Below are 144,179 nucleotides of genomic sequence, written 5' to 3' on the forward strand. Positions count from 1 at the left end.
AGTTAATTAAAATATAAATGCATGTTATATTTATTTTAATAATTATTGTTAAAATATATCAACATTTATAGTTAAAATACATAGTATATATTATTATTAATATAAATAGTAATCTATATACATTAATGTTAATAACTTAATATTAATAATTAAAATATAAATATGTGTATTTGTTTCATTTAATTCAATTCAATTTGGATGAAATTTTTTCTCAAACCAAAAACCGATATATCTAAAATCATCAAATTGAGCCGTGCAAAAAACTGAAGTAACCAAACTGAATTCAAACACCCTTGTGCATTGAAGGGAGTCACCAGAACTTAGAGACCGCTTATAACTAAAAAGCAAAGCTATTGGGTTATGGACCACTCTTGTTTATAAGTTTATTGCACCTCTCGTTCTTTATGAACCCTAATAAATTACTTATGAAATTATTTATTAGTTTCTTACACCTTTTGTTCTTTATAAGTTTCTATATGTAATATATGTATTCTTTTATATTTAATTTATGTCTTTGAATTCAGTTTTTAATTTTTTAATTGTAAAAAATATTAAAATTACAAATGAGACCATAAGTTTTTTTTTTTTGAAAAATAGCAGGGCAATGCACATTTAGGATGCATAGATTTTGAAAAATTACCTAAAAAAAAAAACCACCTCAATCAGATATCAGAGTACAAAATTATGGTCTTTCGAAATTTGCATACACATTTGATATACAACCCGTGACTTTATAATCGGGTCAAATGGATCAACGGTCCAACCAATTAGGTCGAATGACTCAATGGCAAATTAAAAACACTAGTTCCATGCATTACCATTGCATGATCATGACATCAATAGAATAGAGTGAGAGTATGACCTTAAAAAGAACAAAATTAGTTTTCACATTCAAGAACTTAGTATAACCTTATACAGGTTTCCCTACCTGATGAGGGATAAAACGACCGTCCAATTATGAGCTGCCATGTGGTGGTCAAAACCGTCTTATGATATCTTGGCATCACATGTGGCACGACCTTAGAAGAACGCTCCTTGACAAGTCGACTCATGCTATCCAGGATAATACTGACCTCGCTTAAATAGCAGATCGATAGATCGACATACGGAATCTTCTAGGTAGTCCCCAGCAACTCCAAACTGGGTAACAGTCTAACAAATGACCTAATAATGAGTTAGGCAACTTCGGGAGCTCCGACCTATGTGGCACGCCTCCTCTTATCGATTCGCATCACTTGATGCTTCTGAAATGCACGGTGACACACCACCAACCTGGCAGCGGTAAGCCTGGTTATTCCTGCTTCTTGGGGAACCGAATAAGGGTCAATACGATGCTATGCAGGAGTACCCCACAAGTACTAGACAAATAAGGCTTATCACCTTCGAACATGCTGGACACGCTTTGGCCGAACTTTGCAGCCTACATAAGGGTGACTCCTCATTCTCTAACGGTATGCTCACATTATTACTCTCTAGCTCTTTGTTATGAATTCTTCCCTATCAGTTCTCGTTCTCCTCATAGTGATACTAAATTGATCGTTGGAGTCCTTTTGCCCGGACCATTCTTCCATGCTCTTTGACGTGTTCTCTTTTTGTAGAATCAGTTTGCCGATTTTACCAGCATTTGTTCGAGCTATTGTAGCCAGTAAAGACTCAGCCACTTTAAGCATCATCAATTGACACTGTTTTTAGGAAACGAACGAAAAGTCATTCTTACATATTCCCTTTCGTTGATCACCATGTTGTCGCCAAAGGGTAAAGAGACCCAAGTTGATGGGTCCTCCCCCAGGGGCAATAGCAGCCCGTCAACCTTTCGGTGATCTCAGTAAGTGTGAACGCTCAACAATTCTAGGAGTTGATGCTCTACATCATAAGCATGGACCTCTGTATGCAAGCCTGGGTGCAGTGCATGACCGCACTCTGGGACTGCCTCAGTTCAAAGCACCAGCTTAGGTACCTCATTGGAATTAGGATCGCCAGCTTCCCCAGAACCAAAACAAACAACTTCCACTTCATCGCAGTCAAGGAGACTGGATCTGCTCCTTACACCTGGCGCCTCACTTGCACATCCTACCACGCATTGGGAACATCTCTCCTACTTATTAGTGAATATTCATGGGAGATGTTCTCAATGTACGGTGGATGTGCCTGTGAGGCGCCCATTCGTGAGAAACAGATCCCGTCACGTCAAGAAGACCCCACCTAGACCCACACATCGGAGCAGCTTGCCTACGTATGTCCCTGAGGGAATGGTTTTGAAAACAAATTGATTCATAAAATAAAAAAACAAAAACATAGAAATTATGTTTTAATTATGCATGTGTATCTTTATTTCCAAAACTGAAAATAATGACATGTGATGGAGGGTGATTTGGTCCGACCTTGTAGCACAGGGACACGTGGACATGACCTGGCATAAGTGACAAATCAACGTGACAGCCTGGCCATAACTCGGCGTAACGAATTCGCCGGAGCCCGGCCGGGCAATTTGGTGGATGTGGCAACTCGTCGGGAAGTAACACCCAGCTTACCCCGAATTCTCTCTAAGGGAGGAGCGCCCTGAGCTCCCTCCAAGCAAGGAGTTCCGAGCTCCTCCCAATGAGCCCCAAGCTCTTCCTTCCTGAGAAGGGAACACCACAACCTGCGGCTAGGTATCCCGAAGTGGAAACACTTTGGGTCAGCACGATTAACACTCATGTCCATATTTGCCTAAGGCCCGCTTCAAGCATAAGCACCTCGGCGCACCCCCAACACCTCAATGTAAGGCAGCTCCGCCCAAGGTAGCTCGATGCAAAGTAGTTTAGCAACCAGTAGGAAAGATTTGGCTGACAACAGTACCTGCCGAATTTGGAGGCTGCACCCACCACCTCAGCTCTGGCAATAATGATTGCGACAAAGGTGGTTACGCCTGATTTGACAGAACTCCAATATAAAAGGACCCTAATCCCCAAGGAGCAAAGGTATTGAACTTGTGTCATCTGCATTCTTAGCTCTCTCTTTGCTTTTTCTACATTTCTCTCAGTTCTCTCAGAGTTCTAACTTAACCATCGGAGTGTTCCCGCCGGGTGAGCTCCCTGGGAATTCTTCACTTCCCTCTTCTTCTCAGGTACCGTCCGTCCCCAGCTAGGAGCCAGGTCTCCGCCAACTAGAAGTGTCCAGATCGCACAGCATCAACATGTTCTTGACTTCTTAATTTAAAGAGTCTATTTTCGTATGGTTCTATAAATCATATAACCTATATACTTTAAAGTTTGTCTTTTTAGAAACTATTATTTAAATGGTTTAAAAGACATTTTTTGAAACAAAACCAATTTTCCGAACAAGAAGACGCGCCATGGTTACTTCACATGCTCCACCACCAATAGAGGCTGAGAAATTGGTTTTGCATCTTACCGAAGGCATATTCTCTTTCCTATTCCAAGCTATGATAATCTACTATGGCATATACCCCAGCCCATGTTACTGCAGTGGAAGAATCACATTTCAATCTTCTTGTTTTTTTTTTTTTTTCAACTTTTGGCATCTCTCTCTTGTCATTGAAGAAAGCCAAAGAAAAAGGGGATGGTCTAGTAGATGCCGGACACGTCTCCAAAGTGGATCTCCCAGTTGTAGAGCATAGAACCCTTTTATAGTGAACACACATGAATTATCTGGAGCATTGGTGGGGCCATAGTTAGTGACACGTGTCAGGATCTAATAAGTGGGCATCACGGCACTCAATTGCTTTAAACTGCCTAATCACTCTTTGGGCAACAAAACAATATGTCTGGTCTAAAAAGGAATTTTGGAAATGGATAAGCATTGAGCAAGTGTTCTATCTTTTTCTTCCTCTGCAACTCATCAATGGCTTCAATTCCTAATGGATAATGTTGTTTACTTTCAATTGAAGACTTATCAAATCTGGATGAAGCTTGTATTAGAAACACTGAAAAATGGTCGCAAGTTTCTACCCAAACATGCATAGATATGATTTGGCCTCTCGAATTTAAGGCTGTTTAGCTAATATTAGAATTCCAAGCTCGGAGATATAGACAGCTTGTCCTTCCGATTATGGTACCAGTTCAGGAAATGTGGACTGGGATTCTATATAATCACTTGTCCGTAGTGTGTTTTAACTTTTAACTTTATATGCGTTACATTGATGAAGTCAAAATTTTAAATATTAGGATAAATATAAGAGTTCAATTACGTATATTTACTAATTAGCAACTCCGTGCGATGAAAAAAATAAAAAAGAAATATGTTAGGGTTTAATGAGCTTAAAACTTATTGTTTTATGGGGCTATACAATCCGGGAGTAGGGATAACAATTTTCTCCATCTGTGTTGTGTACCTGACCTCCCCAACCAGATGGAGATGGGGATGGAGACTGCCTTAGTAGGGATAGGGTGGGGATGGGATAGCCCACACTTCGCCCCAACTCCGATAATATTTATTAAATATATTTGTATATATTTTATTAAATATATAATATTATTTATGGTATTCATAATATTATTTGTATTATATATATCAAAATATATTTAAAATATTATTTACGTTTTAATTTTTCCTTTATTCTAAATAAATATATTTCTGAAAACAAACTTTTAATTAAAAAATTTGGGGATTTAGGTCCCGGATGGGGAACCCATCTCCATTAGGGACCGGGGATGTAGGCTAAATTTTTTCCCAACGGGGATCAAGATAAGAGACAAGGATTAATTTAAAACTCGGGGTTGGAACGGGGAATATGATCCCCACCCCTGAACCCGTCCATTGCCATTCCTACCCGGGCGTCATCCCCCAAACCCATAAATATAGTTCCAATAATTATGGTAATTATAAATGCAATGTCCAATACTTATGAAAGTTATTTATTTGAATAATTGGAAGCATAATAATTTAACTTTTGCTAAATTAAATTACCAAATCAGTAATTATTAGTAATTAAATTTCCAAAATCACTAATTATTTTTAGTAAATTTATATGTATCAAAATTTATATATATATATATATATATATATATATAATTGTAGTATATATCAAAATTACTGAAAATATAAAAAGTAAATTTATATGTATCAAAATTAATTTTCCACTAAAACATTATTGAACATTTTAACTGTTATCTAATAATATCATTAACCAAAATTACTGAAAATATCAATAACTACTTATTGATAAAAAATACCGATAATATCAAAATTACTAAAAATGTAAAAAATATATTTATTTAAATAATTTTTTCCAATGAAAAACTATTGATATTTTTTAATTATTAAATTTTTATTAATTATTATTTAATTAATTATTCATTTTCAGTAATTATTGATTATGATAATTAAATTTCAAAAATTTCTGAAATTAAATTACCAAAATCAGTAATTTTTAGTAATTAAATTTTCTAATTTACCAAAATTACAAAAAAAAATATAATTTAGGTGTTGATATTTACTAATAATATTCAGTAATATTCAAAAATATTTTTCAAGTTAATTTCACTAACTAATTTAACCACGCTTTTGGTTTTTAGATGGTTTATTGGGCATGTAGTATAGATTAAGAGGTGTTTTAGGAAGAATTTTAGGTGGGATTGGGAAAGATAGGGGTACCAAACCGTGGGCCTTTTTTTTGTAATCGAACCAATACTACCTATTTTTTGAAAACTAATAACCGAAACTGAACCAAAGCCAATCGGTTAACCATGGGTTCGGTTCGTTGGTTTTTTGATTTTTTAATTTTTACAATATATATTATAAAAATATATATAAATACATAATAAAAAATTATAAATATATACAATATTATATTTGAAATAATAAATAATATATCATATATTATAAATATATATTTATATATAATGCATATTTATTAATTTATAATATATATATATCTATCTATATATAATATAATATACATAAATATATATGAAATATATAGAAATATATGTATACTGGTCGGTTCGGTTAACTGTCAATTTTCTATATTGGTTATCTGAAACCGAATCAATACTTTCGGTTTTTTTAAAACACCGAATCGACTGATTTGATTGGTTTTTTCGGTCGGTTTGGTTTTTCAGTTTTTTTTTTTTTTTTTGCTCACCCCTAGGGAAAGATAATTTAGGGGAAATTTTAAGAAGAATTGACTAAGTGATTGAGAACATGAGAGAGAGTTGTTGTGGGACTAGTGAAGAGGAGAGGACTGCCACGTGGCTAAATAGAAGGGCCAGAAAGGGGTAAGGGAGAAGCGAGAGGATGTTAAAGAAAAATGAGAGAAGTGAAAATGGGAGAAAGAAAGGACTGCTGATATGGTGTATGCCATTATATAATACGGTATAGAAGTATAGATATCAGTTGCACGTTAAATCTAAATTTCAACCAATCACATTAATATCTGTTTAATTTTTATTGATTAAGATGCATTGCAATTTTTTCCATAAATAAAAAGCTATTTATACTATTAATTCTAGGTTTTAACGGTCCAACCGTTTGGTCCAATCCAAATCTGACAAAATTGGTGCCTATACATACTGGGTTCTGGTTCAGGAGTAATTGGGTAGGGCTAATTGCTAGCTTGCCTCCAAAAGGGATGCTAAGAATGGACCTCTCTCTCTCTTAAGTCACTTGTGCTTGGGACCCAGACATGGTTGCATGAATGGGAATTATGTGTGTCCCGCTGTGAGCACTTGCACGTGTTTGTCAGGTGTCAACAACCCTCCTGGCCTTGATAACCTTGATGGAGTTGAACCAGAGGCTGAAAAGAGTATGCGGGTCGAGTAGTTCAAATCAAGTCCAGAACAGCCCATGCATGCCAATCTTTGGCAGTTTGGCCAAATTTATCAATATTGTCCATTGGGTTAGGTGTCCCCTAACTCGGGCCAAAACCATCATCGTCAATGTTTGGCACTCCCGCTGATCTAGTTTGGAGGGCTGGTCCGGCTGGATATCCGACAAGCAATCCACCTCTTAGGTGGGTCCAAGTGAAACAAACAATTGAGAACTTGAGATAATTATGGGCTTACTAAGGAAAGATGAGGGTGGACCTTGGTGTTACGGTTGGATTGTTCCATTGTGATCTAGTCGAAACTTTTGTGGCTTGCTAGGTGTTTTACAGTCAGCTGCCTGGGACATACCATTGCTACACCCGTTTGCCTAACAGATTGATTGAAATTGTCCACATCCACCAAGAATCACCTGTGTCATGTCCACCCGATCTCTCTGACCCCATGAAAGAGAGAGAGGGTGAGAATTAGGGCGAGATGGGTTATGGGAATGAGGCAGGCAATTTGTTAGGGATAGAGGTTTAGAATTGGGTCATTTCGATTCTAACTATTCGGTTGAACGAAATTGAAATTTCATTCTCATTTTTTATGAAATGATATTTTTCCATTTGAGGGAATGGCCATTTCCTTCTCTTCTTTGGAAATGAAAGCCCATTCCAACCAATTTTAATTCTCATTCTAATTTATATCTGAACCAAACATATTATAAGAATTAAACCATTCCAATTCCAATTTAGGTTCAGATACAGATTTCCGACTACAAACCAAACGAATCCTTAATTATTCTCTCGTCGCTACTGTTTAGGATCATATATAGCAACTACACATACAACATATCAATAGCTCAAGGTCATCCAATCCAACTACCTCCAATTAATGACGAAAGGTACCCACCATTTATATTCGACAAAAGCAAGAAAAAGGTGAAAAAGTCGAAAGCGAAAGACAAGTGGCTCATATGAATGCAATGGGACGAGAGGATGAAACGTCTCCAACCAAAGCTTTTTATTTATAGTTGGGTTCAGTTTTCACTTTTCAGAATTCAGACCATCGATTCACGATTGCATTAGCCAGCGTCCGGCCAACCCAAGTTCAAATTTGTCAATCCACCACAATCCAATAATTTATAGTACCACTAGAGAAAAGGAAAAAACAGACAAAAATGCCAGGTGATCAAATACTAGTTACCATAAAAAGGAAAACATATATTAGCTATTAGGAGTTCGGATCTCCTACGCACAATAATCCTACCCACGTTTACCTATAACACACTATCTCCTATAAATTGGGAATATCTCCCCCTCTACAATATTTTGCAGAGGATACTTGTGACTGCCATAAACGTAAGCAGGATATCCAGAATCAACTATTAGTGAGGTGTAGTAGGTCCATTGGTGCAAACTTTATGGATCATGGATTCAATTAAATTGCTGGTGTTAACACCAACCACAATCAGGGATTTCCTTATTTCAGGGTGGGGTTGCTAATGATTTAATTAGACTAGGGCCTGATCAAATGAGCAGATGAGCCTATTATGTCCGGATCCGCTCCTCACTAAGTACTCCACACACTGATCTCACACAGCATGTAACAGTTATACATTAGAAACATCTCTCTTGTTTGTATATTATTATTCATGGAAGATATTATTCATAATATACGAATGTATATATATGTAACTGTGAACCAGTGTGAGGAACAGATTCTAATTCGTAAGGAATGCTCAAAGGAATTAATTGATGAAAAAACCAGTATAGGTGCTTATTGAATTTGCCCATTTCTCATGGAGAGAAGACTTTTTTTTTACTGAATTTGGCCAACCTTTTAACAAATACATCATTGGTAGGAGACTCAAAAGTAACATCCATGAATTTTGATAAATAACACCTGATTCACTATCATAGTTGATTGGTCAAAAAATTTTCAGATATCATAATCGAACCTCTTATAATTAAAGAAGGTAAATATTTTAACTTAACCAGGTTTAACTGTACCGGAAATATATGCACAATATTTTCAACCCGTGGTCGAACCAATGTCCCTGATCAACATCTGTCATGGTTTTTTCTGAATAGATTTTTAGACCATTTAACCAATGGCGGGACAGTCAGCAAGTTGGAGACTATAGTTTTCAAACCATTCAACCAAGACAGAGAGCTTCTTAAGGGATCGTGACTTTGGTTTTTTTTTTCAAACGTACGAGAAAAAGGCAATTGAATTTGGACGAAATAAAGTGGCTGAACCACCGGAAGGTGTCATGGTTCTTGTGGAATGTTAGTGATCGGAGAATGAGAACTATTTATATATATTTTATGGTTTTTAAAATCGGTCCGGTTATCGGTTCAAACGGTCTGGCTGTTTAATCCGAATGACTGGTCTGTTTTGACAAAAAAAATAAAAAAATTTGAAAAACGGTTAAAACGGTTCAGACGATTAACTGACCGGTTCAGTAGTTTACTAACCAAAATCAACGATTTTGAAAAAAAAAGAGGGTTTAGAGAAAAACGGAACCGGTGACCGGTTTTTCCAGTCCAACCGTCCGATCCGATACAGTTTTGAAAACCATGATATATTTTTCTAGTTAATGAAAAGGTATTTGGAATCTTCCATGTGAGGTAAGGCGGCCAGCTGTCAGCCACTAGTTTATTCTTCATTGCTCTCATAATTTGTCTTGAATTATTATTTGCTAACTCAGGCTGATCATTGCACCAGGTTGATTCGGTTTTTGTTCAAGATGGAGTAAACTGGGTTTGTGCTGATTTGCATATCGATCTATGATTTTAGACAAGGTAAATAGGACTCTGAAAATCCTATATCTGATCTCTGACATCTGATTCAATTACTTGGATGTGATGTAAATTTGCATCCGTTAGTAATTGGATCAATTGCATATTTGACTCCAAATTTGAGTCTAATTATATGCAATGAGGCTGCATTTGCCATTCCTTATTTGAACAACTTTTAACATGATAAATCCTTAAAATAAAGATCGCCAAATGCAGCATAGCTAAGTGATCAGATAATACATATATAAAATTAACTTTTGTATTTTAATGACAATAGAGTGGAGTTGGATTAAGTCCAAATCCAATCTAAAATCTGAAATATCAAACTTAAATCGGATTTGGATTTGGGAATTTCAATAATGAGATTGGATCTAATGTAGCTGAATTCGTTCCAATCCCAATGTCATTACAGCCATGAAGGTAATAGCTAATTTCCGGTCGAACTGTACGTGTTGTCCACTTTATTATACAGAATTTCGTTTGTTATTCAGAATCAAAGTTTACCTTTTAACCATGGCTTTAAAACTGGACCGGACCGTACAGTTGGACCGGAAAAACTGGTAACCAGTCAGCCCCCAGGTCCAGTTATATTAGAAATCGGAAATTCCTAAAAAATGTTGAAAAAGTCAAAAAACCATTGATGTGAGTGATCGGACTGCTAAACTGTTTGACCTGGGCAGCAGTTGGCGGGTTATCCTTTTTTATTTTCACTGTTTTAAATTAAAAAAAAAAAAACAAAAAATAAAATGACTTCAATATCCCCAACCCAAAATCGAATGTTTAGGCCCTTTAGGGTTAGAACCCCATTTTCATTCTAACCCTTCCCTCCTCTCAACCCTCACACCCAACCGACCACCTGCGGTGGCCAGCACCTCCGGTATCCGATGGCGATTAACGGCGACCGGCAACGATGAATTTGCGGCGGCAACCAACGTATTTTACAGCATTTCCAAGCTCCAACAGTAAGAATTGCGGCAGATGAATTTGCAGCACTTCTCTCTTAAATGTTTCAAGCTATTTCTGAAGAATTTATCATACCTAGAGATTTAAGGGTTTTATAGATATTATATACACAAAGGGCATCTCTTTCACTGCCGACTACTCTTGATAGTTGAAGAACCAAAACATGCAGAACTGGCCTTTCTTTGGATCTGAACTTGCTTGCCTCTCTTTAACCCTGAAGGTAAACCATAAAACTGGTCTATTTACAAACGTTTTCTTTCTTCTAATTAGTTTACCATCAGGAAGTTTTGCTTTCAGTTAAATAGGATAATAAACTACGAAATGACATCAAACTTCTTATTATTTAAACTTTTGAACAGTCCTATTGCTTAGAGGCTGGACTGAACTAAAAATCCGAGTCATTTGTTAGGTGCTGTTTGATTTTTACAACAGGCTCAAAATGTGATACTTTGGGAAGTTCCTTTGATTTTTCTTTTGATTTCTAAGTAATACAATCCATATTAGATTCCAACTAATAATAGGATCTCGTATGGTTCTTCATTCTTGATTATTGAATCCAAATATAGAGCTTTGTATTCTTGTAATTTGACTTGAATTTTTTGAGGGTTTTCTTCTTGAAATCTGTATGTTCTATTTTATTTTTCTGTATTTTTTCAGTATTTTCTGTATTTTTTATATTTTCTATTTGTTATGTACTTTGTTATTTTTGTATTTAGATAGTTTTTTCTGTTATTTTTCTATATTTTTTTGTATTTTCTTGGAAATTTTCTGTATTTTATTTTTATATTTTCTGTGTTTTGTATTGTATTATTTTTATTTAGATAGTTTTATTTTCTGTAATTATTTTCTGTTTTTATTTAATTTTATGCTATTTTTATTATTTATAAATACATTCTTATTTTTAATTTATTTATGACATTATGGGTCGAACCGTTCGACTCAGATGGCTGAATTGCTTAATCGGAAACCGATCCCCTAACCGATTCTGTTTCCAGTTTGCTTTTAAAAACCATGCTCTTAACAAACATGTAGATCATTCTCTCTCTCTCTCTCTCGATATATATATATATATATATATAACAAACATGATTGCTACAAACATGCGGGTACCAGAAAAGAGAGAGAGAGAGAGTTTTTCTATGTTATCATTGATGAATCTTATTGTGGAGTTTTTTTCTAGAAGATCCCTTAGGTCAATCCATTCATCAAAAGTATGAATACATGACTAAGGAGTTCATAGAGGCACCTCAGAAGAGAGAGAGAGAGAGAGAGAGAGAGAGAGAGAGAGTTTAGCAAGATGATCAACTGCTTTCTTAGTTGAAGGTAAGATATTCCTTATTGTATTTTTTCCTCAAGCCTATCCCCTATCCCCTTATATTCCTTAGGCTTAGTTTGGAAGGAATACAATTGTAAATATGTAGAGTGCAAAACCATGTATTTTGTATTATTTCATATGTATTTGTATTTGTATTCTTTTCAAATTGAGCCTTAATTACTTGCATGTAAAGTTGGCAATCTTGACCCCAACCCATTTGACCCACCCACCTTGGAACCCATCCATACCCACCCAATCTATTGGTGGGTCAATATGGGTCAAGTAACCTATTAGGGTTAGTGGAAAAGGGTCAGGGTGATGGTACCCATTAGGGTCAGAATGGATTGGGTCAAAATCAACTCCATCTATATTTGCCAAATCTCAAAAAATGGAATGGTAGTGATTTCAACTCATGCATCCTAGTGTGACAACATCTTATTACACTTCCAAATCACCTTGCCACATTTCATTTTGAGATTAAAAATGAAATAAAATAGATTTTATTAACTTTCCTGTTCACATGCAATTTTATACAAAAGCAATTTTATAAAGTAATTTTATGAAAATGACTTTTACAAAAGCACTTTATGAAAGTACTTTTACGAAAATACTTTTTATGAATGCATAAAAGCACTTTTATAAAAAGTACTTTTACATGGAAGCACTTTTATGAAAACACTTATGAAAGCATAAAATCACTTTATAAAAGTACTTTTACACAAGCACTTTTGTGAAAGCATAAAAGCACTTTTACAGAAGTACTTTCATAAAAGTACTTTTGTGAAAGCACTTTTATAAAAGTTATGCATTTTTTTTATTTTCTTCAAATTTTCTGTTATTTTCTGCATTTCTTTAATTTTATGGTATTTTCCACATTTTTTGCAATTTTTGGTATTTTTCTACATTTTCTAAAATTTGTTGGTATTCTTTTGCATTTTCTACAATTTTTTGTGCTTTTCTGCATACTTTTTTGCATTTTTTGTGTTTTTCATACATTTCTTACAATTTTCTGGTATTCTTGCATATTTTCTGAATTTTTTTGTATTTTTTTAATATTTTTCCTATTTTTTGATTTTTTTTTGTATTTTTTTATAATGTTTTGATTTTTTTTTGCATTTTCTACTATTTTTTGCATTTATCTACAATTTTTTCATTTTCAAATATACGGATTGACCTAAATCATTTTTGTCATGTGGCAATCTTGAGAAAGATTATTCTCTCAAAAATTATTATTTTGAGTATACGAGCCATCCCAACCCATTTTTGTATTTATAAGTGAAGGTAGGTGGATTAGTATGGGTGAGGGTGGTAAAGGGTCAATATAGATGAGTCAAGTGGATCAATATGGGTGGGTGAGGGTGGATTATAATCCTTTAACAAAGATTAATGATGGGTCATGGTGGGTTAGTGGATCAATATGGGTGGATTGGTATTCAACCCTTACCCAACCCACCCCACTCATTTGCCACTCCTACTTGCATGTTGCATCCAAGTAATTATTCACCCGAATTTATCTTAGCTCCTCAAATCTAAGGACGCAAGAGTCCTTTAAGCTTAACAGACATATAACCACTTTGAGCATCAGCTTTAAGGGAAAAAATTCAAGCCTTTAATACAATGTTGGCTATTTGTCAATCACCTGCCTCTCCCTATAGTCTAAACCATGCTTTATATTCAAATTTGGCTCCTTTCAAAAAGATGGTCGATCCAAATTCAAGCATATTTTTGTTAAATTCAGATAACCCTATATAAGATTTTTGGATCATATTGTTTATATCTAAGATTGGATTTAGATATATATACCTTGATTCGAATCTAATTCAATCCATTTGCATCTCTAATCCTAATAAAGCTAGTTTATCCATATCAAAAAGAAAAAGAAACTAGGATTTCAATTGATAAGATGCCTAACTAACATGATTTTATCATAAAAATAAGCATAATCTCCATTTTAGGAGCTAAACAGTGGACTCCCTCTCCCTTGTTTACCTTCGTACGTTGTCTTTTTAAGCTTCCTTCCATTGAAGATACCTACGTTTTCGTAATTTGGTGATGATTTTGTTAGTTGAGGAGGATAGCTGACTTGAGCTCGCCTAATCGCCTTCTTCAAAAAAAAACAAAATGAGGTGGCTTTATAATGCTTTTGTAATGGTTAATGCCCTATGACATGGAAATACCATCCATTTCCTTTTATAATGCTTTTGTAATGGTTAATGCACCTAACATCAACAAGCTTAATTGTTCAAACATCTTGCTTAAACCCATTTCAGTCATACCCCCAACATTGGATTGGGTAAAAATTTGGTTAAAACCGCCCATCTGGCCGGTCAAAGTGGAAATCTGGTGAACTAATCCTAGTTTTAGAAAATTGATTCTTTTTTATCACATAAATGCAAACTTTTAGAGGCCATAACTATGTATTCTGAGTGATCAATTGGAGTGACCTTTTTTTATTTTAGATAACTTTTCAAAATCTTTGTGTTCCCAAGGTGGCAAAGGTGCCTTGTCCCACTATTTTTGCCAAAAGTTCCTTTTTTTTTGCTTCAAATCTGAATTTTTAATATAAAAAAATTGAAACTAAAATAAAAAAAAAACATGTTATAGAGGAATATAATTTTATATTTTGAATATATTAATCTAATATATAATTTATAATTTATAATTATATATATATATATTATATTTATATTTATTACATATATATTACATCTGAAAATTGTTTATATATATTTAAGTGGTGTTTTTGTGTTTAGCATAAGCTTGAAAAAAAAAGGCGAAAAAGTGGAAAAGAAAATAGAGAATCATCCTTAAAAGAATGCGTGAAATGCAAAATTGTGTTGCGTGTGTATGGATATTCTGAACAATGAACTTGTGGATGCCATAGTTGTCAAAAATTGGTATGTGATACCGGAATCGATACTGGGTACTGCTACTGGTACATGGACCCACCCAAAAAAATGTTTCGGCTACGGCTATGATTTATTTGGGGTACACTATTACATTTAGGATGACATTCGTTGGTAGCATGTACGGTGGTCGATTAACAGTGCAAATATGCCTCTTGTTCAACGGAAGGTTGACCAAGGTTTATAATTAGATCGATTTAGTTGTTTGTATTTATGACTGTGTTTGAAAATCATGCAAATGGATTGTAAATTCTGAATCAGGATAAATTCTGATTCAGGATAAATTTGGTTACGATGCATTTATGTATTGATAAATAATAGATATTTTTCAATGCATATACTTTATTGAAATTCGTGTTTGCATCAGTTACAACTAAAAGCCTGTTTGATGAAAAGATAAATTTATTAATGCAAAATTAAATCAATTTTATAATTTATATTAACTGTTTGACACTTTACATATTTATATTCATACTTATTTGTATTGTTTTCAAATACAGCCTACAAATTCTAACGAAATCACAGTTGAACTAATCACGAGTTCTCCGGCCGGCAGGTCCTCATGATTATTTGACAGTTGTGAATGATTGGTTTAAGTTAATCGGTTAAGCCTTCACCCAACGACGGAGTGACGGTGAGCTTTTCATTTTCGATTAGACCTGTTCATGGGTTGGGTCGGGCCGGGCTTTTACTCTTTATTAACAGAAAAATGTTAGGCCCAAGCTTGAGCCCGGCCCGATCAATGGGCCTACAACTTGGGCCCGAGCCCGGCCCTGATAAAAAGGCCGAAGCCCGAGCCTGAGCCCAAAGCCTGACCTAATAAAAGAAATTCGAAATTTTCCCTATTCAAATGAGTATTATCTATTTTAATTCAGATATTTTTTTCTCTATTTAAATTAACAATGAGCCTACAAGTGAATCAACAACTTTCTGAAATCAAAAAATTTATTCAAATGAACATCACATAGGGTTTTTAATTGGGTTTAACTATAGGTCGGGCTCGGGCCGGGTTATTTTGGCAAAGCCCGAGCCCAGCTCAAATTCTATGCGAACTGGGCTTTTTGGCCTGAGATTAAGCCCGTGGGCCAAAAAGCCTGTTCAAACCCGTTCGAGAGCCAGACCAGGTCGGGCGGTACCATCGGGCCACCCTAACCATGAACAGGTCTATTTTCGATGTCTGTTTGATCCCGTATGAGGAACTGTTGAGAATGGGCGGGAGTGACATCAAGAGTAAAAATAAATCTTTTGGTCGGTGCCTCCACTTTGGTTTAACTAACGGAATAGAAAACCAGTTGAATGGAAAGACTTTTAAAAAATTGAAATATGCCAGCTGACGAGTGACTAGTGACGACCCATCAAATTGGTAAAGTTGATGGTTATGCTTCTCACTGGCTGGCTTGGGATCATCTTTAATTGGTAATTAATTCTCATCGACGCTAAAATAGTAAAACAGTTAAAAATATGGTTTTAGATTAGGGTAAATTTTTTAAACTATTTTTATGGTTTAATTAACTGTCTAAGTATATCTTTATTGTTTGGAAATTGACTAACATTGTTCTTACTGTTTTTGACAATTGTCTAACTCTACCCTTATCATTAACGTCCATTAATATTCCATTAAAATACGTACACATGATATTACATGACGTTTATTTTCCTTTAAACCCAAAGTTACCCTTGTCTCCTTCCTCTCGACCTGGCACATCCTTCAGCCGCCAACCTCTCTCTCTTCCCTCTAGCTTCCTCCCCCACAATCTCCATCATCCTTTTTCTTATGCTTTTGGTTCTTTAACCCTTCCTCGCAATCGTGAAAATCTCCTAAACTGGAAAAGAGAGAAGACAGGCTTCTTCATCTTTGTAAGGTAGTAAGTTGATTCGTCTTTGTCTTCTCAAGCGTCAGCCTTTTTTCTGTTTCCTCTTGATTTCTCATGTTTAATCTCCTTCAAGTATCTCTCCTAGTTATTGCTCTAGTTCTAGGGTTTATTTTGTAGATCATAAAATTTTAGGGTTTTGGCTTTATAAGAACTCGTTGAACTTAAACTCAAGATTTACCAAGGAAGATAAAGAGAGGTGGAGAAGTAGCTTCCAATTTCATGGAGTTTGTGGCCGGAGTTGCCGTAGGGCGTGGTGGTTCACTGTCGATGCCTTCTCAGTTTGCAAGGAAGAAATGGCATGTCGTTGCCAACCATCTTTCCATCCAAAGTGCCAGAAATGAGGTAAAGATACTTTCCATTCCAAGTTGGACCTCTTCCTTTCTACCTCTCCATGTCTCCTATTCGTACTCTTATTCTTTGGCGGTTGGTTAATAGAACGTAACTGTTGGACACAGGAGTTGGAACGGTCGAAGATGGGGTAATCCGATGACAGAACGACATATGAGATAAGACTCATTTTCAGCAACGTCTTCATAATGTCTCCGAACAGAGGGAGGACCTGCAACAAATGGAAATCGAGCTTAGAGCTCAGCTAATAGCTAGATCCGAGATAATGGGAATGCAAAACAACTTCGATGCGCAGATAAAAAAACACGCTAATATTCTCGCTAAACTAAGGGTTTTAGTTATTATTTATGTTCTTAAATCAAATTTTCCATCTAATGTGCTCCCTTCTCAACTGTACCACTCAATCTCGATTTGGGATGTAACTCCACCCAACAGTGGGAGTTAGACAGCACTGCCATGTAACTCCACTCAGCGCGGAGTTACAAGGCTGTTTTAGAGATCTATTTTTTAAGCGGCAGGGTAGGCATTTTCATGGGTTTTGATGGAAGTTAACGGTAAAAATAGAGTTTGTCAATTGTGAGAAACAGTAGGGGTAGCCTCAGTCAATTTTGAAATAGTAAGGGTATAATTAGTCAATTAGTTAAATCATAAGGGTAGTTTAAGAAATTTACCCTTTAGACTATAAGTAGTGTTTGGCAGGAAATCTGGACTGATAATATTAATAACCATGTCAAAAAGACACCCATAAAAACAAGTCCCAATCTGCTCCTCACACAGCGTGCATTACACCGACTTCACAGCGTATCCTAGCTATACGTCGGAAACATCTCCTGTACTTGTATTTATTATTCACAGGGATATATTTATAATACAGGGTAAGATGTGGCTATAAGGTCGGTGTGGGACGCACTTTGTAAAGAGCATATCTCAATTTCATAAAAGCAATTGCTACAACTAATAGAGATAGCCCACTCAGGATTTGTTGCTCCTTGTGTATATAACTATTTGTATGGAACACTTATGTTTATTCATCGTTGGTTGTATAATAAATGTTATCACTCAGTGTTTTCAAACCTTTGTTGACTCAGACTATTAGATCGTTCGGCTTGGGGACCGTCCAGTTAATTGGTTTCATTTCACCCTTGACCCTGTCCTAGGCCAAAAACCATTAACTTGGTCAATGACCCATTAACCTAAGCAGTCAAACCATCGATCTATTCGACTCAAATAATAGTTTTTTGCCATTTTTATTTTAATTATTTTTTAAATTGAAATAGGCCATTCATTCAAACCGAATAATCAAACCTTTGACCCAGAAATCAGTGGCCAAAACAGTTTTGGTTCTGAATTAGTTTTTAAAACTTTATTTCAATATTATAAATATCTTCATATATATATATATACATAAAAATTTATTAATTAATAAATATTAGAAAATGAAAGTGGTATATATCATAGGTTGCTCCAAATTTTATTAGGTGAAAAGGGGGCCTACATTATTAAATTGGGATTTTTTGCATATAATAAATTTCAATACAACTGATGCCGACATAAGGATAACGACCTTGGCTATCGTTGTAATGACCCATCATATGTTATACATGAGCCTTTTTACATCATTATCTCTTACATGTGATAACTCTAAATTGCTAGAAAATAGTTGAATATCCAACCTTCGTACCATCCATGAGATGATGACATACAGTAAAAAACAACCTTACATTAGATGCGTAACAGATTGGACATTTTGTTTTGACCTAAACCCATAACAACCCCTTCTCAGTTCTCCCCCTAATTACTAAGGCTGTGTTTGGTTAGTACTAGTATAAATATATAGGAGTGCAAATAAAAAATGCAAATCTTAGTTTATTTTTATTTTGAATTGTACTTTATTTTGCTTCAAGTCTTATTTTACTTTATTTTTACTATAATCAAACAAAATAAAGTACAATTTAAAATAAAAATAACTTATAATTTACACTAAAATCATTTATAATATTATGATTTTGAATCAATACAAATAAATTCATATTACCACCAAACACAGCCTAAAGAAATTAAATGTAAGTCTTTCAATCGTTCATACGCTCTCCTACTGTTATTAACATATTATTATTATTATTTTTGTAATGGTAGCTCACCAACTTCATATCCATTTCTATCGATTATGGGCAATTTATGCGATTCCTTGGAATTGTGAGGTCCTCACATAAGACAAGGTAGGACCGATGAAAAGACGTGTCCAAACTTTGTCCTATGGTTCTGTCTATTGATGGGCCACAGAATTTTTATTTGTCGCATATTTTTTTTTGCCAGCCTATTGGTCGCATATGAGAATATCAAAGTCATGGTTTTTAAAACCTACCAGGAGATCGAACTGGTCAGGGCCCGGTTATCGGGTTGATCCGAATGATTTATTCATTCTGATAAAAAATAAAAAAAAAATTGAAAAATGGTTAAAACGGTTTAAACAGTTCGAACAATTAATTGATTGGTTCAATATTTATTGATCAAAATTAACGATTTTAGAAGAAAAAGTGATTTTAGTGAAAAACGGAACCAATCAAGTGACCGATTTCCGATTTTTTTGGTCCGATTTTAAAAACCATGATCAGAATTGCATAAAGGTATTTTAGATTTGACTAGCACTCTTGCTACTTTTATTTTAGTATATGTTTGAAATAATGAAGACGCGTTAAACCAGTTGCTTGAAATCATTCCTCAGGGTCTGGCAATTATAAATTATTTTACCTTGTAGGCTTTTATAGGTTTGTGCAAGGATTTTTTGGCTCTCACAGTTCATGAATTTTGCAAAATGGCCAATTTTGATTAGAATTAAAAGGTTTCTCTTGAATTGCAAACTAAGAAAAAGCCAATGGTTAGACCAAAATACATAAATTTTGGGCAAAGGTTAATTTTGACTCTAAGGCTGTGTTTGGAAATGATGTGAATGGAGTGTAAATCTCGTTCGGGGTAAATTTGTATTTTGGTTCACTTTTGCTTGTATTCAGCAACATTATATTTATGCATTGACAAATGACATACCAATGCATATTTACATTCATAATAATACGTAAAAGTACATCAATAAAAAAGAATAAATTTGCATTCAAGTGGGCATTTGATAAAAAAAAGCATATGCTTTATTGAAATTCATGTTTGCATCCCTTACAGCTAAAAGCCTGTTTGGTAAGAAGGTAAATTTGTCAGTGCAAAACTGACCCAACTTTGCAATAATATGAACCGTTTTACACTACATATTTGCATTGTTTTCAAATGCAGCCTAAAGAATTAAAATGGTCATTTTGAATCTCAAACTAAGCTGAAAAGGCCAATATTAGACCAAAATGAGTCCGGATCACTTGCCCATGAGAACTCTGCCCACGCCTATCCACAATACACTACCCCCTGTGAATTGGGAGCATCTCCCCCTGCATAATACTATTGTAGAGGATGAGATGTTCTCCATGTGTGGATCCGTTAAACGTGGACAGAGTTCTCGTGGGCAGGAGATCCGGACTCGACCAAAACACATGACATTAGAGATATCATTCACAAATCCTTTAAACAATGAATAAAATAATAAGAGAATGATGGTGTGGCACTATTTAATTAAAAAAACTAAACAATTATAAGTGGGTCCCATTGAAACTATAGTATGTTAAATATCGCACATTACCAAGAATAAAATAAAAATTATTTAATATATAAATTAATAAATATTAAAAATACTATATATATGTGAGTCCCACTTGAAATTTCCTCTTATAATAGAAAAATAATAGGTGGATCCCCACTTAAAACTCCGATTTCTCTCTCTTTCTCTCTCTTTCTCTCTCTCCACTTAATTTCAAGTTCATTACAATCGAAGGGCTGAAGAATATTGAGTTTTTTTAACCTTTTTGCTAATGCCTTGTTGGGAAATTTCAGTAAAATTTTCATGTGGGATCCACTTATTTATACATTAACTATTTTTATTTTATTCTTGATAATGTGTGTTATTTAACACGTTGTAGTTTCAATGGGACCCACTTATAGATTTTCACTTTCTTTTTGAGTTGAACAATGCCATGTTAGCATTTTCTTATTACTTTATTCATTGTTTAATGAATTTGTGAATGACGTCTCTAATGTTGGGTATTTTGACATGACATTGGCCTTTTAAATTTAGTTTGAGGCAAGGTTCAAAATATCGATACAGGGTAATACGCTGGTAGGGCGTATCAGCTGCATCAGTACTGTTTTTTTTTAATCTAGTTCAAAGGGGCCAGTCTAAGGCTGGTCTACCCCCTAAACCACTTGTCGATCCAAAACACCTCTTATAGGGGCATATTAGGAATACTCTGATATGATACAGGTCGATATATGACGATATTTTGAACATTGGTTTAAGGTCCAAAATAGCCCTTTTAATTCTTTAGGTTGCGTTAGGTTGCAATGCAAACACAAATATGTACACTGCATATTTATCCTCTTTTTGGTTCATGAATGCAAACACGGTTCAAATTTTAAACCGTTTTTGCACTCATCTTGTTTGTTTGAAATCGATGCTAAGTGTAGGCCCCATCATTAAATGCTCCAACTACCTTATACTCCAATTCATGGTTTTTAAAACTACCCGGTGACCGAACCGGTCAGGGGTCTGGTTATTGTGTCAAACGGCCCAACCGTTTGAACCAAATGCTCAATCCATTTTGAAAAAAAAATAAAAAATTCAAAAAAAATCACAAGTGGTCAAAACGGTTCGAATGGTTAACTGCCTGGTTCGGCAGTTCGCTGACCAAAATCAACGGTTTTGGGGGGAAATCCGATTTTTGAGGAAAACGGAACCGATCACCTAACCTGTTCCCAGTTTTTCCAGTCCGACCGTCCAGTCCGGTCCTGTTTTGAAAACCATGCTCCAATGCCTTAACTTTGGTTTAAAAGTTGATTATCAAAAGAATACAAAATTATATCCAAAAAATAGGTATAGTAATGCTCTCTTTTTAGAGTACAAAAATGTCAAAAAATTCATTTTTAATTTGATAGTCATTACTCTTTTACATGCCAAACAAACACTCACAAATGCGAACCACAGTACATAAATACCCTGATTCGACATTTGTATTGCAAACAAACAGAGCTTTAGGGTCAAAATTGACCTTTTCACAAAGTTCAGGGGCTATTAGAGCCAAAAATTAGGGGTGTCCACAGTTCGGTTAACTGAACCATGGACAATTTTTGTAAACTGAACCGGTACCACCAATTAACCAATTCGTCGATTTCGATTTTTGATCGGTTCGGTTCTTCCATTTTTTGATTTTTTATATTTATAATATTTATTATATAAATATATGTATAATATTATATTATAAATAATAAATGATATATAACATAATATATAATATATTTATAAATATAATATATGTACATATTTATATATAATATATAAAAATATGTGACATATATTTAAAATATATAGAAAATATACATATAAACATATATACTGATCGATTCGATTAACCGTCGGTTTTTCTAGAGTAACCAAAGACCAAACCGGTCCTTCGATTTTTCAAAAATACCAAACCGAACCAATTAGTTTTCTTAATTCGGTTCGATTTTTTGGTTTTTCTTGAACACCCCTACCAAAAATCCATTTAGGCACCTGGGAATATTGATAGGTGGGGGAATCTTTCTCGGTACAAATGGGGAGAGGGATAATGTAAAAACAACTGAAAATTTGTGACGGGAGCAAATCATAAATTTTCCTAAATCCTCTTAGGCTGCATTTGCTATTCCTTATTTTAAGGACTTATCTCCCTTTTTGCAATTCAAAATGCCCCTATGAACACTGAATTTTTAACTGAAAAAATGAGATAAGTTGGAAACTTGAAATTCCAAAATGCAGCCTTTACGCTCTATGTATCAATATTTTAGAATTTGCTATGGAAGTTTACTAAAAAAATGTTCTGGAAGTTGAACAGCGTCAAGCCCAAACACCTGGGTGGGATTCATTCAAAATAACTAGGGGGCATTTGGTACAATGGCATTGTATTGCCCTGTTTTGGATTGATTATATAAATCTGAGAAATATATTTTACCACATCATGTATGAGTGTCATTTTAATTGAAAAAGTGTTAGAAATATCAAACTTGATGTTTTAAATTAAAATTATATATATATCTCGATGTGTATCTTTTTTCTTTTGGTATTTGGGGTCATGCATTACTAATAACTTTTCATTGTCCCCTTTTTCCTTAAAATACTGGTTGCGAGATTCGATTCCGTATCAATACTGGAACAGACTAACTAATACACCAACGAACCAGCCCTCAATTGGTTCAATGTGTATCAATCAATTCAAAACATTTGAGATAGAAAAATCTCTCACACAAATTTATATTAATCAATTCAAAATACAATAACAACAAACACCACTATATCAAACACCCCTTAATTTAGATAATGGAGAATTGATTATTTTTGGTTTAGCTTAGGTTTATATTGCCTGTGTTTAATTATTGAATTCTTATGGTAGCTTTGAAGCTATGAAGCTTGGTCATTGCATATATCGTGTTCTAATAATATATAATTAACATCAATCCCAGCATCATCACTAGGATCTTGGCCATTGAAAAGTTTGAAAATGTGAATGGTCAAGAAATGTTACCATTCATGTTCATGTAATCTTCTATTGATCTACTTGCTGGGGGCTGAGCTCGTCAACCTCAATTATAGCTAGTTTGCTTAGTTATACCAAATGTAATGAAAACAACTACTTTACCTGTTCACTGCCATCATCATCATCACCTAAGCCTTATTCTAATTATATGGGGTTGGTGGTTACTTGCCTGTAGATATTTTTGTTTTCGATGATTATTCATTAAGCCATCCTCATGGAGGGCCTGAAACTCTTCCATTATTATTGAAAATTTATACACTCGAGAGCCTGGGAGGTGTTCTACAACAGAATGTGTTTATTTTCATTTGCTTTTCAAATGGTTACATTAACAAAAAAAAAAGTAAAAGTATGTTCTTGAATTGTGTTTTTAATTTGAAAGGCAACAACAAGATGGTTTTACTTAAAATAAATCATGTTTTTGAAACTATCAAAATGATGGATTTTAAAACTATAGAAAATTTGTTGCAGATATCATGTGATTTATGCAACATGATATTAAGTATATGTTAGCCTGTTAGGCATCAATTAATGTTGCAGATGCAGCACCCTTTTCTGAGAAAATGGCGTCTTTTTGTTGTTTGGAATCATTGTTGCCAGTAAGTCATTTTTGGAGCAACTGGTAAGACCCATTATCTAATGTCATATCACTGCCACTTTACATTATCCAATGCCATATAACTGTCACCTCACATCCCTGTTAGCAGCAATGAGCTGCAGCTCTAAGAAACGTTAAATTTGGTATTGCTCTAAGCCATGTCTGTCCGATTTTCAAGGCGTGGCTTAAAGTACCATTTTTTATGGAAAAATGGTTACAAACAAATGCCCATTTTCTGGAGCATCATTTTTTCTGACATGGCACTAATGTGGTGCTGTTTTCTAGAGCAATGGCAACGATACCAAACAGACGCTAAATAACCGGACAAAAACTTGTTCTTTAAACCAGAAATTCAAGAACACAGTTTTTCTTTCAATTTTGGAAACAGAAACTAAAACACTTATTGAAACTCACAATAAGAAAAAAAAAATTCACATTGGAGAGAACCACTTAAAGGGAATGTTCGCCGATAATGGTTTTTGTTTTTTAAAACAAAACAATTGCGACATAAAAGAAAAAAAAGTCCCATTTTCTTTGCGCTCATCATTCACAGGCATCTAATTTTATTGCATTTGGATAGATGGTTAAGAAAATTTTTTTTCATGAAATTAGCTGTATTTAGGCTCAGTTAGGAAGGAGTATCAATGCAAATATGTAGAATGCAAAACCTTATATTTTGTATGTATTTGCAGTCTACATATTTGTATTTATACTCTTTGCAAACTGAGCCATAGTTTCTTGGATACAAAATTTCTTGAAGAATTTCATAAAATGCCTCAATACTTTTGCCACAACTTTTCATATCCTAGTAAATTTTGAGGAACCAAATGCAATCCTTTGTGAATAATGCTCAAATGATCAACTGGTTAAAATTGATGTAATTATGCTGGTCTTTTTGCTTAAAAGAAAAGGGCGAAAAGCTTAGAAATTAATAGTAGGCCCCAATTCTTGATCCAATATAACTTGTAGGCCATATCCCATTTTACTAGTATTTTTTGCTTCTTAGACCATAAGAAAAATATCTTCAAGGGTATATGGTCTTAAAAGTTAAAAGGGCATGATCCATCAGTATTCTATTAACTAGTAATCTGATCATATCATTCTTTATGCATACAAATCAATATGGCAAAGTAAGCATCATTATGTCCTTATGGCTGGGCATCAAGATTTTAATAAAGCTATTCAAATTTAAATTATTTAATAAATTAATTTGTTTATTAATTAGGCAGCATCTTAGGCTTTTTCTATTATCGCATGGTGGAATGGTGAGACAGAGCACAATCTTGCTCCTTGAATGGAGAACTCAAATGTCACACTCCCATACAATGGGGTCCTGGGTCCTGTTTGGGGGGGTCGTTTCAGCTTTGATTGAGATGCTTTTCACCAGAAAATCAGTTCATAGTTGAGTTAAAGTGTATCTGGGCTTTTCACCAAACGCAATGCTTTTCATGTAGAGCCTACCTTCCAAAGCTAGAAGCTAGAAGCTTCTCCATAAAAGCCCTCCCCTCCCAAGTCCCAAATGGTAGTAGGGATACGAGAGTTGGCTTGTCGATAGGTTTGTTTCTGGGCCGGCCTGGAATCTAGGCTCTAGTTATGGATAGATACGAATTGAACTTATTGGAGTTTAGCTTGTGAAAAGCTCAATTTTTTATATGAAGCTTCTAGTTATGGATAGATACTAATTAAACTTATATTATATATTATATTTTTAATTTTTATATGTATAATAAGAAATAAGTTTTATATATACTTTTTATTTTTTATATGTATAATTTTTTATTTTTTATATGAAGCTTGACTCACTATTCAATTTGACCATATAATCTTATGAGTTGAGTCAAATTTGTGTTTATGATTTTAGTTCAAGTCGAAATAAAAAATACATGCTTTTGAACAAGTCAAATTTGAGTTCATATCTTTTCCCTTTTCCCTTGTATTGAATTCAAGCCTTGTATTTTTCCATCGAATCAAATTTAATTAGTCAAATATTCGATTCGACTTAATATGAATACACCCTTACCTCCAACATGTGAAATGCTAGCTATCCGCCTAATGGTGGATCCGCAGAATATGCCACTTTAGTCCAATAAAAATGAAACAGACGCGGTGTACCATCATTGGCCCAACCTAGTCTGATGCTTGATGGGGGAGGGGGGATGTAAATATGCTGTGAATTGTGATAGATATTTGGGCTGTATACATCATAGGATAATGTTAATTGTTGTTTCTTTTGAACTTTAATAGAGAGAGAGTTTGAACGTGTGACTATAAACCGTCAGAAGCGTCCAACAACTCTTATATGTCACCTTTTGAACTTCTCATATTGCTCATTTATGACGTAGACACAGCTCAATCTCCTGCAACCAACATTTTCAGGCTTTCAGCTATTATTTCTGCTCCTTTTGCAGCCAAAATTTTATCTTTCACCCCTAAACCCTCCCCCCAAATAAAAAAATGGTAAAATAGGCAAAGCCCATAGTTGCTTGCTATGCACAAGCCAATGCCCGATGGGATATTACCGTTTCGAGATATTCCTTGATTTGGGCTTGGGCCGAGTTAATCTTTATGCATGCTGGGACCCATTAAAAGGTGGTGCAAGCTGAATTTGGTCATTGTTGGAACAGCATGCTTTGGTGACAATACTATTCTTAGCGTATTCTAAAACCCTTCTTGTCCCCCTTCCATCACGTGCTGGGGCAGCCCACCAGCCACCTTACCCACCCAGGTAAAGCTCTGTTCGTCTGATTTAACCAACTGTCAGGATTGGGCAAGCGTAAAATATTAAAATATGCACCCTCATAAAAAAGGCCAATCCTCTACAGCTTGACGCGTGGAGATACTCCACTAACACGTATATCTTTAATCTTTAGTTCCTGGCCAAGTTGGCTTTCCCGTGTAACGAAGAGGCAAATGGTCGTGGTGGTCCGGGAAAAAAAATATGGTTTTGCATAAACATCACGACGTAGTACACCTCTAAACAATATTTTATTATTATAATATTATAACAAATCGTTAAATTTTCTCTTTATCTTTGGAAGTTACGAATTTTTATAGAAATTTTTAAATTTACGAAAGTACCCTGGCGGCCGTGACTAACACCGCGCGTGGCGTGGCGTGGCGTGGCGTGGCGTGGGGAGGGGGTGTTTTGTCGGTTATTAGTCGCTTTTCCTGCAGAAGGCGACAGTATCTCCCGTCCAGACTCCAGACTCCAGTCCACTCGATTTGGTGCGTCGCAGAACACTGAAAGTTAAATGGTTGTGTACGATTCCAACAACGGGGATAGCAACAATCAATGGCCATGGAATAAGGGAATTTAATGCATGCAACTAAAGATTGCGATCGCCATTTTTCTGTGGTTGGATCGCCTAGTCTTTCTTGATTGTGGGATCCACATCGTTAGTAATACCTATCAGGGACCATCCAAGTTGATGGTGTGAGACCTACCACATTAAATGTACTTGCACGTTATATTTATGACTTTATCCCATACGTTTACCAAAATCATGGGATTGCGGGAATCTACGGCGTCGGATCCTACTGCTCAGTGAAGGGACCGTATTGTAAGTTTGTAACCCACAACGACATTGACGCTTAAGTTAAAACTCAAAAGTCCGCGTTCTATGCACCCATGGATGCATTGGACGCGTGAATCCATCAATAATATCATTTTGAATTTTGGTTTCAGGTAACGGGTTTTCTATCGTTAGCATGAATCAGTTGAATCAGATACAAAATAATAAAATATACATTAAATCCATTCCAACTCCCTCTTCCTTCTCTCCTCCGCTGAGTCTTAACCTACAAACATTCCACATCCCATCGGCGATTTCATTTTACACTCGCATTTGTGGACTCGAAAACCACCGGCAGTGGCTTTTTCTTCTTCTTCTCATTACTCTTCCTCCTCTCCTTCCTCTTCTTCCAATCTTCTTTAAACTTCCTCTTCCTCCTCTCTTCCACCGAGTCCTAACCTAGTATGTGTTTAGTTCAGTTTATATTTTTCATCCAATATTTGTATTTTATTTGTTTATAAAACCAAAAAAAATAACCGTTTATGACAATTAAGTGTCAGTAGATTTTACATCAGCATAACAATAAACACTTGGTCGTTTGTAAAAACTTTAAAAAATAATTTTTCCAAAACAGAGAGAGGAACTGATAAGTGATGCCTGTCACAGTATTTATTAAATAAACGTCCACTGAACCAAATATCCCGCCAAAAACATCTCACATCCTACATCCCACCGATAAGGGAATAATAAACTTCCATGTTGCCCATCTGCGCATTGTTTTAAGAATCAATGAGACGATTCGGACCAGTTTTTTTGCTTTCATGAAAAAGGCTTTTAGAGAGGCTTTTGACAATACGAGAGGATGAAGACATAAACTGGGATATCAAAGATCAGAGGAAAAATCAAGGTTTATCACTAATTGGCAAGAGATTATTTTTTTAGGTATGCATATTATTCCCGATCAAATCCAGGGGATCAAATCATCAGGACCGAGTTGAGTTTTGAGGACTTTACAGGAGCTAGTTCGACAACCTCTTATTACTGGATAGATGTTGACTTGGACATGGTTGTTGGAACCGGGGAGGTTTCAAATTGTTTTTCTTCAAGTTGCAACGACTGGGATGAAGTGCAATTAAGCAATTAATACAGCAAGGTGAACCTACAACTGTGTTTATCTTGATCAGGTGACAGGAACTCTGATGGCCGCCTTGATTGCTCTCACCGTCGCAGAGCTAACAACGAACAAGGAGGGGAAGAAGAGATAGAGAGATGGAATGTGTTGCGCTGAGTTCAGGTCCACCGCTGCAACCGACCACAATAGGAAGCCTGCCGGTGTTGGCCCACCTTCGTTCACCTGAAGAATTCCGCTTGTGTAAGGGTTCGATCTATTGAAAATAGAAAACAGAAGCCTTTGGAAGAGGAAGCCAGAAAACGTAACGACGTAGCTCTGGCTGCCGATGGCCGCTAGTTTGGGTCACTGTCCGCTGCTGTATGATTGCCGGTGTGTGGGTAGGGTTCGGTGGAGTAAAAGCAAAGAAACTCTACAAAATGGGAGGGAAAATGAGGGGAGGAATGCGGACCGGGGATTTTGATTTTATTTGTCTTTTTGTGGACGGTTGAAACAGCTGTGTAAGGCCCATTAACATTATGGTAGCTTCTTATTGGTGGGTTCACATGTCCAGTGAATCCACAATGCATTGAATGCGAACTCAAAACTCAAAAGGATATAACTCCTACCAACCGAGTTGGCACGTAACTGGATTAGGCTCAGACGCAATGCGATTTAAAGCCCCGGTACTAATGGCTCTAAATCCACCTTTGAGAAGAGTGTAATGTTGCTTAGATAAAGTTTGATGAAAATTAAATTAAGGCTACTATGGGGCAAAAGGCGATAATGAAAAAAAAAGATATAGAAATGGGCAAATACAAATATATATACAATATATATTCATACAAAATAATGCAAAATACAAGTTTTTGCACTCTTTTGTATTTATTCTCCCTTTCAAATGGAGCGTTACTTGTTAATAGATTTGGGTAAAAACCCGATCCTTGCCTCGAACCTGATCTGATTCAATCCAAAAAAATGCGGACTAAGGTCCCTTATCTAGGACCCTCTCGGGTCACTGTCAGGTTACGTCTCAACATTTTCAAACCCGCATTTGGTTTGGATGGTTAAATTGTTTAAAACATTTGAATTTGATAGTTAAACCTGAATTGACCAGAACTCGTCTCAACCCAATTGCTAGATTTGTAGCGAAATACCGGATTAACCATCCAGGTTGAATTGACAAAATAATTAGTTTTTAGTTTTCACCTCTGCAGGGTGGGTTCGGGATGAGGAATCACATTCCCAATTTTTGACCCAAATTTTGAAATAAATCGCCGTTTTTTACTCCGGTTCCTGTTGAGGATAAAAGTCCTTCATCCCCGATCCCTAACGGGAAGGATTTCTCACGAGGACTCGTATCCTCAAAATTTTTTAACTTAGTATTTTTTGAAAAATAAATAAATAATTTAAAATACAAATAATATTTTAAATATAGTTTGATATATATATATATAACTAATATCATATATAATAATATATATTTAATATATATAATCGGGATCAAGGTGGGGCGGGGACCTCATTCCCCATATCCGACCCCAACCCTAATCAGGGATCTCTATTAATTTCTATCTGTATCCCACCAAAGCAATTTCCATCTCTAACCTCACTGGGTCAAGGAAATTGGTACTCATCCAAACGAGAAAAATTTCCATCCCTATTCACCTCTACATTTTCCTTTCTAATAAATAATAAATAAATAAATATCATTTTAGGGCCCATATATGTTCATAACAAAATACTTTTCTAACATATTCCAACATAATTAGTGTCCTTATGAGATTTGGACATACCAGGGTAAAATGTGCAAACAAATGTCATGTTGGAACGTATTGAAAAAGTATTTTGTGAGCAGGATCCAATATGGTTCATTTGTTAGGTTCTCTCAGGTGGGGATCCACTACCAGCAAAGTGCTCCCCAACAGACCACTAGAGCCGTATGTTGTATACATCTCCGTTACCGTTCATGGGAGATGTTCCCTATGTGCGACCATAAATAACTTAGGGACAGTGTTGGGAGTGTTTTGTGAAAACATATCTAAACTATTATTTCTAATCATTTGTAGTGGAAACCTAGTATCAAAGTTGAATGAATGGACATGCAACATTATATAGGAGGAGATATTCCCAATTCAGAGGGGGTAATGTATTATGGGTAGATATGAACAGAGTTATCGTAGACAGGAGATCCGGTGTCGATGATACGTGGAATCGGACCATATTAAGAAAAAACTATCTACCAATAAAACCTTCCAACATCCTCCCAACACGGCATATCTCGCCACGATTGCAACCACCGTTAAAATGGGATCCGCCATATATAAGATGTGTGGTTTAAGATCTTCGGGGGAGGGTGATGGAACGTTTTTTATTGGCAGATGATCCGGAGTGAAAAGGAAGGGATATAGTGAAAAACGAAATACATGGGGTGGCGTCAAAAATGTTCCAAATGACGCCTGAAAAGGGTATTATAGACTAGACGACGCCGATTACTTTTCTTGTTTTAAATGGGCGGAGGAAATACCAATACGCTTTACAGTTAGACAGATCCTCTTGCTTTTTTTACCGTCTTTTTTAACTTTGAAGCAATCCAGAAAAAGACAAAGAACCAGATATGACTTTGACTGGAGGCCGTTTTGGTCATTTTCGATCGCTCATTAAATTTAACGTTGGTGCACAAGTAAATTACCGCAAAAAAGAAGGGTTTTCTCGGCGGTCACCCGGGATAATCCGCTGCTGGAACGGGAATAAGAGGCTGAAAAAAGCGGTTAATAAATTAATAAAAATTAAAATATTTCTGGCGATGAGATGAAGAAAGAGGTTTTGGTATTGGAGGTCTTAAACTCGCAATAGCGGTGGGGTTTGGTGGTTTCTGAGAGACTGAGACTGTGAGAGAAAGAGAGAGGGGGGAGGGGAAGCGAAATCGAAACTCTGAGAAATTGTCACTGTTTTTTTTTTCTTTTTCTTTCTATTCAGAAAGAAATCAGAAAAGGAGAGCGGTTTTCAGGGGAGTTCGTTCATTTTAGGCTGTTTTCTGAAATCGGAGCACTTTGGACTTTGGAGAGGGCAAGTTATCACGTGTTCCGAGTTGATGGTTGCAGAGAAAAGGTTTTCGCCATGAACGGTAATGGATACAGCAGGATGGAGGCAGAGTATATATGGAGGCACCACCGGCACGAGACGAAAGACAATCAGTGCAGCTCCGCCCTCGTTAAACACATCAAGGCTCCTGTTCATCTCGTAAGATCTCATGATCAATCCATGTCTCCGCATCCCTCCTATATTTGCGGATTATTTTCACTTTTCAGTGTTATCTGATGTTTAGACAGTGTCTCCGAGGATTCAGGAAGGTCGATGTCCAGATCCTGCCTTTTCTGGACCAATTTTCACCGGTTTTATTTTAGTCTTTCTCTCATGTTTCTCTTACCTTGTGCGGATCTGAATGGCTCAGCTTGATCTGAAATGCTTTTGTCTCACCTCTAATGACTTCTCCGCTGAATCCAACTTTTTTTCTCGGGCTGTATTTTAGTTGTCCTGTTATCTTTCGTGGCCATAGAGCTAGTTGCAGTCAACTACAGGGTTCGGTATTGTCTAAATTTTTATTCTTAATGGAAGCTCAGTGGAAGGGATAGTTTACTTGGATATTGATAAATATTATAGTTTTTGGATAGATCTCTGGAAGTTTATTATTTCACAGTGATTTTTTTTTCTGTTTAGCGGGAGACTTTTTTCTGGCTTCGGAACAAATTTTCGCAAACAGCGAATTAATACATATTAGTAAATATGCTTTAATATCTTCGCTATTAAAATCTTTCGGAAAGATTTTATTGGATAGAATTGAGATAATCTGGTATCTGTCAAGTGCATGATTTGACCTCTGAATAATTTATGTAGGAATTGAGTTGGATTAGTTCAAGTCCTTTCATTGCTGATATTAATTCAGTGGAACGTCGATATATATATTTTCTATTTGTTTTCCATTGGATTGTTTCTAAATCATTTCCATACCTATTTCGTCAGGTCTGGTCCTTGGTGAGGAGATTCGATCAACCTCAGAAGTATAAGCCCTTTATCAGTAGGTGCGTTGTGCAGGGAGACCTTGAGATTGGGAGTGTCAGAGAAGTGAATGTTAAATCAGGGCTTCCGGCCACAACCAGCACTGAAAGGTTGGAACTTCTCGATGATGAAGAACATATACTCAGCATTAGGATTGTTGGTGGGGATCACAGGCTAAGGGTCTGCCCTTTTATCTTCTTCCTCTTCCTTTTTTCTTAATTTGTACTTTGCCTTATACTTTGCTTGAACAAATTCATGGATTTTTATAAGACTTTGTTGATAGACTAGATATCACATAGTCGTTCATAGGATATATGCGGATGACATAAATTTATTTGTGTATTGTTGGTCGGGATCACTAATAAGTCTATGCTGCAGTTTTTCTTTGGCACGTCTATGCATATGGTGTTGTTTACCCATGAGTATTTGGGTTCTTGCCCCATTATTTAAGTTTATTTTGACTTGTCTGGACTTGATAATATAATGTGCCTGCTGCATATAACCATGAACTGCAACTAATATGTTTAGGTCCTCAGATTGGTCAAAATAAGTTAAAATCAGATAGATTTGATGTCCAGAACTTCTTTGGATTTTTGTATGTTTCTCCTAGCCGTTAGTACTAGTAGGGATTGTCATCTTTCACTTCAATGCTCATCAAGATTTAACACTGTTTTGCAACTGTCATAGAAATTCCATCCTGTTAGCAAGCTCAAAGGTATAACTGAAAACTAATTGAATTTTATCAGACTCATGCTAAAAAACTGTCATGGTTCGTTTTAGCTTTCTTGGGGATGGATGAGAATGTTGAAAATTTCATGAAACATTTGAGTTGGAAGCTCACAGAATACCATTTGACATTTTTAAATCCACCTTTATTTGAGAAGTTTGTTGAACTATTTCAGGTTTAATTCTGATATCACTATTATCCAAATCCTATTGGTTTCTGGTTCAATTTCCCCCTTCGCAGTCTATTAACATGTATAATCAGCATTATCTGCTAATGTGCTATTTGTCCCTGCAGAAATCTATTGGGTGTCAACTTCATTCATAGAATAGCACTTCTACTGAATGTCTTTCATGTTTTTGTTGTATGTTTGTCTGTGTACATCTTTGTTGAGGATGGGAGTGAAGCCTGTAATATCACTGCTTACAGGTTCACAGGCACGTCTAGCTAAGGTTGATTTAAGATATGCAGAAATGTTCTTTGATTATATGACAGGAAAATTCAGATTCTGTTCCTGCTTGATTGCAATAATCTTTGCAGCTCTTATCTTGTAGGCAGCCAAAATTAGTTAATACAATATATTATTTTATAAGTTTTTCTTCATTTTGCAGAACTACTCATCAATCATTACCCTCCATCCAGAAGTTATTGAGGGTAGGCCAGGAACCTTAGTGATTGAATCCTTTGTGGTAGATGTGCCTGATGGGAACACCAAGGATGAGACATGCTATTTTGTCGAGGCCCTGATCAAGTGCAATCTCAAGTCATTGGCAGATGTGTCCGAGCGGCTGGCAGTGCAGGACCGGACTGAACCCATCGATCGAATCTGAGTAATTGGTGATTGGGGGAGACATTGGCTGAAGACTCCAATTCCCGTGGATGAAGCATCCAAGGCTTTTGGATCTTGGAAGCTTTGGAGACAGACCGGTAGTAACTTCTTCCATCTTCAACAGACTGCCCTCACTTCCTATTTTCTTTACTTTGTTTGTTATTTTCCCCTTTTGGTTTCGGAACGATGATGGGATATCCGGTTCTTCAGTATGTCAAGAACCATCATCTCTTCGATTGGTTTTTTTAACCTATCCATGGATTGGGAGAAAAACCAGAAAAGCGGACAAGAGAAAAGGGAAAAAAAACGAAACTGTTCTCTGTGATATTTCTGCTTTTTGGCTGTTTTAGTCTGTGTTGATCCGTGGTCATTACATATCACTGGTGAAAAGAGTTGGCGTTTATCTAGTGGATTTTCATGTGTAGCTTCCGCAGCTTATGGTTGCAAGAGAGAGGAGGAAGGGAGAAGGCAGATGCTGAGTTTGTCAAAGGAGTCATTATTATTATTATTATTATTATTATTATATAAGCATGTCCTTGCGGTCCAGTTGTGCCAACTTCTAAAAGTTATCCTTTGTTACTGTACCAATTGCTTCAAACATCCACTTGCCTGCTGATTTATACGTAATTTCACTGATCACTCATCATCATCTAAGCCTTGCTCCCATCTATAGATGGGGCCAGGCTGATTATTATTACTTTTTGGATCATATATCCTTGTTTTCTTTTTGGGTATTTTTATTTCCTCGGGCAGTCTAACATATTTGGTTGGTATTCCGGTCTCCTTAGTGCTTCGCACTAATTCTTTATCTATTGAACCGGTTTCAATTTTAGTGGCTAACCGTTGTTATCTCATTTATTTTAGAGACTCCATTGTCACCTTATCCTCTACCGCTTGCCATATTTATGTCACCCTTTGTCATTTACCCAGATTTCATCTACTTTTCTGATGCCTGCAGACTAGCATTTGCCATCATAAATTATTGAAGTGTGTTAAAATTAGGAACTTGTTTTGTGGCTTTTCCTTTTATTTTCCTTCTTTTGGGATGAAGAGAGTAATTTCAATTTATTAGTACATGCACTGGTTGCTATAAAAAAAAAGGAATATGCACCCGTTGAATTCCTGGGAGGTAGTCCTGGTCCCTACTTTTTCCTTGTGATGGGTACACCATTATATGAACGTTGTAAGGAAAATGGTGGATTTATCAGTGATGGGGGTTTTATTTGCATGGCCATTCTGCACTTGGGCCATTCTACTAGTTTCTAGTGCTAATTAAAATTCTGAATGAATTCCAGATCAAATTGCCTGCATGGCAAAAGCAGTGTAAGGCGATCGCCTTATAGTTAATACAATAAAAAGAAAATGACAAAAAAAAAAAGTGTTTTTTGTACTTTTTTCTCGTCTACGTTCTCCATTTTGATAAAAACTGAAACCCTATCCATTAGTCTATGTTTGATTCGAAGGAAAAGGTAGAGGTTTCCCTGCCATTCCCTACCTTTTCCTTGAGAAATCTATGGAAGGACAAAGTAGACAAACTTAAAAGTCCACCATACAGTTGAGAATTGCAAGTTGAATGCTGTGAAACTCCTTTGAGTTGACTTTTAGTTTTTACAGGGGTATTTTCGTTTTTCTCTCTTTCTGTGGTGCAAAGATTTTACCAACGAGATTTGGTGATAACACCACATGATGGGGTTGTATCCCGGTCCGATTGAATCGCCACCTGGATGCTGATATGGACGAGAATATGGCCATGAGCTTGGCCAGGTTGATGACATAGAGCATCATTCATTATGATAGAAGCATCAGCTATGATGTGCATCGAGAACCCCAAACCGAGAGGGGCATGTGGCAAACAACGGGCTCCCGCAGAGCCCCCCATGACAAGGAGTGCAAAACCACACTAGAACCTCGGCCGAAGGCCCCTCAGAACTCTCCATGCATCCCAAAAAGTGACGAGCACCACAGCATTCCCCTGTGGGTATTTAACTGCATGTAACATGAAGTAAAGCACTCTAACCATTTTAAACTCTCTCTCTCTCAGTTTTGCTCGGCTAAGACAAGTTCGATTTAGTAGCCCGACGGCCCGATGTAAGTCGGACTTGGACAAGATTTCAGGCCCGTAGGTTCAGGCTCGGGCCTAAAATATCGGGTCCGATTTTTTTTTTTGGACGGGTTTGGATTTTCTCATAAAAACCTGGCCTGAGCCTGATCCTAACTTGATAATGTATTATATTAATAAAAATATACTTTATATAATAAAAAACATATATAATATATTTTTTTTATTTTTTCAAGTAATAATATGACTTTTTATTTTTTTTAGGTTTTGAAGTCTTTTAGTATAAACAAAACAGTTTTTAATTGAATTGAAAAAAAAATCTTTTTTCCAAATTTCTAACCGGGCTCGAATTCGGGCTTGGGCTTCAGGCTTTTATATGAGGGCCAGGCTCGGACTCGGGCCTAAACATATTCTGTTAATGTAGAAGCAAAGCCCGGCCCGAACCCAGCCCGTAAACAGGCCTATTAGGTAACCACCTCGGGGGCCTCTGACTTCAACTTTTTATAGGTTGTCGGATTCTCACTAGCTTATCCTACACAGCTCATCTACTGCAACACATCCAATTCGATCCATCCAGTTTAGCGGAGCCTTTTATTTACTGTTTGCATATCTCATTTGGAATAACATTACCACGTTACTTCACAGCATGCAAGTTCATGTTTCCTATATGCATTTTGGCCTTTTGGGTTGACAAATTCTTATTGGAGTAAATGAGTGATCAACTAGGCACCATGACATCACATGTTCAAGATAACTGCTAGAATGCTAACAACTGGACATTAGTGTTGATTTATGAAAATTCAAGATACTTAGTTGTCACTAGGGATGAGCGGATGAGCAGTTTATACTTGGAACTAACCTCAAACCATCCTTGAACCAACACTCACCCAAACCTGTTCCTAGGTCTTAGGGTTTTATCCTACCTTTCTGACTTGGAGAATTGACTTTGGAATCAAGTTTGCCTTAAAATATATCCCAGAAAACTTTAAGGGTGTAAAGATTTGAACCAAAGCACACATGATTGCCAATCATGGTTTCACTTGACCATTGAGTCACTTAACTGATTTGATCATTTTTCTTCAATTCAATATTTGAATGTGTATGATAAATAACATAAAAGGTAAAATTTTACAAAATTTAAATTATAATGACAAGTTTTGAAATTTATATTAATATATTATGATAATCTATGGATTAAATTATTCAATCAAATTAATCAATAAATAATATAAATTTTTAACTATGGATTATTAATTATTAAAAGCAAGTTTTTTTAAAAAAACAGATTCATTTTCAAGGGGATAAAGAAAGAATAGGTTCCACATGTAGACCTTGAAACCGACCTTGACAGCATACATTCCTGATCCAAATATCTGGAATTGACCATCCCCTACAAGGTAAGTTCCAAGTTCTGCCTTCAAACTGAACCAACCCAACACATGCTCACCCCTAGTTATCATGCTTTGAAAGTTGATATCCAAGTGTCACTACCTAAAGTACATTACACTTGTATGTATTTTTCTTGAAAAAAAAAAAAAAGATCGAAGGACCTCTGCAACTATTGGCAAATTAATTAGGTTGGACAATAATGATAAGGTAAAATACAAAAACCTCCCTTGAAGTTTCTGAAAATCATAAAAACCTCCTCTATAGTTTCACTTTAGCAAAAATCTCCCCTCTATTTTTGAAAAATTCGACAACATCCCTTCCATCAATGACAAAACATGTATAATTACATTTTTACCATTAGACCTCATGGATATGATGGTGGACTGGCTGTTAGTGAGGGATTCTTATATTAAATTCAATGGCCACAGTGTGTTTCAGTTAGGGAGAGGGGAACACATCTGAGAATTTCTCAGTAACAGCCAATCTTTGTTTTAACATGGATGACAATCTGAACTGTTAGACATCCAACAATGGTACTAGGAATTTCGTTCAGCAATGAGCAGGAACAATACTTTATTTTCTTGTTTGTTATAGGAGGAAGCATGGTGGAGAGGTATGAGAATAAAATAAAAGAAAAAAATGCTAGAGAGGGGAAGATGGAAAAAAAATGAAATATAAAGATAATGGGAGAAAAAGGTAAGAGGGAATCTAGAGATTGAGACCTAATCAACGGATGAAAAACAGAGGATGGATTGGTAGAAAGAGGCAATGGCTTCAAGTTACAAATGGAAGGAATTGAGGCAAGAAGAGAGAGAGAGAGAGAAAGAGAGTGATTGAGAAAAATGGGGACCTTAATTGCAGTAGTGGTATGAAAGTGGTCACAGTAGCTTAGCCACTACTGTCGTTCGAATAGATGAAATCGATAACCAAGGGGGCGTTTGTAGTGACAGAAGAAAGTCAAACAATGGGAGATGAGGAGGAAAGGAAGAGAGAGAGAGAATGAGAAAGAGAGGAGAAAGGATGGTCGGAGGTGGAGATCAAATTCAATCACCGCCGTTGTGTCTTTCAGTCAAGGAGAGATGATGAATAGTGCTATTTCACACAGTGCATCATGAGGATTCAGCCTCAACGATCCAAACTGAAGGGATGAGAGATCTATCATATGGATGGCCTAACCCTGCAGGTAGGTTGGGCAAAATTTCAAAAATTTCTCTCTCCCATCTAGGAATCACATTCCCTGTTTTAGAAAATCGACATTTTCAATGATCAATCTTGAACCAAGAACAGGATCAGATCTGAAACCAAAAGGTAGGAGAGGGATATATCTGATACAGAGTAGCAGTAACTCCCAATGAATGTGTTCACGCCTAAAGAAATCTCAAAAAACTGATACCACTGAAGATGACACAGTGTAGGGTGGAGCAGAATCAACAGTGTTCTTCCCAAGAACTGAACCCTTCGGAAAGAATTCGATGGAGGCTGTGAGCACGACTTCATATCAGCCTTTTTCCAAAGACTGATGTTAAGAACTATTCTTGATCGTTCCTACAAGAATGGAGATCGAACTGGCAATTGGCGGCAACTAGAGGAGAACACAAGGAGAAGATGGCACAGTCACACTGTTGCTGTCTTCTCTCTATGTGATCTAAGATCTGATGCCTGGGGTTTTGAGATATCCTGAATGGTTCGCCCTCTCCTCCTTTTATAGACTTAAAGATATCAGCTCCTAATCCCATTAGGAGTTTCCTGATTCAAATCCTTATTTGAATCCAGACTCTGTTTAAGTGATAAGGATAGATCCTTATCTTATCTGCGGATTAGATCAGCTCTCCTAATCTCATTAAAAGGTTTCCAGACCCAAATCTCTATTTGGATCTAGACTCTCTAAGTGAATAGGGATAACTCCTTATCCTATCTATTGATCCAAATCCCAGATCTGCCCCTTCTTTAACTACAAATTAGACCAGTTCGAACTGGGCTTTAGGTCCAATAAGTCCATGTGCTCAGTAACCCTCCAAACTGCTGCCCAGTTGGGCTTCTTTGTATGGCGTGAGACCCAAACATTGATCTACACATCAGCCACATGGGTTCAGCCCATCCTTTATTACAAGGCCTGGCCGAATACACTGTTATGGACAGTGAACCCCTGAGCCCATCACCATGGGCTCTTAATGGGCCCAACACTTACACTAAGTGGTCCTTGGGCCAAACACCTTATAAAAACCCAAGGACTGTGGGCAGATGCAAGATTAGCCCATCAGGTATTACCCTCAATGGTCTTACACTTAACCTCTCAGCCCATAATGATCAAACATTGCCCGACAATAGAGGACATCTCCCTCGGCTGCAAGGAGCAGTGTTGCATTCTCTACTCACATTGATTCCGGGAATTAAAATATTTTGAAACCATATATATATATATATTGCAAAAAACAAATTTCAACGATTGAAATCAGTTGCCGGCAGTATTGGTTTCCATCAGAGAGAGTGCATCCCCGATCATTACCTTTGTCCGACAAAGGGGCTGATCCTGTCACTATGATCACCCACTCAAATGAATTCTTAGACTGTCCCAACATACCCAGGTTTTGACCATCTCTAAGGATCTCACTGATTGGCATATCAAATACAAGCCAATCCGACACTTAGTGCAGTATCATAATCGAATCTAGGGGTCAAGTGTAACATTCCAGTTTTGCCCACTAATCACCAAGGTCTAGGGTACTGGAATTTTGGTCCGGTTCAAGGTTTCAAGTAAACCTACACTGCATGTACCTCGGGTCTCACCCTGGCAGCTGAGACAGGCTACCCCAACCAACTTGGCGGCACATCAGTGTCAGCCTTATCAGGGTAAATCTCCCCAGATCTATCTAATGGCTGTGAACATTCTAAACTAACACGAATCTCATATGTGTCTTTTAAGGGTATTACACAGAAACACACCATCATAACATGAATCAAATATGTACTTTATTTATTTACATTAAATGTCATAATGTACATCATTCTGATTGGAGCTAAGGGCATACACTGTCTAAGACAAACACCTTTGCTTCGAGAATTCACAAGATGCTGAAATTGGGTCCAAGTATTGATGAGGAGATAAGAGTAGATGACATGTTACGCCACAAAGGAGGATGGAAACGAGGAGAGCAAGATAGAGGAAGTCAATTAGTTCTCTCGACGGCATGACTTGTGGATATGCAGGTTTGATTTTTTAGAAAAGCAAGCAACAAAGGTGGGGGTTCAGAGAGCAATAGGGGATTCAATATCCTGTTAATGCAGTGGCTCTCTTTTTTTTTTTTTTTTTCTAATTTGGGTCTTCTCTCCTGTCTTTTTTGTTCACTTGTTAAACCCCAAAGTTCAAACTTCTATGTTTTATATAGTTTTTCGTTGATATAGATCTCTGGACTTCCTTGCATCTCATCCTATCATAATCTTGCTTAGTAGGACGCATATTTCTAGATTTTGGGATTTATGTTCATGCAGTGTATAATTTCTGAACGTTGCCGTTTTGTGTTTCAGTCAAGGAGAGGGGAACGGTGAATAGTGTTATTTCCCGGAGAGAGAAATCAAAGGAATTAAAGGAAAATTAAAGAAAATGGAAGGTTGGAAAAAAAATTGATCATTATTTTAACATTTTCTGTTGGATCATTGACAGAAGGGAGGTGTTTATTGACTTTCAAAAATAAAGAAAAAGTTTTGCTAAAATAAAACCATGTTTATGGGGAAAGTTTTTGTGATTGTCAAAAACTTCAGGGAGGTTTTTGTGTTTTACCCATAATAATATCACTCATGCCCAATCAATTAGAAGTTTCCGGATCAAAATGTAACCATGGAAGGATCTCGGCAATTATTGGTGAAGTAATTAGGTTGGACAATATCACTCATGCCCAATCAATACTCAATAGGTTTCCAGATCAATGCAGCAATGAACCATTCAGGGTAGAGTGAAGGTAAAACCATCCCTCAAGGCCGAGTCCGTCTCCACTTGATGCCTTAACACGGCCACATGGGTCGTTTTAATTAGTCAAACTCTTAGACGTGTGAATACGTGATTGAAGCGTAAGAGACACGGACTCCAAGGAGCATAGCTCCCAAACATGTACGTACGTGGCCTACAAAAAGGAGGCCACGTTCCGTGCACCCATGGGTGCAATCGTCCAGTACACCCACGAATGAGAGATGAACACGTCATCTCATCCATGTTAACTTGAATTAACGGAAATTTTCTCCATTACTAATAGCTCGGTTGGTTGAACCGGTCATATTGTAATGTTTTGCGGTGCATAATTTTGTAATCAGTGGTTTATATGCAAAGAGCCGACTTCAAATATTCCGTTGTGACAGTCAAATGTCCAAACTTCAAATATTTCTGCTACCATCTCTCTCTCTCTCGTTCATGGGGACGTAGCAGCGAGGAATGGAATTGGAACTGCGAAACAGAGGAATAAGGAGGGTGTGGTCCATCCATCACGGCCTAAGATAGTACCTGCTGTAGAGAGATCGCCGCCTGTGGATATGGGAGCGAAGATGGTAGCAATTGCTATGGAACTGAATGTAAGGTTGAGATCGGCCGATATGCCGGAAACCATGCAAGAGCTAGCGTTCCGACTGACCAGGGCTCTGATGGATGCCGCCTCAAACAGCCCGAGACCCAACCTCACTCCCATGGCTCTTGCTCTGAAGAAGGAACCCATCTGGTGGTCCAATTAACGATTTTAAATTCTTGGACGAAGCCGCAGAGAAAGAAAATTATGTTTTTATTCCTCTTTAGTTGACTGTCCACAATTCCACATGTTGTTTAACCATCACCGGATATGTTATGATCGAACTAGTACGGTTTCACGGGATCACCGGAGAACCATGCTTAGATACCAACTTTCAAGATTTAAGATCTCGGGCGACGAAAGAGAATAAATGAACTTAAATCTCAAGTAGAGCCTTCCTTTAATTAGCTTAGCGTTAACAGTGGTGGCTGATCGATTTTGCAGGAAGTCGATGCGTCGTATGGCCCAGCTTGGCACTGCGTGGTGGGGAAGAGTTTTGGATCGTTTGTAACTCACTCGCGAGGAGGGTTCCTACACTTCTAGATCCACAAACCCTGTTTTCTTCTATTCAAAACGGAGGTTTGACGAGTCACAGGGCCTCCTCTGAAAGTCTGTGACCTCAAAAAATAAAAATCAGTGGGATATATCTTTTTTACAGTGTTATAATTGTACCTGAACTTCTCAGGAATCAATCAAAAGGGTGAATGGTACTATTTTGGCCTTCTCCATTGTTTTAGAATTCGAGTATTCTTTTTCCGTCCAGATATTTTGCACTTCCATTCCGTCTATGACAGGTCTCACTTGTCTGCTATGAGACAGACCAAATGGAAATGCAGTAAAAAAGAAGTGGAGAGAAAAAAGTTTAGGAAATTCCAAGTTTCCAACTCGACATCAAGAGGTTACTCTCTCATCCGACTGGAAAGACACGGTTCCATTGGCCCTGTTTATCCACACCTCCGGCACCATGAGCCAACCAAAAGGAGTGGCGCTTAGGCAGCTCAACCTTGCGGCCTCAGTACAGAACATCAAATCGGTGTATAAAATAACCGAGTCCTTTTCTCTACAGAGAGAAAGGATGGGTTTGTACTTCGGAGAATGAGCGAACTTGGCGAAGTGGCGGTGAAGAATAAAGAGGGAGAAGAGGAGGAAGAGGGAGATCGTCGGTGGGATGTTTCTGGGTTAGGGATCGGCGGAGGAGAGGAAGAAGAGGGAGTTCGAATGAATTTAATCAACTTTTTGTCTTTTTGTATCCGGTTCAACCGGATTCCAGTTACTAACGGTAGAAAATCCATTAACAAAAATCAAATTTTCAAATGCTACGTGATAGCTCCTTATTGGTAGGTTCACGCGGCAGAACGCGAAACTCTACAAAAAGTATGAGAATATAATCGACAGTTCTAAAACAGTATCCAAATGAATTCACATCTGCACCCACAGCATGTTCCAATCGTGTATTGGGAACATCTACTGGCAATTTCGAGAGATGTTCAAATACACGCCCGACAATGCACATCTCCCGAAGTTGAATAGGAGATGTTACAAGGTGGGGATATATGCTGTAGGGGCGTAGATGTGAATTCTTTCTTATTGACGATTAGCTAAAAATCCTCCTCTTAAATTAATAGCAGATTTGAAATTTTTTTTTTTTGGGGGGGGTGGGGATGCTACGGTACTTAATGATTAGTATATCATAAAATTCATAAAATAGATAAGACTTGGTGGAAAATGAATTATATAAATTACATGTAATGATTTCAATACACTGTACATTGCTCACCTCACAGTTAGAGAAGATTATACGTGGAGGTAAGGATTTTAAGCCAATGCAAATTCCTCTTCCTGTTGTTGCTGTTCAGAAAATCGCCCTTCCCGGCAAGGTAGAAGTATCTGCTTGACGTCTTCTGCACTGAGCGTCTCATATTCAAGAAGAGCATTTGCCAATGCATGTAATGCCTTCTCATGCTGCAAAGTGCAGGACCCTTGTCAAAAAATAATAATAAAAAAAAGACAAACTAGGCTTTTTGTCACAATTTATACCAAATATCCAAAACTAGGAAAAAGAATGTCAATTTCCTAGGTCACACAGGAGAACCCAAACTGAGCTAAGTAACATTACTAGATGGCTGGTTCACTACTTCTAGGAAGCACACAAAAGCCTATGCCATACCAGAATTCATAGCTAACACAGTAGAAAAGGCTAAACCAGGAACAATGTACTCGATCCATGTACTGAGTATTGGGTGATATGTGTTTTTTGACCCAGATAGATGAAACCCAAGACAGAAATGAGTCACCATCACTGCCACATGCATATATGAAATACCTGGGGTCCAGTTCCTCTACAATGTTAGTGTCCCAAGTCCCAACCTCAGGAAAAGGAATAACTGAGATAGGTACCTCCCAGTTTAAAACTTTAAATCATGTTCTGCTTTAGTCAACCATGCTTCTAAGCCTAGCAGGTGGAGACCTTATGTTTTCCTTGTAAAAATTATGGAGAAAAATAATCTTACAAACTTACCTTCTTTAGTAGAGCTTTAACACGATCATATGCCTCTCTTAGGATTTTCACCACCTGCAGTGTTCAAATTACATTTATTATGATTGCATAATGTGTAACATTAGAAAAATAGATCCTGATTCATAGCATTGGGCCTAAACATAGTTGTCAGAATTTTACAATTTAGGATATGATCTACAATTCAAATATTATACCTGAATCATTTTCTGAAAAATCTTACAATAACAGTTAATATTCTGATTTGATTTAAGACTTACGATTTATATAATCCATGCAATTCAAATCAATTTGATCGAGACCTAATTTTCTACTTTGTCATTCCTTTATCTAATTTTTATGAAGGGACTTTAATTTTAAAACTCTTACTCAAGTAAGATTTACTAAGGTTACTTAGGACTTATTTAGAAACCTTATTGGGTTTTGCTGTACGTCATTTATAGGTTAAAGAGCCATCATAGTGGAACACCTAGTCGCCTATGTGCCTACAATTTTACAAAGAAAAACTAAATTCTAGATCAGTTTCCTAGCTTTAAATACCAATTGCATGCAATTCTTTTGGTCTAGCAATAGCATGCATATAGATTGATAAATAGCAATGCTCTTTAAAAACATCAACTTTCCTCTCAAAACATGGCAAACCATCATAAATGAAAGGCAATAAGCAATTTCAATCTATTAATTTTATTATTCAAACACAGCACTTTAACATAATAAGCCTGCAACTACATGTCCAAAAAAATATTAGACTAAAGATTGCTATAATTTTATATTAATAAAATTTAAGAGAAAGAATATAACTAAAAGAAAAATGAACAAGAGGCAGAGAAAAAAAATCTTTTATCCTTCTTTCTTTGTCTTTTCAAAACCCTTAAATAACCCTAAAATAAGGCATGAGTGATATACATAACAAATAGTACAATGTATTTAATGCACATTCTAATAAGATGCAGGCATTTTACTAATACTACTATAAGGTGCACTCCTTGTCACCTAGAAGTGTGCCTTTTTTTTTTATCAATAGGAGTGTGCCTTGTTTCCTAGAACGGTTATGGGCCTTATGGCATTCAAGCTAAGCACCCCACTGAAGGCATCTTTTCACTTAGGCAACACCTTGACAACCATTGTTTATGAGTACGTACATGGTAGATATGAATTAAAAATGGGGTAAAACAACTATAATCTAAGGATTACAATATAATTGTGACTTTCGGAACAGAACACACCTCTGCATCAATGCGTGATTGCATGTCTGAACTTGGTCGCTCTTTGATATAAATTGGTCCAATAGTATTACTCATCCCACAAGTAGTTACCTTGCATAGAAAAGATACTCAACTCAGCAAAGCCTTCACCAATTTAAGGTAAAATCGATCCATCCATCATCCATGCCTTATTGCAATATAAGGTAAAATATTAATCATTAATTTCTTCTTAAGTTGTAACTTATAACCATCAAAATTTCATTGTATACTCAGGACAAGTTTAACAAGTGAAAGAAAACAAGAATTTATAGCAAAATGGCACAGAGCTTTCATCCTTGTAAAACAATTATAAGAATGATAAATCATTTAAAATGAAGAGGTAATTGCAAAAGAGCTTTGAGAAATACCATATATTGTGCAAGCTCTGTTGCTGTGTGTAGATCATTACTTGCTCCAGTTGTGACATGTTCCTCACCAAAGATGAGTTCTTCGGCAACTCTTCCCCCCATACAGACATCTAGACGTGCTAATAACTGCTTCTTGCTAATTGATGTCTCATCATTTGAAGGGAGCTGAGTAACCATACCAAGGGCAGACCCCCGTGGAATTATTGTTGCCTTGTGAATTGGGTGTGCGCCATCAGTATTGAATGCAACAATTGCATGGCCACTCTCATGATATGCAGTGAGCTGAAAAAAATGAATAATTATTTCAGTATAACAGTTCTTATGAATTTTACAGACAGGTAAAAATAGCATAATTGTATATGGTGCACATGTAGGAGCAATTACCACCATTCAAGAGTTCATGGGTTCCTCATCTAGGATATACTAAAGGAACATAAATTGGCTGATTTGGCAACCCTATCTACACCAAACCTTTTGACAGACTAGTCCCAGCTATGTACCAGATTGATGGGAATTATATGTATACAATTGTTTAAACATACCAATGGAGAGACTATCCTTAGTTTCTAACTAGTGGCTTACTGTTAATTCTGTCTTTGCAATACCAGATTAAATGGGACCACAAGAAAAAAGTTTCCACAGAAAATACAAATTTGGAAGTTGAGTTGAGTTGAGCTTTCCCTTGGAAATATGTTAGCTTGTAGGACACCACCATCTATCAAATATCAGAGCTCACACCTGCTGCCGGGAACCAAACGAGTTCCTAAATACATCTGCTGCAATCTGAAAGATAATTAATGTTCCCCCAGTTTATATTTCTGTTGGTCCTCCATTACACGTTTAAGTTAGTAGGTCTTCCATCTTTGTACACATGGCCCAATATAGCATTAAATATTACCATCATAGCAAGAATCCATCCCGTGGGTTGTCCAAAGTACTGATAAGGAGAGGAAGAGAGAGAGAGTGAGCGAGAGAGAGAGAAGGTAGCTGTCCAAAGTGAGATTTTAGATAGAACCAATGAAAGAAGATGCAGTATTTGTACTATATCTGAATTGTTACACTTGATTAACTTCTATAAGAAGTGAGAGCCTCCTATGATCCTATAATTGCATTTACTATCAACCACCTGTACTTTCTCAAAGAAAGCACACCTACCTTCTTTGATTCTTCTGATATGAACATTGTCTTCCGCTCAGTACCCATAATTATTCTGTCCTTTGCAAACTCCAGCTGTGCAGCAGTCAACTTCTCAGCACCTTCAACAGCAGCTTTAATGGCTGCAATATTCACCAGGTTCGCCAAATCTATTGTAATGAAAAGGGAAAGAACAAAGTAAATGCACTGGGTTTCTAACATATATATCTCAACACATTCTTCACAAATATGCTCTTCAAGTGATTTTCTGCCACCTAAAGCAGCCTAAATGGCCATAACATTTACCAGGTAACCAGATCTATTTGAATAGGAAGCAAACAAAGCCAAAAAAGAAGAAAGAAGAAGATAGATAAATACGATGGATTCTACCATATTGTATGTCTCAAAAACATATACCTAGGGAGTTAGGATTTTCTGCAAATATTGGCCTATGAAACACAGCAAAATACATATTGTATTAGGTCAGGAGAGAAAAAAACCTGCACCATTGAAGCCAGGTGTACCACGGGCAAGAGCTTTGACATCTACATCATCAGCCAACGGTTTGTCTTGCAAATAGAGTTCCAATATTTCTTGGCGTCCCCGCACATCAGGACTAGGAACAACAATCTGGAAGAGGTTTTTGTGAAATTTTCATTCCTCACTTGGCAATGTTAGACTTATTTCAATATTCTTGTTAGTCAAGTTTATTGCTCATTTACTGTTTCTGTCAATTGCAATCTTTCTTTTTAAATAACTTTTTCTACTTTACTATCAAAAAAGTACTTCCAATAACTAGATTTTTCAATCAGAAGACCATCTACAGCACGCACAAGAAGCAATCTGTTCTAAGTTGAAGGGGAGTAGTAAGAAATGATTTAAGCACTCGTAATTTAACAATGGATATGGCACTAAACAGGAAAGAATGGCAAAACAGGATTCATGTAGCCAACCCCATATAGTGGGACAAAGGCCAAGATAATGATGATGGTTTTCAAAGATGCAGCCTCAATAAAAAGAACTGGGATGAACACAATAAGCAAAAACAACCTGGTTAATTCCAATTACAGTATGTGATTGAAGTTTACTTTCCCACCAATCTAATGACCATTTAGATGACCACATTCAAACTGAGAGGTAGAGCTTATTTGTTAGCATGGGGTTTCAACTAGAGCAAAGATTTTTGCAGTTAGACAAGGACTAAGACTTGCTATTTCATTAAATATTACATATTTAATTGTAGAAGGGAACTCTAAATAGGGAGCAACTCATAAGTTGATAGCCAAGCAAAGCAAGGAGCAACAAGAAATTAACTATTTTGGTGTAATCCCTCAGATTAAGGGTTTGAAGAGAGTATAAATAGTGGGGGGTTGGGGGCTAGCAAGGGCTAGCTGCTTCTAGGAATGCTAGGCACAACGCATATTTGTACATTTTACTTATTAAATCAATAAATTATATTGTCATTAATGAAAAAAAAAACACAAAAAAGAACATCTTTTTTGGGATCACGAGGGATAACTAGAACAAAATATTTAAGAAGGAGAGGTTTGTCATTTAGAAGTTGGAAATTCAACAAAGGCTCCAGCAAAACGCTCTCAAGCGATATTCATCTCTAAAGCTGGGACTATCAAAATCTTTAGATTAAAAGACAATTCAAACATCAAGTCCTGAATATTCCATTTCACATACCACAATAATTTTCAAGAGATCATATAATTAAAGAAATTGCTTATATATATTAAAAACTACCAAAAAAATAAATAATTCACTAAAGAACTTACATGCCTGTCGAATCTACCAGGCCTCGTCAAAGCCGGATCAAGAATATCTGGCAAGTTTGTTGCAGCCATCAATATTATGCCCTACCAAAATAAAATCCATTTCAGAAAATACAAAAAAAAAAGTAAAATACTGAAACAATGCAACAAACTTCAAATATACCTCATTCTGCTCAAAACCATCCATCTCAACAAGCAGTTGATGTAATGTTTTCTTTGTATGTCCTTCCCACTGCTTTCTGGTGGAACCAACAGCATCAATTTCATCAATGAAAATGATGCAGGGTGCCTACGAACAATAATTGAATGAACACATCAAATTAGTAACAAATACCAGAAAATTGTGCTATCACTTGGATGAAACAAAATAAAATAACTAAATAAATAAATGATTAAAGGGCATTACACTCAGAAACAAAATAAGAGAGTGAAATAACTATATTTGTTCAACATTTCAACATAATAGTCAAGAGATCAACATAATAGGAGTAGCTCCAATAGGTGATAAAATGAGATAGAGTAGACTAAGATGGTCTGGGCACGTGCATAGAAGACCACCAACTCTGCCAGTTAGAAGAAGTGATTTGTTACACATTGAAAGGGGATAAAAGATCTCGGGTAGGCCAAAAAGGAATGGGTATAAGTAGTAAGAAATGATTTAAACACTAATTATTTAACAATGGATATGGCTTCAAATAGAACGGATTGGTGAAACAGGATTCATGTAGCCAACCCCATATAGTTGGGACATGGATGATGATGAGTCATTAGATCAACATATGAAAGTAAATAGCTTATATTAAAGAATAGAATAATAGGAATTAAGATGTAACCAAATTCTAACACTGAGTGCGAAGAAAAGTAGGTTAATTACTGATCACTTGTAGGCATTTAATTTGTTCCACTTGGTGGTAAATCATCCATGAGGAAAGAGGAGAGGATCACTTAAAAAAGGAGGTAAACATATTTTGTTGTGAATATTAAGAAGTGCAAAGAGTAGAGATTGTGGGTCTAACAATGTTTCACACCAATTTGTATCCCTGTAATGAGAGATACTTTTTATTTATACACCGTTAAAATCATGCAAAATTATGATAAAGACCCCAGTGGTACTGATACTACGATTAGGTCCCTGACTATATATTCTCTTCCTGAAATAACCCTTCATTATCAATGTCTTCACCCTATCACTGACCCAGCCAGTTGGACTGTTTAACCTGTCACGCAGCACTGGTTTTTTAACTCCTAACCTTCCTTTATTTTTTTTATTCATCAATCTAACCTACCTTTATTCAAAAACCCATTGACTTGGTTAGAGACCCAGAAATCGAGGTGATTGAATAGTTGATCTGATTGACTCAGACGACAGATCATGGGTTACAAATTACTATATATTTTTTATTTTTAGATTTAAACTTTTTTAATAACACCTATAATTGTGTATGTGCCCTAGGAGTGCAAGCTGGATACTTGATTTTAAGATTTTACACTGCATCACGGGTTTCCATGCCAGGCCCATTCAAATTTTGACAAAACCCCAACTCGAGCCTGCTTAAGTTGCACACCTAATGTACCCTTAATATTAATCCTTATTATGATAAACAAGAGTATCTTTTGTCCATTAGGGATGTGCCCAGTCTATAAAAAATGGGATATCGCCAAATCAGGTCCCTTCAAAAATCATGGTGCTGGTATAGGTTACCAGCTATCAGACCTTAATCATTGGGATCATTTTATTTCCAAAGGTTGGAAACTCTGCTCTAAACCACAACTCAAAGGTTAAGTGCAGAGTCACCCTCAAACCACAACAAAAGATACTTGAAACAGGTTCCAGTAAAAAGATCAGTAAGACTGCTTCCATGTATAATGTGATTCCAATTCACAATATAAATAGTTTAGCAAGCCTTTTAAGTACACAAGACCACAGTAATGTCAAGCACATATAAATTAATTCTCCATCCTATTTTTTATTTCCACAACTTTCTCATATCATTCAACTCTTGTGGGGTCCTTAATGAGCACTAGTGGCTTCATGAGAAACAAAGCTCTCAGAAAAATGAAAAGAATAAAAGGCCATTACCCAGTGCCGGTCCCAACTATCAGGGGTCTCGGGATGGACTGGATACAGACCTAAACATTAGCTTTTCTTTTCTAGTCACAAAGTGGGAACTTGATACTGGAACACTACTCTCACGCTTGTCAGCCCAGTATTTTACTATTGAACTAGAAATTTAATGGAAAATTTTTAATAATTTAACTAACAAGTAACATGGGGCCATTACTTGGTGAGTGGTCTTTATCCAGTCTATCACTACCAAAACCAGGGATACATTTGAAATTTAGCCTCAATTTACAATTTCCATTTCATCTAATCAAGCAATGTATACATCTCTTACAGTTTCAGGTCAGCATTAAATCAAGAAGGGGGAGATAAAATCCCAAAATATAAATGCAACTGAAGATTGAAAAGTTATTACTCAATTAATCAATATGAGGTTTTACTGAGGGGGAGATAAAAGCAAAATTATAGTGTACTATCAATAGTGTACAGAAGATATTGCAAAGTATCACCATAATTTTTGACTATCAAAAAAGAAAAATAATTTCTGCAGCATATGATTCTCGCATGGTATTGTAATACACACACATATTCAAATATTTCTATTTTCAGAAATCAGAAAATCTCCACCACCTTTTTCTTAGCAGCTTGGAATAAGGAACGCACACGTCGAGCACCAACACCAACAAACCTGGCATACAGAAGCAGAACAATAAAATAATAAACTTAAAAAGCACCATAATGTAATTCCTGACTCTATGTTGTTTTGAGAAAGCAGAAAGCTACCTATGAAAACATACATAACATGGATGAAAAACTCCAGGACCACAGATTGCTAATATATATTAGGCCCCGTTTGATTCACGGGAATAGGGGTACGGAATCGGAATCAGAATGGGCTATTCCGATTCCAACTGTTTGGTTGGGTGGAATCAGAACCCCATTCCCATTCCTGCTGGAATGGCATTCCTCCCATTTGAGGGAATGGCCATTCCCTGCCCCTCCCTTGGGAATGAAATCCTATTCCTACTGATTCCAATTTCGATTCCCATTTCTGTCTGAACCAAACATACTATGGGAATGGACCATTCCGATTCCGATTCGGAGGATTCCGGTTCCGACTGCGAACCAAACGGACCCTTAAAGTAACCAAAGCCAAAATCTCAGCTAAAGGAAAGAGAAACTAAGCAGACTGTCAGGAAATAGAACTAGACATTTGATAAAGGCTGAAGTGGCTGAACTGAATAATCCATTGCTTTGTCTTTTTAGTGAATAAATCATTAAGTGGGTTGTGAGCTCTTTAATACATAATGACCGAACTGAGAGTTGGATTGATTACCATGCCCCTAAATATTTTATTGATTACTTTATCAACTAAAAGATAAAGCAATAAGTAATTAAGTTCAGTCATTTCAACCGCCCCTTGGCATCTCAAAATCTCTACAAAAAAAAAAATCATATTCATGTCATCAATGCAAATTGTTACAAGAATGAATGCCAAGCATCTCAGAGGAAAGAACATCCTTCAATTTGTATAGACATTTTAAACCATGTCTGTAAGAAGTTTAACAAGGTTTACAAAGAGGAAAAATAAGAAGCCTTAAATTTGTATCTGCAGAATCCAACAAGTAGTGTTAAATAGTGGATTGGGCCACAGGGGTTTAAATGACTGATATGTTTTAGCAACTTTTCCGGGTTAGGGTTGAGATTTTGTCAAAATTTCAATGGGCCCAACCCGAAACCCGAGCCCAAAACAGTGTAAACTGTTAACTCGGGCCAACCTGACTTGCACCCCTAATTTTTGCTTCTTAGATTTGGAGTGGGTGCTTGTTTTATGGGGCATAAGGCAGATGGTAGAGAAGCCTTTTTTATCGTCTTTGTTATGTGGTGTTGGTATCTTGGTAGGGAGGTGGAGTGGGGGATGTTTACTTGTGGACCACAGTGATGCCTTATCACCTGAGACTATATCTATCTTTTGTTTTTTCTGTTATAAATTTTTAATGAATTTTCATTTTAATAACAAAAATAATGACAATCCCCATTTATACCAGTAAAACACATAAAGCACTTGTCATTCCCAAACAAGCCATCATGAAACAGGATATAAATAATATGGTGTCAACCATGGTCGCAATTTCTATAAAAACATAGTACATAAAATATCCCTATTTTTCCAAGGCAAACAAAAACATCCTCAACAAAACTAAGTCTTGTCCCAGCTATATCGGGTTTGGTTATATGAATTGTTCCTCTATTCCACTCTGTGAATCCTAGAATCAAAATTATCCAAATATCTCTTGATATTTAGATGATATTTCAAAAAGTTTTATATATCAATGAAAATTTCAATTTCTTATGTGCATGTATTCCAAATTTTGCCAAAAATATTGGAGAAGTGTCACCGGTATTGCCAAACTCAATTGGAAACAATCTACATGGAAACATTCAAACCACACATGAAAAATTCATTGATATATAAAAAAATTGCAATATCAGGAAATATCAAGAGATTTGATATTTGGATCTCTGAGGGTATTATGGTTCAACTGTACTAGAGCATTGTACTATGCCTCATCTAGATTCTAGTGTCATATTCTGTTAAAGCATGAATAAATTCCTCTGTCACAGCCCCTTTTTTTGAAAAAAAAAAGTAAAGTAAATTTTATTCAAATGCAGAAAAGATCATTAGTACAACACAGGCATAAGGTCCACGCAAACATAGGCAGCACCTTGACAGCAACACACTCAGACTCCAGAAGTTAACAGAATGGAGAAGCTGAACTAAGGACTGACTGGAGAACTCCTTAGAAACAGAAGCTTAACAACCCAGTCTACTAATAGAAACATTGAGAAGCAGTCATCTTCAGCCCTACATTTGTTATTAAATATTCTCCTATTTGGCTATTTCTTTCTGTCCACAAAGTTCAAACAACTACTGTAGGCACCAATTCCCACACCACCTCAGGATATCCTTGGTTAGACATCTCCGCAAAGAATCCATCCACAACAGGAAACTAGTTCTTGTAGGTACAATAGATTAATCCCAAACTAAATTACTAGGTAGACCTGTTCAGGGGCTAGGCTTCAGGCTTGACTTAACACTGTTGGGCTCGGACTCAGGGCCAGGCCCATTCAAATTTTGGCAAAAGCCAAGCCCAAGCCTAGCCTTTGAATGGGTCTATTACTAGGGAAGTAAGTACTCCAAGGGCCTCTCAGATGTCTTACAAAAGATTCAACACTGAACACACTCTCACCCTCCCATTTCCAGACCCACTAGTCTTACTGGCCCACTCTAACCAACTGGTTCTGCAAAATCTGAAACAAATCAGCATACTGTCTATCTCCCAATTATGAAGCCTCAGATTAGGTAACCAAACTATCTCCCCCCTTAAATTTTCATAAGATTCCTTCACAGAGCATCTTTGTTAAGAGTTAACCAAACAGATGAGGAAATAACTCCTCTAGAGATCTCTCTGTGCACTACCTATCTTTCCAAAATTTCAACCTAGCACCATCGCCCAGCTTGTATGCAATACCTTCTGAAAATGGCTGTCAATTTTTTTATAATAAAAATGGCTGTCAATTTTCAATATTCCCTTCCAAATTGAGCTGCCATTTGAAGTAATGGGTCACCCAAGGTCTATTCACTGCTAGACATACTTGGAGGCAATGAGTTTCCTCCACAAATCTTCTTTATCCATCCCAAATCTCCAGATCCACTTACCAAGCAAGGCTACATTGAAATGCTTGATTCTTTTAATACCAAGCCCACATCTTCTATAGGAGTACAGATATGGTGTCTTGGTCCCACTTGACCTCATGAATTTTATTCTCCTCATGTCATCCCCACCAAAGGAAATCTCTTTAGTTCTTCCCAATCCTTCCGGCTACCTTCATAAGAATGGGGAAGATTGACAAGTAGTAGGCTGGTCCAATGTTTTAAAACACGGAGGTGTGATGCGAGGCATTCCACTACCTAGAGGTGTTAGGTGTAGTAAAGAACGTAAGAGGCGTAAGCCTCCTCAAGAGGAGGGGGATGAGGAGGAAGGAGGAGGAGGGAGGAGGAAGAAGAGGAAGGAGGATCTCATTTTTCTTTGTTTCTAATAAAAATCTTTTATATTCTTCCCTTCCCTTTTCCTTTTCTTTTCTTTCTCTTCCTCTTTTTTTCTCCCCTTTCATTCTTTTTCTTTTCCTTCCCTTTCTTTTCCTTTCCTTTCATTTTTTTTCTTTTTTTTTTTTTGTCTTTTTATATGAGGTGTGCATGAGGCACATGAGGTGTATGCCTCTTGCACCTAAGGTGTACACCTCAGAGGTGTCAATTCCTCTGGCCTATGCCTCAGGGCATTTTGGAGGTGCTGCGCCTCCAGGCGTACACCTCCCACGCCTTTTAAAACACTGGGCTGGTCAGGCTGGCCAAGATGCTCTTGACCAAATTCACAAGCTCATATCTTTTTAGGCCTTCTCGTTGTTTTAAAGCCTTCAATTTGCACCAGAGCATCCACAAATAGCTGTTTTTGGGAAGTGGGAGTGGTTGGCAGAATAACAAAACCCCATTAATCAACTAATGGAGTCACTTTTCTTGGGCGTACAAGTTCTTGAGTTTGTCTCCTGGTTTCCAATCCTCCATCTCAATATCATTAATTCCTTATTCCATCCAAGCTCATTGTATGACATTATTTTTTTCTTTTGGGCTTCATCATTTTAACGTAATATATTATTTGAATTTCCAACAGTATGAATCAGCAAATTCTAGTGCATCTAACCAAATATAGTGAAAATTTATATCACCACTGTTCAACCTCTAACAAAAGAAAATATTGATTACAGAGCAACCATTACCCTACAAAGGTCAAAACTAATACAATATCTTAATAGATCTCAAGTCCCACACATCTAAAAGGTCTTCTAAATGCATACTCCTTTAGAAACTTCTTTATTAGGGCAAAAATAACCATTACTTGCGGTGCTTACCATATGTATAAAAATATTAAATATATGAATTTCTATTTTTGTTTTCCAAAATACAAGTGTGGAACTTTTTTATGGCATGAAAGTATCTTCTTTTTCCAATAAATGGCTGAAACCATGGATAATTACAAAGAATAGTATGAGACATAGACAATAGGTACTTACATTTCCTCAAACTCAGACCCTGCTCTGTAGAAAAAAGGTACCCCAGCTTCTCCAGCAATAGCCTTCAAGAATGCAGATGCAGGAATCATTATATCCAGAAACAAGAATGAATCACAAAAATTAAATAAATAAATAAAGTCATAAAATATTGATAAACAAGCTGAATGTCAGGAAATACATATGCAGATGAAGTTTTATAACCTGTGACTCACAAGTTAATCGAAGTAATTGCAATTAGTTTCATAAGACCCAATTTAGGGCTGCAAAAACATGCATCCTGAACGCATTAAAAATCTGACAATGTATGCATGCAAAAAGAAAATATGAGAGCACAAAGAAATCCACAGTTCATGCAATTCTACATTTTCCTAATGGGAGGAAATGAAATTGCTGCAATTCTGATCAGTGAGAAAACAGTTGTTTAGAAATGAAGTTAAAGGAGGGAAGAAAAGGAAAAGGAAAAGAAAAGAAATACAAGCTCCAAAAAGATAGGAGGTTAGGTCGTAACCATATTAGGATATCAGCACCATTCTACAAATCATTCTTGTAAAGAGACTGGGCTGAATGGGCCCTAGTATCTTTTCTTGTAGTATGTTTTATTTATTTGTTAGCTAATGGGCCTGTTATTTCTTTTGCTAGTTCTCTTTATGTTACTGCCTAGCTGGCCACCCACTTAAGGGTATACTTGTAATTATGTTAAGATTGAAGCTTAGTAAAAGGATTAGAGAAGGGAGGGAAGAGATATTTGAACTCTTCTTCTTCCTCCTCCTCTTTTCTCCACCTTCCTTCTCTTGTACTGCTGTTCTCTTCTTTTCTTCCTTTTTTTCTCTAATTTTTCCCAAGTTTACATCAGATTTAGAGGACTGATTTACATCTTGGTATCAGAGCAGGTTTCTTTCTTCCTTCTTTTCTTCTTTCTCTTTTCCCATACACCCTTCGATTAAGAGAGCGTATGGAGAGATAGGTTCTCTATAGTTCAGAGGATCTTTGGCCTACTTGGTAGAGGGTTTGGAGAGTGTAAATGTGGTCAGATATTGCCAAGAAGTGGTGTTGTACTGTTTCTGCCCAAAACCCTAGCCGATTAGAGATTTTCGAAGTTACAAGTAAAAGTGAAGCTTTGGGTGTGGCACTCTATGCTTGGGAGGTGTCTTTTGACTTCTAAAAGAGGGCAGTTCAGGTTTGGAAGAGATTGGAAAGCTCTGGTAAGAGCGGCTACATCTTCTCTCTTCCTCCCCAACAGCCGGACGCAGTGAAACCCTAGTTTTCAAGCATCTGGATACTGGTTTGACTTCAAGTAAGTTTATAAGGACCAAATTTCTAGTTTTTTTATTTTCGTTTGATTAATAGAGCAATACGAAAGCGAGTTCAAGCAGGTGCCGATTTCCAGGCTTGGCTCGATAGATTCCGTTTTGACTGGTGTGACCACAATCAAGCTAGATGGGACAAATTATCTTGCTTGGGCACAGTCTATAAGGATTTATGTCTGTAGTAGAGGAAAATTAGGGTACCTCACAGGCAGTAAAGTGAAACCCGAAGAGACAGACCTTGAATATGAGAAATGGATGCAGGAGAACTATATTGTCATAGGATGGTTAGTCAACTCTATGCAGCCTCATATAAGTGTTACTAAAACTTATTCACAAAAGTTGAATGTGGCTAGAGTCTACAAGCTGAAAAGTGATGTGAAGAACCTAAGGCAAGGGGAGAAGAGTGTGGCAATCTACTATTCTATACTGAAATCCTTATGGCAGGAAATTGACGTTATGGAGACAGTTGCATGGGACTCTAAGAATGATTCAGAAATGTTTAGGAAGTTGGTGGAAAGAAACAGGGTGTTTGAATTTCTTACTGGACTCAACCCTGAGTTTGACATCATTAGGCAGAATATTCTAGCCAAAGATGATGTTACTTTTGCCCAAGCATATGCTATGGTGAGCAGTGAGGAGAGTAGGTGGCAGGTTCAGTTACAGAGTCCACCTACGGAACACTTTACACATGCGGGAATAAAGCCGAAGGGTCCAACTGAGAAGAAGGAAGTGTGTGAATATTGCAAGAAACCGAGGCATACGAAGGACACTTGCTGAAAGCTTCATCCTGATCTTCTTCCTGACCAGTTTAAGAATAACAACAATTTTAAGAAGGGCAATTAGATAGGAAAGTCGAAGACAGCTAATGTTGCCACAGTACCAGAAGGAGGAAGTAAGGAGAGTGAAGAAAAGTCCACCATTGAACAGTTGACAGCAATGAAGGCAGATTTTGAAAAGTGTGGTAGGCTGTTAAGTCACTTGGAGGCTACTGTTTCTACATCTTACTCTTCAAGTAAAACGGCATCATCATCAGCATTTGCTCACTCAAGTATTCATGCTTCTACAAACCATGCTTCAGTTTCAGGTAATCATAAAATCCTTTGGATCATTGATTCTGGTGCATCAGACCATATGACCAGCTTGTCTAACATTTTCTATTCATACCACCTTCTCTTTGGTAAAGAGAAAATATCCCTTGCTGATGGGTCCCTTGCTCCATTTCTGTCAAAGGGGATATAAAAACCTCTAACACCGTTTATTTATCCTCTGTCCTTCATATCCCTAAACTTAATACAAATCTTTTATTTGTTAGTAGCTTGACTAAATCCATGAACTGTAGCATAACCTTCTTTCCCACTCATTGTGTTTTTCATGACCTATAGTCTCAGAGGATGATTGGGAGTGGCCATGAGGCGAACGGAATATACTTGTTGGACACACCTGATAGTGCTTTTGGACCACCTCATGGAGTTGCCTTGGAGTCGGTCTTGTTAGAGTCTGTTGACAAAATCATGTTATGTCACTTTTGGTTTGGTCATTTGTCTTTTTCTGCTTTGAGTCATTTATTTCCATATATGTTTAAGGGAGTGTCTTTATCAAGTCTTCATTGTGAGTCGTGTGAACTGGCAATGCATTGTCGACAATCTTATTCAGTAAACAAAAAAAGATCTACTCCTCCTTTTCATATTATTCACTCTGATGTGTGGGGGCCATATCATTTGCCTACTATGGGAGGGTTACAGGTACTTTATCCTTTTTATTGATGATTACTCTCGTTACACTTGGATTTATCTCATGAAATCCATGGATGAAGTACCAACTATTATGCACAAATTTCATGAACTCATTCTTACCCAATTTAACACCCGGATCAAAATATTCCGTTCTGATAATGCTAAGGAGTATTTTGAGAAAACCCTCTTAGCCTATCTTGAAACTTTTGGGGTCATTCATCAAAGTTCTTATTCCTACACTCCACAACAGAATGGAGTGGTAGAAAGGAAGAACCGACATGTGGTTGAAGTTGTCAAATCCCTCCTTTTTGCATCCCGTGTTCCTATAAAATTTTGGGGAGATGTTGTCCTTACTGCTACCTTTTTTATTAATTGTATGCCTTCCCGGGTTCTTGGCTTCAAAACCCCCTTTAGCCTTCTCTTTCTGGATGAGGATCTTTTCTCTATTCCTCTCCATGTTTTTTGGTGCACTTGCTATGTGCATGTTCACAACCATCAAAGGCACAAATTTGAACCTAAGGCTCGTAAATGTGTTTTTCTAGGATATGCCCCCACACAGAAGGGATATTGTTGTTTTGATCCAGTTAGTGGCACTCGTTTTGTATCTCGTGATGTCACATTTGCTGAGTCTAGTCCTTTCTTTAGTATTCCTCCTGAGGGGAAGAAATTTGAGAAACCCTTTGCTATGTCTCCAGTAGTTCCTCTTCCTGTTCCTTTTGAGCCATCTCATGAGGTGTTCACTTCTCCCACTGGGCCTACCTCCAATATTCCTGTTCCTCCTCCTCCACCTCATCCTCCTGTAATTCCTCCTCATCCTGTTCTTCAAAGGTGGTACCAAAGGCACAGATTCAGACATGGACAAGTTGTTTCCACTCCTACAAAAGAGCCTCATGCTCCTCCCATCATTACTAAGGTAACAAGTCAGTCTTCCTCTGACCCAGCTACATCCTTCCCAGACCTTGATCTTCCTATTGCTCTCCACAAGGGCAAGAGGAAGTGTACAGCCCATTGTATCTCCAAACACCTATCTTATAGCCTTCAATCTCCTACCTACTATTCTTTTCTTGCTTTTGTTTCTTCCCATGTGATACTCAGGTCTGTACCAGAAGCCTTATCTAAACCTAAATGGAGGGATGCTATGATGGTTGAACTAAATGCTTTGCATAAGAACCATACCTGGGATATTTTTGACTTGCCTGAAGGGAAGGAATCAGTGGGTTGTAAATGGGTATTTGCCATTAAATATCACTCTGATGGCTCTATTGAGAGGTTTAAGGCCAGGTCGGTTGCTAAAGGCTACACTCAAATGTATGGTATTGACTATCTTGAGACATTTGCTCTTGTGGCTAAGATGACCTCAGTCCGGGTTTTGTTATCTCTAGCTGCTACTTTTGATTGGCCTCTCCACCAGTTTGATGTTAAAAATGCCTTCTTGAATGGCGATCTACATGAAGAGGTCTATATGTCTTTGCCTTTGGGGGTGTATGGAAAGGAAATGTAGGGGAAGGTGTGTAAACTGTAGAAATCTATTTACGGTCTCAAACAGTCTCCTCGGGCTTGGTTTGAGAGGTTCAGGGCTGCTCTTGTCTCATTTGGTTACACACAAATTCAATCGGATCATACCTTGTTCTTGAAAAGAAGTGGCTCTCTGGTGACCTTTTTGATAATCTATGTTGATGATATTGTGGTCACGGGTAATGACACCCAAGAGGTCAGCAAACTCAAAAGATTTCTTAACTCTAACATTGAGATCAAGGATTTAGGAGATCTCCGATATTTTTTGGGCATTGAAGTTGCTAGATCTAAAGATAGTATCTTCATTTCTCAATGCAAATATGTCCTTGACCTCCTTGCTGAGACTGGCAAACTTGGTGTTAAACCAGCCTCCACTCCTATTGATCCCAATCACAAGCTTTCTGCTACAAATGGTGAATTTTTATCTGATAAGGGAATGTTTCAGAGACTGCTTGGGAAGTTGTTATATCTTTGCATGACTCGGCCGGACATTTCCTATGTAGTGAGTGTTATTAGTCAATTTATGCATTCTCCTAGAGATACTCATTTAGCTGTTGCAGAAAGAGTTTTGTGTTACTTGAAAGGCACTCCAGGGAAAGGTATTCTATTTGCCAAACATGGACACATGAAGCTGGAAGCACACATTGATGTTGATTGGGCAGGATGTATTGATGATAGGAGATCCACCTCAGGTTATTGTGCTTTGATGGCAGGGAATATTGTTTCATGGAGGAGTAAGAAACAGTCTGTAGTTGCCAGATCCTCTGTTGAAACCGAATATAGGGCTATGGCACATGGTGTGTCAGAATTACTGTGGCTACGATCCCTTTTAGAAGAATTGGGAGTTGACTATGAGAAGCCAATGATGCTCTACTATGACAACCAAGCAGCTATCAATATTGCACATAATCCTGTTCAACATGATAGAACTAAGCACATTGAGGTTGATAGACATTTTATACGGGAAAGAGTTTCCTCAAGAGAAGTTTGTTTGCCATTCATCACCTCATAAGAGCAGTTGGCTAATATTTTGACCAAGGGAGTTCTGAGAGGGAAGCTGACACACTATATAAGCAAGCTAGGCATGATTGACATCTATGCTCAGCTTGAGGGGGAGTGTAAAGAGATTGGGCTGAATGGGCCCTAGTATCTTTTCTTGTAGTATGTTTTATTTATTTGTTAGCTAATGGGCCTATCTTAATGGGCTTGTTATTTCTTTTGCTAGTTCTCTTTATGTTACTGCCTAACTGGCCGCCCACTTAAAGGTATACTTGTAATTATGTTAAGATTGAAATTTAGTAAAAGGATTAGAGAAGGGAGGGAAGAGACATTCAAACTCTTCTTCTTCTTCCTCCTTTTTTCTCCATCTTCCTTCTCTTGTACTACTGTTCTCTTCTTTTCTTCCTCTTTTTCTCTAATTTTTCCCAAGTTTACATCAGATTTAGAGGACTGATTTACATCTATTCTCATGAATGCCAACTTATGCAAGTAAAAATTGGCAGCCTGTTTATCAACCTTGGCATGCAAGAGAACAAGATGTTCAAATTCAATTCCAAGTCCCAAGTCACTATATCTCAGTGTCTCTACAATTCCTCCTTTATGAACCACACCTAACAAACCATGTTGCTTGAACTCAATTATACCACAACTTCACAAGATTTGAAGTGATCATGTAGGATGGGAAGGGAAAAGTCCTACTAGGGTGTGCATGGTGAGTAAGGAAGAATTCAAATCTGATATAGGGGAAAGTAAAGGAAAATACAAGGGTTTGGGATATGAAATATGGAAGAAATAGAAAGGAGGAAGAGAAGAAATAAGATATCACACCTTTAAAGGAGAGAGGAGAAAGGAGCATGGTAGGGAGAGATAATTGGAGCAAGACATACAATTCAATAAATCATAACTTTTATTCATCAAATAAATTAAAACCCATAGGCAACCCATAATGACACTTAAATAAGGACTTAACCCCTAAAATAACTCTTTTATTGGTCCTACTACAACTATACAAACTGAAAACAACCCCAAGAAAGAGAAAATAGAAAGACTCAGATCCCATCAAAGATTAATATCCTATTCTAAAATGGCTATAACTCATTCAAAACACATTGGGCTGACTAGGACTTCATCTCATTAGATAAAGCCATTACAGCATTAGCCAATGTTGGTCCCAGCTATCTGGGGTCTTGGGAGGGTAGACTAGATAAGGTCCTAACCTTTAGCATTTTTGTTTTGGCACAGAGTGGCTGCTCTCAGACTTGAACATGCATTGTCACACTTGCCAGCCCAAGATTTTACCAGCTCAAGATACTTTAATTGTTGAAGGTAGATTTTTTTTTTTTTGGATCAATAACAGAAGAATTTCATTCATTAAGCAATATTGGAATGTACACGGCAGCAAAGATAAATTTTGGATAGGGTCTTGGTAGTAAATGCATGGATACAATGTTGAGGAGTGGAAAAGCCGGTTTGATTTGCATATTGACATTGAGAAGGCATATGATCATGTGGATTGAGACTTCCTTGAGTGGGAAAGCTGGTTTTTGCTTGCATAGCTTTGGTATCTTTTTCTTTGCTTGTTATCAGGGCAATAGAGAATTTTTCCAGTCATCCAGAGAATACAAAGGGACCCACTTCCCCTTCTATATTTGTGTTGGTAGTGAAAATTTTTGGTGATATTAGAAAAAAGGTGTGGAGTTGGAAGTGATTGGAGGTTTTTGAGCAGGCAGGAATGAACTTTTAATTTCAACATCTTCAATATCTAGATGACACTGAACCAGTGCTGCATGAAATATCCAACCAATCTCAAGCTTCTGATAATACCAAATATTGAGGTTTGCATATGTAGGCTGTAGAAAATTTGCTACAAGTAATTTAAGAGACTTGTAAGATCATTGCAAAAGTTCTAGCCAGGAGATTGAAGAAAGTATTGCAACATGTTATCTCACAGTCTCAAGGAGCCTTTGTTGAAGGGAGACAGATAATTGATCAGATACTAGTGGCAAATGAGTTTGTAGCAGAGAAGAGGAAAAGAAAAGGTAAGGGGCTGGTGTGAAAATTGGACTTAGAGAAGGCGTATGATTAAGTCAATTGGTCATTTCTCCTTAAGCTGTTAGAGAAAATAGGCTTGGGTGCACGGTGGAGGATGTGGATAAAAGGTTGTTTGAGCTCAGTGCATTACTCAATTCTGATTAATGGAGTAGCTACAGACTTCTTTCCTGCTAAAAGAGGTTTGAGACAAGGGGGCCATTTATCTCAGTTCCTGTTCACTATACTGTAGTTGGCGAATTCCTGAGTCGGATGATTGTAGAGGCTGATCAGGTCAACCTATTTAGAGGATGGAGGGTAGGAAGGCTTGAGGTAATAGTCACTCACTTGCAATTTGCAGATGACATCATTTTATTCTGCGAGGGAGGGAATTAGGAGGATATAAAAAACTTGAGAGAGCTCATCCTTTCCTTTGAATCTATTTCAAGGTTGAAGGTGAATTGGAGAAAAAGCTGCATAGCAGGGATTAATTTGGAAGAAGAAGCTTTAAGTGTGTTGGCTGAAATCCTGGGGTGTGAGATTAAAAAGTGGCCTTTGGAGTATTTAAGTCTACCGTTGGGAAGGAACCCAAAATCAGAAGTGTTTTGGAAGTCGGTGGTGGAGAGGTTTACAAAGAGATTGGCTCAATGGAAAAGAAACTACCTTTCCTTGGGAGGGAGAATAACCCTAATCAGGGCAACCTTACTAACCTACCAGTCTACTTCCTTTCCATCTTTAGGATCCCTACTAGGATAGCCAAACAACTGGAGAAATTTATGAGGGACTTTTTGTGGGAACCAGAGATGAGAAAAGGGATCATCTAGTTAAGTGGGAACAAGTTTTCAAAACTAAGGAAAATGGTGGACTAGGAATAGGGAATCTAATCCACAGGAATACATCTTTGCTAGGGAAGTGGGTCTGGAGGTTTCCTTTGGAGAGAGATAGGTTGTGGCACAAAGTTATAGAAATCATTCATGGGCTGCTGAATAATGGCTGGGATGCAAAATTGGCCAGCTCCTCAACTTCAAGCTCACCATGGAAAGCAATACAAGAGGTATATCCAACCTTTATCAATCTAACCAGATTTGATGTGGGTTGTGGTTCTAAGGTACTTTTTTGGGAAGACATTTGGTTGGCTGAAACCCCTCTCAGTTCTCTATATCCTGACCTCTATTCGGTGTTTGACTATAAATTTCATTCCATCTCGCACTTCGTAACCTTTTCTTCATCAGGTTTCTGCTGGGATTTTGAGTTCGGGAGGTGTTTGAGGGATAATGAGTGTGAGGCCCTTATTCAGCTGGTAAACAAACTTCAGCTAGCCTTCTTGGTTCAATCTGTAGAGGACACTAGGGTATGGTCCAGTGTTTTAAAAGCGCAAGGCATAGGGGTCAATTTGCGCCCGAGGCGCAAGGTGAGGCAAGCGCCTTTTTGAAGCAAGGTGCAAAAATTAAAAAAAAAATGCTAAAAAATCAAAAAATATTAAGCATAGTATTAATAAAAAAATATAAACTTAAATTTTAAAATAAATGTTTTAAAAAACCTATTATCTAAAATAAAAATACATAAACATAACATGTAAAGCATATTCAAATGAGAATTTAAAAATAAAATCAAGCATATAAAACATTTTCAAGCATGTAAAACCCACATTCTCTTTTTCTCTCAAGTGCATTACTTCAAGTAGCTAATGTGATGTAAAACATATTACATTCCTGATTCTATGAGCCGCCTTTGTGCCACGTCACTTGAGGCAAGCCCAAGCAAGTCCATGTTAGGGTCTTATTCTCACACAAAAAATAATGATTTTATAATTTTAATTTCTTTTTAAGAAGATATTTTATTAGGATGAATGAATGAACAACATTAGCAAATAGGGGGTCTATTGTTGTATGCTTAGAGTGTTCCACTTCTAAGTAGCCCTTGATCTACTTAGGACTTCCCCTAGGTGCTAACCCAAAGGAGAGTCATTTTTGGGACCCTGTGGTGGAAAAGTTCGAAAAAAGGTACTGGCTTGGAAAAAGAATTACATTTCATTGGGGGGGAATCACCTTAATCAGAACTACTCTCGCTAATCTCCCTACTTACTTTCTATCCATTTTTAGGATACCCTCTTAAGAGGTTAGAAAAACTAACGAGGGACTTCTTGTGGGAGCCAAGAAATGAGAAAAATGATCACTTGATCAGTTGGGAGGTAGTCAACCGTTGCAAGGAAGAAGGGGGATTAGGATTAGAGAACTTAGTCAACAGAAATGAAGCTCTTTTAGACAAATGGCTCTGCAGGTGGCCTGTGGAAAGAGAGAGGCTCTGGCATGAAGTGATGGCCAGTATCCATGGTTGTTCTGAAACTGGTTGGGATGTTGGGATATCTCAACGGGCTCAACTCACTACTCCTTGGAAAGCAATTTCTAGCATTCTCCCTAAATTCCTCAAGTTTGTAAGGTATGATGTTTGCTCAGGTAACTCTGTTCTTCTTTGGGAAGATGTTTGGGTGGGGAATCAACCTTTAAAAGATCTTTTTCCCTCTCTTTATACTATCTCCCTCTTCAAGAAGGAGCTTGTTTCGAGGTTTCTTCATCATCCAATTCCCCCTTTGTCTCCTGCCTAGGATCTCGGGTTTCGTGGAGGCCTAAATGATGAGGAACTTGTTTGTGTCTCTGAGCTTTTATTATTATTGGATTCTACTTGCTTGGACCCCCTCAATCTAGATAAAAGAGTTTGGACCCTGATGTCGAATGGCTCTTTTACTTGTGCTTCCTTTTTTAAGTCCCTTTGCTCTTCTTCTTCCCCTTGGGTTTTCCTAGTGAAAGAAATTTGGTCTAGGCCTATCCACCCCCCCCCCCCCGAAAATAATTGCCTCTTGTTGGAAGAGTTATCATGGAAAGATTAGAAATTTGGATAACCTACAAAAGGAGAGACCTTATTTTGTGTTTATCCCCAAACTAGTATACAATGTGTAAAGTGCAGAATGAGGACTGTTACCATTTGCTTCTATCTTGTTCCTTTGCTGCAGATATTTGGACTTGGGCTTTCTCTTTATTTGAGTGCAGGTGGAACTTGCTTTCTGAAGTAAACATGCTCTTTGATCCATCAACTTTTCAGTGGCCAACGAAAAGAGGGAAACTGCGGAATGCCAGGATATTCCAAGGAAAAGAAAGGAGTCTTGAAGAAGTTAAGGAGTGTATTTTAACAAGGACCATCTTTTGGCTAAAGGACTTCTGATTTGTTTGTGGACTATTCCTTTGATGACATTCGGAGGGGTTAGGGAGTTAGGTAATGATGGCTTCTGTAGGCATTGGAAGTGTTTTGAGGGACAAGGACAGCAACATTATCTCTTTATTCTCAGGTTCCACGGGAGTTGGAGATTCAACAAGGGCTAAAATACTTGTAGCTGTACAAGGCCTACAAATTGCTAACCAACTTGGGGTGCAGAACCTAGTGGTAGAAGGTGACTCCAAGGTGGTAGCGGGCTGGTTGCTGAATCCGATCAGTGCTGTGTGGGGCTACAAAGATCTCCTGAAAAAAGTGAAATGGGTCACAAGGAATATGTCAATCAATTTCCAGTGGACTAGTAGATCAGCAAATGCTTTGGTAGATTCTCTGGCCAAACAAGGGATTTCTCAGGCTTCTTTGTATTGGGCTAATCTATAGTTTTATTCTGTCCTTGTTAAATATGGGTCTGTATTCACCCTAAAGGGGAGGTAGCACCTCATGCCTCCTCCAAGGTTGTTTGTTTTCTCTTGTGTTCTCTTTAACAAAACTACTTATTCATTCATCAAAAAATAGAATCCTTTAACTGTTGTTGATCAAGAGACAGAGAGAGGATTGTATACTTTTGAATCATCAAGGTAAAGTTCAAAGGTAGATAAACATGCACACACGTTATAATAGTTTGCTTTGCTTTGCAACCATGTTGAAAAAAGAGTCCACTAATATCGATGTTGTACACATCACTACCAGGAAATCAAAGTAGTAGAAAGATAAATGTGTACATTTAAGTACTAACACTGAATTTGGTTGCAAAGAAAATAAAAGAAATGAAAGAGAATGTAAAAGAAACAGATTTTCCTTAATTTGGTTAACAAGGGAATCAAAATAGAAAACAAAATTAAGATAAATTTGGAAGGTAAGTTATTTTTTTGATAGATAAAATTTCATATTTCCATTAAATCAAAAAGAAATTGCATAATCAGTCCCTTGGGAAGGCGTGAGATGCCACCTCTCCAAACATGAAGCACATAAAATCTTAAAACACAGAATCTAAAGTAAAATGTACATATGTACTAATACAAAATTACAGCTCAGCCCAAAATAGCATTTCCAGAGTTGTGCCCTGTTTTGCCAAGCTATCAGCAAAGGCATTAGCTGATCTCCTCACCCACTATACAGTAACAGTCATATTCCTTATCAACCATTTGTATATCTTTAGCTCATTCTTGTAACCCCACACAACGTTCTCCGGATTATTTAACCACTCCACCACTACCTTAGAGTCCCCTTCAATCAGCAACTGCTCCACACCCAATTCTTTTGCAAGGAGGACCCCTTGCATAGCAGCTAGCAATTCTGCCCTAACAGAATTCCCAACGCTCAATGGGCCAAAGTAGAGAATGATAACCTCTCCAGCCTCATTTCTCAAGACACCTTCCATCCCAGAGGGCCCTGGTTTGCCCTGGCTACTCCCATCAAAATTCAGCTTCAGAAAACCTCGAGGAGGGGGGCCCAGTTTGTAGAGACCCTTTCCTTTGAGGATGAACAGCTTGCTACTGCTAACCAGTTCCTCCATAAATCATTAAAGGAAATTTGGTGAAACAGTTCCATAGTCTTTAACCACTGTATTGCCCTATTCAAAATGCAGTCTTTTAGGGCCTGGCTGCTCCTCCCCTTCTCTTGGAAGATTCTAGTATTCCTTTCTTCCCAAACTGTTCATATCAAAGCAGCTCTCGCACACCTCCACATTCTTCTTCCTCTTTTATGGGGCCAAGAGAGAGAAAATGGGTTAAACAACATGCTTCCTTCTGCTGGGCGCCCAAACAAGGAGAAAAGCCAAACCCAAAGCTCTGCAGTGACACTACAAGATAAAATAAGTGGTAACAGTCCTCACCATGTGATCTGCAAAGAGCACACCAGTTAGGTGAGATACAAAGAAAGGGACTTCTCTTTTGTAGGTTATCCATAGTGTTAACCATCCCAGGGCACACTTCCCAACATAAAGTCATAACCTTAGGGGGAACTGGCCTACACCAGACTTCTTTGAAAGGGAAAACCTGTTGAGAGGGCAAGTTACAAAGTGACTTATAAAAGGAACCACAGGAAAAATAAAAAAATTACCTTTTGGATGAGGGGCCCAAATTCTCTTATCTGGCTTTGAAGGGTCCAACAAAATCTTTTCAGGGAGGCAAAGCAAATTAGACAAACAATGGATTTCCCCATCCCTTGACCCTCTATGGAAACCAAAATCCCAAGTCAAGGCCGACGGGTTTAACACAGAAGGAAGGAATTTTGAAATCACCCCATTTTTATATAAAGAAACAGAGAACAAGGATGGAAAAAGGTCTTTAAGAGGAATATCCCCTGCCCAAGTACCTTCCCAAAACCGAACAGAATTACCAGAGCCTACACCATACCTGACATAACTCATGAACTGTGAGAGGAGTTTGTGAATTGCCTTCCATGGAGTTGCCAGATTAGCCCTCCTTAATGCACCAGCATCCCATCCGTTCTCTTCACCACTTCATGCCAAAGCCTAAAGGCCATCTCAACAACCACTTCCCTAACAGTGCCAGATTCTTTTTTACCACATTTCCTAGGCCTAATCCCCCTTCCTCTTTGCTTCTACCCACAATCTTCCATCTAATTAAATGATCGTTTTTACCCTCTCCTGATTCCCAGAGAAAGTCTCTCATCAATTTTTCTAATTTCTTCGCTTCCCTAGGCGGCGGTATCCTAAAGGCAGAGAGGTAGTTGGTAGGTAGATTCATGAGGGTAGCTCTCATCAAGGTGATCCTTCCACCCAATGAGATATAATTCTTTTTCCACAAAGCTAACCTCTTTTTGAATTTCTCTATTACTGGAGTCCAGAACCTACTCTCCCTAGGATTTGCCCCTACCGGAAGCCCTAGATAGGACATAGGTCAAGAGGATACAGTACGCTCAAGACAACTTGCAATAGCCTCAATCTCCTCAGTCTCCAAGTTAACCCCCCCTATGCAGCTATTTTCTAAATTGATTTTCAAAAGGGAGATTTCTTCAAAAGTTTAATAGGAAGGTAAGTTTTCTTCTTGGCCACTTTTATTTTCTCTCCTAAAAGGTAAAGAAAGCAGAGGAAAAGTGGAAACTGAGAGGGAAAAAAACGGTTAGTTGGTTGAAGACAGAGGACAGTGGTTTGTGGAACTTTAACAATGAAAAAAAAAAAAACAGTTCTTATGGCAGGGTAGGGACATTGAGATTCAGTACAGCTGGGTGAAGAGGAGTGCCAACTCATTTGCGGATGGGTTGGCCAAGCAAGGAGTGAATAGGGAGTCTGTCGGGCTAGTTTTTAATCTTTCTTCTTTGCATTCCCTTTGTTTTCTGTTTTTGGGGAGCTAAGTTATTTTATCTCCCCTTTTATATCCATATTCCCTCTTTTCTTTTAATTTAATGAAGATGGTGTTATTGATCAAAAAAAATAAAAAACTGAGAGGGAAAAAACCACTAGTTCCTCTCTCTCCTGAAAGAAAATTCTTTTCGGTTTGTTTCTATTTCTTCTCTATTTATGTTTTCTTTTCTTCTAGTGCAACATTCTGTTTGTATCATGGGAGCTAACGACCCAATTCCACAGATTAGTAACTACCAGAATTTTGTTAGGAAAAAATGAAAGAATAATGTGTAGAGAGATCTTACACCCCTAAGTTGGCCTAGTCCAACTAGCCACCTCCATATCCTTTACAATTCCTCTTATGGAATCAATCCCAAACACATGATATTCCTGTTTACCCTTCCTTTTGCTAACCTATCTGACAAATAGTTGGCAAACCTTGGAGACCAATTATAAATTGTGTTCAGATCCTTTGCCAAGTACGTAATCTCCCTCAAAACATGTCTGAAAGTCCAAGAGCCTGTTTTTCTGTGTCTTAACCATCCCGTCACCATCTTGTAGTCCCCTTCCACAATTAACCATCTAAAACTTAGAGATTTCACCAATCTCAGCACTAGTGACATTGCTAACAATTCTACTCTAGTTGAACTCCTGACAACAATGGCTCCAGAGTACAATGCTAAAATGTCAAGTTATCAACCCCAGTACTAAAATAAAAACCCCTCCAATGCCAGGAATAGGGTTCCCCAGGCTGCACCCATCAAAGTTTATCATAATGTAACTTGAGGGAGGAGGACACCAAAGAGGAGAGGGAGGATACTTCTCGTAGAGGAGCTTCCACTAGGAATTTTCAATCTACCAAATCACAGAATTAGAATCAATTAGTTCCCAAGTTCAGCTTCACTAGGAAACCTTTTTTTTTAAAGGTAAAGTAAGATTTTATTAATTCAGATAGTACGAATTACAACAGAAAAGCTAGCCCCATAAGGACTAGTCAGGGCATAGAGCCAAGTTACAGACTCCAAATGGACTTGGATCTAAACAAATCAGGTACATTCAGGTTCTTAAAGTCAGGAGTTACAGACACCCAAGAAATCAGCTTGCTGACTGCCTGCTGCACTACTTCATCAGTGCTCTTTGTCTTGTTACAAAAGACTCTCCTGTTTCTCTCTGACCAGATTACCCAAAGAAGAGCCGCAGGAATTGTCTTGGGTTAATAGCATATAAGGGCAACTTTTGGGGTTTAATATCAATAAAAGTAATATATTTAAAAAATTTTTAAAAATAGGTTCACTTTTTAAAAATAATATCAATAAAGGGCAAAAACACTGTTCATCTTCTTCTTATTGTCATTTGTTCACCAGAGCCACCGCCCACCGCTGCCCACCACCACTCACCACCATCATCCGTTGCCGCCCGCCGCCGCCTCCGGCAATGTTGCCGGAGGCAGAGGTGGCAGCGGTGGCACTGGTGGTCATTCCTCTACCTGCCACCGCCGCCACCTCTGTCTCCACCCATCTCCGGCAACATTGCCGGAGGCGGAGGTGGGCGACAGCAGACGGCAATGGCGGGCGGCAGCTCTGGTGAACAAATGGCAAGAAGAAGATGAATAGTGCTTTTCCCTTTATTGATATTATTTTTAAAAAGTTAACCTATTTTTGATAATTTTTTAAATATATTACTTTTATAGATATTAAACCCCAAAAGTTGCCCTTATATGCTAGAAACCCATTGTCTTCCATATTAGTTTTCCTTTTTCTCTTCAGGCCTGTAATCTCCCAGCTTAACAGGTCTTGGACTGAACTTGGCATGACCCAGCAAATTCCTACAGCCCTGATAAAATGATCCCACACTCTAGAGGAGATAGGACAGTGGATACACAGGTGGTCTGTGGATTCAGCCAATAGTCCACAGAGACCACACAGCAGAGATGAGAGATGAAGACCCCTCCTACCCAAACTTGGTTTCACTAGGAAACCAAATTCAAACAGCCAAATCCAGAAAATTGCGGAATTGGAACCCTCATTCTGGTCTGCACTTTCTTTCATTTTTTCAGTGATCTAGATACAGCTAAAGTTTGAGAAGAAGGGATCCATTACTTCTTTTCCTTGGGAATGATGACTCCACGAGACCAAAACTTTCAATGATGACCACTTAAATACTTGGATTCTCAGAGTTTGTATCACTAGAAAGCCAAGCACAAGAATGTTCAGGAATGATATAAAAGAATTGAAGGCAAATTACAGAAAGTTTATGACCAATGGTGAAACCTATTTCCTAGCCATATTGAGTCTTGTCTGTTTCTATTATGTGGCAATTATCTGGTGACAATTACATTAGCATCCTACTCAAGAGTACACATGCTAGTTATAAATTAACTAGGTCAGGAATTTTTGTAGTAATTCTAAAATGAAAGAGTGTAATAGTCCATACTCACAGCTTATATGTCTCTAATTAAAGAACATAGCACATAGCACAGTGAAATTTTCCCTAAAGAGGAAAAAGATATATGTTGTTTCTTGTGATGACTGAGAGAGAGAGAGAGAAAAGAGAGGTACGGATGATAGAAAGAAAAGCAAAACTCACTACTGGCAGCCACCAGTCTTCTATTTATATTAATCTTTATAAAAAGGCAAAAATACAAGTATGCCCCTGGCGGCATATCCTAGGATAAGAACAATAAGAAAAGAAAGAAAGAAAGGACGAGTAGCTGAAACTGTCCCACTAACATCAGCTACAAGGAACACTCAAGCCTTACAACACTCCCCCTCGAGTTGGGCTGAAGATGTCTATCATGCCCAGCTTGTCACATAGCTCATTGTGCCGCGAACACGGAAGTCCTTTTGTGAGGGCATCAGCAAGTTGTTCCTTGGAGTTGACATAAGGGATACAGATTTCCCTTTTTTCCAGTTTCTCTCTTATGAAGTGCTTATCCACCTCAATATGCTTAGTCCTCTCATGTAGGACCAGGTTGTTGGCGATGTTTATTGCAGCCTTGTTGTCACAGTAAAGAGACATAGGATTATGAACAGCAACTCTAAGCTCACCTAGGAGGTTCTTTAGCCAAAGGACTTCAACCACCCCATGTGCCATAGCTCTATACTCAGCTTCTGCACTTGATCTTGCTACCATACTTTGCTTCTTGCTCTTCCAGATCACCAGATTTCCTCCCACAAATGTGCAATACCCACTAGTGGACTTTCTATCATCCACGGCTCCTGCCCAGTCAGCATCTGTAAAGACTTCCACCTTTAGGTGATTGTGTTTATTGAATAGTAAGCCTGTTCTTGGATGTTTCTTCAGGTATCTAAGGACTCTCTCTGCTGCCTCCATGTGTGGCTTCTTAGCAGAGTGCATAAACTGGCTCAGAACTCCAACTGAATAGGCAATATCTGGACGAGTCATGGATAGATAAATCAGCTTTCCCACTAACCTTTGGAACTGCTTTACATCTTTTAGAGGTTCACCAATACAGTCACCTAGCTTGTGGTCCGCATCCATAGGAGTGTCTGCCAGCCTTGCACCTAACCTACATGTATCCCGTAATAGATCAAGGGTGTATTTCCTTTGAGAAACAAAGATACCCCTTTTTGAACAGGCAACTTTGACCCCAAGGAAATACTTTAGGAGTCCTAGATCTTTCACTTCAAATTTGGATGCAAGGAATTGTTTCAATTTCTGTATCTCTGAATTCCAACTCCCTGTAATGATGATATCGTCTACATACACTATCAATACGGCAACCTGCTCCAGACATCTCTTCACAAAAAGTGTATGGTTAGACTGGCACTGTTGGAACCCCATCTCTTGAACTGCCATGTGAAACTTACTGAACCAGGCTTTGGGAGACTGTTTTAAGCTGTAGAGAGACTTTCGTAGCTTACACACCTTGTTTTCCCCTCCCTTGGCAAAGAATCCAGGAGGTTGAACCATGTATACCTCTTCTTCCAAGTCACCATTCAGGAAGGCATTCTTTATGTCCAGTCGATGCAAATCCCAGTCAAAGTTAGCAGCTAAGGATAGGAGAACCCTAATCGAGTTCATCTTAGCCACCGGGGCAAAAGTCTCATCGTAGTCAACTCCATATACCTGTCTGTACCCTTTGGCTACTAGTCTTGCTTTGTACCTTTCAACTGTTCCATTTTCCTTGTGCTTAATTGTGAATACCCATTTGCATCCCACGGGTTCTTTCCCCTCTGGAGGATCCACCAATTCCCAAGTCTGATTTTTGTGGAGGGCATCAATCTCCTCTTTCATGGCATCTATCCCACTCAGGGTATTTTAAGGCTTCTGCAACATTCTTGGGAACAGGGATGCAGTCAATTGCCGATAGGAAGGCTCGGTACAAGGGAGAGATGTGGTCATAGGAAACAAAGTGGGTAATGGGGTGTTTGGTAGTGCACGACCTGACTCCCTTTCGTTGAGCAATAGGGATGTCTAGGTCGTCCATAGTGGGAGAAGGGTTAGGGGTTGGACTTACCTCCTAGGATTCTGATGATGTCAGTTGCTCAGTATTTGGTTGCTCCACATTTCTATCACACTGCTGATCTCTCCGACGAGTACGCTGGAAGACACGGAAGGGAGTGAGGTCCGGAATAGAAGGAAGAGACACCTGAACCTGCATCTCCTCTTCCACACTACGGCTCTCCCCCCGAGGAGAAGGGGGGAAGAACGGCTCGGACTCAAAGAATGACACATCCATAGACACAAAGTATTTACGACTGACAGGATCAAAACACCGATACCCCTTTTGAGAGGATGGGTACCCCAGGAAGACACAAGGAATGGACCGAGTGTCTAACTTACCTCTGGATGGAGACAAATCATGGACAAAGGCCCGACAACCAAAAACTCTCATGGGGATGGAAAATAAAGGTGACTGAGGGTACAGTTACTGATGAGGGGCATGTAATTCAATACTCAGGAGGGCATGCGGTTGATGACATATGCAATTGTAAGTATAGCATCCACCCAAAACCTTTTTGGGACATTCATGTGGAACATCATCCCACGGGCTATCTAAAGGAGGTGTCTGATTTTTCTTTCTGCAACCCCATTCTGTTGTGGTGTTCTGGCGCATGAGCTTCTATGAATAGACCCATGGGAGGCGAACTCATTTAGCTCCCCATGGAAGTACTCCTTCGCATTATCGGATTGGAAGATCTATATTTCAACATGGAACTATATAAACACCATCCTCTAGAAGTCTTGCACTATCTGCTACGCATAGGGATTATCCATGTATAGCGAGAGTAATCATCAATCAATGTAATAAAATACCGATATCCACCCTCAGAGGTTACATTTGTAGGCCCCCATACATCAGAATACACAACATGGAAATGAACATTTGATCTTTTATTGCTTGAATGAAAGGTTGTTCTACATTGTTTACTCAACTGACGCGTTTGACACATGAACTCTAACACTGAACACGACTTAAATAAAAGTGAAAACAAACATTTTATTACTTCGAAAGAAACATGACCTAAACGACTGTGCCACAACAAAATTTGACTCTTATTTGACTGACTATGTGACTCTGAGGATGACATGGAAAGACCAGCTTTGTTGTCAAAAAGGTAGAGACCATCCACCAGGCTTCCTCTACCAATCGTCCTCCCAGATGTTAGGTCCTGAAAAACACATGAGTCAGCAAAAAAGGTTACACTACAATTTAAAGAACTTGTAATGCTACTAATTGAAAGCAAATTTATGGGAAGTTGAAGGACATGCAATACACAATTCAGGTTAAGGCCATGGGGAAGGGATATCGATCCTTGACCTGCAATGGAAGAAAATGAACCATCTGCCAGTCTCACTCTATCCCTTCCTGACAAAAGGCTATAAGAATGAAATAGGTTAGGCTTACCGGTCATGTGATTTGAGGCCCCTAAGTCAATAATCCAAGGGGAATCTGTGGGGGTGACATGGAATGCAGAAGCCACATTACCTGAAGTAGATGCAAAGGAGGTAGAGGGAGTACCAGTGACTGAGTTGTCCAATTGCCGCAATGCTCTACCATAAGATTCCAGATGCTCTCTGAAATAATTCATTATATCCTCCTTGGGGCCAGGCTTATTAGGAGGGTCCCGGGTACTACCAGCAACCTGAGTGTCTTGGGTTGCCACATGTGCTACATTCGTTCTTTTCACGTGACATTTACCCTGTTCTTGATTCTTTGCTGCCCACTTGGGTTTCCCGTGGATGTCCCAACAGGTGTCGCGTGTATGTCGTGACCTTCTACAGTGGGTACAAAAGAGTTTATCTTTATCGTCTGCCTTCTTAGGATCACCTTTCTTCCCTGTTGAGCTGTTATTCACCGCAGCCAAGGCAACTTGTTGCTCCCCCTCGACTGTAACCATCACACTTCGCCTGCTTTCTTCAGATTGGACAAGGGAGTATACTTCGTGTACTATAGGCAATTCTTTGCTTCCTAGAATCTGCACCCTTAATGGTCCATATACAGGGTTCAGCCCTAACAAGAAAGCAAACACTCGTTGCTAAGAGATCAACTTCCTGTACGCCTTAGCATCATCATCGTGCTTCCACTTTATAGCCTGATAATGGTTCAACTCCTTCCATATGGAGGTAAAAGCTGAATAATATGAGGACATGCTACGGTTTCCCTGTTTACAGATAGAGGACTCAGCTTGTAGTTGGTAAATCTTGGCATAATGCCTTTGCTTAGAATAGGTACTTCTGACTTGTTCCCAGATCTCACTGGCGGTGTCTGCCCACATAAAATTCTTCTTCACATCAGGTTCCATAACTGCGAGGAGCCAAGACATCATACTGTTTTCTTGGTGCCACCTATCATGTTCAGCTGTATCACCCTTGGGTTCTTTCACCCTTCCATTGATGTAACCGGCCTTACCCCTTGCTGTTACATAGAGTTTTACACTCTTGGCCCACTCCAAGTAGTTCAGACCATTCAAAGGGATAATTGGCATGGGAAAAACCATGGTTTCACCTCCCATACCTGCTGTGTTGCGGGTTGAGGTGTTCCCCGGTGAGGTCAATTCATGACTTGCCATTGAAAATTACAACCAACCAGTCCAAATTGCACCTAACAGCACAGCCGCCACAACTGGAATGTGGCAACTCAAGGTTTACTCCTAGAATGTGAGCAATAAACTATTGAATATTGCTGAGAGCACAAGAACTACTACTGAGAATGAGATATCAGTCACTACAATGTCCAAACAGAACAATAAATAGTCCAGTCCTCGGTTCAGCACCACCAATACAGACATTACTGTTAGTCCGAATGTGGTTCCCCCACTCTAACCATCCAATTATTCAAACCAGTAATCATATAATCAAGGCATAAGCCCTACACACCATTGGATAAAGAATACTGAGATAAACTGAAACAAAACCACACCTGTAGCACTAGATCAGAACCTTCTAGGGTTTCATTGCACCATCAACACCTCCTTCGATTAGGGTTTCAACAGACCAGCACCATCCCATGGCCAAACACAGCTAGAGTTTTCAGTAACTATCGCATGGAGCCACTAGGGTTTCAGTAGAAGTACAGCCGCAGGACTTACTAGAGTTTCTGCAAGCACAACTGCCAGAGAAAATTGAAAACACAAGCCGCCGCTAGGGTTTTGTTTTTTCTCTTCTGAAACAAAAGTAGCCACGTCCAATCCCCTTTGGAAAGAGAGAGAGAGAGAGAGAGAGAAGAGAGGTACGGATGATAGAAAGAAAAGCTGCAAGTCTTCTATTTATATTAATCTTTATAAAAAGGCAAAAATACAAGTATGCCCCAGGCGAAATATCCTAGGATAAGAACAATAAGAAAAGAAAGAAAGAAATGACTAATAGCTGAAACTGTCCCACTAACATCAGTAACAAGGAACACTCAAGCCTTGCAACAATATAGAAGTCACAACCTAAGGTTATAGAATGTGCATGTCCAGACAGAGTGTTTCTGCCATGATGTGACCCCCAAATCTAGTTACATAACTGGATCATATATTGAGATAACCCCTATACCTTTGCAAGCAAAGTCTTTCCCGTCCCAGGTGCTCCTGTCAATAGAATTCCCTGCAAAAGTACATATTAAATTCAATCAACAACCAATCAGTAATTAGCATGTTGAAAAGTATTAATGCCAAACAGCTTATCAATGAACTCAGAAAGTTACTTTTCAAAAAGAAAACTATCAAAGAAAAAAGTATAAAACAAAGAACGAATGACTCATAAAGACACTATTGCTTGAACTGTTTGCTTTTGTTTTTAAAATTGGAAAATGTCAACTACAATTGTTTAACCACCAATGGCAATTATATATAAGAATGTGAAGAACTGGACAGTGTTCTCTTAAATTCAATGAACCTGAAAAGTGGAAAGTGTTCATTTAATTTTTCTCCCCAAGCATTACAAGATTCACAAAAGGTATCCAAAAGCTTCATACTGAAGAAAACACACATGACCATTCAGTGCATTTATGTTTAAACAGTAACAACATGGAAATGTTTATGGCAATAACTTGAAGATGTCAACAAACCTTGGGCAACTTCCCTCCTAGGCGAGTGAACTTTGCTGGGTTTTTGAGGTACTCTACTACTTCCTCCAGTTCTTGTTTAGCATCATCACAACCTTTTACATCTTTAAAGGTTTTCACATTCTGTGACAAGTCAAATAGTAGAATGATGAAATGTGCAAGTACATATACAAAACATAACAGCACAGCTTTCAGCTTATTAATCAGCCTTAAATAAGATATACATATGAATAAAGTATGGTAAAGCATTTATGTAGCTTGATAAAGGCAATATCCTGACAACTAACCAGTATGGCAGTATTTCTTGTATAGAGGCAAGATCCAGGATTGCAAAAGATTTTTTTCCCAGCCAAGAGAAGGATTAGGTAGGGAGACCCCTTAGCCCCTTTCCTTTTCACCTTAGTGGCAGAGGTCTTAAGCAGAATGGTAATGAAAGCATATATACAGGGCCTGATTAGGGGTTGAAGGATTGGTAGGAATCAAGTGGTTGTTTCCCATCTTCAGTTTGCTGATGATACAATCCTATTCTATGAGGGTGTTGATTTAGAAATGATGAGAAACTTGAAAATGCTGAATGACAACTTTGTGTATATTTCTAGATTAAGGATTAATTGGAGCAAAAGTAGAATTGTAGGGATTAATCTGGAAGAAGGAGAACTTCTAAGGTTTGCTGATTTGTTGGGATGTGAGGTTAGGAACTGGCCTATAATTCACTTAGGTTTGTCTTTGAGTGGAAACCTTAGGTCCGATGGGTTTTGGAAGCCAATGGTGGAGAGGTTTGCTAAGAAACTAGATCTATGGAAAAGGAATTATATCTCTGGAAAATCTTCCTATCTATTTCCTTTCCACTTTCTGCATCCCAACTAGGATAGCAAGACAACTAGAGAAATACATAAGGGACTTTTTGTGGGAACTGGGAGAGGAAAAAAAAGGATCATCTGGTAAAATGGGAACAGGTTAATAACCAAAGGAGAAAGGGAGCCTAGGGAAAGGAAATATTGCCCTTAAAAACATTGCTACTAGGTAAATGGATATGGAGATTTCCCTTTTGAAAGAGACAAGTTGTGGCACAATGTAATAAAAAGCATTCATGGGTTAGAAGACAACAACTAGGATGCTAAAATTGCTCCCCACTCAATTTTATCTTCTCCTTGGAAAGATATTCATGAGGTTTACCCTATCTTTCTAAACTCCATTTGTTTTGATATGGGGAGGAGTGATAAAATCCAGTTCTAGTAAGGCCTTTGGTTAGGGGAGACTCCACCCAAAGATCAGTTTCCTGAACTTTATGCCCTCTCTAATTTTGAGGGTGAAGCTGTGGTTAAAATGGGAACACCATCTCCTACTGGTTTAAACTGGAACCAAGGCTTCATAAGAGGCTCAAGGGAAAGTAAGTGTACATCCTTGATTCACCTACTTGACTTTTGGGGGATGTTTTCCTAGACCAAAACCTTGAGGACTCTAGAATTTGGACAGTCTCACCAAACAGTCTCTTTACCTGTTCCTCTTCTTCCTAAGTCCTTGCTTTGCCTAATCCTCAAGGGGTGGACTTCCCAGCGAAAAAATAATAATAAATAATAAAAAATTGGAGTAAGCCTATTTTACCTAAAATTCAAGCATTCTGTAAGAAAATATTCCTTGCAAAGGTAAATACTTGTGATGTGTTGTAGAGAAAAAAGCCATTTTCTAGCCCTTCTCCTCATATGTGTTTCTTATGTAGGGGTACTGATGAGACCCTCTCCCACTTATTAATCTCTTGTTCCTTTGTGCATCGAATTTGGGAGTTTTTTTGTTCTCTTTTTGGCTGCAGGTGGGACCCCCCTCAAGATGTGGTGGCCATTTACAATCCTAACTTCTTGAGGCAACCAAAGAAAAGAAGGAAAGTACTTTGGAGAGCTACCAAGGCAGCAATTAGTTGGGTAATTTGGGAAGAGAGGAATGATAGAATCTTATTGGAAAAAACAGAACTTTGGAGGAGGTAATAGACAAACTTGGGACTATTTTTAAGATCTAATGACAAAAAGAAGATCAGTATAATACTAAAGTTTGAAAGCAGAAAATTTTGCATATTATTATCAATTGACTACCTTCTCTGGCATAACCTCTTTGTTTAAATCCTTTGGGGCATATGAAGAACTTGAGCCAACACTAGAAGTACCTATTCCACCTAAGCCGCCAACATATTTTTGAAGTGCAGCTGCTCCCATTACCCTGACAACAAACCTCTACTTCAAAACAGCAGAAAACTCAAGATTTCATGTAATGAAACAAATTCAGGCATGGGAGTTGTTGAAATTAGAAAATGCATGTTCTTTTTGGATCAATAACAAATAAATTATTAACAATTCAAAAGACGAGAGTGCAAATAGGGGCGTCAACAGTATTTTTTTTTGATAAATAACATCAATTCCATTAAAATAATGAATAGATACAAGAAGATCCCCTTAGAGATTCAACAGTATTCAAGATTTTGAATTCAAAAATCCGATTTTGAATTCGAGATTCAACATAACCGAATCGAATTCGGATATGACCTGATTATATCCGAATTCGACCGATTATTTAATTCTTATACATAATATATAATATATAAAATATTTAAATATTTTACATATTTTATATATAATAATTAAATTATATAAATAATTTATATATTTATATACTTTATATAAATAAAATATTTTTATATACTTATTAATTACCTAAAATAATTAATTGGTTGAATTCAAAATAAATCGAATATTCGAATATTTAATCGGATTCGAATTCAGACATTGATTTTCAATATCTGCCGGATATCAAATTTTCTAACCGGATGTGGATTCGAATATTGCCTACTTCGATTCGAATTCGATCCGTTTACACCCCTATGTGCAATTGTCCAGCCTACCCAAAGAGGGGAAAAACAATAACAGAAAACTTTAATAAGACTAAAAGAAGGTAAACCAAAAACTGCACAAACATACCCCCACCCCAAAAAAAGGAAACCCAAAAAGTTTCCAAGGAGAGAGGACCATAGATACAACTCAAATCTCCTCGCATTATTGTAGTAAATGCCAGCATTTCAAACCAACATAATAAATGCATTTTTGGTGGGAAATGACATATATTGACTAGTTTGGGTGATTTTCCACCAGAAATCTTGCTAAACTTGGAGAAGATAGCCTGATCTCCATAATTCAAAAGTAGACCATTTACACTACATATTTGAAGATAAATTGTGACAAAAAAGAATATACTTATACAGAAAGCCCATACCACATCAAAACAACAACAATTGTAAAAAAAAAATATGGTTGAGATGAGCTCTTGTGCTAGATGCCCAGAGAGGGAAAAGCAATAACAGAAAACTCGAATAGGACTAAAGAAGGCAAACCAAAAACTGCACAAACATGCACAAAACCCAAAAAAATCCATGAGAGACGACCACTGACACAATTCAAATATCCTCACATTATTGTAGTAAATGCCAGCATTCCATACCAACATAATGAATACATGGTGGGAAATTACTTATATTTACTAGTTTGAGTGAGTTGCTGCAGAAAATCTTGCTAAAGTTGGAAAAGATAAACTGATCTCCATATATTCAAAAGTGAACCATCTATACTACATATTTGAATATAAATTATGACAAAAAAAATACAAGAAACTTATACAGAAAGGTCGTACCACATCAAACCAACAACAACTGTAAACAATATGGTTGAGATGAGCTCTTGTGCTAGACGTGTTGACCTGTTTGATGCTTTGGGATCAACCTAATACAGGAAAATTAATCAAACTGAGTATTACAATATCGAAATGCAGGATGCAAGTATAACAAATCATTTTAGATAAACGACCCAAGGAAGCTAGCAATCTATTTAATATAAGAGACAGCACTACCCATCTTATTCTCTAGCAGAAAATGAATCAAAATTGTGTTTGTCTTAGTCCTTACCATAACCACATGTAGTGGCTGCTTCTCAGATATGCCAGGGCTAAGAAAGGGCTCATCCATGTTTCCTGTTGCACGCTGCTTCAACTCTTTCAACTAATTGTAAAATGATCAGTTTCAGCAAACTACCCAATACATTAAAAGAACGTCCAAATATTTAAAAAAAAAAAAAAAGGTTCAAAGTGAAACACAACTTCAAACTTGTGTAACATTGTCAAATAAATATAATCATGCAGGCTTCTTCTAGACCCCAGTGTCCAGACCACCTTACCCCCTCCTATTTCATACACTTGAGCAATCATAGTCACTTTGTCATCAGCCATTACATATAGACCTCAGTCTGCGAGACATGCTACTGCACCACACATTAGCCCAGAAACCTAACCTTGCACCATTTCCCACCCTGCATTTGGTCCCTCCATTCCCTCCACAATGAACAGCCATACAATATGGTTACCTCACCATGATCATGTGATACATACTTTTCTTCAAAAATCCACCTCCATAAAGTCCCTGTTTCTACACTAAACCCAGGGCTTAAAATGTTGTAATCGTAGTAGAAATATCAGTCATCCAAATAGAGGAAACAGGTCAAAAATTTCATAGGAAAATATCGTAAAAATTGTAGTCATAGTGGAAACATTATGAAATGTGCAAAAACATATAATTATATTTTACAAAATAATAAAAGAAGCATAGGGTTGATCAAAAATAAATAAAAGAAGCATAGGTATCATCATCATCATCATCATCATCATCTAAGCCTTGTCCCAACTATATGGGGTTGGCTACATGAGTACTGTTTCACCACTCTATTCTCTTCAGTGCCATATCCATCTCTAAAATATGAGCACCCATAATAAAAGACGCATAGATACAACCTCTTAAGTTATTATCTTGTTTCAAAACATCAAAAAAGCTAAGCAACTAAGGTTAATGGATAAAATAATATGCTGCAAAGCTGTCCTGTGAATTTTAAGAGTCAAAATTATATAATAGAGTGAGTTTCAAGCAAAATTTGAAGTCATTGAAAGTTAAGTAATTCTAATGGATTAACTAAACAATTTATTACACAAAACAAAACTAAGATTTAATATCATCTTGTGTTAATATTGCTAATCCACTAGATAGGCAATAACATTGCTAATCCACATTATTTACAACATTGTCACCAACTTATGTTATAAAACTTATAATATCATCTTGTGTATCCTAATAGGCACATAGCACTGGGAATTTTCACTATATCACTAGGGAATATGTTGATTCCAGTAATATTCCACATTGGTACCCATGGAAATGGAAATATGTCCTGGAAATAATAGGAAATATGTGGACATTTTAGACCATGACTAAATCTCCAATACCATTTTCCAATCATTGCCATATTAGCCACCCCTATATTTCAAATCCCCAAACTTCCTTCTTTTGGGGTACAAACTTTCACCCAGTTCACAAGGAGGAATTTGTGCTCATCCCTGCAACCTCCCCAAAGCAAGACTCTTTGGGTTTTTCTGATTTCTTTGCCACTTTTCATAAGATAGGGAGCCATAAACAACCTTGGATTGCCTAGTAAGTATCCATTAAAACTTAGGTTGACGAAATTGTCAGAGTAGGAGATCTCACCATAACAGTTTCTACTCTGTTGGGTCTTCGGTGAAGATCTGATGAGTGATCACCATAACCAATTCTCTGATCATTGAACCAACTGTAAACCTATGAAGATCTTCAAGATCCAAATGGAATGGATTTCTGTGATGGTGACCAACTTAATCACTCCTCTCCCCAAGGACCCCAACTGCACCAAAACCTTAGCACCCTAATCCACTCATGAGTTACACCATTCTCACCATCAGTGTGCAGATTTATGAATTGCCATGTATTCATATATCTTAGTATCATCCCTCCCTCCCTCTTTTCTTTTTTTCAGGGGGTATCTATTTCCCTTAGCTTCATTCTGACAAGAAAAATATATAGACAACTTTTTCTCCAATATATTATACCCATTCTCTTATGAAAAGAAAAGAAAGTGAAAAGTATCTCCATCTTCTATTAAAATATTAATATTAGAAGCTACTTCAATAATTCACAAATAAATAATATGCACATATATAATATAAGTAAATAGGTATACTGGTATTTTCAGATGTGTACAGGTCGTACACCTATAGGCACACCTCAGTGCAAGGCATCCATGGAATACCCCGATGCTCACAGTTGGTTTGCAAAGTGCAAGTAAGGTGTACATATCATGGTCTGAAGCACTGTTGGGACATGCATCTCCGGTCAGGGCTTGTGAAATAAGTACGCCGTAAGCCTGAACCTCAAATGTAAAGTTTTTTTACTTGCAATTTATTGTTTTATTATTTTTAACTCTAGTTGCTTTTAAGTTAACCCTACTCTACTTTTACTAACCCATACAAATACCAACAATGAAAACATGTTTTACCTTTGAACACTGAAGAGAAGCACTGTTAAGTGCCATTTTGCTTTTTGTTTGTTGACATTGTAATACTTGAAGTTAGAACTTAGAAAGTTAGAAGTTGAAAGTTGGAATTTGAAGACTATATAAATTTTTTATCAACAAAAAAAAAATCAATTTTATTAAAAGTTACAAAAGAAGTGCCAAGCGCCCTCAACTAAAGGCCTACCAGAGCTGCCTATACCCCTTTTACATTATGCTGCAAAGTAAACAGATGGAGAAATTACAAAGGGATTTTCTATGGAGAGGATGGAGGGAGAAAAATAAAATACATACAGTAGAATGGGCACATGTTTGCAAGCCTACAGCAGATTGGGCTTTAGGGATTATTGGATTAAAAGAGTAAGAAAAAATGAATATGGTTCTAATAGGAAAATGGCTTTGGAGATTTAGCATGCAGACCCAAAATCTTTGGAGGCAGATTTTTGTGGAAAAATTTGGGCTGCCAAGGAACTTCAACTGGGACACGGGAATAAACGAGGGGACTTATGGATGCTCAATCTGGAGAGGCATTGAGCAATTTTATAACAAATTTCAGCAGAAGGAGAGTGCTGGTAATAGGATCAGTTTTTTAGAGAGTCACATAGTCTGGTGACAGAGCACTGATGGATAGATTCCCTTCTCTAATCATATTGGCTGCTAACAGGAATGCTTGGATAGCAGCAGCTTATGGAAGATGGTGTAGTGTCTTGGTGTCCCACTTTCAAGAGACACCTAAATGACTGGGAGATAGAGGACTTGGCTTGTCATGATTCAGGTACTTAATAGCAATCTACCAAGGCTTGATCAGGAAAACTCAAGAATCTGGAAGCAGAATGGTTCAGGTGAATTTACTGTGAGATCCTATCTTAAGAAGTTCAGCAATTATCAATTGTCGAAATTCCCTTGCAAAGCAATACGGATTCCCCTTATTCCTTCAAAAGTAGTCTTCCTCTTGTAGACTGCTGTGCTAGAAAAATGGTGAGAAGAGGTATAGAACTGCAATCCTATAACTGTGTATTATGCAGGGTAGAAAAAGAAACAGCAGACCATCTATTTCTGCACTGCAAAATGGTGAGGAGTGTATTCTCAATTCAACAAGATTCTAAACCTTAGATGGGTTTATACAAAATCTTTAAGGGACCATTTGAGTTCTTGGAGAATGGAGGGCCTAAGCAGAAGAGGAAAATTGTGGAGCACCATTTGTACAGCCATTTCATGGTGCATATGGAAAGAAAGAAGTTAACAAGAAGGATGATTGGGTGTGAACATTCCTTGCTGGCTGTATATACCACACCAAGCTTTTTTTGAATTTGATACTTGTTTGGTTGAAGCTGTTCAGGCCAACGATCTTGGCTAGAGCATTTTTCGTATGGTGACTAACTGTACAATCTTATACATTTATCCAAAAAAAAAAAAAACTGTACAATCTTATACTTGTACATAATAGCAATATAAATAAATACAATACTTCATATTTTTCACCAAAAAAATAATATTCTGCATTACGGTTCCCTCCGATGAGAGATCAAACCCAGGTACATACCTCCCAGTCCCTTGACTATATGAAAAGTTGTTAATATAGAAGATTGAGATTTCCGGATATGGGGTAGAGAAGGAAAAAGATTATGGTAACAGGTCTATGTCTGTGTAGTTTTTTGTATTGGTGGAGCTGCTATTTGTAGTTTTTGAGATTTTTTGTGTATCCCTGCATGTAGAATCCTTTTTGATATAACCATATAATTACCTTCTTCTCAAAAATGAAGCTTTGCAGTGGAATATGCCTCTTTTGAATTTACTCTCATATTGTTGGGTGTTTATGTTTCTTTTTCTTTTCACATTTACATTGCTATTTTTTAATTTATATAATGTATCTTGAGTATATGTATAATATATTATAATTAAAAAAGGGTTCTCATGAGACTTAGACCTCACACTTTAAGTAAATGGAGAACCTCATGTCATGCCTCGGCATCTGAAAACACTGAGCAAATATGTTTATATATGTATCTTAAGTTCCCAATAGTAACAACTCTTATGTTTATATATGTATCTTATGGTTTTTGTGCATGTCTCCAAATTTATTTCCCTTCCAATTGGAACTGTTTGGCATGCCTCCAGCAATTTATTTAAAATAGGTTCTATTGCTTTGGTGGACTATCTTTCTAAAACACAAAAGTAGATTATATTGCATGTAGTAATTTGGACCAAGTGCTGAAAGTGCATAGAGAAAGCAGGAGAGTGTATACTGAGTTGTTGCTACTGGTCCAAATATACTCAAATGCAATATACTCTTTTATTTTGAGACACTTCTGCTTCTCCCTGCACTTTCAGCACTTAGTACAAATTACCACATGCAATAGAATCTACTTTTGTATTTAACAAAAATAGTCAACCAAAGCAATATAGTATATCTTAAATAAATGCTGGAGGCATGTCAAACAGTTACAATTGGAGGGGGAATGAATTTGGAAACATGCACAAAAACCATAAATATGAACTGAGTTGTTACTATTGGGAACTTAAAACAAGGAAAACCAGAAACCTGCTTATGGAGCGCAAGAGCACTGATGCTTTCATTTTCTCATAACTTCCTATGCATAAAGTGGATTTCTGTTAATTCATTGGAAATCAAGGAAAAACAGTGATTATGCAAAATATTTAGCTTACAGCCAACTAATGCTAACATTAATGGGGCAAGGACATAACATCACTGACAAAAATGAACACGGAACAAGTAACAAAAGATAGAAGTTAAGATAATCAAACTTGGACATTCAATGAAGCAGTCTCAAATAAGGAGAACCTGAAGCAAACTGGTAAAACCCTACCACTTTTGGCATGCCACAGTCATGTATGAACTTCAAAGGACAATTAAAAAAAACAGTATTAAGATGTGAGTTAATATTACCAGGGTAGGAAGACTAGAGGGCTTTCCAGATGCCTCATCTGGAAGATATTCTGCAATAGCATTGGTAACCACAAGAGCTCTAAGATATTCTGCCACTCCTTTGCTATCTACTGCATGATCCCTTTGTTCAAAACGTCTTATGACAGACTCAGGACTGCCAAAATATCAAAACTTAATTAGAAATTCAAAAGCATTATATCTTTAAATAAGAAAAATAATTCACAAACTTAAAGATGTTTGAGAGAAAATTTGAGTCTGAGAGCATTCATTTTGTGTAAAAAGTACCAAAGAATACAGTCCATATCCAATCTACCCTCCCAAGACCCCAGATAGGCGGGACCAACATTGGGTAATGGCCTTTATAGATGCATATTAAAGATCAAAAGGATATTTTGGTTTTCTATCCTAACAAAAGATCCTTAGCTGATATTCCAGAACAAAAAGAAGAAAAAAATCCCAAAAATAAGTTAATAAGAAAAAAAAGGAAAAAATAAGCAAGCAATGCAGGTAGATGAAATGCTAAATTAGCATTTATGGCATATTTTTTATCGTGGAGTTTGCTCGCAAATAGCTAGTATTAAAAAAAAAAAAAAGTTTGATACCACCTATCTGTGATTGGGAGCACATAGACGCCAACGCCAATGAAGAAATCAGTGACCGCTAAAAGAAAGTAACAAAACCATTTCAAGTTTTCAACTAATATTGCAATTGCCTAGAAAGTCAAGCCCAAGCCATTGCTCTATTTATGATATAAAAGCACTATGAAGTCAAAAAACGAAGCTCCAAAGTTCAGTAAACAATAATTCTCTTAATAAAACAAATTAAAGTGAAACCGAAAAGGATGAGATAGTAGCGCTGAACCTGTGCTTGTTGAGCTCAGCCAATAGAGCACTCTGTTTTGCCGCATCCTTGGGATTGGCATCAGCTTCAGCAACCAGACGTTCCAAACGCTTCTCCTGCCGCCAAAATGGCCACCAACTCAACCACTCTGAGAGGGCAAGCTTTTCAAGTCCTCTTTTTGCGAAAGCCAAGACTCCTATTAGAAAGACCACTATCGGCAATCTATTCTCTCGCCCTGCTTTCTCAACCGAATTGTCTTCAGATTCGGTCACAACCTCCACTTCAGCACTAACTTCTCTAACTCCCTCATCATCTATCCCTGAGACCTCAGACTCAGGTCTCAAGCTTTCACTGCCAAATTCCTTTGAAAAATCCTCGTTTTGCAGCTTCCCGATATCCGGACTTGAATCATTATCGGAGAAATTCGACCCTGAGATTGAATTCGCGTTTTCTGGCAGCAATGCCTGAAGAATTAGTGGACGGTACTGGTAAAATCGAGATTTCCACGAACGAACTCTAAATAAGGAAAATGAGACGGGACAAGCAAATGAATTGCAGCGGTGTATATTGCTAACAGAGGCATGAGGACGTTTTGAGAAATAAATGTCAGAAAATGAATGTTTGCACAGAAGAGAAGCTTGGAGAGCAGTCATGGCGGATAATTAGGGCTTGTTTTCTCTTGAATAGTCTTTAAATAATTAGGGTTTGAAAAGAGTGTCGCTGCAGCTCTCTCTGTTTCCCTCTCTCCCCCCTCCCTCCTGCTCTGTTCACAGAACAGCTTCGAGTTTAATAGCCACACGATCTGGTCATACAGGGAAAGAGAGAAGAGAGGGCTAGAGAGAACCTTATCTCGATTCTCGATTGAAATTGGCGCCGGTTTCAGGAGTTTTACTTCTTTGACTAATGAACCAAGCCTCTATTCTATGCCTGCTTTAACAACCACACATTGCCGATTTGACGAGTTATATTTCCTGAGTAGAGCTCTAAAACCGACCGTGCTGGGCCGTGCCTCCTCCCCTGCAATATTTTGGGGTCGGCCCGGTACGGCTCATGGATCAAACCTTAGGCCAGGTCGGACCGTAGATCAGGCCAAAGTTACAAAAAGTTTATTTAAAAAATCTTAACATTTTTTTATATGAATTTTGATATATACAATTATTTATATATACAATAATTATATAAAAAAGTATTAAAAAAATAAAAATAATTGTTTATTTTATTAATAGATTGTATATTATATATAAATATAATATATATGAGCCATGCTGGCCCGTGTTATGTATTGGGTCGTGTCATGGGCTAGGCCAGCACACGAGGTGCAGGTGGCATGATCTGCTCAATCATGTCGTGTTATGTCAGTCCATTGACCTAAAATTCCTGGCCCGATATGGCCCACATAATTGTATCGTGTCCAATATGGCCCGCACTTTGGTCCAATGGTATGACCCATTTTATAGCTCTACTTCTGACATTTAATTGATGACCCTAACGCTTAACGGGTCTGAATTACCTGCCAATAAAATAACGTTCCAACCTTCAATTAACATAATCTTACACTGCACATCTCATACATAACAGGTCCCACTTTTATAATGTGACCAGTCTCATAGTGAAATGTGCGGTGTTAGATTAAGTTTGAAGAGGATTGGAACGTATTTTGTTTTAGAATATTGACATGTTAACTTATCATTGGTTACGTAGCCCGTTTCACCGTTTCACACGGAGTCCACACCTTCCAACAAAATACATTACAATAGCCTATCAATATCATCGGACACCACAAACCTTAAGTCCTACTTTGATGGTGGGTCCATGTTCATGGTAAGATGTGCAGTCTTGGATCAAGTTGGTAGGGGTTGGAATGTGTTTTGGTAGGAGATCCCAATTTCTCATACATGGCGGATTCTACTTTTTAGGGAGAATAATGGTTCAGCCCAGGGTCAAAATTTTTAGGTCCAAAGTACATTTGAGGTAGGTGCTAGTTCAGAATTGATGTCAATTCACAAGCGGGCATTGGTGTATAGAATGGAGGTATTTGACATTTTGAATGTTTATAGTTCTATAGTGGGATTCAGAAATCTACAATGGGCCTATCTGTACTTCTCCTAACTTTTTATGGTGGGTCTCAATCTCATGGTGAGATGTGCGGTACAAGGATAGGGGTTGGAATGCTTTTTGTTGGCAAAAGATCTCAACTTTTTCATATGTCAGTTAGAAAATATTATTAGGGGAAATTCCCAATCAGTACCTTGTACTTTAGCTCGAGTACAATTTGGTCCCCAAACTTTAAAATGTGACAATCCAGTACCCAAACATTCAAAAAGCGACAATCTAGTACCTACCGTTAATTATACATATCATGTGACCTCATGTGTAATTTAAGACTTTTAAAAACATCAAAATTACCCTTGGAAATTAAACACATTATTCATCATCTTCTTCCTTAAGAAGATGAAACAAAGCCCAAGTTCTCTATCACAAACCAACAACCTATCATCTACACATAAATACCCCAAAAGGTAATTTTCATTTCACAAACACCATTGTTTCTTAGATCTTTTGAAGTTAATAATAAACAGGAAAAAAAAAACCAAGAAAATTTATCAATATAATATGAGTATTACTATTATAGACTCTCGCATTACTGAGATCTATATCTAAGAGATCCATATGAAATCCAAGAAAATAAATGCAAAAAGAAAAAAAAAAACGAAAAAATAAGGTAATGAGCAGAGCAAAAAGCGTTTTCATCTACGATTGTTGTTAACATTCATCTTCTCGAAATAGCAAATCAAGAGGAGAGACAAGGGAGAGTCGAACCTTGTCTTTTCCCCAATAAATTGGTGTTTTTGATGGAATTATTGAAGCTATAAACATAAATGAGAGAGAGGAAGTAGACAATGACACGGCCCACAATGATGGTGACAATGATGGAGATGGTTTTAAGAGGGGCCAAAAGAGAGTTGAGGCAACGAAAACCTCTAAGAGCAAGAACCACGGAATGAAGTTGTTGATTGTCACACCCAATGTTCATCTAGTGTTGGGTGCAGACAAACTCCGATAGCAACCTCCACGACCATCCTCTCTCTCTATAGCCACGTCGACACCACGCATGATGGATAACCACGACTTAGAAGGAGTATCCTACAGAGACTAGGAAGTTAACTCCACTGTGGAAAAGGAGACATCCCAAAGTCCTCGGTGGATGACCTCATCCCAACAATCCCGTAAGCCTCATCCGATTAGAACACGGATGTCCATTTAAGGTAAGGGACTTTTGGACTTTGAATACCTCTGCTCTACCTCTTATGCTCAGACTAGCACTGTTCTTACCAGCGGCAGGATGATCCGATCACTTTCACCGATGACGATCTCAGGGCGGTCCTAACTCCACATGACGACACCCTCATGATAACTGCCGAAGTGGCCAACTTCAAGGTTCGATGTATATTGGTAGACACAAGGAGCTCGGCCAATGCTCTCTTCAAAGAAGCCTTTGAGCGGCTCAACATTAGTAGGGATCATCTCATGCCGGTCAACACTCCTTTGGTGGGTTTCTCCGAGGACTCCCTCATGCCTCAGGGAAAGATCACCCTACCACTGTTGATAGGGGACAGTAACATCACCACCACGACAATGATCGACTGTATTGTTGTTTGTGTCCTTTCCCCTTACAACACCATCCTTGGGCAACCGACATTGAACACTTTACGGGCTTCAGTCTCCACATACCACCTAGCTGTAAAGTTCTCAACCCCATACGGAGAAGGCCTTGCTTGTGGGAACCAGAGAGCCATGAGGCAATGCTACCTAACAACTTATCGAGGAAGATCGCACGCCACCAAGACGCTTAACATAGAGAACACGGACTTGAGGGATGAGTTGCGAACATAGCACGGCTAGCCTGTGGAAGACCTCATCCAGGTACCCCTTTCTAGTGAAGACCCCGAGAAGATAGTCTAGGTTAGGTCCCTCCTAGAAGACCACCTTTGGAATGACATAGTGCAGGTCCTCAAGGATAATGCCGACGTGTTCACTTGTTTGGCGGTAGACATGCTAAGGATTGATCCCAAGGTCATCACCCATCGCCTAAATGCTGACCTACGCTATCAACCCGTGAGGCAAAAGAAGAGGAGCTTTGCCTTAGAACGGTAGCAGATGATCAACAAGGAGGTACAAAAACTTCTCGACGCCGACTTCATCTGAGAAGTGACTTATCTGGACTAGTTGGAAAACATGGTGATGGTCAAGAAAGCCAATGGAAAGTGGAAGATCTGCATCGACTTCACCGACTTGAACAGGGCCTGCCTAAAAGATAGTTTCCCCTATCGAGGATCGACTAGCTCATCAATGCAACGGATGGGCACGAACTTCTAAGTTTCATGGATGCCTTCTATGGTTATAACCAAATCCAAATGAGCAGGAGAAGACCGCCTTCATCATCAACTGAGGACTATACTTTTACAAAGTGATGGCCTTCGGTCTGAAGAATGTTGGCGCTACCTACCAGCGGTTGGTGAACCATATATTCAAGGATCAGCTCGACTAAAACGTGGAAGCTTATGTAGATGACATGCTAGTAAAAAGTAAAAAGTTCGAGCAGCACCTGGTCAACCTAAAGGAAGTCTTCGCCACCCTCAAGAAATACCAGATGATGTTGAACCCAACGAAGCGTGCCTTTGGTGTTGGTTCCGATAAGTTCTTATGGTTCATGGTTATGCAGAGGGGGATTGAGGCAAACCCATAAGAGATACAAGCCATCCTCAACATCCAATCACCGCGGACATACAAGGAAATGTAATGCCTCACCGGACGGATAGTCGCACTCAACACATGTCGATGTCCATGGACAGGTGAAAGACTTATAGTGGATAGAGGGATGTAAACGGTCCTTCCAGGAACTGAAAAAGCTACTTGAGCTTACCACCCCTGCTCACAAAGTCGAACCTAGGAGATCTACTCCTGCTCTACCTATTGGCTGGTGACGAGGTGGCCAGCTTAGTCCTGGTAAAAGAGGAAGGTCAGACCCAAAGGCCAATCTATTACACCAACAAGGTCCTTACAGGTGCAGAGACACGGTACTCAAACCTAGAGAATGTTGCCCTGGCCCTGGTCACCTCGGCAAGATGCCATATTTCCAAGTGCACAATGTCCGAGTGCTCACCGACCAGCCACTCAAATAGGTCCTACAGAGGTTAGAGACGTCTGGACGCCCGATCAAATGGAGCGTGGAACTGAGCAAGTTCGACATCGACTATGCACCTCGGCCCTCCATCAAAGCCCATGCCTTAGCCGACTTCGTGGCCGAGTGCACCTTCTTAGTATAAGATCCAACCGAGGTCCCACCAGCATGGACTCCATGTGGATGGCTCGTCCAACCAACAAGGCAGCGGAGCTAGGTTCATCCTCCTTGGCCTAGATAGCAACGTCCTAGAGTATGTCCTTAGGTTTGAGTTTAAAGCATCAAACAAAGGGGCCGAGTATGAAGCCCTGATAGCTGGACTTCGGCTCACCCTTGACCTCAGAGCCAAGCGAGTTGAGGCTTTCAACGATTCCCAACTGGTAATCAACCAAGTCACTGGCCAATTTGAAGCAAGGGTGCCAACCAAGTCAAAGAAAAAATAAATGTGACAAATAATTGTTGTTTTTATTACTGGTGGAAATAAAATATAAAATTTAAAATCGACCCAAAAATGATGAAATTGTTTTCCTAGTGGTGGGTAAACAACTCAGCCTTTCATGTCATATGTATAAAGCCTTGATATTATAATTAAATAATAAAATAAAAATATATAAATATATAAAACTCTATAAAAAATAAGAATTATTTTTAACTTTTTTTACTGATGATGAAAAGAAAATACAATATTTAAGACTAATTCAAAAGTGAGATAACTTTCCTACTTGGTGATAGATCAACAATTCAACCTTTCAAGTCAAATGCATCAACCCATGAAGTCATAATGCATTAATAAAAAGTAAAAAAAAGATAAAAACACAAAAAATATATAAATTTTGTAGAAACCATTTGAGCATATCTCTAATATTTTATATTATTTTACCATAATAAAAAGCAATTGTGACAAAGAATATTAATAAAAATCAAAAGATTAAAACACAAAAAAAATGTAGAAGACATATGGGCACGTCTTTAACATCGTATATTCATCATATTAAAAAATAAATATGACAAATAAAAAGCCTATACTATATTATATAGTGACATAGGCCACGTCAGCAATCCTCTCCTTCTCCCATCCCCCCTTTCTCTCATTTCTCTTTAATGCTCTCTCCTTTCTCCCATACCCCATCCCTACCCTTTCATGTAGCCATGTGGGAGCCCTATCTTCTTCACTAAAGTCACACTCCAACTCTCTCTCTCTCTCATGTTCTCAATCAAATAGCCAACCCCTCCTAAAATTTCTCCTAAATTAGTTGTGGCACCTAAAATTCCTCAAAAAACACCTCTTAATCTATATTACATGCCGAATAAACCATCAAAAAACCCAAAAAAGTGGTTAAATTAACTAGTTAAATATTTTTGAATATTATTCAATAAATATCAACACCTAAACTATAATTTTGGTAAATTAGAAAATTTAATTACTATAAATTACTTGTTGACAATAATTGATTTTGGTAAATTAATTATTGAAATCAATAATTACTAAAAAAATTAATAGTTAATTAAAATATTAATAAATACATATTTAATAATTAAAAATTATCAGTAAGTTTTCATTGGAAAATTTATTTTATAAATATAAGTGTTTTTTTTTACATTTTTAGTAACTTTGATATTTACAATAGTTTTTGAGAAATAATTAGTGATTTTGGTAATTTAATTTAGTGAAGGTTAAATTATAAAACTTCCAATTATTCAAATAAATAATTGGAAATTTTTAATAATTTCCACAAGTAGTTGGAACTATATTTTTGGGTTTGGGGGATGACCCCCCTAGGTAGGAAAGGCAATGTGTGGGTTCAGGGTGGGGATCATACTCCTCGTACCAACCCCAAATTTTAAATTAATCCTTGTCTTTGACCTTGATCCTTATTGAGAAAAAATTAGCTTGCATCCCCGATCCCCGATGGAGATGGGTTCCCCATCGGTGACCTGAATCCCTGCATTTTTGTAATTAAAAGTTTGTTTCTTGAAATTTATTTCTTTAAAATAAAGGAAAATTAAAACATAAATGATAATTTCATATATTTAATATATAATCGAGGTCGAGGTAGGGTGTGGACTTCATTCTCTGTCCTCGTCCCCGTCCCCAATTGGGTATTCCTATTAATCCCATCCCCACCCTATCCCCGCTAAGGTAATCTCGACCCCTCATTACCACTTAGTTGTGGAGGCTGGGTACTTGACGAAGATGGGGAAAATTGTCATCCCTACCCCTGGGTTGTGTAGCCCCATAGAGCAATAAGTTTTAAGCCCAATAAGCCCTAACATCTTTTTCTCATGTATCACACAAGGGCCCACTAGTTATAGACATATATATATGTATGAAATTTATAGAAAAATATTGGAAACATATTATATACTAAAATCACCATAAAAAATTTCCACGTGCACACTTACTAGTATACAAACACTAAAATAAGGAAGTGTCTGTTTTTTGTTTTTTTTTTTTTAATTTGACCTTTTTATTCCATGAAATTTTTACAAATAACTAATAAATACTCCATTTTCCATCTATTCTTTCCTCAAATTGTATCTCAAAAAAAAAAAAAAGACGCCCATTTAACTCTTAATCTATGCGAACTTCAAAATTATCTCAAACTCCCCTTTATTTTCTCAAATTTCCCCTAAAAATAGGGAGTAAGATTTGGTTTCCCAAATCAAACTCTCATACATTCTTTTGGGATTTGTTAGTTTTCATTTCTTTTTACTTTTTTTGTTATTTTTTTAGAAGAAAAACTAATATTAATGGTATATAAGCATTATGTTAAATAGGGCTGTTCACAGGACGGGTTGGGTCGGTTTATTGCGATTTTTCCAACCGACCCGACCTGGTTGGGTTACCTGACATAGAAACCAAAACCGACCCAGTGTTAAGCAAAACCAACCTGGTCGGTTTGAGTCGGGTTGGATTGGTTTCGGTTCTAAGTTCATCCCTGTGATAAAATCTTGCTAATTTTAAAAACAGTCATAAATTGAACATCATTTCAGCCATCTCCTATGATAAAATTTAAATGAAAAGTTAATCACAAAAATTGTTCATTAATCACTATTCACTAATCCAAAGTTTGTTGCAACCATTCAAAAACTAGGTGGCCTAATGGGCTTTGGAACTTCATGTTTGAACTAAGTCGGTTCGGTTCGGATCGGTATCGGTTTTCTTATGTGAGAACCGAAACCAACCCGAATCATCGGTTTAGGAATTTGCACAACCTGAAACCGACCCATGCTGATGAAAACCCGATCGACTTGGGTTGGGTCGGTCCAAGTTGGTCGGTTTGGTCATATTGGGCCTTCTTATGAACAGGCCTAATGTTAAATATACAAGTTTGAAAATATATGGGGTGAAGGAGATGAATATTCCGGTTCCTCGTTTAGCAACTAAACACAAGGGTCAACCCAATTACTTAATGCAAATATCTATACTTTTATACATTATTTCCCTTTCAAGTTAGTATTACCCGTTTAAAAACAAATGAGGGTCAGCCCAATCATGTGACCTTTTTAACTAATTTTAAAGTACTAAACTACTTAGTTTTCAAAACATAAATAGGTTTTATTTCATTGACTTACTTAAAAGTCATTGCCTTAATTAAATTAAATCAATTAACTAGATTAATTAATTAATTATTAGTTAATTTTGTGTATGCTTAACCTGTACAAGGTTATTTAATCAGTTACTTTATTAATTAAAGTAAAAAATTATTAATTAAGTTTCTTAATTACATTAATTAACTTATAAAATGATTATATAATTAAAATAATAAGATAAATATATTTTTAGTTAACTAATTATAACTTAATTACTAAATCCTATTTAATTAATTAATAACATACTGAATTAGTTAGATAATTAAGTTAATGTAATAAAAATATAGATAAAAAAGTACAAATTAATAAAAAATATTTTAATAATTTTTTATTATGAAATGACAAAAAGTAAGAAAATTTTAATTTTAAAATCAAATATTATAATTTGATATCCATTTAAATCCCATTAAAAATGATACTATAAATTTGTTGATAAAATTAAAAGGTTAACAAAAGTATTAGTTTTAAACTAAATTATTATTTATTTAAAATTCCTTATTCCAATTTAAAATAATAAAACTCAATAATATTTAAAAATTTAGTAAGTGTTAAAACAATTTAATAAAAAAATAAAAACTAATACAATTAAGAATGCCAAAATGCTCCATCTTGGGGCACAACTTGGGTGGGTTGGGTCAGGTTAAGGGTTAACCTAATCCCAACCATAAGTCTAAAAGTTCGAGCTTAGGCTTGGCCCCAACTTAGTTTGAGCCTAAGTTTACCAACCGAAGCACAACCCAAGCTTAATCCAATACATCTCGGGCTGAGATTGGGCTTGTGTGTGTTAGGCTTGGATTAGGTCGAGTCGGGTTTAGGATATTTGAGGCCTCCACCCAAGCCCAACTTGAGTTTAGGTTAGGCCTGAGTGTTTTGGCCCAAGCCTAGCTTGAAGTTCAAAAACTCAAGCTCAACCTGTGCAAAAGCTTTGGTTGAGATGGGTTGGACACACCCAAGTTGCAACCTTAGTTCTTTTTGCCTCAAATTCTTTTAACAAAGCCTGTGCATCTCACATGGGTCCCGGTTAGTTTTTTACTAATTTAACAGAGAAAGTGTTTGGTTGCAGTGCAAATGATTTGGGTGCAAATTCTGATTTATTTTTTCTTTAGGCTCAGTTTGGAAGGAGTACAAATGCAAATATGTACAATGCAAATGCATACAAAATATAAGGTTTTGCACTCTACATATTTGCATTTGTACTCCTTCCAAACTGAGCCTTAAACTTTTCCTTATTTTGTTTGATTGCACTACAAATAAAGTAAGAGCATAATAAAGCAAAACCCAGAACAAAATTAAACTAGAACCTATATTATTTTCATTTGCACTCTCATGCATTTGTGCTAGTACAAATAAAATTGCATTGCAAGTTTGCAACCAAACTCAGCCTTAGGGTTCATTTACAATAATACATGGAGAATGAAGGAAAAAGAATAGAGAGAGAGAGGAATTCGGATTAATGGGCTTTGAACGTGGGGAAGGAAAACGGTGAGAGGAATTCAACTTCCATGGGTAGATTGCTATTTTTTTGCCCTATTTACAACCTGACCTACTTGACCAACTTTGTAATTAGGCTGCTTTTGTTTTTGGTATAAATAAGAATGGGAGTAAAACTCTACTCCCGTTTCGTATTTGTTGGCATTTGGGTGGAGTATAGTTTTATATTGAAAATTGATGCAAACTCCACTCACAGTAGAGTTTTACATCAATAATCAATAATCACACTTTTCAAAGTTATAACAATTCGCATTTAAACTGATTGATATTGAACTCCATTCATATACTTTTAGATAGATAAATATTTACACTAAAACAAACGCATCCTAAAAGGGAAGACCAACTCGGTAAAGTTTCTAATTTACCGCGGATCAAGGACCTTGTCAATTAATCAATTTGCAAAGAACCTACCGATAAAAAAAGGGGTATTGTTTAATTTGGCAGCTCCAGTCGTCCAGGTTTACAGCAAATGTATCATAATTCATACCTGGACCGTAGCTGCCATAACCCAGAACTGATGAATAGAATAGGATCCAGGCTTTAGATGTCGATGTTGGGCCAAATCCATTCATTGATAAAAGAATACCCATAGGATTGCAACTTGTTCTGGTTAATCTGAAAGACAACTTGAGCCAAAACCAAGTATACAGAGTATATACACCATATGGTGTATATGGTAGGCACATTGATTTCATTAAAAATATATATGACAGGCACACTCTAAGACTGTTTGGTTTAAAAGAAAAAATAGGGAAAGAAAGGGAAATATAGAGATAGATTTTCTTGCCTTTCCCTTCCTTTCTTTATTTTTTCTTTCAAATCAAACACAGCCTAAGGGTACAAAGGAAGCCATTTTAGGATCGTATTGCGGCATGGCTTACCTAGAACTTGGATATGCTGCACTGATCCCAAATATATGGAGCGCTGACATGTTCGATTGTGATTGGTTGTGTAACCGCCTATACAGTAGTAGTAGGGTTAGCGCAATGATTCTAGTAGCTGGCTTCACATCGTATTACTATTAGTTACTAAGTTGTTACAAAACCTTTTCATGGGCTGGGCTAAGACTTGACTTTTTATCAAAATTCTAGTGGCCCCAGTCTAAAGCTTGAACCCAAAAAGAGTGTAAAATCAAAACCGAACTCTGGTCCATTAGGGCTAATAATGGTATTCTTTTTATTTGAATTCGATCCCATTAAGGGTGATCCAAATTTGATCCGTTTATAATTGGTTAAAATATGGATCTACCCTATCTGATCCAATATAATCCAATTATTTTGATTTAAATATATATAATCATATGCACTTAAAAACTCTCTCTCTCTTTATATATATATATGTCATAGGTTCAAGTTTTATAAAATTAATTTTCAATTCATTCTGTTCATAAAATATAATATTAAAGTCATTTTAACTCATTTTATTATTACTATATAATATTTTGATAATTTTTAGTCTAATTTATTTATGATATTTAATATCCTATTATAATTCGATTTGACTTGAGTCCATTAGATATCTGATGTACGTGATCCTATTTAAATTCAAATGTAAACAAATCAAATTCAAATACACTTATATCCGATTCGATTTGATCCATTTGCAGCCCTACAACCCATAAACAACTATATTTGTTACATATGCCTTAGGGAAGACGAGTGAGGTGGCCATCTATTTATCTGTGTCATTTTAATGTCACAATAACTAATACCTTGCTCAGCTTGATCTCCTCTCCTCACCTTTCATGCCAGTGGCCTGCCATTTAATTAGGGGGCGTTCACTTTTTGGATTTTGAGAGGGGGAAAGTTGGCTAATAGGATTGTGAATCTCATCAACCAGGAAAATCATGTTCTTTTTTTTTCAGATTTATGTGAAAATGAGAGAAATTTTATTTTCTTGGGTTAGTAAGTGATACCTTTCTCCTAGGTGGATAAATAACTTTCCCACCTAGGGAAAAGTTGCCAACAATCTGATGGGACAAAAATGTTTCTTTCAATAATGGATTTTTATGGCTAAAATGGTTATTGTCTTATTACTTGGGAAATAAAAAGAACATGGGTAAAATGCACTTATTCCAAGTAAATTTTTTTTACCTAGATAAATAACTTACTGAAAAACAAGTGGGGCCTTAATGTAGCCGAGCGGTCGATCAGTGGCATCACCTAAGGAAAGTTATATGGACGATCATGACAATTGGTAAATTAGGGGGGACGAGATAGTCCGGTTGTTCAATCCATTTCCACCTGATCTGCAATGAAATCACAAGAAATTAGAACAAATATATGTTTAGTTAGCAAACTTGACCAACACATAACACATTTCCCGTAACTAGTAATTAAGCGTGCATTGCATGTGAGAGTCTTTTCTTCATAATAATTAATTGAATTTTAGATATATCATAATTTGAATTAAATGGACAATTAACAAAATATAACAATATTATTAAAAATAAACTTAAATGCTTATAGTAAATGCGTGCATGCATTGCACGCAAAAAATTTAAATTACAACAACAATAACATTGTTGCTATTATTATTATTATTATTATTATTATTATTATTATTATTATTATTATTATTATTATTATTATTATTATTAAATTTGTATTCCATTTGTTATAAATAATTTTTTTTTATTCTAATAATTATTTTTATTAAATATGATGAATATATTAGAAATGTTCCCAAATGATTTCGACAAAATTGTATACTTTTTCATTTTTTGTATTCTATCTTTTTTTAATATTTATTATTCATTTATGACATCATAAGTTTCTTTGAAAAGTTGAATCATTGACCCACCATCTAGATAAGAAAATAGTTTTTTTCTTTTAGATCAGTTTTAAATTATGATGTGGCGTAGTCCAGCTGCTCCCTACTGAAGACGATCTGTCTGCCAGCAACGACGAGGACTGAGTAACCTACAAGAGATGAATCAGAGATCCCGATGTGGCTTATCCGGCGGGGACACTCCGATGGCTAAGTTAGCACGTAGTACAGAGCTTGAAAATGATATCAGAGAATTAGAGAGCTATAGAGCAAAGATTACACATCATACCTTTGCCCCTGGGGGGTGAGGTCTTTATATACTGGAGTCCCTGCGGGTTTGGTGGAGTAATTCCTGGATCCTCGCTGTGATGGGATCCACTTTCGTGTTAGGTGGGGATAATGCCACCAACCGGTAAGGTTGCACATCTCCTCCTGAATCGGGGAGTGGGTGAGCTAATATAGCCGTTAAGGTACGATCTGTAAGATGCGGGGTACGGTGGTAAGCTCCTTGGGGTTGTCACGCGGAGGTCGGCCTGACTAGGTAGCGAGCTGCCTATGAAGTGCCGGGCTACTTGGTGGCGAGCTGCCTGAGCTCGTGTTCTTCAGACCCGACTTGCTCTGAATGCCATAGTACCTTAATACTGAGATGATCTTGCACCGAGGTAGGCTTGTCCCGAGGTGAACTCTTTTCAAGGTGGGCCCAGCTGTCTGAGCTCGATCTGTAGTGGACTTGGTACCGTTATCCTGGTCGCGAACTGGTATTGAGGTGATCTTAGTTCGGGATGATCTTAGCTCGAAGTAACTCTAGTTCGGGGTAACAGGGTACCCGAGGTTGCTTTGTAGCGAACTAATCATGATGAGCTGTCATTTGTGTCTAGTCACGTCCACATGCCGATCTGATCATGTTGAGTTGTCACTTTTGCTGATTCACGTCCACGTGTCTCCCTGTTACGAGGTTGGGCCAAATTTCCCTTCATCAATTGCCCCCACTCCCCGAGCCAGGGGTCCTGACCCAGTGCGGGGAGTTCATGACGAGCCAAGTGGATTTGGTCCGGGTTTGGGCAGCTAGCCAGATGATTCATGGGTCGGACTTGTTCGGCCACCCAACTCAATCAGGAAAACCCAGGTCGCATCTGGCGACGTCACACGATCTATAAACTCTGTGGACGTCAAAAAACGCACTAAACCGATTTTATCCTCGGGGGTCGTGCAGTCGGTTTTCCGAGGAGCCGTTGGATCGCTTCGATCTCGACCTTCAGTTCTCGGACATAGCGGCTATAAATAGGGGGTCCGCGGCTCATTTTTCTCGCCACAAATTCACAAGTCTATTATGAGGTCACATCGGAATCCTTCAACTCACTCTTCTCTTTGTTTTTTGAGGTCATCCTTCTTTTCGGTGAGTTTGTGTTTTTCTGTTCTTCCTTTGTTTTTTAATCATGTCCAGTTCCAGCATGGATAGACTTTTGAGTAGTTCTAGCGAGGTTGAGGGTGTCGTGGTGCAATCCACGACTCCTGCTGGGGAGGTCAGCTCGCCGCAGGGTGACTCCCCTCTTCAGTCTTTAGTGGAAGCTTCTGCTCCCAAAGTTGAGCCATCTCGGCTCGAGGAGACTAAGGTTCAGGAAGAGGGTCTGTCCTCCAGGACGGAGGCCCCATCTTCTTCCCGGGATTGGGATCCAGTTGACTTCGGTCCTTCTACCCTAACTTCTATTAGGCTAATGTACCTTGTAGCTCGCTATCATCTTCCCGATAGCTTGGTTTTTAGCCTTCCCTTAGGTCAATACCCTTGGGCTCATGATCACCATGAGCTCGCGGTCTTTGAGGAGCAGCTCGCGGCCGGGCTACGCTTCCCGCTTCACCCTTTCATAATAGAGGTAGTTAAGTTTTTTAACATTACCATCGACCAGCTACATCTGAACTCTATTCGGAATATAGTTGCTACTATCTCTTTGTTCCACACATACAACCGGCCTCTGTCCTTAGACACCTTCAGCCCGATCTGTGCGATCAAGTGAAACTCTACTTGTCTGCGCGGGGACGTCAGACAAAGCTATCATATCTCACCTCAGCCTGGTTTCAAAATCCTGTTCGGCTGCCCGAACAAGGTTTCATCCTGGAAAAGGAGGTATTTCATTGTCCGAAATCCTGAAGGGTGGTCTTTTCCAACCCACTGGAGGGTAGCTATCAAGGATCCCGGGGTGATCTTAGATGAAGAAACTAGGGCAGTCATCAACTCGTGGAGTGACCTTGGCCTCGAGATGAAGGATTTCTTGACCGAGGAGAAGCTTGTGCGACTTGGTCTGAGCCCTCCTGGTAGGTTTTCACATTGGTTCTTTATTTTAAAGTTCTTTTTAATTCACGGCTAACCTTTTGCTCTTGCAGTTACCATGCCGGAGGTCGATGCCGAGAGCCTTCTCAAGAGCTCTCAAAGAGGGAAGAAGAGGAAGGCATTGAAGAGGCTTCGCTGGGAGGTCGGTCCTTCAGCCCCTGCCCCATCCGAGGTCCTGGCTGTGGAGTCGATCTCTGCCGAGCTCCCCGAGGAGGAGGTTCATCCTCAACCCCCCGTTGTGGACCTGGATGACGGCCAGGAGGAGGGTGCTCAGTCTCGTGAATCGGGGAGCACTTCTTTACCCGAGCGGGAGAGTGTCCAATCTCACATGCTGGAGAGTACTTCTGCACCGAGGCCCAGAACTTCCAGTCAGAGCATAATGACTCTCAAGCTCGCAATGCGCAAGAGCAGGGATGCCGCCTTCCCTGACGAGGTCGCGGAATGGGCTGACATGTCCACAGCCCTGTTTGCAGCTCGAGCTGGCGGTTACTGCATGGTGGTAAGTACCTTACTTTACAGTTTATTTCTTTGTTAATTTCAAATGTACTTACTTCGGTTTTGTTTGCTAGCTGAACTCCGCCATTCAATCGTTGATGTGTCAGTCTGAGATCCGTCTGAAGCGGGCTCTAGAAGCCGAAGAAAAGGCATGTGAGCTTCATCGTGAACTGGACCAAGCTCGGGGTGAAATACTTCGGGCCTAGAATGGTGCCCGAAGTTAGCAGGAGCTGATTTTGGCCATGATGGAGGAGAAGGAGAAGCAACAGGAACTAATCTCCGCACTGACTAAGGAGAAAACAAAGCAACAAGAGCAGATCTCGATGCTGACCGAGGAGAAGGCGAAGCTTCAACGAGAAAACGAGAGTCTCGAAGTGATGATTCAGGAGCGTACTGAGATCTTCGAGACTGCTATCCAAGAGGTGCGAGCTAAGGAAAGAAGCCACGCTGTCGAACGCTTCAAGGAATCCTCGGAGGTCCACGATCTCCAGGTCGAGTATGGATCGAGCTCCTACCGTTCGGGGTTCAAGCTGTCCCGATACTTAGTGCGGGGAGTTCCCTGACCTTGATCCTGGAGTCCTTACTATGTCAGGCCTTACCCCCGAGGTGGCGATGGCAGCGAACGAAGAGCCCAGCTCATCCGAGGAGGAAAGTGACGATGAAGCCGAAGAGGCGGGCCCCTTGGGTCAGGAGGACATGGAGACCGACCCAGTTGGCAATCCTTCTGAGTGATTTTTGCTTTTTTTCTTCTTTCTGTGTTTTGAATGTATGCCTAGAGGCCACCGAGCTCGGGTTTCAACAAAATCCCTATACTCACACTTTTTCAATTAATGAAGTATAAATTTTTCTAAGCAATCCTTGTGCAAAGTAAGAATTGTATAAGTTACCCGAATTGCCGAGCTACCGAGCTGGACAACAAGTAAGGATAACCAAAGTAAAAGTTTATCAAAGTGTTTGTTACCTCGAACTGTCTAGTTGGACCAGTAGTAGGGGCAAGTTTACATAATACACGCCAAGGTGAGCGCTTGTGCAAAGTAAAAATTGTATAGGTTACCCAAATTGTCGAGATACCGAGCTGGACAACAAGTAAGGATAACCAAAGTAAAAATTTATTTATGTGTTTGTTGTCCCGAACTGTCTACTTGGACTACTAGTAGGGAAAACTTTACGTAATGTACGCTAAGGTGAGCAATATTGCAAGGTATATACCCGATTTGTCCGCGCACGGGCTACTCATCTAAATGCCGATTGTTCATAACGGGCCCAACTTGTTAATAAATGCCAAAGTGGGCTTGACATCGTAGGTTTCACACCCGAGCTATCTACACTTGTAGGCATTGGAAGTAACTTGCCTATGCCAAAGAGGCGACTAGGTCTTAGATGCCCATGCCAAGGAGGCGACTGGGACTAGCTCGCCCATGCCGAAGAGGCGACTGGGACTTAGGTGCCCATGCTGAAGAGGCGACTGCAACTTAGCTTGCCCATGCCAAAGAGGCGACAGGGACTTAGGTGCCCATGCCGAAGAGGCGACTGGGACTTAGGTGCCCATGCCGAAGAGGCGACTGAGACTTAGCTCGCCCATGCCGAAGAGGCGACTGGACTTAGTTGCCCATGCCGAAGAGACGACTGGGACTTTGGTGCCCATGCCGAAGAGGCGACTGGGACTTAGCTGGTGCCGAGGTCACTTGTTAGCTCGACCTTTTAGTCTTTGGACTTCTGGCAGTGACTCGCAGACTGTTCTTCAGTTCGACAATCATAGTTAGTATCGCCTTAGATTGCTGATGTTCCACTCCCGAGTCTTGCTTTCCTTCTAAGGTTTCAAGCTCATACGTACCAAGTACCCGCTTTACTCGGTAGGGATCATTCCAGTTCGGTCTGAGCTTACCTACATCGGGCTCAGGCACCATAACTTTCCGAAGGACTAGGTCCCCGACACGGAAGTGCCGCTTCCTGACTCCGGCGTTATAGTACTGAGCCACTCTTTGCTGGTAGGCTGCGGTCCAGATATATGCGAGGTCTCGTACTTCTTCTGCCAAGTCGAGGTTGGTACGGAGCTCATTATCGGTTTCTTCGTCGTCGTATGCCTCCAGGCGTAATGTAGGTACTTCGATCTCGGCTGGGATTACTGCTTTCGTGCCATAAGTGAGGTTGAAGGGGGTTTCACCTGTGGCGGTCTTGACAGTGGTTCGATAAGCCCATAGTACGCTGGGCAGCTCATCTACCCAGAGTCCCTTAGTTCGGGCTAAACGAGCTTTTAGTCCGCGGAGTATGGCTTTGTTCGTGACTTCCGTTTGCCCGTTTGCCTAAGGGTGTGCTACCGAAATGAAATTCTGCTATATCCCCATCTCGACACACCAGTTTTGGAACTTGATATCTATGAACTGCTTACTGTTGTTAGAGATGAGCACTCGAGGTAATCCGAAGTGGCATACTATGCTCTTAAAAGAAGTTTTGTATAGTTCGAGCTGTGATTGTTGCTACGGGTTCCGCCTCTACCCACTTTGTAAAGTAATCCACTGCTACCACCAAGAATTTCCTCTGTCCTGTCGCTGGCGGGAATGGTCCAAGAATGTCTATTCCCCACTATGCGAAGGGCCATGGGCTGGTGATGTACTTCAGGTTGGCAACAGGTTGGTGATGGATGTCGGCGTGCCTCTGGCATTTATCGCATTTCTTGACAAGCTCGAGTGCATCTGCCTTCATTGTGGGCCAGTAATATCCTTGTCGTAGCGCTTTCTGTGTGAGAGCCTTGCCCCCCAAGTGTCCGCCACACAGGCCTTCAAGAGTGTCGTGGAGAACGAGCTCAGCCTCTGAAGGTCGCAAGCAGTGCAAGTAGGGGAGCATGTAGGATCTCAGGTACAGTCGTCCGTCTATCATGACGTACTTGGCTGCTCCTTCTGGCCACGTTGCGATCTGTAGGTCGGGTTCCATGAAGCAGGTAGCTCGCGAGTGGGTCAATCCAGCTTGGCTCTGTTTGTGCAACATGAGCGACATCTTTTGCCCCCCCTAAGAATGTTGGGCCGAGGTAGGTTCTCTATGTACACGGTCCTCATGGTATTGCTGCTCGTGTTGGTTAACCGGGACAGGGCATCAGCCTTAGTGTTCTCGGACCTTGGAATCTGCTTGATGAAGTACGATTGTAAGCTGCGTAGAACTTCCCTGGCCTTGGCTAAATAAGCAGTCATAGTGGGGTCGCGAGCTTCGTAATTGCTGGTGACCTGGTTGACCACGAGCAGGGAGTCGCTGCAGATGATGATGTGTTTCGCTTGTACCTCGTTCGATAGTGTGAGCTCGACTAGTAGTGCTTCGTACTCCAGTTCATTATTAGATGCCGCGAAATCGAACTGAAGTGCGTACTCCAGTTTCACCCCGTTTGGCCCGTATAGAATAGCGTCGGCTCCGCTTCCTTGTTGATTGGATGAGCCATCTACATAGAGGACCCAGGGCTCCTTGTTCCAAGTTGGCCTTGCTCTTACCGAGGCCGGCGCCGTACTGGTCGAAGCTTCCTCTTTCTGCTCGAGCTCAATCAGTTCGGGGGCTGCGGTGCTGAAGGTGCACTCTGCCACAAAGTCGGCCAAGGCTTGGGCCTTAATTGCCGTATGAGGCTCGTATCGGAGGTCGTACTCGCTGAGTTCGATGGCCCACTTCGTCAGTCTGCCGGATATCTCGGGCTTGAGTAAGACTTGCCTCAGAGGTTTGTTGGTGAGAACGACGATTGTGTGGGCTTGAAAGTACGGACGAAGCTTTTTAGCTACTGTGACCAGTGCATACGCCAACTTCTCAATCTCTGGGTACCTGGTTTCGGCATCCTACAGAACTTTACTCACATAGTAGATAGGTCGTTGGACCCGATCTACTTCCTTTATTAGTACCGAGTTGACCACCTCATCGCTCGCGGAGAAGTACAGGTTTAAAACATCACCCTCCTTGGGTCGGGTCAGAACCGGGATACTAACTAGGTATTTCTTCAGCTCGTCGAAGGTGAGCTGACATTCCTTAGTCCATTCAAAGTCTTTACTTTTCTTAATTGCCTTGAAAAAAGGTAGGCAGCGATCTACTGATTTGGACATGAAGCGGCTTAGAGTAGCCATACGGCCATTTAGCCTTTGAACCTCTTTCAACTTGCGATGTGGCTTCATATCCAGGATAGCCTTTATCTTTTCGGGGTTTTTTTCGATGCCACGTCGGTTAACTATGTAACCCAGGAATTTACTCGAGGTGACATCAAAGACACACTTGTTAGGGTTCAATTTCATACTATAGTTGCACAGAATTTCAAAAACACATTGCAAGTCACATATTAAACAGTTCGAAAATTGGGTTTTGACCACCATGTCGTCTACATAGCATTCAACCTTATTGCCGATCAACGACTCAAACAATTTGTTGACAAGTCTTTGGAAAGTCGCCCCGACATTTTTTAGCCCGAAGGGCATGACCTTGTAACAATACAATCCTAGTTCGGTTATGAATGCTGTTTTTTCCTCGTCGGCGGGGTCCATCTTGATCTGGTTATAACCCGAGTATGCGTCCAGAAAACTCAGCAACTCGTGCCCTGAGGTCGTGTCCACTAGACGGTCGATCTTAGAGAGTGGAAAACAATCCTTTGGGCAAACTTGATTCAGGTCGGTATAATCGACGCAAATGTGCCATTTACCGTTGGCCTTTTTTACTAGAACGGGGTTAGCCACCCAACTCGGGTAATGGACCTCCCTGATGAAATTGGCTGCGAGGAGTTTCCCGACCTCCTCATCGACTAACCTCCAGCGCTTCGGGGCGAGGTTGCGTTTCTTTTGTCTAACTTATCTGACTATAGGATCAATATTTAGCTTATGAGTTATTATTTTTGCATCTATATCGAACATTTCTGTCGCAGACCAAGCGAATATATCTAAGTTTTTAAGTAAAAAGCTTACCAGCTGAGAACGGAGAGGCTCCTCGATCGTTGCTCCGATCTGGAGGGTCCTGGTTGGATCTTCTGCTGAGGTTGGGATGTGGACCGTCCCCTCGGTTGGTGTAGCTCGCGCCTCGAAATACTCCACAGGTTGCTCTAGCTCGAGGTTGTCTACCAGCTTGGTTTTCCCTTTGAGGGCGACAATATAGCACTTGTGGGACTCGAGCTGGGCGCTTCGCACTATCCCAACTCTGAAGTCCGTGGGGAACTTCATAGCCAAGTAGTAGGTGGACACCACTGCGTGAAGCGCGTGGGCGATATACTGACCTATAATGGCGATGTACGGGTAGGGAGTCGCGACCACCAAGAAGGTGTGCTCGAACCTTGCGATGCTAGGCCAGGTGCCGATCTCCATAGGTACTGAGATTCGCCCTAGGGGCTTAACTTCTTCTTCTCTAAAGCCTACTAGGGGAGTGCTTATTGGCTTGAGGTCGTCTTCCAGGAGTTTGAGCTTGTTGAACGCGTCTTTGAATAGGATGTCTGCTGAACTGCCGGAGTCGACTAGAATACGCTTCACCTCGAAGTCGTTGACCCTCATCTTTATAACCAGTGCATCACCATGGGGGTATTGGACCCCATGTGCATTGTCTTCCGTGAAGAATATCAGGTCTTTGGGCCTAGGTTGCTTCAGCGGATTCTACTCTTCGTGTTCCAGTTCGCGAACTGAGGATTTCCCTATGGCCGAGGTGCAGCCCGCGACTATGGATCTGCCAGTGATCGTGTTGATCATCCCGCGGATCGGTCTCTCCTCGGGCAACTGTCTTTGCGGTTGCTCATTGTGCCGATTGCTGGACTCGGGAGCATCTCTCCTTTGCTCCCCCTGCCGATCTACCTGGACTCGGTACTATGACCATGGTCTCTATGGAAGTGACAATACACATTTTTATTTCTTGTGGCAGGGTCTCCATTTAACCGAGGTGGCCACTTTACGAAAGGGGCATCTTTGATCGCCAAGGGGATTTCTCCTTGTTTTGCGTTGAGGGGTGTGAAGTTCGTTCTTTTAACCGAGGGAGTTCGGGAATGAAAATTTGACTTGTTACCTCCCCTGGTTAGGGACTTGCTTTTCCTCCTTTTGCCACCACTATTGTTCGAGCTGTTGTCTTCTCCCTTTCTTTTCTCCGCCGGGGCTACAGTCCTTTGGTTCATCTCCTCTTCGGTCCTGACGAACTGATCGGTGAGCTTGAGGAATTCGGTGATGTCTTTAGGCTTGTTTGCCACCACATGCCACTTGAATTCCCTGTGGGTGATACCCTTCTTTGCTACCACAAGTCTTACGACGGGATCTAAGTTTAGGATTAGCAAACAAGTGTCGTTTAGGCGTTTGATGTATCTTCAAATCAACTCTCTTTCCCTATGGACTATGCTGAGGAGGCTTTCTTGTGACCTTGGACACTTCTTGCTGGTGATGAAGTGCGAGGTGAATAACTGCACGAGCTGTGCCCAACTTCTAACTGTTCTGGGCGCGAGGTTTCTGTACCACGTGCAAGCATCCCCTTTGAAGGTCGTGGAGAAGGTAACACACATGCAAGTTTCGTCTGCCCTAGCGAGATGCATCTGGGACTGGAAAGAGTCTACATGGTCATTTGGGTCGAAAGGCTCGTCATACTTATCCAAGGGGACCCTGAAGTCTTTCAGCATCGGAGTGGCCAGGAATTCGGAGGACAGAGGAGAGGGCACCGAGAGGAGGGGAGTTGTTTTTGTGATTCTCAAGCTTACCTCCGCCTTACCTTTAGGCTACTCAGGTCGGCTAGGTCTAGCGAGCTGGCTTGGATCTACTGCTCGAGGTGCCTTAGCACGTCGCCTTCGTTGCTACTTGACTGGTTCCCCAGAAGTGATGCTAACCTCCGTGTTGTCAGATGGTGTCTTGGATGGAAGTGATTCGGACTGTTGACGCCGGTTACTGCGGACAGAAAGGCCTTGTCTGGAGTCCGCGTCTAGGACCTCAAACCGGTTTCCTACAAGTGAACCTTCAGGTTACGAGGGCCGGGGTGGACTGGCTCTGGTGGATCGAGTATCTCCGAGCTGTTTACTTGCTGCGAGGCGGGGGAAGTCTCTCCCCGGAGAGACGGACGGCTGTTCTGACGATGAGGCTTGCTTGGTGTGATCGGGCACTGAGGTGAGGCTGACTGTTGGTTCTGTTGCAGCGGTGGGAACTGCTGCTGGTATATGTGGTGCAGAACCTGCTGTTGGTAATGTTGGAACTGCTGGACCTGTTGCATTTGGGGTTGAATAGCCCGCACATAGTGTACCAGGTCATTAAGTTGGTTTTGTCTGACTCCACGGGGAACCACTGAGGATTCAACGGAAGTCGCACCCACTACAGGGGGAAGTGGGGCGTTCACGGGCACAGTTGGTTGGGGCACAGTTAGTGCTGGGATCCCACCCGCGGAGAGCGGTATGGTGAACTGACCTATGCAGACAGATGAGAACTAAGGTTGCCCCCCGGAGACGTTCGCTTCGTTGTGTTGTCCGGCTTCGCTGGAGGAAGCCATGGATTTGATTTTGGGCTTGAGATTTTGGAAATGGAAACAAGGGCTTTTAGTAGCGAGTTCCCACAGATGGCGCCAAATGATGTGGCATAATCTGGCTGCTCCCTGTTGGAGAGGATCTGGCTGCCAGCAACGATGGTGACTGAGTAACCTGCAAGAGATGAATCAGAGATCCCGGGGTGGCTTACCCGACGGGGATACTTCGATGGCTAAGTTAGCACGTAGTAGAGAGCTTGAAGATGATATCAGAGAATTAGAGAGCTAGAGAGCAAAGATTAAACATCATACCTTCGCCCCTGGGGGGTGAGGTCTTTATATACTAGAGTTGAAGGGATGAGAGATCCGTCATATGGATGGCCAAACCCTGTAGGAAGGTAGGGCGAAATTTCAAAAATTTCTCTCTCTCTCCCATGTGAAAATCACATTCCCTGTTTTAGAAAAACAACATTTTTCAATGATCAATCTTGAACTAAGAACCAAACCAGATCTAAACCAAAACAGTAGGAGAGGGGTATACCTGATACGAAAAAATAATATCTTCCAATGGAGGTGTTCATGCCCAAGGAAGGATCCAAAGACTACTCCCACTGAAAATGACACATCGTAGGGTGGAGCAGAATCAACAGTGTTCCTCCAAAGAACCAAATCCTTCCAAAGAACCCAATCAGTTTTTCACCAAAAAACTGATATCAAGAACGCTTCTTGGTCACTCCTACAACAAAGGAGGTTGAACTGGCTGTGGCAGCAACTGGAGGAGAACGCAGGGAGAAGATGGCGCAGTCACACTAGTGTTGTCTTCTCTCTGTGTAAACTGAGATCTAATCTCTGGAATTTGGGATGGGCTGAATGGTTCGCCCCCTCCTCCTTTTATAGCCTTAAAGAGAGCTCATAATCTCATTAGGAGTTTCCTAATCCAAATCTGTATTTGGATAAGGAGTTCTCTTTAAGAGATAAGGATAAGTCCTTATCGTATCTGCAGATTAGATCAGCTCTCTCATAATCTTATCAGGAGGTTTCTAGATCCAAATATGTATTCAGATCTAGACTCTCTGTGTGGATAAGGTAAGACCCTATCCTATCTGCTGATCCAATCCCAGATCCGCCCCTCTCTTTAATTAGTCCAACTAAACCAGTTCAAAATGGGCTTTAGGCCCAATAAGTTTGTGTGCTCATTAACCTTCCAATTTGCTGCCCAGTTGGGCTTCCTTGTATGGCGTGGGACCCAAACATTGATCTACACATCAGCCACATGGGTTCAGCTCAGCCTCTGTTACAAGGCTTGGCCGAATTCACTGAAAAGACAGTGAACCCCCTGAAGCCCATCACATGGATTCCTAATGAGCCCAACACTTATACTAAGTGGTCCCTGGGCCAAGCCACCTTATAAAACCCATGGACTGTGGGTAGATGTAAGATTATCCCATCAGGTACTACCCTCAATGGTCTTACACTTAACCTTTCAGCCCATAATGATCAAACATTGCCTGACTAGAGAGGACCTCTCCCTTGGCTGCAACGAACAGTGTTGCACTCTCTACTCAAATGGGTCCCGGGAATTAAAACCTTTTGCAAACATTTTTGAAACCATAATATATATATGTATATCCGTATATAAATATATTTTGCAAAACAAATTTCAACGATTGAAATCGGTTGCTGGCAGTCTTGGTTTCCATCAGAGAGAGTGCAACCCCGATCATTACCTTTGTCCGACAAAGGGGCTGATCCTGTCACTATGATCACCCACTCAGATGAATTCTCGAACTGTCTCAACATACCCAGGTTTTGACCCCCGCTAAGGATCTCACTGATTGGCATATCAAAGACAGCCCAATCCGACATCTGGTGCAGTATCATAATTGAGTCTAGGGGTTAGGTGTAACTTTCCAGTTTTTCCCACTAATCACCAAGGTCCAAGGCAATACCAGAAATCTGGTCCGGTTCAGGGTTTCAAGTAAACCTACACTGCATGTACCTCGGGTCTCACCCTAGCAGCTGAGACAAGCCACCCCAACACTTGGCGGCACATCAGTGTCAGCCTTAGCAGGATAAATCTCCCCAAACTTATCCAATGGCTGTTGACGGGGGCCTGCACAAGTGGTAGAGCATGTGGTTTAATTCGATACAATGCGCAAAACCTTACCAGCCCTTGACATATGAACAAAAAAACATGTCCTTAACGGGATGGTACTGACTTTCATACAGGTGTTGCATGGCTGTCGTCAGCTCGTGTCATGAGATGTTTGGTCAAGTCCTATAACGAGCGAAACCCTCGTTGAACATTCTAAACTAGCACGAGTCTCATAAGTGTCCAGTTTAAGGGTATTACATAGAAACACACCACTATAACATGAATCAAATATGTACTTTATTCATTTACAATAAATGTCATAATGTACATCAATCTGATTGGAGCTAAGGGCATACATTGTCTAATAGGAGTCTCTGCGGGTTTGGTGGAGTAGTTCCTGGATCCTCGTTGTTATGGGATCCGCTTTCGTGTTAGGTGGGGATAATGCCACCAACTGGTAAGGTTGCCCATCTTCGCCTGATTCGGGGAGTGGGTGAGCTAATATAACCGTTAAGGTGCGATCCCGTAAGATGTGGGGTATGGTGGTGAGCTCCTCGGGGTTGTCACGCGGAGGTCGGTCTGACTAGGTAGCGAGTTGCCTGTGAAGTGCCAGGCTACTTGGTGGCGAGCTGCCTGAGCTCGTGTTCTTCAGACCCGACTTGCTTTGAATGCCGTAGTGCCTTAATACTGAGATGATCTTGCGCCGAGGTAGGCTTGTCCCGAGGTGAACTCTTTTCGAGGTGGTCCCAGCTGTCCGAGCTTGATCTGTAGCGGACTTGGTACCATTATCCTGGTCGCAAACTGGTACTGAGGTGATCTTAGTTCGGGATGATCTTAGCTCGAAGTAACTCTAGTTCGGGGTAACAGGGTACCCGAGGTTGCTTTGTAGCGAACTGATCATGTTGAGCTGTTATTTGTGTTTAGTCACATCCACGTGCCGATCTGATCTTGCTGGGTTGTCACTTATGCCGAGTCACGTCCACGTGTCTCCCTATTACGAGGTCGAGCCAAATTTCCCTTCATCAAATTATATATGCATCTACATTGTATAAATAATTTTTACTTATCACACTTAATTTTTGTTTAACATAATCAATATATAATTCTTTATATATTCTTTTGATTGTTACTTTATTTATTTTTTAAAGATTTATTATTTAACTACCATATTATCGGTTAATCCAATTGACCTAAACCACTAACCCATTGGCCAAAAAGAAAAATAGATTGGTTTTTATGTTAACATTAAAATTTATGTTACATTTTCGTCATTGATAAAATTATTTATTTTGTATAATACTTGTTTTTGTTCAATATAATGAATGTATAATATTAGAGATGTACTCAATGTTTTATTTTTTATAAATATAACATTAGGTATGTGCCTAAAATTTTCTCTATTTTTTTTATTTTTGTGATTCTTTTTATTTTCTATTTTTAAAAATTTATTATTTATTATTTTTGATTCTTTGTATTTAAATTCTTGTAATAAATGTGCATGTGTGTTGCACATAGAAATTTTAAATAATAATAATATTATTATTATTATTATTATTGTTGTTATTATTATTAAATTTTGTATTCCATTTCTTCCATAAGTAAAAATTATTTTTTATTTAATATGATGGATGTGGAACATTAGAAATGTTTCCAAATGTTTTCCACAAAATTTTGTGCTTTTTTCATTTTTTTGTATTCTATCTTGTTTAAATATTTATTATTCAATTATGACATCATAAGTTTCTTTGAAAAGTTGGATCATTGACTCACCATCTAGATAAGAAAATAGCTTACTTTTGGATCGGTTTTAAATTATTTTCATTACTTGTACTTGTTTTAGTTTTTAAAGATTTTATATGTAACTATCATATCATCTATTAATCCATTTGACACCAAACCACTAACCCACTACCCAAAAAGAAAATTAGTTTGATTTCTAAGTTGACATTAAATTTTGTATTACATTTCTGTCATTAATAAAATTATTTCTTATGTATAACACTCATTTTTGTTCAACATAATGAATGTATGATGTTAAAGATGTATATGTGCCCAAAATTTTCTCTATTTTTTATTTTTGTGATACTTTGTATTTTATATTTAAGAAAAAAACATTATTTAACTATGACATCATTTCATTTATAGATTGATTTTGAATTTAGCATTCCATTTTCATCATTAGTAAAAATATTTCTTACATTTCATACTTATTTTTGTCCAGTATAATGAATATACAATATAAGAGATATGCCCAATTATTTTTTTTTGTATTAAATATTTTATTTATTTTAATTTTTAATTATGACATTATTTATTAACCCATTTAACCCCAAATGGTTGAATTGCTTACCCACCACCGGGAGGAAAGAAAATGATTTTATTTTTAAATTGCTTTTCAAAATATTTTTTATTCTATTAAAATTAATGTTATGGGTTTAATCAATATAATTTAATGAGGAGAAAAATATATCTTAAATATAGGACTTAATGAAAGAATATACGTTATATATGGGATTTAATGAGAAAGAATAGAAAAATAGTTTTATTTTCAATTGGTTTTAAATTTTACATTCATTTCCACCATTAATAAAAACCTTTCTTAATTATCATACTTATTATTGTTAACTATGTTGAATATATGATGTTATAAATATTCACATTTTTTAATTCTTATATTTTTTGCATTTTATCTGTTTTTGAATTTTATTATTTAATTGTGGCAAAATGGGTTAACCCATTTGACCCAAAATGGTTTAATTTATTACCACCGCCTAGATGAAAGCACTATTTTTTTTTCTAGGTAGATTTTAAAAGTATAAGTTTTTATGTTATTGGAAGTATTAATTTATTATGTATGGATTTAATTAATAAAATTTAATGATGAGAAGACAAAAAATATCTTAAATATATGTATCCATGAAGGTGAATGCAAGTTAATACCTTAAATGTTTGATTTAATGAGAAGAAATTGATTGCATTGAATATCTTAAACTTACCTCTTTATAAATCATTTAATATCGATAATCGATTACCTATTTGCCCTAATTTTTTATCAATAAATTTAAATATGAAAGGGTAAATTTTGTCCTCATAAAAGTAAAGAAATAATATTGAGGCTATTTGTGCTTATTAAAATTAAGGGAAATTGTCTAAAACTCACCATATGTTTTTAACATTTCTCTTAAACTTACCACAACTTTTCAAAATGTGTAAAATTCACCATGTCGGTAAGTTTTTATTTTCCAAATTCATCTTCCGTTAGTGCACCATTAATGCTTCTTAACATAGGTGTCAATATTAGCATAAATAACAATTTTGATGACCAAATTACCCTTGAATGGTGAGTTAGAGGAAAAATGGTCTTTTTCAGTTTTCATTTTTCATTTTTTTTGCATTTTTAGTGTTTTTAGAAAATTTCAAATGTTTTTTATCATTTCTGTTTTTTACATTTTTCTATTTTCTACAATATATAAATTTCCCTATATTTTTATTATTTATTTACAATTTCCGTGTTTTTATATAATTTTTGGTGTTTTTTCTACAATTTTTATTTTCTGATTTTGTAATTTCTATAATTTTTTTATATTTTTATGTATTTTATATTTGAAAATGTTTTTTTTTTAACTTTTCCTTTTTGCATGTCTAAATATTAAAATGGTAATATATTAACACCTGCTAATTTATTTTGTATATATTTTATATTTTTCTATGAAGGTTAAAATGGTAATATATTAACACCCGTTAGTCTGTTTAACGTCAAGTTAGTGACATGGTGAGTTTTAGACATTTTGAAAAGTTATGGTGAGTTTAAGAGAAACGCTTAAAACTCATGGTGAGTTTTAGACAATTTTGCTAAAATTAATGTTATGGGTTTAATTAATGTAATTTTATGAGGAGAAAAATATATCTTAAATATAGGATTTAATGAAAGAATATACTTTAGATATGAGATTTAATGAGAAAAAATAGGAAAATAGTTTTACTTTCAATTCGTTTTAAATTTTACATTCATTTCCACCATTAATAAAAATATTTCTTAATTATCTTACTTATTATTGTTTACTATGTTGAATATATGATGTTATAAATATTCCCATTTTTTTTTATTTTTATATTTTTTGCATTTTATCTGTTTTTGAATTTTATTATTTGATTGTGGCAAAATGGGTTAACCCATTTGACCCAAAATGGTTTAATTTCTTACCACCGCCTAGATGAAAGCACTATTTTTTTTTCTAGGTAGATTTTAAAAGTATAAGTTTTTATGTTATTGGAAGTACTAATTTATTATGTATGGATTTAATTAATAAAATTTAATGATGAGAAGACAAAAAATGTTTTAAATATATGATTCCATGAAGGTGAATGCAAGTTAATACCTTAAATGTTGGATTTAATGAGAAGAAATTGAATGCATTGAAAATCTTAAACTTAGCTCTTTATAAATCATTTAATATCAATAACCAATCACCCTATTTGCCCTTATTTTTATCAATAAATTTAAATATGAAGGGATAAATTTTATTTTCATAAAATTCCAAAAATAATCTTGAGACTATTTGTGTTTTTTAAAATAATTTTTATTAATAAATTTAAATATAAAAGGATAATTTTTGTCCATCGGTGCCTTTTGAATTAGTACAATGGATAATAGATGATCAATTGTTGATATTCTGATAACGTGCTAAGACTGAAGAGTGCTTACATAGATAACATGGACGAGGAATCTTCGGAGAATTGCTGAACATGCATGTGAGCAAGTGGAGATACACTAACAAATTAAAAAACAAGGATGGTTCTGCTTTGTCACGGGCACCGGGGCACGACCGACTACATATTCCTCGTACTTCAATATTCACTCTTCCACTCTCCCTGCGCCCGTGGCTTAACTTTTTATTGGAATCAATAATAAAGCTGTTAAAGCAAGAAAAAAGTTAAAATATTGATACGGTCTCTGAAAGGAAAGAAGGGTGTTTCACTTCTCATTTCATTTCCTTCTTCAAGTGTAACTAGAAGAAGACAAATAGTTAAGGAGACAAATAGTTAGCGACAAAATAAGATGCCCAATCATGAAAGAACATGCCCATTGATTGAGGACTCTCTTGATGAATTATTCACCAATCAATTCATACAATTGTCAGCTTGTACATGAGTTGACAATCCATTTGAGTAAGTTTTGATGGATGGGTTCAGGGTGGGTGAGAATAAGAAGTGGTAGTAGGAGAAAGCCAACGCGGAATGCAAAGAATGATACAACATTTTGGGCAACAGAATTACAGAAACAATTCAATGGTGGTGGTGTAACCGTGTAAGAAAGTTGCTCTTTATCTTCCTCGTGCACTCACACACTGCACCCAGTTAATCCTAATCTCATTCTTTTTTACACTAACATGATGGACCCTAAACCCCAATCACATCTTTCAAATCTAGTCACGCCTTACAAATTTGCCACCCTGTGTTGACTAGGACGGAATGCCTAACTCACGTTCTATGGAACAATATCAGATATTATTGATATATTGGGAAGAACTTTTTTTTTTGTCTTGTTTAAATGTGGGAAAATTTTCGATTAGTACCCTGTACTTTGGGCTTAGTGTCATTATGGTCCCTGAACTTTAAAATGCAATAATTTAGTGCCCGAACTTTCAAAATGTGCCAATCCATTACTTGCTGTTAATCAATTCATTAATCAGACATTAAGTGACATTTGAAAAGACACAAATGCCCTTCAAGTGTCATCTAAGTTTCTTTATCAACCATTCAAACATTGACAAAAAAATTAACAATCCCAAATCTTTGCCTCTTTTATTCAAAAAAGTTGGGGTTACAATGCCCACTGAATAGAAGATGCAAGGATTTGGGACGTTCATTTTTTTGTCAATATTTTGGATGGTTGATAAAGATAAGGGAAAATTTCTTAAACTACCCCTAAGGTTTAGGAAATTGACCAACTCTACTCCTACTATTTCAGTATTGTCTTAAAGTACCCCTATTATTTTTGACAATTGACTAAATCCTCCTTATCATTAACGTCTGTTAACAAGAAAATGAAAAATACTATTTTACTCATTATTCTCCTTCAAATTTTCAAAATGAAATAATAACATTAATCTGCATCCTCACAGCAGACCTTCACTTTGACTCGCACTTCAACAGAGTTACCATGTAATTACTGTGCACTTCAAAGACTGGTGAGAAGTGGAATGACTGAGTATGGATTTGTTTGTTTTTCAAGGGTTTTTGTTAGTCCTTGATTGAGCTTCAGTGAGAAAACTCAGACCGAAAAAGAGGAGTTTCTGTTAGTCTCTTATTTTGAGACTCGAACCTCAAACACCTTTGGATGGACGGTCCTTTATACTCTATTGGCTCCACATAGAATGAATCTCTTACAAAGTTGGCATCCTCAGGACCAACAAAGAGGAGTTTGTAAAACATGAGCCACTTCACTTATCGGGATCTTTTATGAAGCACTCAAATAAAAAACTTTAAGTTGGTTATTCTCTCTCTATGAAAAGGTAGAGGAGGTAGTCAAACTATCACAATAAGAGGAACTCTAACAAGAGTCACACTCAAAGGGTGTTTGTCTTTTCAAATGTTAATTAAGGGCTAATTAATAAATTGATTGACACATTTTAAAAGTTTAGATATTGAATTGTTACATTTTAAAATTAAGGGACCAAAATGACTTTAGGCACAAAGTAAAGGGTGCTAATAGAGATTTTTTCCTTTAGGCTTAGTTTGAAAAGAGTACAAGTACAAATATGTAGAGTGCAAAATCTTGTATTTTGTATTATTTTAAATATATTTATATTATACATTTTTATATTTATACACCCTTCAAACTGAGTCTTAGAAAAAAATACAAATGCAAATATATATAATGCAAATGCATACAAAATAATATATATAATGCAAATGCATACAAAATAATATATATAATGCAAATGCATACAAAATAATATAAAATATATATAATGCAAATACATACAAAATAATATAAAATATATATAATGCTAATGGAGAATTTCCCTTTTAAATAAATTTGAGGTTGAGGATGGGTTTGAAATGATAAAGCATGTTTCCATCCAAGATAGTCAACTCTCAATTTACATCACATTCACTGTGACTTTACATGTTGTTGAGCCAGCTAGCATAGGCCATAGAGGAGGTTGGCTGGTTGGGGCGAGTCCAACAAAAAATTGTCCCAGCATTCCAACATAATAGAGTGGGGACAGTTATATTGGGACTTGGGAGGATTGAGGGGATCGTCATTCATTAGACTGGGGACTTTTTTATTCTTTGGTAGAAGAGACTGAAACTCACCTCCACCAAGTCACCATGTAGACGTGCGGACGCAGATGATATCTAAGAGTCCAGTCCTTAATCTCACAACGCCTTCCAGGCATGCGTGAGAATATCTTCCGTACTTTCTATTGTTTTAGGAAAATCTTTCTAATACACGGTGAAATAAGGCTGTGAGGTCGGTGTGAGCCCGTAATGTGCTTTTTGTGTGGAGCAAATCCCGATTCGATATAATAACGTATTGAGACGGTTTTTTATTAATAGGAGATCCGGCCCATCCGTTCTCGATAGCTTTTTATTCATTTTATATTAGGGAAAAATACGAAAACATACGATGCAGAATTCTGAATTCCAGCTCCCTCTACAACTAGCCCTCTCCCCCTATAAACCACATCCATTCCCCCTGTACTTGAGCTTAGTAAATTCTGATCTGGGCTAATTGGTACTTTTCCCTTTATATTATTATTATTTTTTATATATTTGTCTCACGAGTCATGAAACGAAAGAACTGAAGAACCGAGAAGGCGAGGAAGACCTCGTGTCGGCCACCAGAGTATAGTGTGAAGAGGCTTAATAGAGAGACACAACCACGAGCTGATTGCTCCTTTCAAGTATACAATTCGCTTTATCGCTTGCTTAACTCTCTCTCTCTCTCTCTTTCTCTGAAGCATCGAGACAACTGCTTGTGGACAAGCCGCTGCTTAGACTGTAACTCCCCCTGCTCCCTAAGTTGTATCTCTCATTCATTTGATGCTTTCCGTCGCAGCTCAAACATTGCAGGTTTCCGGGTACCTTTTTTTTTATATATAATTCGCTTTATCGCTTGCTTAACTCTCTCTCTCTCTCTCTCTCTCTCTGAAGCATCGAGACAACTGCTTGTGGACAAGCCGCTGCTTAGACTGTAACTCCCCCTGCTCCCTAAGTTGTATCTCTCATTCATTTGATGCTTTCCGTCGCAGCTCAAACATCGCAGGTTTCCGGGTACCTTTTTTTTTTATATATAATTCCTTTTGATTTCGCAATATATACTGTTTTTTACTCTTTGAAACAACTATAGATTATCAAAGATTAGCTGCATTTCCCATATCACCTACTTCAGTTTTTGCCCTTTCTTTTAATCATAATGCTTTAATTTGTGCAGATAGATCGCCGTTGTTAACGACTTTTCCCGTTTGCTTGGCGCCTTCTTCTTGGAGGATTCCGCCTCCGTTTTCAGTGCTTCTTTACCTCCTTTCGGTTTCCCCCTTTGTTTACACTTGCAGACCACCAAAATCACCGAGAAGTTTGTCGATGCATACTTGTCCACTTCAGTCGACATCTCTTTTGGAGCTTGTTCGCATTTCCCACAAATCTTCCGTCCCTTAAGTTCACTTTGGACTTTGGAGGTTTCTCCTTAGTAATCTTTCTAGAAATAACTACATTTTGGAGCTTTGTCTTTGGGATTTCTGCCGGTAAACTTGAGTATAATCTCGCTTTCCAGTTTCCAACTCCCGTGGCTTTCAGCTTTCTTATTTTGCAAATCTGTATCTTACCAAAAATAGAAAAAAGGGGCTATTCACTTCATCTGTTTGTTTCTTCCATTTATAAGTCTTGAGTTCTTAGTTTCTTATCCTGCCGTCCTGCGCCGCTCTTCATTTTTCATAAGATTCGTAGTGATCTCTCTTGCTATCGTAAATAATTTATTTTCATTAACAAAGGAAACCTTTGTTTCATTCGTTTCCTGTCATTAAAACTTTTCTCAGACGATCGTAGTTTCCGTCAGGCAGGTTCCAATCACACTCACACCCTCCACACAAAAGTGAGGGAAAAGAGGGAAAAAAATGCTTCGATATCTCCTTTCCCTACTATGCTTTTCGTTCATTGTGCCATTCCTGAAATCTACGTCCGCCGCCGGCGACGTGATAACATGCTCCGGGACTGTACCGATGAGATACCGGAGCGATAAGATCTCTATTACCGACTTCGGAGGTGTCGGTGATGGGAATACGTTGAATACGCAAGCGTTTCGGGCAGCGATATATCGGATTCAACATCTCAGGAGGAGAGGCGGCACGCTTCTCTACATACCTCCAGGCGTTTACCTTACCGAGAGCTTTAACCTGACCAGTCACATGACTCTGTACTTGGCTAGGGATGCCGTCATTAGAGCTACTCGGGTAAGCACTAAGCACTTCGATGCAATGCACTCTTTTTGTATGTTTTCACTCCACATCCGTGTTACTTGGTACTCTTTTCTGTTTGGTTAAATTTCACCATCATCACCCTGTAATGCCAAAAAAAGAAAAGGTGGGGGCAGAGCATTAGAGCAGGGTGCACCGTGCATGTGAGGTCCCCTGACCTTAGGCGGGTTTGATCACGCGTCTCCATTCTAGGACTAACGAGGAGTGACCATCTTAACTACTAGTTATCGGCAATTACACCAAAACCCTCTCAACCTCTCTTTTTAAAAAGTTAAACTCCATACTCTATGCCATCGGAGGTGTTTCACTTAACTACTTCATTTTGTGCCAGATTCCCCTGAATTATCATAACCTGAGTAAATAGACATCTTTGTTAACAAATCACTTTAATTGAGCTTATATATTATGAGAAGTCTTAGAAATTTCTCCACCAGCTAATCTTTAGTTGAGGCCAGTCCTGATCATTTGTAATTTCATTGCACTTACGCTCAATGTTAGATCTTTCCAGCTGGCCACTTGAGTTTATCAAGCGCTTGATCTAATCAACTATTTGAGATTGTCTGGATAAATGTTATAAAACAAGACCATAAATTCTAATTAATGTCTTCATCTTGTTAACTTTCTCCTCCATACTTGACCATACAGGATACATGGAATTGGCCCTTGATAGACCCCTTGCCTTCTTATGGAAGGGGGAGGGAACTGCCTGGAGGGAGGTATATGAGTTTTATCCACGGGGATGGGATTCATGATGTAATCATCACAGGTGATTTCCAACTTATATTTCCCTGTTTTCTGCTTGTGTTTACTACATATGCTAGTTACTAAAAACTAGTTTATGGCTTTCATTTTAATTACTATTATAGTGAAATTACATATTGCATTCCCCCCCCCCCCCCCCCCCCCCCCGTTTTTTTGAAGGACATGGAAAAAGCCTATTTGGTCTAGATGCATGCTGATTGGGTGTATAGAGTGCTTTGACTATTTCATATGATATCTCAGAAAAGCTGTCATCTTTTTCAAATTTTAATGTGCCACACCACTTTGGTGATTCGAGAAATGCCATTTTAGTTATTTGAGAAACCCCTCTTGTCATAGATCACAATATGTAATCATTGCAGCAATGGTTTTTTTCCCCCAAAAGTGGCTTTCTGAACAGAATTGAAGAGTGTTTCCATTTTTTCTGTGTGGCAAGCTGGTGAAACAGAATAATTGTGAAACATATTGGTGCCAAACATGCACTTAGTCAGGTCATATAGCAGAACATGCTCCACACCAGTACTGTAAAAGCTGGACCAGATGTTAGGACTGAGTTGAGGGTGGATTGAGTCGTGCCAGTCTGTTCTGTACAGCAAATAGGATAATTGTTAAAAACTGGGCAGAACTGTCATACCAGATGACTTAACCAAGAAAATGACATTAACAACCTAAGTAGTTGATGGTTCCACTTCAATGGATTTTCTTTTACCCTTAACTATTTTTGGGCTATTCAATTAGTGATGAATCTGGAGTGTTATATCAAATCCAGAACTTGCACTTTTTTCTAATACAAAATGTCATTTATCAATTATACTCCTTTCAGTAGAATTGGGATCTTCTCCTCACACAGCGCACCTCACACTGACCTCACAGGCGCATCCCACCGTGTATTGGGGACATCTCCCATGAATAATAACAAATAAGTATGGGAGATGTTCCCAATACATGGTGAGATGTGCCTGTGAGGTTCGTGTGAGGCGTGCTGTGTGAGGAGCCAGATCTGAACTCCTTTCAGTAAAATGATTAGTTTCTTTGCAGGTGAGAATGGGACAATTGATGGCCAAGGTGATGTTTGGTGGAACATGTGGAGGCAAAGAACACTCCAGTACACAAGACCAAATCTCATTGAATTTATGAATTCGAAAGACATAATCATTTCCAATGTGATTTTCCGCAATTCTCCCTTCTGGAACATCCATCCTGTTTATTCCAGGTAACAATTAAAGAAAATGACTTTGCAACTTTACATCTTATTAGACCTTAATGAATTTCTTTACTTTTCTTAAAAAGTCCTAAATTAATGCATAGACATATTAGTGTATTCCTATATTCTGCTTAGAAAAGGAAATATGATTTTGGTTGTAACCTCTGTCAAAGCATATTATTTTATAGCCTGGAATACCTCCTAAGATTACTGGGATCAGGGAAAAGCAGATACTGGCTGGCCTAAACTGGGTTGCCACTCAACATCCATACCAGTTTGGCTGCTGGAGATGGAGAAAAATGAGATGAAGTGGGAATGGCTCAGAGGATGAGTGGACATTTGCTAGGACAGGTTTGACCATTTGAGTATGTGTTTGTGAGATGATTGATATGCTTGATCTTTCCCCTGAAACCCTCTCTACTCTCAAGGCCCCTGTTGAGAAGCAATGGAGTGTAGAAGCTATAAGTAATTTTTGGCAGGGAATGCCCATGCCCTCCAACAGCCCATCTTTTACCATGAACAAAGGGAAAAAAATCATTTACTAAAAACCAGTCAGCCTATCTCACATTCAAGTGTATCACATAATGTCCTACAACATGCTAACATGCATGTGACTCATCTCAATTGCATATCTCTAGTTGTTTTTTTGGCATTGTGTTTTCGTAGTTGGCAAATTACTCTCTGTACAAAACAGACAAATTTCTTTTCTTGATCGGATTTTCTTCTTGTCAGGAATTTATAAGAATTTTGGTTGCTACTGGGCTTATTGTAATTGGGTCAGATTGGTTTTCCCCTGTACAGAATTTCATTATACAGGGGCTATCCTTGTATCTTGTTTTTTGGCTTTTAATGAAATACTTTACCTTACAGTTTCCTAAAAAAATGATGGTCTAGACTATGGCTACAGAAATCATAGCTTGAATAATTGTATAACTAATCACAGAAAAAAAAGAATCGTTTAACTGGTATTTCTCTTCTTGAAGTAATGAAAAGTAGTAAGAACAGTAATTTCTTGATGAGTTTGGCTTACTTGCCCATCTTTCTACTTTGCAGCAATATTGTTATCCGATACGTCACCATTTTGGCTCCAGGTGACTCGCCCAACACTGATGGAATTGATCCAGGTAACTGCTCAATGGTGATACATGAATATGAAATTGATCATATAGTCTGAAGCAATGGTGATACAGTCTGCCAGGGAAGGGGGGCTTGGATCTGATAGCTCGAAAATTGGCATAATTACCCATCTTAATCCTCAAATCCACTGCTTGCTTTTGGGAAATAAATGAAATTATGTCTGATGGTCATGTGGAACCTTAGATGGCTAGCATGATTCATTGATGGCTTGTTACAATATTGGATATAAACATTCCTATTACCTGGAAAGTCTTTGTAATTTATCAATATGAGTTCACTATTGTCTGATGCAGATTCCAGCTCCAATGTTTGCATAGAGGACTCGTACATTGCTACAGGAGATGATATGGTGGCAGTGAAAAGTGGGTGGGATGAATATGGCATTGCCTATGGCCGTCCTAGCTCCAACATCACCATCCGGCGGGTGACAGGTTCATCCCCATTTGCTGGAATTGCAATTGGAAGTGAAACCTCTGGTGGAGTGGAGAATGTCTTGGCGGAGAACATAAATCTATATAAAATGGGTGTTGGTATCCATATAAAGACAAATATTGGCAGGGGCGGTTTCATAAGAAATATTACAGTATCAGATGTGTACATGGAGAATGCACGAAAAGGAATAAAGATTGCAGGGGATGTCGGGGACCATCCAGATGACAATTTCAATCCCAACGCTCTCCCTGTTGTCAAAGGGATTACGATCAAGAATGTGTGGGGTGTGCAGGTTCAGCAGTCTGGGTCGATACAGGGCTTGAAGAATTCACCGTTTACAGAGATTTGTCTCTCCAATATCAACCTTCGTGGTGTGTTGGTGCCAGGAACTACCCCATGGAAGTGCTCTGATGTCAGTGGGGCTGCTTTTGAGGTAAGCCCCTGGCCGTGCTCGGAACTAATCAGCAAAAGTGGGACTGGTTCCTGTTCGGTTCCTTTTTGAGATAATGTACAACTCTGAATTTGTTCGTTTGGCAACAGAAGGATGACTATTTAATTGAAATGAGTCTGTGTCAATGCAATGCAGTCTTGTAACTCTGTTGATCCTATACAATGCAAATGCAATGTGTTGACTTGAATGACAATCCAATTAGTGCAAATGCCTATCCATTTTAACTCTTCAATGCAATTGCAAAGTTTGGACATGTCCAAACTCGAATGGACCATACTTCATGGGCAGATAACTGAGCGTTATGGGTCCGGTCTTCAACAATTGGTGGATTGTAACCGGTTCTCCACTCCTGTTCGCCTGTGGGTATGGTTTGGGCCAGCTTTTCAGACCTAATTTCACCTTAGGACAGTCTGACTTTCAATATGCAAATTAGGTACCATACTTTTAAAATTAATTTCAATTCAGTTAGGAACAAAATAATACATACTTCTTAAATTTGAAATATGCATAGATCGACTATATATATATATATGTATATATTCATATTCATATTGTGCAAAATTCGATATTAATAATAAAAAATGGATTAAACACAGGAGCCGGCTGATGAATGTAATATTGTTTATCTTCTTTTGAAATTACAAAACGATAAGTGTTGTATTTTTTTATGTAACCTAAATACCTAGTTTAGTTTCCCAAGTCAAATACAGAAACAGCCCGTCAAGAGGACGGAGTCATCAGCCAGTGTACTCGTAATAGTAGTCAATGCAATATTATTCCAAGGCATTTCATCAGAATTGGGTATGACAGGGAAGAAATGTAGACTCCAACCCATGTAATGACAGATATCTCCGCAAGAGTTTGTATTTTCAAATTGTTCAGAGCTCTACGCAATGAAAGACTGAAAGTCAACTCTACCTACAACCTCAGAATGAAAAGAACAATTCATTTCTAGCACACCCATTCGCCTCATTACTCGATTGAACCTTGTCCTCAACTACACTTTGATCGAGCTTTATGAGACCCTTGAGCAACTTGCATGAAGCAGTGGGAAAAGAAATGAAGAACTGCCATTAGAAAAGATGTGACCTTCGATTAAGTGGAATGACATAACTGGATTTGTTTGATCAGCCTCAAATATTTGGTGTGAGGCTCTGTTGGGTTGAGTATTTTTGTAACTAGTGCTCTATAATTAACAGAGGTCAAGAGGTTGCAATTAAACGAATGATGTCCGATTAGGAATGAAGTTGGGTTCAAGAATCAAGACTTCCTAGCGTGGTCAATTCATATGCCTATTTATTTGGACTGTGAAATATGGTGGCATAAAATTAATGGACCTAACACCTCAGCTCATAAACCACACCACTTTCATGATTATAACATGTTATAGACAGTTCATAAAACCAGGGGGCGGGTACACAAGCATGTGCGTAGGACCGACCTCCACATAAGAGATAACACCGCTAAATTATTGAATTATGGGCCACTCTTGTATATGAGTCTCTTGTGACTTTCATTAAGGGCTCTCTTCATTCCATACACTAGTCACGTGTGAATCTCAACATAACATTTAATAAACCACTTATGCTTCAGCCAACAAGATGACGACGATTGATCAAATGGTTCACTATAACGTACTAGCCTTTTGTCTTTCACGAGGTTTTAGCGTCAGGTCATTATGGTCCTACATAAACTGAATCTGCTTTAGGTAATAGTCACCACCTTTTACCACTTTCAAGATGTTACAGTGATCATTTAAGGTGGACATGTAATGGGAGAAGGTGAATTGCATTATCCATCTAGTTTAATGTAAATGTTACTTTGTCATGCTAATAGTCTACAAGAACAGCAGAGTCAAAACATGGACATGAAAATAAATTATGTGACTTGCAATATCAGATGAAACAGAAATTAACTTCTTTTCTTGTGCGTAAATCTAGAGAGCTGGAAAGCGAGTTCTTCATACTATTAAACAACTTAGAATTTGTGATCTCATGGACACCATCTGTTGTTAAGGCTCAGTTTGGAAAGAGTACAAATGCAAATATGTACAGTGCAAATGCATATAAAATAATACAAAATACAAGGTTTTGCACTCTACATATTTGCATTTGTACTCCTTCCAAACTGAGCCTAAATACATTTACAGTCATTAATTTAAATAATCAAGGTTTGGTAGAAACTGAGCTTGGACTGATTAAGGTTACTCTGACGGGTTCTGTCTAGGCAACCTATGTCCTTATGGGGTGGGTGGAGTTTGAGGAATCCATGAAGGTTTTATGCTCTTGAGTTTCTCAAGATCAGCTAGGGAAGGCAATTATCTGAGAACAAAATAAATTGCCTTTTCACAAGGACTAAAGTTGGCATATTCACCCTGAATATCCTATTCAGGTGGAACCCTTGGACTACTGATTAGTTTAGCTGACTCTCTTGCTCAAGAAGGCAGAAGAGTAGACAGTGGGGCCTGGGTACAACAACAGAGTTTGGGAGCTATTTTGGAGGGATATGTCATCGTTGTGCTGCCTGTTGTTCATGTTCATATGTGTTGGTATTTGATATTTTCACTAAGCAGGGGTTTCTATTTGATATTTTCACTGTTGCTGATAAAAATATTAAGTAATCAATGTCTGGACAACTGTGTTTCATGACAATGTATCAAGTGGTACATACCACCTCATTTACTTGGTTAAGGATCGACCATACAGCTTTTGGCTCAACCAAAATAAATAGAATCCCCATACTTTCCATCCCCATATGTCGCTTGAAAAGTACACAAAATTTTCAAAAGCATTCTACACCACTGAGAGTACTGAAACAAGTCCACACAACCGCATGAGAATAAAGTGAACTTGAGCAAATATAATATATACAATTAAAAATACTAGAAATAACTGTTTTATATACAAAAGCAGATTACAACCGAATCAAAGAAAACAGATTTACAAGACAGAGGTTAAAGGAGTTCAAAAAAGGACCTGTCCTTTCTGCCATAACTTTTACAACTATAGACCTCTTACGCCTGATCAAATTCTTAACATACTGTTGTATGAATACTTTTAACCCATCTGGATAAGCCAGTTACTTTTCCATAATCTCCATTTTATATTTCTGCTATAACTTCAATAATTTCATAATTTCGTTAAGATTAACGCTTTCTAACACCAATCTAGCAACCTCTCCATGTGAAGGTCAGTAGTCCAGCCCATGTAAAGCATAAACACTGTATCAGATAGGATATTTAATTTCTTGAATCCCATAGCATGCATTTTAGCATTGCTTACATCTTTTTCCTTCAATATTGGTCTTTGTTTGCAGCATGTACTTAAATTTTTTGAACCATTAACTGGAGATATTCATCTTCGACCAGATAGCACATTCCTCTGGCAGCATCCTTTTTGCTTATCCACTGTGGTTGCGGTTGAGCTACACTTTGTTGCAGGATTGAAATACTGAACATTAGTGGCTAACATAAACACCAACTATTATTGCAGGAAAATTTCCATCCATAAAATGATTAAAAGGAGCAAAATTGCAATTGAGGTGGTAGAGCACTTGCAACCTCATTATACACTTCATTACCAGAAATCATTGCAAGAACACTTGCCATTCATAAATCGATGAAAACGAACACCATCTCTGAGGAAAATTTCTCTTCTACTTATCTGAGACATGTATTTAGCTGCTGTATGACAGTCGGCACACACTCTAGTGTTCTTTATCACTCTGATTGGCCGAGCATTATCCATTCTTAGCAATCCATAGGTCATTGCTAACTTCTCTGTGTGACTCATCAAAATTTTCTCTTTGTCCTCCTCATCAATATTCTGAAACACACAGCTGGTATCAGGAACATATCCCAATTTTTTCATTTCAGAGACCAACTGATACAGTTCAAAGTATATCTCTCCTATATCTGGGTGAGAATTCCCTTCAGTGGAGAAAACATGGATTCTCTGATTAATTTTTATCCAGCTCCATCCGGCCCTGCTGTTCACTCTTACAACACCCATCAAATCTCTAAGATGCTCTACCTCTTCCCATCTATTTGCAGTGGCATATAGACTTATCATCAACAAATAATTTGCAGAATTCAATGGTTCTAACTTGAAAAGATGCTTTGCTGCAATCTCTGCATATTCAATGTTCTTATGGATCCTACATGATCCAAGTAAGGCACCCCAAATGCTAGCATCTGGTTCTAATGGCATTGACTGTATAAAATCCCAAGCTTCATCCAAATACCCAGATCGGCCAAGGAGATCAACCATGCATGAGTAATGTTCAAGTGTAGGGATTATATTGTAATCCTTGCTCATGCTATCAAAGTACTTCCACCCTTCATCAATTAAACCTGAATTTTTGCAGGCAGAGAGAACGGCTGTGAAGGTTATACTATCTGGCTGAACACCCGCTTCACACATTTCAGTGAAAAGAAGAACACCTTCCTTGCCAAGGCCGTGAATGGAAAACCCCATAATCATAGAATTCCAGCAGGCTACATTTTTGTTCTGAATCTTTAGGAAAACCCTATAGGCATACTCCAAACTATCTGCCTTACTATACATATCAATAAGGGCTGTAGCTACAAATATATCCTCATCGAAACCCTTTCTGACTGCGAGACAGTGCATCTCCTGGCCACTTTGTAATAAAGACAGGGCGGCACAGGACTGAAGGATGTTAGATACGGTGGCTGAGTTTGGTTTAATGCCCTCGCGCTGCATTTGGATGAAGAAGTTAAGCGAGTCTCTGTAGTTCCCATTCTTAGAACAGCCTGAGATAAGAGCCGTCCAGGAAACCACATTAGGCTTCACTCCCAAAGCGCTGATTTGACGGATGACGGCCCAAGCTTCCTTACTACGTCCCTGCACTGCATACCCGGAAATCAGACCATTCCATGTCACTAAATCTGGTTTGATTCCTTCTGTTTCCATCCTCTTCAATAACTCCAGAGCTTCTTGAAAACGCCCCATAAAGGAATAACCTGAAATTAATGAATTCCAGGCAAAAATGTTTCTTTTCTTCATTGTATCAAACACTGACCTAGCATTAATTAGGCTACCGTTCTTTATGTACATGTCTATAACGGAAGTTCCCACATATATATCATGCTCGACTGCATTCCTTAACGCATACCCATGGATTTCTTTCCCCAAATCAAGCGACCCCATTTCGCTAATTGCCTGGAGGAGAATTGTTATGGTAGTTGAATTTGGCTTGAAACCTTCCATTTGCATTCTCCGCAAAATTACGAGCAATGTGTTGTAGGACCCATGAAGGACATGCCCTGACAATAAGCAATTCCAAGTCACCAAATCTGGTCGCTTCTCCGATGATCGCATTTGCTGGAATAGCTGCCACGCTTCATCAAGGTGACCAGTTAAAGCATAACCCGAGATGATTGAGTTCCAAGAGGTCAAATTAGGATCTTGCATAAAATCAAAAACCTTTCTTGCTCGTTCGAGTTCGGAGTTCTTGGAGTACATGCTTATAAGGGAGTTACATAATGACAAATTCGATTCCAGGCCAGATCGAATAACATGTCCATGGATTTGTTGTCCTTCTTTGAGAGCTTCCAAGTTTCCACAGGCTTGCAAAACCTTGACAATCGTAAAACTGTTAGCTTTTACACACGAAAATTGCATCTCTCGGAACAGTTGGAGAGTTTTCACTAGCAACCCACTCCGTGCGCTTACTGCTATTGCCTCACTCCACACGAGAACATCTTGATCGGGCATTTCGTGGAAGACTTCTTCTGCATAGTCTACACCCCAACTGCTCGCATAAAAATTCATGAGGGCACTCCTTAAATGGGCATCAGAATCAAAACCCCACTTGATCAGGCATGCGTGGATCTCAACTCCCAACCATGAATCCATCAAAATTGCACAGATCCTTAGAACTGCAGTGAGAGCTCTGGTGCTAAATATAACTCCTTTAGAATGCAAATCCGCGAAAGCCTGAAGAAGTTCATGTGGTTTAGCCCCTGCTCTGTGGAATTCTTCCACCATATAGCTCCATGTAATGGAGCTTCGGTCAGAACCCACCAAGAAAACCAACGAAGCTGATCGAAAATCACCAACTTCCAAGTACATTCCAATAAAATCTTCTACAAATGTATCCCAGTTCCGCCATCCAGCCGTTTTTATGACCGGGGTTTGAATTTGTCTGATTGGATCCGGAGAATTTGAGTTTGTCAAGTAATCAGAGGTACACAAGGAAGACGAAAATTTACGGGAAGAAGCAGAAGACCACGAAGGAGGAAGTACAGAAGGGGTAGAGGCAGAAACTGGTCTTTCGACGGAGGTGTATGCAACTCCACGAACACGAGAGCTGATAGAATCTGTTCTCTTTCTCTTGCCGACGGATGGGTCACGAGGAATACAGGAGTTGAGGTGATTAGATGAAGCAGCTTTCTCCATAGAAATTCGACAGTAAGAAGGGGACTTGAAGTCGTTGGGAGTCGTTGGATCGGGAAGAAGAAACGGAAAGTAGAATAGCATTCATTGCCGCCAAAAATGGATAAGGTTATCCAGACGATTAGCTAGATCGCTCGCTATCAAGATTTTGGTGCTTGGGTCGGCGACTCGGCGTTCCTATGCCAAACCCATCGGATTCGGGTCCTATTTTGTATTTTCCTTCAAATGTACGTGATTTAAGGGGATCGGATGGTCCTCACACCGATCACACACGCACATCCTACCATGCATTGGGAACAATCTCCCGTACTTCTTATAAGTTAAGGAGATGTTCCCAATACACGGTGGATATGCCTGTGAGGCGCCCCTGTGTTAGGAGCAGATCCCGTTCCTTTCAATGCACAGTGGGTGTGCATGCGAGGCGCTTATGTGGGAGGAGAAAATCCTTTCTCACTCAACATTGAGCTCCTCACGTAGCATGCCTCACACCAACCTCACAGCCACATCCCACGAGAATATCTCCTCATGAATAATAAATAAAAGTATGGGAGATGTTCCCCCATGTGTGGCCAGGACAGGTTGTGAGGTTAGTGTGAAGCACATTATGTTAGGAGCAGATCCGATTGGTTCAATGTGGGATGAATGGTGCTAATGAGCATTGTCAAGTTGACTCGACCCGGCCTGAACCCAATTTGCACTATTGCATCGTAGGACAACTCATGCTTGATGAATAGGTCTATCCAAGGTTCAACATATCGTTATGTATTGGCCTGTATCGGTCGATATATATCGTAACAGGGCCTTTCCGATACGCCCCTACAAGGGGTGTATTAGGTCAGGCCATGGTTCAGGGGGTAGTCGGGACTTAAATCGACCCCTCTGAACCGGTTTTGGAAAATATAAATAAAACATAAAAAAAGTATCGATATTTAGAACCTTGGGTCTATCCTGTTTCTGTTGGATGACAAATACTAATGTATTATTTTTAAGGCTGCGTTTGAAAATGGTGCAAATAAAATGTAAATACCAGTTTGGAGTAAATATGCATTCTAATTCAGTTTTGCTAATGTTTAGCAATAATGCACTTATGTTTACGTAAAAAACGAGATGTAGTTTTACATCCAAAAAAGTAAATTTGTATAAATTCAAAGTGGGCTTTTGTTAAAAAAGGTATTAATTTATTTAAATTATTATTTACATGCATTAAATTAAAAGTTGTTTTATAAGAAAATAAATTTGTCAATACAAAATTAACCCAACTGGGTTGTTGTGGACTGGGCTCTTTCTCTCTCTCATATTTAAACGAACTAAAGTTTGAGTTGAGTAGGAGAACCAAATGGACTTCCTGAGTCAGGGTTAAAGTATCGATACACATGATACTTTTTTATCCAAGTATCCAAACAATTTTGTGTTTCTATAAAGTTAAAGTAAATATCATTACGGTGTTTACGATTTAGTTAATCAAGGCATGAGCTATTTTTTGAAACCAAATCGATACCACCGGTTTTTGTAAAAATTGGGAGTTAAAACTGAACTGAAACTAATCATTTACAGGGTGTTTGGTTTCGTTTACATTTATTCAATAAACATTTTGTACTTGTGTGACTGCAAAACTGATAAATACATTTAATAAGGGCGTTTATGATATATAGGTTCCATTAAGCACCACATCAGCAAAATGGCAATAAACGCCTTACCCGTTTCAGGAAACTCTAAAATAAAACTTCCTGAAACGGGAGAGGTGCACAGAAATCGAAATTTGCTTTTGCAAACTCCGATACACACAAATGCAATTAAAGAGTCATTTGCTGATGGAGCACCTATGTGGCACTGTCAATAAACGTTTGCTCAATAAACATAAACGTAATCAAACATATACTTAAGCGGATGATTGGTTCGACTTTTGATCAATTCGGTTCTTCACTTTCTCAGTTTTTTTTTTTAATTTTTAATTTTTTTTATTTTCAATATATGTTATAAAAATACTATAAATATATAATTGTAAATATATATAACCGTGAATTTTAAGTTGATCAAAAACCGAAATAATCTTTTTTTTTGTGACATTGTTTAAACGTTTAAGATATATGCTTATAATTTAGTATATTGACAGGCCTAATTAAAAAGCAATATGTATTGTATTGTATGATATGTATAGATTGGAACTGAAACTAGGTTTTTCAATACTGGACAAAGGGCTGAACCCAATAATGTCGACGCAGGAGGAGATACGTAGCTAGGGAGGCAAAGGAGAAGGAATATGTCAATGGAGACACCGCCGGAGCTGGTGTTGGCAACGGAAGATCAACTGTGGGTACGTAATTGAGAACTCCAAGTCTCCAACCCAATAAACAAACGCAAAAACAGATGAAAACAAAACAAACCCATTGATCAATTTATGACATGCATGATGCATGCATCATTTTATTTTAATCACGAAAGAGTGAAGGAAATACACAGACAGAGAAGGAAGTACATCATCAGTTGAGAGTATATACAAAGAGTCTCTCACTCTCTCTGTCTCTCCTTATATACATATTTATTTATTATGTATACAGAATATATGTTATGTATGCATATACAACCATATACTAAGTATATGGTTGATTCTTCTCTCTACCATCTCTATCATGGATGCCAAACTATGTATATATACTTTATAATCTACTCTCCCCAGTCTCTAATTTCTATGTTTGACCACCCACGAACGATTCAAATTACGTCTGGCATTCAGAAGCGGCCCAGAAACTTCCGAAACCTCTTCAACAAATCCATATCTTCCTCCCCATCGTCTGCCTTCTCTACTCGGGGCCTCTTCATTGGATTATTATTCGACCCTTCTTCGTCGCTGTTCACCCCATTATTCCAGTGGGAGGGCCTCTTCCAGAAACGTTTCCCCCGGGGAAAACTCTTCAACTTTCCGGGCTTGTAACCGGGGTACTCGGACAACGTCGGATTGAAGCTGCTGATTCTACTCTCAGTCGTCTCGGGCTCATCCGTGAGCATGTCGTTTCTGAACGAGAACTCTTTTACGATGAATCGTGGTCCACGGAAGCTCTTGGCGTAATGATGATCACAGCTGAGAGGGAGAGGGAACCGGAACGGGCGTTTCACGTGCATGTGGTGGAAATGACGTTTGACCGGAGGATGGAAACTGATGTCGTAGGTCAACGTCAATGGTTGGGTGGTGATACCTATAGTCCGAACCTCAGGCTCAGGTTCGGCAGCTGGAGTTGGCACGGGCGATGTTGCTTTCTCGGACTTAATTACTTTCTCACTGGGAAGGAGGATGATCGGCTTGGCGTCAGAATCCGGCAAGTTGACGGGGTCTTTCCATTCGGTGATGACAGTGTCGGGTAAATGGAAATAATTCCGAGCGTTGGCGAGAACAACAAAGAAAGAGAGGAAAGCGAAGGTGGCGACTGCGACTCTGGTTGCCATTGTAGAACGGCAGAAATTAATTAAGGTGTATTAGCTGCATGCAGAGAGAGCACGGGGAAGAAGTTGGGGCAACCATTTCATTTATACAGACGGGAAGAGTGGGTTCGGATTCGGGCAGGTGATGGGAATAGAAGGGTGAGCGTGCAATGAGGTTAACCGTCCACGTGATAGGAAGGGAACAAACGTTCCTGCTCAAGCTAAATATTAATAAACCTTAAGCTTAGCAGTTCGCTCGGGTGGGCATTGGGTTAGCCGTGAAGAGAGGAGGGGACTGGGGAACAAGATGGTCCAAAGCTGACCGTCTTCTTTCTTAGCCTTGACGTTACGTGGGAGTTGAGGATTGTCGCTCTCGGGTACTCGGGTGGCTTCTGCTCTATGTATATCGACTTAGAGCTTTTTTTTTTTTTGGCAAAGGGTAAATTTCTTAAACTAAGTGTACCTTAGGATCCATTTGGAAGAAGTATAAATATAAATATGTAGAGTCTAAAACCTTGTATTTTGTATTATTTTATATGTATTTATGCTGTACTTCCAAACTGAGCCTAACTGTTTGAAAATTAACTGATGCTACCATACTGTTTTTACAATTGTCTAGCTTTATCATTAATGTTAACATCCCTTAATATTTCGTCAAAATCCATACATTACACGCTGATACCACGTGAATTATCCTCGTCCCCTTCCTCTTAACTGACACCCCTTCCTCCTCCGACCTCTCTCTCTTTCCTGTATCTTTCTCCGACTGTCTCCGTCAACACCAGATCAGCAGGAGCAACTTTGCTGACAGATCCAATTCTCAAAAGAGATCTGGTTCATCGTGGTCGCACTGAGAACTGATCCAACATAAAGTCTGCTTGTGCAAACTCTCATACCCAACCGGGAACTGATCCGAGAAATTGCATTAGCCTGTTTCCTTCTCCATCTCTTTCCCCCTCTGATCCCCAATCGATGTGTTTGTCGTCGGATGTTCACTTTTCTCCTCTCGCCAACCTTCCGTAATCGTTGGCTTCGACTGTGGGCCACCCTCGTTACCTTCCCAACATCGACTTCTTCTATTCGAAGGGGAAGCTACTTTAGATTTTGATTGCTGCAAGGGTCCTCCTTCAGAGTGTTGTAATTAGATTTGAGAAGGCCGTAATCTCTCTCCAATTGCTTGGTCTTCCACCGGGCTCGCGGGCGATGCCTCATCTCTCTCTCTTCCCGTACCGTAACCCCATCAGTGACTCCTCTGCAACAGAGGCCTCCTCATTCGTTGCTTTGATCGGCTCTCACATGGATTTACTCTTATAAACTTCACTAGACTTAACATTTTTATATAGTAAAATTACTTTATTCTTTTTTTTTTATCTAAATTCAGATATTTTTTTAATTAAAAGTGAAAATTTTTGGAGGTATTTTAAGTATATTTTCATAAGGATAACATCAGTACTTTTGAAAAAGTAATGCATTTGGCCAGACGTTTTTATCCATGGCAATAGAAAAAAGGGAGATAACTGCAGGTTTTTTCAATACTATAAGGGAGGTTTTCAATACATACAAATGCAACATTTATACAATACCAGGATGCCAACACAACCTTAATGAAGGAAACTCTAATTCCGGCAAAGAAGGTGACTGCGCTAATCATGTTGCTGATTTCTCCCTCCTTAAGTTTATGAAGTCACCAGTTACTAGAAAAAATTTGGAACCAGTCAATACCATCTTTCAATTGATATGGTTTCCATTAATGAAAGGCAATCACAAGAAGACATGCATCTTGTTCAATACTATGCAGCCAGTAAATTGTTATAAGGGGGTCAAAACATAAATAAAGTATGGATGGGCCCATAAATTGGGCCAACCATTGAGATGGAGAGTGGAGAAAATCTATACTACAATGGGGATTTTCCGAACCATAGGGAAAATTCCCCTGGATCCCCCTGGCTCCGCCCCTGCCCACAAAAACCAAATTTCATAATTCTCGTAACTTTGTTAGTAATAGGGCTGGGTCAGACTCTAATATTCGCCTTTCCTCTGTAGTGAACGTGGTTGTGGGCCCAAGCTCACTAATCTGAAGTTTTTTTTTTTTTGTCAAGGGTCTTTGGTATGTTTAGCTTTAATTTCTTTTTTTTTGTTTGTGGTTTTCAATAGGTGTTTCAGGTTTTGGTTGTACTTTATTACTTCGGGTGTCTTTGATGGCTTTTCAGTCACTATTGAAGTATTATGACTTTCGTTTGCTGGTGATTTTTTCCGTTGATATCAATTGCAGAGGCCTTGCTTGACGATAGTCCTCTTTATCTTGGCGTCTAGTGGGAATTGGTTTGTTTTGGTTGCTTTTGTAGATTTGAGTGTCGGTTTTTTGGTGTAAAAATATTTATGGGCTTTAAAAAAATTAAGGATTTAAAACTTATATGGGCTTAGTTACATAAAAAAGGGCTTATGGTATTATATTGCTTTCAATTTAAATTTTAGAGAAGCCACGAAGTCACGGAGACGACGAAGGAGAGAGGCAGATAGTGTGCAGTGTGACGGGAACACATCGATGATTCTGTGTCTGTCCGAGAGTCCGGATCGTTTAGTACTTTGGAAACAATACTGTTCATCTCTCACGTGCGGGTGTTTGGCGCTAGAGGCTAGAGGCTTCTTTCAGGTCAGGACGTAAGAAATTGGATCACCACCTGACTGACAGTTGGCTGTACGATCACAAAAAAGGGACTCTGCTTCGATGGCTCCTTTTTATGTTTGCATCAGCATTTTCTGCTCTCGCTTAGGAATCTCATTAGATAAGAGGGAGGATCACCCCTTACCCCTACTGATCCCGATTGGGGTGGGATCCTCTGTATGGGTGCAAATCGATAGTGTTAGGAACCGATCCGATCCTATTTGGTCGAAATCGGATCATCCCTATTCGGATCGGATAAATCGATTAGATATTTATAAACCGGATCGGATTGGGATCACTCCTATCCGATCTGATATATTATATATATTTATAAATATGTATATTATATTTTTATTAATTTGTTATATTATTTATTTTTCTTATATAAAAAATATGTATATATGTGATGAAAATAATTAAAAAATACTTATATTTTTTATTTTTCTTTTAATAATTTATTAATTTTTAAAGAAAACAAATCGGATCAGATCAAATCTAAAGATTTGACTTACTTATAGGATTCAAACTCAAATTGAGCCATATCAGATCCGACATGAACAGTGTCGGATTGGATTCGAATATACCCTGATTTGGATCCGATCCGATCTGTTTGCATCCCTACCTCTATGTCCCCACTCCATCCATCTTCTTGCTATTTCCGATGTTTTTCCATAGGGTCAATGCTCTTATAAATTCCTAAACAATAATTCCTATCAAGTCTTTATCATCGCAGGGCTGTAAATGGACCGAATTCATATAGGATTCTACAAAATCCAAATTGTGATTTAATTATTAAAAATTTTATTTAAAATTTGATTGAATCTGAAGACCTTGGATTTGAATTTGAATCCTAATGGATCCACATTGCATTCAAGTTTAGTCCGATTCTATTTTAATTTTTAAAAAAATTTTCTTATAGTTTTAAATATAATTATATAAATTTTATACATTAAAATCAATAATATAATTGGATTCAAATTTTAATCGGATCTAATGGAGTCACATCCGAATCCAATCCACTTATTAATTAGGTACAAATTGCAAAGTCTAAATCTAATTCAATTTCATAAACACATTATAGATAATTAGATTGGATGTCAGATCGGGCCACTGAGTTTAAGGTACTATTGACAGTCCTATTCGCATGTATTATTAAATGTTAAATAAGTTTAGGTGGTGTTTTATATTTATAACATGAATGCTTATATATTCTTGGATGTATAGTAAATTGGTTTTGATTTAAAAAATATTCATGTTTTGAAATCAAGGTTGTGTTTGGAATCAGTGTAAAAATACATTGATGATGTTTTACATTGAATCAGAAAGTGACCGTTGCTTTTTGAAAATAGTGATGAGTAGAAGAGTGTAAAGTTTTACATCGACAAAGTCGATGTAATTTTTACATTGATTATCTATGTAAAACTTTAGAGTTGATGAGATTTTATATCGATTATCAATGTAAAACTACACTCCATCCAAACATACACAAAACTGAACCGAAATATAGTTTTATACCCTCTTTCCAAATGCATATAAAACCGAACTGATGTAAAATACACACAAGGGGTACTTTAAACCTTGGGCCCACCTTTTTTTTTAAATAGGTCAAGGGGTAGGTCTTAGGAATATCTACCCCCTAAATTGGTCAAGCCCCCAGAGCATTGTTATTTAATGTATCAGTGACCTATCGATACAATACGTATCAATCAATACCTATCAACATTTTGGACCTTGTTTGAAACCATAAAAAAGATGGTTTTATAGTACAAATATTATAGGAATTTTGAACGTGATACTACATTTCCGGATGGAAAATAATGTACTTTAAACCAGGAATTCAAGAACAGCTTTTTGTTTCATTGGGAAAAAATACATATACAACCAAGTATATGTTTTCTGTATTTTTGTTTTAAGAAATAATTTATCATTTTTAGAAAAATATATTTTTGAAACTCAAATCAAGAAAACACCGAATGGTTTTAATAATAATAATAATAATAATAATAATAATAATAATAATAATAATAATAATAATAATAATAATAATAATAATAATAATAATAATAATAATAATTGGCATTGAAGAAACCCCCTTAGTTGAGGGTCCGTTTGGCATGTCTTTCTGTGCGGTCTTTCGATTGTTTTAAAGCCAGGAAGACCGAAAATCGGTCTATTTTCGTTTGGCACGCGGGAGATCTAGCCGCCAAAAGACGGGACACTGAAAAGATGCATGAAGCCCATTTTGGGCTGATTTTGAGAAGCTCCAAGTGAAGCTTCCCGCGTCTTTCGAGTTTTAATCTCGTGCGAGAAGACCGGAGACAACGCACGAAAAGACGCACATCTGCCAAACAGTTTTCGGGCTACCCAGATCTTATGTCAAAAGCTCAATGCGTCTTTTGACTGTTAGAGCTACAAGAAGATATTCTCAAAAAGACTTGTCAAACGGGCCCTGAATTTGAATATAAAAGGCTTTATCCAAGATTAATAAGAGAGAAGCTAAAACAGGTTTGAAGTGGATTGGAAGATAAATTCACAAGTTTATGGGTTCTCCTTAATTTGTTGATCAGAATTTTTTAACTTGTGGGATTTAAAATCTTCATTCCACAATGTTGAGTCGTTGACTCGATGAATTTCTAAATTCTAATGTTTGGAACTGTGGGTATTTATTGGGTAAATGCTTTATATTTGATTTATTTAGAAAATCGAGAAAAGCAATTATGAACCTATTTATTGATGCTTGGGCGCCATTAGGCATCAAATCAGCAAAACTGTGAATAAACACCTATCCCAAAGAAGCGTTAAAATGAAGCTTTCCTCAACTGTAGGCATGCACATAAACTGAAGTCTACTTTTGTAAGTCCCTATGTGTACGGATTCACATAATGGGGGAAATGCTGAAGTGGCGCCTATGTGGTAGTGTTTATTTAATAAATGCCCATGGTTCCAAACACCCTCATCGAGTGTGTACATGTTTAATTAGCTTAAATGTTGAATGTGTCCATACTCATATATCAAAATTAAGGCCTCATAGCCTCTCCATCTCTAGGATGATTAGGGCCTCGTTTGGATCACAAGAATAGGGGTCCAGAATTGGAATCAGAGTGGGCTATTCTGATTCCAATTCTTTGGTTGGGCGGAATTGGAATCCTATTCCCATTCTTGTTGGAATGACATTCCCCCATTTGAGGGAATGGCCATTCCTTGCCCCTCCCTTGGGAATGAAATCCCATTTCCATTCCTATCTGAACCAAACAGATTGTGAGAATATACCATTCCGGTTCTGATTCCAAAAGATTTTGATTTTGATTCTGATTCTGACTACGAACCAAACGGAAACTAAATGTT

At 38.2% G+C, this 144,179-nt stretch overlaps 4 protein-coding genes across 9 annotated transcripts; 2 read left to right on the forward strand and 2 right to left on the reverse strand.

Annotated features, from left to right (window-relative positions):
* The first annotated feature begins 31,522 nt into the window (after positions 1 to 31,522).
* On the forward strand, positions 31,523 to 35,072 carry LOC104600341 (abscisic acid receptor PYL8-like). The gene is made up of 3 exons (XM_010263232.3): positions 31,523 to 32,076; positions 32,857 to 33,072; positions 34,228 to 35,072. The coding sequence occupies exons 1-3, from the start codon at positions 31,954 to 31,956 to the stop codon at positions 34,444 to 34,446; spliced, it is 558 nt and encodes a 185-aa protein (XP_010261534.1). The 5' UTR covers positions 31,523 to 31,953; the 3' UTR covers positions 34,447 to 35,072.
* Positions 35,073 to 44,129: 9,057 nt separating this feature from the next.
* On the reverse strand, positions 44,130 to 90,442 carry LOC104600340 (ATP-dependent zinc metalloprotease FTSH 11, chloroplastic/mitochondrial-like). Of its 4 annotated transcripts, XM_010263231.3 has the most exons (17): positions 89,519 to 90,442; positions 88,658 to 88,811; positions 83,289 to 83,381; positions 83,018 to 83,106; positions 81,433 to 81,556; positions 79,349 to 79,468; positions 78,835 to 78,885; positions 56,675 to 56,736; positions 52,175 to 52,232; positions 49,646 to 49,771; positions 49,486 to 49,566; positions 48,205 to 48,334; positions 47,726 to 47,874; positions 46,571 to 46,852; positions 46,185 to 46,274; positions 44,962 to 45,015; positions 44,130 to 44,405 (listed from the first exon to the last, which is right to left on the reverse strand). In XM_010263231.3, the coding sequence occupies exons 1-17, from the start codon at positions 90,148 to 90,150 to the stop codon at positions 44,259 to 44,261; spliced, it is 2,442 nt and encodes an 813-aa protein (XP_010261533.1). In that variant the 5' UTR covers positions 90,151 to 90,442; the 3' UTR covers positions 44,130 to 44,258. The 4 variants fall into 4 exon arrangements, with proteins under 4 accessions (XP_010261533.1, XP_088751565.1, XP_088751567.1 ...); XM_088895439.1 differs by lacking the exons at positions 47,726 to 47,874; positions 48,205 to 48,334 and having other exon boundaries at positions 89,519 to 90,431; XM_088895441.1 differs by lacking the exons at positions 44,130 to 44,405; positions 44,962 to 45,015; positions 46,185 to 46,274; positions 46,571 to 46,852 and adding exons at positions 47,184 to 47,353; positions 47,469 to 47,507 and having other exon boundaries at positions 89,519 to 90,431.
* A 32,217-nt stretch (positions 90,443 to 122,659) lies between these two features.
* Positions 122,660 to 128,526, forward strand: LOC104600339 (putative polygalacturonase). Of its 3 annotated transcripts, none has more exons than XM_088895443.1 (7): positions 122,660 to 122,878; positions 123,032 to 123,151; positions 123,312 to 124,326; positions 124,996 to 125,116; positions 126,148 to 126,322; positions 127,367 to 127,437; positions 127,744 to 128,526. In XM_088895443.1, the coding sequence occupies exons 3-7, from the start codon at positions 123,991 to 123,993 to the stop codon at positions 128,382 to 128,384; spliced, it is 1,344 nt and encodes a 447-aa protein (XP_088751569.1). In that variant the 5' UTR covers positions 122,660 to 122,878; positions 123,032 to 123,151; positions 123,312 to 123,990; the 3' UTR covers positions 128,385 to 128,526. The 3 variants fall into 3 exon arrangements, with proteins under 3 accessions (XP_088751569.1, XP_088751568.1, XP_088751570.1); XM_088895442.1 differs by having other exon boundaries at positions 122,672 to 122,950; XM_088895444.1 differs by having other exon boundaries at positions 122,678 to 122,878; positions 123,032 to 123,143.
* A 2,686-nt stretch (positions 128,527 to 131,212) lies between these two features.
* On the reverse strand, positions 131,213 to 134,897 carry LOC104600338 (pentatricopeptide (PPR) repeat-containing protein). The gene has a single exon (XM_010263228.3). The coding sequence runs from the start codon at positions 134,834 to 134,836 to the stop codon at positions 131,909 to 131,911; it is 2,928 nt and encodes a 975-aa protein (XP_010261530.1). The 5' UTR covers positions 134,837 to 134,897; the 3' UTR covers positions 131,213 to 131,908.
* Between the last annotated feature and the right edge of the window lie 9,282 nt (positions 134,898 to 144,179).

Source organism: Nelumbo nucifera, chromosome 1, assembly GCF_055504915.1.
Source record: "Nelumbo nucifera cultivar China Antique chromosome 1, China Antique-T2T, whole genome shotgun sequence".
NCBI lineage: Eukaryota > Viridiplantae > Streptophyta > Magnoliopsida > Proteales > Nelumbonaceae > Nelumbo > Nelumbo nucifera.

What these genes read in the sequence shown, in the direction of transcription:
- LOC104600341 (XM_010263232.3), top strand. Translation starts at nt 31,954, where the DNA reads ATGAACGGTAATGGATACAGCAGGATGGAGGCAGAGTATATATGGAGG. An exon ending in TCAAGGCTCCTGTTCATCTC is followed by an intron (nt 32,077 to 32,856) that starts GTAAGATCTCAT and finishes CTATTTCGTCAG; the next exon opens with GTCTGGTCCTTGGTGAGGAG. An exon ending in GTGGGGATCACAGGCTAAGG is followed by an intron (nt 33,073 to 34,227) that starts GTCTGCCCTTTT and finishes TTCATTTTGCAG; the next exon opens with AACTACTCATCAATCATTAC.
- LOC104600340 (XM_010263231.3), bottom strand. Translation starts at nt 90,150, where the DNA reads ATGACTGCTCTCCAAGCTTCTCTTCTGTGCAAACATTCATTTTCTGAC. An exon ending in ATGGTTTTGAGCAGAATGAG is followed by an intron (nt 49,567 to 49,645) that starts GTATATTTGAAG and finishes TTATTTTGGTAG; the next exon opens with GGCATAATATTGATGGCTGC. An exon ending in TATCAGAAGAATCAAAGAAG is followed by an intron (nt 46,853 to 47,725) that starts GTAGGTGTGCTT and finishes CATTTTTTTCAG; the next exon opens with CTCACTGCATATCATGAGAG.
- LOC104600339 (XM_088895443.1), top strand. Translation starts at nt 123,991, where the DNA reads ATGCTTCGATATCTCCTTTCCCTACTATGCTTTTCGTTCATTGTGCCA. An exon ending in ATCCATCCTGTTTATTCCAG is followed by an intron (nt 126,323 to 127,366) that starts GTAACAATTAAA and finishes TCTACTTTGCAG; the next exon opens with CAATATTGTTATCCGATACG. An exon ending in CACTGATGGAATTGATCCAG is followed by an intron (nt 127,438 to 127,743) that starts GTAACTGCTCAA and finishes TGTCTGATGCAG; the next exon opens with ATTCCAGCTCCAATGTTTGC.
- LOC104600338 (XM_010263228.3), bottom strand. Translation starts at nt 134,836, where the DNA reads ATGCTATTCTACTTTCCGTTTCTTCTTCCCGATCCAACGACTCCCAAC.